At 38.9% G+C, this 105979-nt stretch overlaps 2 protein-coding genes across 3 annotated transcripts; both read left to right on the top strand.

Annotated features, from left to right (window-relative positions):
* The first annotated feature begins 4449 nt into the window (after nucleotides 1-4449).
* LOC120737384 (formin-like protein 13) lies at nucleotides 4450-54615 on the top strand. The gene is made up of 17 exons (XM_040038037.1): nucleotides 4450-4682; nucleotides 5360-5476; nucleotides 6613-6684; nucleotides 7309-7482; nucleotides 7694-7851; nucleotides 9201-9374; nucleotides 9824-10406; nucleotides 10703-10865; nucleotides 19112-19223; nucleotides 21872-21962; nucleotides 29153-29239; nucleotides 35259-35411; nucleotides 39531-39660; nucleotides 39780-39812; nucleotides 40220-40317; nucleotides 43216-43299; nucleotides 52798-54615. Exons 1-17 carry the CDS (start codon nucleotides 4611-4613, stop codon nucleotides 52897-52899), a joined length of 2403 nt encoding a protein of 800 aa, XP_039893971.1. The 5' UTR covers nucleotides 4450-4610; the 3' UTR covers nucleotides 52900-54615.
* A 6115-nt stretch (nucleotides 54616-60730) lies between these two features.
* Nucleotides 60731-72255, top strand: cbln4 (cerebellin 4 precursor). 2 transcript variants are annotated; one of them, XM_040038038.1, is made up of 4 exons: nucleotides 60731-63143; nucleotides 63719-64114; nucleotides 65406-65522; nucleotides 68577-72255. In XM_040038038.1, exons 2-4 carry the CDS (start codon nucleotides 63848-63850, stop codon nucleotides 68772-68774), a joined length of 582 nt encoding a protein of 193 aa, XP_039893972.1. In that variant the 5' UTR covers nucleotides 60731-63143; nucleotides 63719-63847; the 3' UTR covers nucleotides 68775-72255. The 2 variants fall into 2 exon arrangements, with proteins under 2 accessions (XP_039893972.1, XP_039893973.1); XM_040038039.1 differs by lacking the exon at nucleotides 60731-63143 and adding an exon at nucleotides 63170-63595.
* Nucleotides 72256-105979: the final 33724 nt, after the last annotated feature.

Genomic DNA, 105979 nt, shown 5'->3' with positions numbered 1-105979 from the left:
AGAACAGCAGTGCATTTTATGATATTTGGATTTTTGGTGATGCTGCTTTAGACTCAGATTGCCATGTGACTTCTTCTGAGCATTTCTTCTCCAGTTATGTATTTATATACCAATACTGCTTTGAATTTTGTCTTCTCTCTCCCACACTTTGCATCTGTTCTCTCTGTCTTTCCCTTCACCCATTGCAGCACATGGCAGTCCCTGCTTGAGCCAGATTTAGTTTTGTTTTGGGGGGATTTTTTTTCCCTGTTAAAATGATGTTTTTCCTGTTAAAAGGGATCATCTAATTGTTGGGGGTTTCTCTGTAGGGTCTTTACCTTTGCCTGTCTATATATCATATATAGACTGTAACAAATTTCCCTTTTAAATTACAACAAAGTGGCTGCAACTTTATTTCCAGTTTTTGATTTCTTTTTTACAGCCTAACTGTTAGAAGTACTGTTTCTTATTCTTGAGGCTCATGAAGCAGAAAGTACTGTTCTATTATGCAGCAGCTGGCTGTTTTTGGCATCAGCTTTTCTGTGTATGTACAGCCATTTGTAACAGGATCTGTACAATCCCCAAAAACTCATGTCTAGGATTCATGTGGCTGGGATCTATTCACAGACGTACAGGTGTTACCATTACCTTTTCATTTGTGTATTACCTGTGTATAACTCTCCTTAAAATCAGTGCTAATAGACAAATAATGCACCAGTCAAGCTCAGTCATATTGCAATCACCGAGTCATTTGCAGGGGGTGATACATTTTGGGTTAAAGCAGTTGCTTTTATTTTTTTTTTGGTCTGCATTTTATAGCTTTGAATCTTCCAGCATTTAGGGTGGGTTGCATTCCTGCCCTGGCTCTCAGTGCGGTGCCAAGGTTTGGTCAATCAGAAGTGGTAGATGACACACTCGTCTGCTTTTACTACCCTCTGCAGATCATTCCAGGTTTCTGCTCTACAACCACTGTGATGATGGCTACTAATTATCAGTTGTTGCAGGGAGGTGGTCCTGTTTGAGAATTCCCAGGAAGAAGAGTTTCTGCTCGGCCTTTTTTTTTTTACCTAATGGGAGATGTTTTTTTGATGAGGTGAAATCAGAGGTGTGATGCGAGGAACATGTTGCACTTAAATCTCTCAATTTGCCCACCATGTTTACAAATAGCAGACACACCTTGATATTTTGAAGTGAATTACCATCTTTTTTTTCTTTTTTTTTTGAGATGTTAAGGTCCAGGTTGTTATAGGAACACCACTCCACCAGTCTTTATTAAAGCTTTATTTTAGGTAGCACAAAGTGGAAAAAAAACATGTACATTTTTATTGAAAGATCTGTATTCTATAAATCTTTCAAAAATGCAATAATTAAAAAAAAAAAAGTATTGCTGTCTCATATATGACTTCCTGTCCTGATGTTGGCATGTACAATGTCCTTACAACTGTTTCACACAACGTAATAACAGTACTTTCAGATGAGCACCTCAGATTTTTGGTGATTTCCAGGACACTTTCCACTCCTTAGCAGGTGAATACAAAAACAGACTTCTATCACATTCTGAATATTAATAATCGGCACGTTGAAGCTCAAACACTCTTTATATGTTATACATATGATGCATGTGTTATGTTATATATACATATAAGTCACATGTATGGTACTGTTTTACTCATAGTAGTCATGCAGTATTTTGAAATGATGAGATTATTATTGTAAGGAAATAATAATGATTATTAATGGACTTTAAGCACTTTATATTTATCTAACAAAAGTGGAAAGTACAATGACTTTTGTTGTTTTGTTCGTTTTTGACCACACCTACTCTGTGATAGTTTCTTAAACCCACCACACCACCACCAGGGATTTCCCTATAAGAGTTTCGTGAGCGGGCTTTCCCCAATGCAGCTGCTGTTGAACATTGTTTGTCTTAAAAGGCTGCTTTTCTCTTATATATAGATGTAAAATATTTATATGTAACGTTTTTAAAATATCTATGACCAACGCGAGCTGCTTCTTCGCCAAATCGAATGAAACAGCAGCAGGTGTTACATTCTGTTGCGCTATACTCTTGCAATTACGGTACAGGTACCGTAAGCAGCCAAAAATCATTGCGACGTCACCACGTCACAGCACTGCGGTTTTTGGAAATTCCAGTACAGATTCCCTTTCAGTGTCCTGCTTTGTTCCCATTTTAAAAATGTCACCACTGTCCTGTAAATTTCTGAGGAATATGAACAGATTAACATTAACAAAACTAAATCTGGAATTTTTTGAAAGGTACTTTTTTTTTCTTCTTCTTCTTCTTTTTTTTTACCCCATTTAGCTAACTCGTTTTACAGATTTCAGATTTACTAATCACAGAATATCTATCCATAGCAAAAAAGTACTTCTCATGAATTATACTTTAAGATACTATAACATGAAGGCGTTGCCCCCTTTTTTCCTATTTAAATGCACGGGGATTTGTGTGCCCAGAAAAAATCCCTGTACTTGCGCAAACTAATCATGTTCTGTATTCTAAATAGCCTATTTCACTGGTGAAGTGATGAAGGTCTAGATACTGTTTTATCTATTTTGCCATTTATCCATTTATCTGTTTTGAAGCTTTTTTTCCTCTCCTAAACTGACTATAATGGATTTTCTTCATAAAACTTTGTTGTAGATAAAGTCGATGAGATGAACTTCATTACTTAGTTTTTTTCAGTGTGAGTATACTTTCAGCTATCAATTAAAAAAGTAAATATGCAGTAAAATAACTCTATTGTACACTAGCTCTCAGATAAGTAATTTGTACACAATACATACAATACAATAACTTTATTACATTATTTCTGATCATTTCATGGTCAGAAAAAAAGGTGATCACCTCTCCATGCATGAAGTTAGGCTTATGGTCTCTGGGTATGAATGTGAGATAGCTGTCTACCTCTGTATGTTTATCCTGTGACAGATTGGTGACCTCTCCAGGGTGCTGTTACGCCCCAGTCTAGGGGTACAGGAACGTAACATAAGAGTTGAAAAGATTGACCCCGCCCTGGTCCCCAAAACCATACACAGAGGAGAAACGATTTCTTAGTGAACAGTGGTTTATTGTTTAAACTGAAGCGTGACTCCGGGGTGAACAAAGGCCAACATAACAAACAAAACCAGCTTAATCAGTCAAGGAGGTGCTACCTAAACCCTACGTGATGAAAAGAACAAACAAAACACAAATGCCACACCTAACTCCCTAACTGAATAAACAAGGAGGAAACGATACAGAAAACAACAAGGCAGCTCACCCCTTCGGCTTCAGTGACTATTTACAAGAGAAGGATGATTTACACACTATATACAAGCTCGATAGGTCACGAGAATCACAAATATCACAGAGTTTGGAGGCCAGGGTCAGGTCTGCTGCTGTCAGTTGCTGCCCCGGGACAACTGCTGTTGAGGGATTTTGAAAGCAACCGCATGAATAGGGGACCAATTAGCAGCCATCAGCTAATCCAATCAGGGACCTGCAGAGACTTAAAGACACAGAACAAGAAACAGCCACCAAGACACATTATGGCCAGGGCCATAACAAGTGCACCCTGCCTTTCACCCTGTGACAGCTGAGACCGACTCCAGTCCCCTCCCTGTGACCCTGAACTGGATAAAAGGAGGAAACTGGATGAACAATGGATGAAAAAAACAACACCAAAAAAGCAATAAAGATTTATGAAGATTAAAACAATAAAAAAAAGGAACTTCTCAGATGCAATCTCTATGAAAAGGAACTACAAAAAGAAAAAAAAAAGGTACAAAATGACATAAAATTGATGTACACAGCAAATAAACAGTCCTCAAAGTTAGCTTTTAAAACCACAGTATAATGTACGCAGTGCAAAAAACACAATAATCAGCAGAGAACTAACCGAAATGTCTGTCCTAGTGCACATCCCTGCACTTCAGTTATTGAGCGTTTGTCACATAAACTGCCACATACGCAACATAAAGGCATGTGTACATAAAGACATGTGTACAAACCTATGCAGGAAAAACACCTCACACTATGAATCCCAACCAGATGTTTACAGTCTTTGCACTGTGTGATTTGGAACTGTAAAGTTTTAAATACTGTATATCTCATAATATTTTAATTTTTAAATTAATGAACACATATTTTCAAACCTATGCTATAATAATTTTAAAAAAGTAATTCTTTTTTTGAAAAAAGGAGATCCATTTTTAGTACTTTTATTGCATTTCATATGAACACTCAAAATTATGGGTTCCCTCGCACTCGCCAATGGATAGAAAAAACAACAGAAGAGGTAAAACCATGTCCTGCCAGTTAAGACATGTAACCTGCCTGGAAATGTATGCTATTTGGAGATAAAGTCTTTGCGCTGGCTGCTGTAGGTGTGGCTAAACAACCTAAGCAGGAACAAATTTAGCCTGCGTTGAAAGTGGGCGGTGGTAGAAGGAATCCTACAAATCATAGCACATTTCTTTTTTTCCCGCAGTCGTCAAGTATACCTCTGTTTAGGCTGCATGACAAACAAAACAAGACACAATACTGTGAATCTATATTTGCAGTAAAGGAGAAACGTCTTGCTGAAGTGAGAAACTGTGTAGCATTTTGTAGATAATCTAAACCAGCTAGGATGCCAACTTTAGGATCAAAGAGAAAAGACAACCCACCCAGGATGGAGAAGTACACTGGGGGCATGCCACAGGTAAGAATCAGCTTATGAATTAAGGAAGTGCCAAGCTCTTTCTGCAGATGAGTCATTAAATAACAACAGCTTTACTGTAATAGTGATTCTACAGAATAGCTGCCTTGCTTTCACTAACGTCACATGTGCAGGTCCACAGTAAGAGCAGACAATGCTCTGTTTTAGCACAGCAGTGTCTCTTTAGCATTTTACTTCCTCAATTTTACTTGACTTCCTTTTTGATAGAAATTTCCCAAAGATAGGAGCAGACATTACTCAGAAGTGTGACAGTATGTTCCTGGAATAGACCTTTTAAACAGTTTCTGATAATGTTACAACACAATGGCTTATCAGTGTGGTTAGACAGACAGATGTTGGCATTGCTCATACTGCGATGCTAAGAAATCAGTGCCATCTTTATGCAAATCTAAAGGAAAACTTAAGCAGTGCACCTGTGGATAGTGCTTATGGTGGAAATATTTAAAGTGAGAACGTGACAACTCTTTGCAGTGATATTAAATAATTTATTTTTCTGTGGTCTTTCAATATTGTCACTTTTTTAAAATATGAAGAAATAAATCACACACAGAAATGCTTGTTTTGAGATCGGGATGACCTTTGAAATGTGGGTGAAAAAGGAAAGAAAATCAACCAGACAAAGATAAAGTCTTCATCTTTTTACATTTTTATGTTTTCAGTTGAGCAATGAGATGCAACTAGACATCCTGAACAAGGTGAAGAGTGGACAGTTATCAATCGATGACGCTCTGCAGCAGGCAAGGATGGACAGAGAACAGAAGATGACAGATGACAAGGTAACCCTCATTTTTACTAAGCAGGTACACGATTTTCATGGTGACTTCAGTTTGAGTGTGACATGGGTGTGGTTTTAATGTTGAAAACTCAAAAAATTAAAAAAAAAGAAGAAAAAAAAGGGATCTTGTGGATAGAATTTGCATTGTTTTGTATTATGAGTCATGTGAAACAAGCTTTGACCATAATGCAGTAACATAACACAACACAAGATACCGTAAACAGGATCTGGGGTTCCCCATGTGTCCAGACCACCAGTATGTGACGAGATGGAGAGTGAAACCTGCAGGTTTTCAGTTTTCCCTGAAAGTGTTTAAATATTCACTATACGTAGATATGTGTAGTTTTATTTCATGTGCTCAACACTAAACAGTTCCAGATGAGTGGGGGATTAAGTGGAGTGTGTCGTAGTTAAAGCTAAAGAAAAATGACAATCAGTTGGGAATTTAAAGTAAACTTTCCAGGTTGTTGCTCCGTTTATGTTAAGTGTATAATTTCATAGGTGGTTTTTTTAATAGCACAGATAAAGCTTAAATTCTCACAAATATTACAAGAAGTAAACGATCCATTCAAGACAGCCAGATATGGTTTAAAAGCAAACCCAAAATGGACTGTCTAATGTCTAATTCACCCTCTAATGTCTCTTCTTCCTGGATAATACCGTATGAGTGGACAACAGAACAAACAATATTCCATGTAAGAATCAAATTATAAACACCAGCCCTTAAGCTACTGATCTAACTAACTAACTAAACTGTTATAGTCGACATGTCCCTGCAAATAACCAACATGCGACAGACACAGGTAAAGGAATGTAATTTATATGTAGATATACCACCAGAAACTTTGCAGATGGCTTTAAAAGTCTGATGCTGGAGTTAACCTGACTTTAAAAAATATAGTACTGCATCTTCTTCTGCTATTTATAAACGTTGTTTTGCTAATAAGCTGCAAAGCCTGCTGGATCAGTTCAAACACAATTTTGTGGAAGGTAGTCCAAGGGTTTAGGAAGAAACAATAATGCAGTGTCCTTGTGTAATCCAGTATAGTGTAATCTAGTGGTTCTACATTGTCCTTAAGTGGTGATTTCCCTCTAAGTATTCATATATGTAATGTTGTTTATTGGTTGTTTTCGCAGGAACTAGAATCTCAGTACAACTTTAGCGTTTACAAGCATGGCCGCTACAGGTGGCAGAAACGGGTTTTACAGGTGAGTTCAAAACAAAAGCAAAAATCTCGCTGTAGGCATCCAATTGCATAACAAATGAAACAGGAATGTAGACCATGACCTCAGGCTTCAGGCTGCTCTTAGCTCTCTGAGGTGACAGAGCAACCCTTAACATGGTCAGCTGCGTGCTCTGGCTGTACTCCACCCACCTGTTGTTGAGAGGCACCAGAGAAGGAATCTTTAAGGGAGGGGGGGCTTAAGGAGAACAGGGGCTGAAGAAGGTACAGGTACAAGATGAAGAAGGATTATTTTACACTTTGAAACATGCAAAGCTCCTCTGGCAGAGTGCAATAGTAAAAAATTTAACAAGCAATCCATATAAATGTAGAGGCCGAGGATTCTGCAAGTTCCAGATTCTCTCTTTCACACATAAAAATGTTAGCATTGCTAACTAGCACTAAAGATAAAGTCAGGCTGGGCTGATGGGAATTGTACTTGTCGATTTGTGTAATCTAATGTAATGACCAAATTAGATTTTTTTACATCACGATGGTACATTACTGAAAGCAGATTAATCACCAAAGCGAGGCAGTAATAAATGTTTTAATGCCACACAGTGCACACTTCAGACATGCTCATTTAATCACTCACATTGTGAACATCCAGATTGATTTCAGGACCAAAATGGTGTGCAGCATAGAGAAAGGAATCGTTAAGCGGCAACTTCCCTTCTCTATTGTCAAGAGTTGTGATGATGGAGAGGGTTCCAGGTACTCTATTTCCTTTAAAGGACATCATGATTATGAATTGGAGGCCACGTCGCTGGAGGATAAACATAAGGTGACGATAAGATTGTTTCACCGAGGCAATTTCTGCTGAGATTTACTGAGATGTGATTATTGCTCTTTGAATTTAGACTCTTGATTGCAAACACTTAAGCTATAAAAATAAATGCAAAACAGCCTTGCTTTTACTTTTATACCATTTCATATCATTCATTGATGGTTTCACAGTGACTCTTTTCATTCTCGTGATTCTCTCTTTCGAGCAGATGATGGAGCTTGTCAATAAGATAATTTATAATAACATATACAATGATCATGGAGAAGAAAATGCAGAATCCCAAGAGCAATCTCAGGCACCACAGAGCATTCGAGAAGGGATGTTGTTGCTGCACAGAGGAGGCTTGGCATCATTTAAATGGATGAAGTATGTATGTCTGCTTATTATTGAAGCATTGCTCTCACAAAACAGCCACAGGACAAAATGACAGTTTTGTTAGTCATGAGAAGTTATTTGTCAGTAATATTTGACGGCTACTAGTGTAGAAGTCAACAGCTTAAAACATTAATTTGGTCTTATACTGGGCCTTGACATAAACCCTGAGTGATCTCAACCCAACAGAGCATGATTTTCACTTTAAACTGCACAGAGACAGAAAAGCAAAAAGCCTCAGTTGATGGTGCCTGAAGCATCTCAAGTGGAAACCCAGCATTTAACGATGTTCATGGGCTCTACATTGACTCCAAAGAATTTTCATTCAAGTATTTAAAAAATCCTCATAATAATAATTATGTGAGTTTGGACAAGTACCTTTGAGCCTTCAAAAGAGGGGGACTTTGTATAAGTACACTATGTGTCATTGTCAATAAAGTTATGGTCATAACTGTATATGTGTGGCGAGGCGTGATTGCAGATGCCGCTCAGGTGCGTCCGCCTCCCCTACAGCAGCACCACAGGCCACGCCCCACCACTTTATTTTATGGAATAAAATTAATGTACTGCAAAATTGATCCCTTTTAATAAACTTTGAATCCTTGTAGCTCATGCTACAAGCTAATTCTACGATAGTTTTGAGTTTCTTAAGTTTACTTGAGTTTTATTTCAGTTTTACAGTCATACAAAATGATTACAGTATTTCTGAACCCCGAAATGTTTATCCAACCAATTCTAGTCCACAATCCTCCATTCCCCCATTGCCCAAGAACGTTGGATCACTGCATATGTAAATAAAGTTTAATCAAAATCATATTTGCAATTGCCTTCCTCTGCCCTACAGCAGAGGAATGAAAAACGAATCCTTTTGTGCCAGAGTCAGCGCATTCAATTAATCTAGGAATAAGGAGAACATATTCATTACCAGAGAGCAGTTTTAAGTACATTCCTGAAAAATGCTTTCATTTTGATTGCTGATGGAAAATTGATACAATCTTTGAGCCAGGTGTTACATTAACTCGCTTCTTTTCTCGAAAGCCTCTTATCTGTTATCTTCAGTTAGAAAAGTTCCTCTAACTGAACCTTTCCTGGATTTGAGCCTACAACTGGCTCCTCCTCTATGTTTCTTCATACTTGACCCATTACTAGAAGGTATTAGCAGTGAAGTAGTAGGCAGATGAGCTTATCTTAGAATACATCCAGGCTGGGTATTTTATATTTCTAGCTGCTGTTTTATATTTTTTATATTTCTATTTCTTCCAAAACAGTAGACACCGGTAAATTGCATACATTATGATATATCTAAAGCTTACACTAAACATGACTCCTCCATTTCATTCCAGATACGAGGCCCGGCTCCATCCAGGACAACTAACGCTGGTCCCGTTGAGGGATGGCGAGATGACACTCTCGGTGCCTGTTTCCACTGTGATTCACCTGTCAGACGGTGACACCAGAGTGCAGAAATGTAACGACTCTGACACTTTCAGTCTAATCACCCACAAAAATGAGTACCAGTGAGTGAGTTTTATTAAGATGTGGAAATATAACAAAAGCAAGCAGCTAATGAACTCTGTCACACCAGCTGTATTTGTTTGTGGGGCGACTGTGGCGCTGGGGGTTGGGAAGCGCATCTGTAACCGGAAGGTTGCCGGTTCGATCCCGATGGCGCGATATGGCAGCCTCATTTCTGTCAGTCTGCCCCAGAGCAGCTGTGGCTACAACTGTAGCTGCCTCCACCAGTATGTGAGAGTGAATGAATAATGGAATTGTAAAGCGCTTTGTTAATTAATTATCTGCCTTGCACAAGTGGGTATTCTTGATCAAAAGTCTATTTGTGTAATGTGTTCATTTTTACTGTAACAGTTTGAGTGATAATATCATAAAAGGAGTCTGGGACTGTTAATTACCACACTTTTGTCATCTAAATAAGAAATGCTAGTTAGGTTTTGCTTATTTATTGCAGGTTCAAGGTGCCAGATGAAACAGTTGCCCCGGGGACTGTGCAACAGGAACGGGATGCATGGGTCAAAGCTATTGACAAACTGTGTTCAGAGTGGAAAAGGAAGTCCAAGATGTTCATGGAACAAAAGTCCTTTCGACACGTGAGCATAACCGAAGACACAGAGGACAACGATACAGATCTCGAGTCCAGTGGTGAATTCGGTGCTGGCAGCATCACTTATCCTCCAGCTGATAATAAAAATGCAGATCCACCCCTGAGTGATGGAGATAATTTATCAGCTCAGCAAACCCATCCACCAGCTGATCACACAAAGCCTATTCCTAAACCTCGCAGGAGGAATTCTCCCCAAATAATCCCACCTCAGGTCTCATCACTGCCCTCTCCCAGGCCGACATCTCCCACCTCCCCTCCATACAGTCTCCGTGCTATCCTTCAGCCCCCTCCCGCAGTCCCAGAGTCTCCTGCCCAAGAGGCAGGGCCTCCCCCCCGAAGCATCCCAGCTCCTCCACCTTTACCCCTCAACCTAAATTCAAAAAAAGCATGCACCAAGGTTTTCCACTGGGATCTTATTGGCCCAGACAAGGTAAAACTGTCTCCATTCATTACAAATCATTGAATTATCATATTTTCAGAGCCAAGTATAGCACTTACAAAGGCTCCCATTAGTGTGAGTCTTTCATATTTAAATGACATGTTTTATTGTTTCGGCAAAAACAGAAAGGTCAGTTTCAGCTTGTTTTTTTCTTCATTATTGCTGCGAATTGTTCTTTGTTTTGTCTGTCAGTTATTTCTTTCAAGTGCTGTTCTTTTGTAATATTAACATTGATTTCCTCATAAAATTAAATTGTTGCACTACTGAATTCATTTGTTTGTTGGCAGATTGCAAAATCGTTCTGGATACAGGAACGCATGGGGAGGATTGAAATCGACACATCACTCTTACACAAGCAATTTGCTGTTAAAGATCTTGGGACATTTGGTGTCGTTGAGCCAAATAATACCCAGCATATTATGCTGAACCAGAAGATTGCACACAACTTCAGTGAGTACAATAAATATGTCTATGACTTTTGACGTGAAGCTGCTCATAAATATTGCCAACGGAAACATATAATTTTCAGCATTTTAAGAAGAAGATTAGATTTCCTCTGCAAAATAATAAGTATAATTTCCAAGCTGTAATGAAAAGCCATTCTTCCGGATTAAGTCAAATAAAGGAGCTTATTTCTCCAGTGAATTAGAAATTAGAACATGTGTTTACACAACCACCAGAGGGAAGCACTACACAGAAAGAGCAGCTTCTCTGCAGAAACAGAATTATTGTCAGGAGGTCCTTTGAATTTTTAATAAATTCGATTTTTATGCCCAGTTAAGAGAAAGCTGACCTGACAACTTTCTTTCAGGGTTAAAAATGCTGCCAGTATTCTCTCTTCAAACAATAGTTGAGACACATTTTGTGCAAAGCACATATATGATTTGTATTTGTGTCTGCAGGGGGCAGTATGTCACCAATCCAGCAGTGACATGACTGCCCATGGACTCTGCAGAGTGATTGTGGACTGGAACATATTCTATTTCTCATCTAATGGCCTTTCACTTTTGATTAACTGAGTGTATGTGGCTTGTATATTTCAAGAGCCATGCCAGGGGAGAACATTTCAGAAGCTTCCTCTCACAGGTCCTCCAAGTAGCACAGTTACCGTGAACCGATACAGATGTGGTGGTGGGCTGCTAAATGGAATCAGCATGAATGTGCAGACTGGCAACATAATTAGAGTTCACATATTCATAAAATATGGATAGGGGATCTGAGCGACAACGGCAGTGATTTCCTGCCTTGATACAGAATACTGTATCAAGGGCTCCTCCCTGACCTGGAAACTTTGATTCTGTCAGGCGCAGGAGCTGAGAGATGAGAGCCCGAAGGCAACTCAAGGCCATGCATCTTTTTGCTGCTAGCTTTAAAAACATTTGAAGAACAAGGAAAAGCATCTTCCTTTCAGTTCCTATTTATTTGGTCCTATTAATACCACTATTGAAAGTGTCATTTTTAATACAAAAAATTAAAAAGTTCAAAATGTCACTTAAGTGAAAGGCGATAAGTATATTCCCAGGAAAGAAAAGTGGTTGTGCATGTGTGTTTTAGTTTTCTGTTACTGGATTATACTTATTAATACAACTATGTATAAGTGTAGAATATATATGAAAGACTGCTGTAGCCTTCATGATGTTGCATATTGGTTTGTGAAGCCTTGATTTGAAACTGTCACCAGAAGTGAGCACATATGGAGAGGAGAGTGAAATGCTAACTATAGCAAGCTTGTCTGTAAGAGAGACACAGATACCTGCTAATTAGTGCTAATCAGTTTTGGTCAAGCTACTTTGAAAAAGTAATTAGTTATAGTTGCCAGTTACTTCTTCCAAAAAGTAACTTGTTACAAATGAGTTACAATATTATAAAAGTAACTAATTACCAGGAAAAGTAACTTTAAAAAAAAGTTTAAATATGGAAAATAATTTTGATCCCATCTTAAGTAAAATACTAAAATATAAATTAGTAAATATACTTGAACATACTAAAGTGCATATTCAATTGTTTATTATAAAACTGAATATATAATTGAAATAAATGGGCCCTTTAGTCGAAGGAACTAACAGCAAACACTAAACACTAAAGTACTGGGTATCTACGTATTTGGAAAAAGTCTTTCTGCTTGGTGGGCCTACCCCTCCTTGGCCGGTATCTTGGCAATAAGAGACTTAAAGAAATCTGACTAGACTGTTGATAAAGGCAGCATGTTCTCAACAACATACTTGGCTATCAGTCTTTTTAACTCAGTCTGTGCTACAGATGTTTGCGGAGAAGAGAAACCAAGCTTAGACTGTTAGATGGCGTCGCTCCATCTCTGTTATTTGCTGAGCTCACGATAGCCTCACCTGGGTTTGGTCTGCGCCTGCTAGCATCAACACCGTCGTTATTGGTGACCAGCTTTGTTGCGGCTTTGACATTGAGAGGTGCAACAAAAGTAGTCGAATTGCTTACAGCTGATGTGGAAAAGCATTTTGTTCCAGGACATAAATCCCATTTCACATAGAGATTCTTGACGTTTCTCTCTTTGAGAGAAAAATAATGTCTGGACTTCCACTTAAAAAAAATGCTAAATTTGAATTAACTGGGATCACCATGACTGTGCCTCTGTCTGTATATGTTTGTATGTGAACACTCGCCCAAGTCTACCTCTGGTTGGTTTACCATGACCACTTCACTTCATCAGCAGCACTCATGCAATTGTTTGCCCCCCCCCAGCTCCCAGTAGGAGGAAGACTGCTTCAACCCATTGTGTGCTAAAAAATAGTCATGTGTAAAGATAACGGCATTGTAATAATAGAAAAAGTAATTAGTTAGATTACCCATTACTGAAAAATGTAATGCCGTTTATTTTAATGCCATTATTCCCATCATTGGTAGCCAGTATGGTAACCACTGATCTATCAATCCCTCCATTTTCTGTGCAGTTTAAGCAGAGATGCCCCACATAATTACCTGAAAAACAGTTGAGAGGTACAGTTCAGTAAACACACTATGAAACTTTATTAGATGCACATTATTAGTCCTGGGTTGGACTTCCCGTTACCTGAAGATCTGCATAGATTCGACAAGGTTGCTGGAAACTTTCCTCAGACATTTTGGCCCATATTTACATGATAGCATCACACAGTGGCTGCAGGTTTGTCAGCTGCACATCGATAATGTGATCCATCACATCATGAAGTGCTCTATCAGACTGAGATCTGGCGACTGTAGACAGCATTTGAATGCAGTGAACTCACTGCCATGCTCAAGAAACCAGTTTGGTGTTATCTAAGCTTGGTAACGTGTATCATCTTGCTGGAAGCAGACATTGGAAGATAGGTACATGTTACCATAAAGGAATGGGCATGATCAGCAACATTCCTAGTGTGGTGGTTAAACATTTCTTGGTTGGTACTAAAGAGTCCAGAGTGTGCTAAGAAAATGTCTCCCACACTATTACACTGCCACTAACAGCCTAACTTTCGATCCTATAATCTAGTAATTGGAAGGTTGGTGGTTCGATCCCTGACTGCTTCAGTCTGCATGCTTAAGTCAATGGATCCAAGATTTCCTGCCGTTTACACAAAATTCAAACCTTCCCAGGCATCTTATTTTGTCCGGTTTAGGTGAGTCTATGTTAGCTGTAACCTCTGTTCCCTGTTCTTAGCTGACTGGTGTGGTCTTGTGCTGTTGTAGCCCATCTGCTTCAAGGTTCGACGTGTTGTTCGTTCAAGGATGCTCTTCTGCATATTTATGTTGTACCGAGTGGTTATTTTAGTTACTGTTGCCTTTTTAACAGCTCAAAGCACTCTGGCCATTTTCCTCTGACCTCTAGCAGGAACAAGGTATTTTCTCCTTGATAACTGCTGCTCACTGGATATTTCCTCCTTTTCAGACCATTCTCCAACAGCTATGCCATATTTAAAGTCACTTAAATCACCTTTTATCCCCACTCTGAAGCTCAGTTTGAACTTCAGCAGGTCATCTGGGCTAAATGTATTTAGTTGCTGATTGTGCAAAATTTTAACCTTTATAAAATTCTAAAGGGTGACTTAAAAAAAAAATCACCAATTTTTATTTGGTAAATGAAATGTAAGAATAAATGTGTTTATGTAACTGCAAAACATTATTTTTTGTGCTGCAACTTTGGTTTCAGTTTTATGACTTGGCTTTGGCTTCATCTCACAACACTGGATGTTGTGGCTCATCTGTAAATAGTATTTTATGGTCGCAGTGGGCCACGGTGGAGCCAAATTTGACACTTTGGATCTATATCAATGCATTTAAATTATTGTATTGTGTAAGCCTAACATCTGAACTGCAGTGATATATGAGTAACATAAAATGCTAATACCGAAGAAGGAGCATCTTGAGAAGTAATGGTTAATTACCTTTGCTGCAGTGCTGCATTTTGTATCTGACTTTGAGGCAAATTTTAAACACTGAGTTTTGTTTTTGTAATTTAGAACAGACTTAGTCCAGAGGTGATTTCTGCCTGTTTAAAAACACATGATCTCCACCCAGATACATAAAACGGAATAATTTGGGAATCAGACTTCTCTTTCCTTCTGTCCCTCTCTATCCCATAGCACCCGTCCCTGCCACCCCCGACACACATGCACACATAAGCGACATGCCCCTCCCGCTCTTGTTTGCATGCTTATCACCTGCCTAAATTCATGCTGTTTATTCGTCTCATATCTCATTCTTCGCCAAACTATTTATTCATCTGATCCCATTAAACTGGGAGCTAGTGTGCATGCAAAGTCTCACTTTCTTTTTACAAAGCCAGGAACACCTCACCTCAGTAGACAGTCAGACTCCACCTCAATATAATAACATCACAGATATGTGATCAATAATTAATTAACAAACCCAGAAGTGATAATTAGCATCAGACATACATTGGCTCCCTTACTGTATCCACAGTGCCTTTAAAAACAGTGCAGTTACGCACTGAGGCAGATGGAACTAGACAGCTTGAGCAGGCGGTTGTGTTACTATTGTTTTGTGTTTTTGAGGGGTTTAATATGGTAATCAGCATGATCCTTATGGGCAAGCCGGAACATCAGCTGCATCAAGCGTGCATAGAACAATGCTGCATTGATCTGTGTACTTGTGCACTGCATTTAAGTACTCTACAGAAATTCAGTAGACCCTTCACAGCAAGATTGCAGCTCATATTGATTTTTTTTGCATTCTTTTGAAAACTATCTTTAGAGCACATGAAGGACGCTGATACAAGGTTTGTCTGTGAATATGTGTTAGGAATTTCTGAACGCTAATAGCCGTGACTCCTCTCTGGATGCCAGCACAATGTTTAAATAAATTATAAAAGATTCTGAATGTTATCATACAGAATGGTTTATTCCCAGGTCAAGTGTTGTTTTTGATGTGAAAGATGGACCCACAGCTTTCCTTAGGTAAATGTATCAGTACTCTTTGTAGTGTGTTGCCCAGTTGCTCCTAGTCTAAGCACTGATTTGGGCTGAATCAGGAGCCTTCAGCTTTCAGGCCTCTGCTCTGTGGAGCCAGCTCCCAGTTTGGTTTTGGGAGACAGACACCCTCTCTAGCCTTAAAGCTTTCAGGTCTAGATCAGGTGACTCAGAATCCTCCCTTATTCATGCTGCAATGTGTTTGTGTACCACTCTGCATTTAATTGTTAGTTGTTAGTAAATGGCTCTCTTCCACAGTGTGTCTGTGTGTCTTGCGGCAAGTGACCACCTCCTTCCTGTTAAAAAGGAGTTCTTCCTTCCCACTATCTCTTGCTCACAAGGAGTTGCCACTGTATTATAGCAGGTTATTTTCCTTACACTATAAACCCCCTTGAGGTGACTATTGTTGTGATTTGGCACTATATAAATAAAGCTGAACTGAACTGAATCCATTGACTTGAGGGATTGTTGGCTGAATGGTGAAAATAATGTGAAACTGCTTTGTTATGCGCACATTTTGCTTCAAGTGAATATTTGTTAAAAAATAATATTAACTATAAACAATAAAGCTACCAGATACCTGGTCAGATAACAGAAGAGGAGTAAAAAGTGCCATATGAAATGGCGTAGAAGCAGAAAGTAGCATTAAATGGAGATACTCAAAGTACCTCAAAATTGTACTGAATTAATGTGATAGAGCTATACAGTTCCATAATTAGATGAGATCCATTGCGGATTTGTATGATCAAAGTGCAGTTCTGTTTAGATTGTGTGGTTATTTACCTTGAGAGCCCCACTGCATGCTGCCTGTTTAATGACTGAAAATGTCGCACTCCTAATTAAAAGTACACCTGTGGCTTCATGCACCCGATGGGAAACACTCTCCATCTCCATACTCTAATTTGCCAGGGCATTGCCCAGTTTGTCTGAGTGCCAGCCAACAAAGGGCTTAATTTGCACTTGTGTGTGTGTTTCAGGCTAGATGAGACAGCCTAACCCTTACTCACGAGGAGACTAGTAGTTCTTCAAAATTGTTTTGGATGTTTGATGTTATGATTCGTCCTCTGTTGGTCCTGGTAAGGGAATTACTGTCTCAAGTCTTTAATGTCAAGGATTTAGAGACGTGATGATTATAGCTTTGTACCTCAGTGCTCCTCATTTAACATGATGAGCCCATTTTTAATCAGTTTGATGGTTTGGATTCAGCAGTTCAACTACTACTTCGGACTGCAAATGTTGAAAGTCACCCTTTTTATGGACAGTTGTTTAGAGTTACATAAGATTGACACTAGTTGCATCGTATGCCTGCAAGCAGCGGCCTAGCTTATCCTACGACTGGCTACATGCTGGAGGCAGTTGAATAGCTAGCCTAGCTCTCTATAAGCATAACAAGGGGGGCTTTTCAACTTTTCAATTATTGCTTTAATTTGTTATTTTTTTAAACATTGTTTTGTGGACTTGGAGAGGGCATTCGACCATGTCCCTCGGGGGGGTCCTGTGGGGGGTGCTCCGGGAGTATGGGGTGTCTGGCCCATTGCTACGGGCCATTAAATCCTTATACAACCGTTGCAAGAGCTTGGTCCGCATAGCCGGCAATAAGTCGGACTCGTTCCTGGTGGGTCATGGGCTCCGCCAGGGCTGCCCTTTGTCACCGATTCTGTTCCTAATTTTATGGACAGAATTTCTAGGTGTAACCAAGTGGCGGAAGACTTTCACTTGGATGGTCTCAGAATCTCATTTCTGCTTTTCACGGATGATGTGGTTTTGTTAGCTTCATTGGGTGATGGCCTCCAGCTCGCCTTGAAACGGTTCGCAGCTGAGTGAAGCTGTGGGAATGAGAATCAGCACCTCCAAATCTGAGGCAATGGTCCTCAGCCAGAAAAGGGTGGAGTGCCCACTCCGGGTCAGGGACGAGTTCTTGCCCTAATTGGAAGAGTTTAAGTATCTTGGGGCCTTGTTCATGAGTGACAGAAGAAGGGAACGGGAGATCGACAGACGGATTGGTGCAGCGGCCACAGTGATGCGGACGCTGTACCGGTCTGTTGTGGTGAAGAGAGAGCTGAGTGTAAAAGCGAAGCGCTCAATTTACTGGTGATCAGGAGAAGGGAGCGGGAGATCGACAGACGGATTGGTGCAGCGGCCACAGTGATGCGGACGCTGTACCGGTCTGTTGTGGTGAAGACAGAGCTGAGTGTAAAAGCGAAGCTCTCAATTTACTGGTCGATCTACGTCCCTAAGTGAGGGACCTATGGTCACGAGCTGTGGGTAGCGACCGAAACAACAAGATCGCAGATACGAGTGGCGGAAATGAGCTTCCTCCAAAGGGTGGTTGGCGTCTCCCTTAGAGATATGCTGCTCCTTCACATCAAAAGGAGCCAATTGAGGGGGTTCGGGCATCTGACAAGGATGCCTCTTGGGTGCCTCCTGGATGAGGTGTTCCGGGCATGTCCCATCAGAAGGAGGCCCTGGGGTAGACCCAGGACACACTGGAGAGATTATATCTCTCGGCTGGCCTGGGAACGCCTTGGTGTTCCCCTGGACAAGCTGGATGAGGTGGCTGGGGAGAGGAAGGTCTGGGCTTCTCTGTTTAGGCTGCTGCCCCTGCGAACCGGCCCCAGATAAGCGGAAGAAGATAGATGGATAGACATATTAAAAGAACAAAATACAATCCACTATTAAGTGAATGTTAGAGGTAGACGTGTGTGCACATTTTAGAACAAGTCATTATACTAAAGATAAACTGCTGTTGCAGTTTCATATACCAGCAGCCAAACATTAGAGTGGTATCGATCTTTTCTACCGTTGAGAGCAAATGTGTGAACAGACGATCAAACTATTCAGTCAACATGTCTTAAACAACATGATCAGCATTCAGAGTCGAGGCTTTCTGTTACTTAGCCTCATAACATATTAAATTAAAATTGCCAAATCAGAGCCTGTGTGTCAGACTGGCTTAAGTGAGTGTATTTTATAGAATTCACTGTTCATATTACATACATGTCTAAACGCTGATGCTCATAATGAAGTCTTCTCACAGCTACTGAATTATGCAGAGGCATTTCCTATAAAAAAAAAAAATCACATCAGCTTTGACTTGATAGAATGCAAATTTGTTCATTTCCCTTAGGCATTTGGAAGAAAGTAATTAAGCAAAGGACCCTTTGTCTTCAGAATGCTTTTTGAGTCATTTCATCGCAGGATAAGAGGACTATCTGTCAAGAGAAAAGCTTTCATGTACCATTGAGTGTGTTGACTTTTTCTAATCTATTGTTCTCCTAGACATTTTTCTCAAAAGTTTTCCGGTGCAACCGGGAGAGCTGAAGGACAAACTGTTCATCATTAATGAGAAAGATGGAGGCCTGTCTGATGAGCACATCACCTCTCTGAGGAGGTATGACTTGGTGCCAAAAAAACGCTGATTTGTATTCACTCCTTATAGTGTCACAACTGAAGCTGAGAGGTGAACATCTTTTTGTGCCCAAGTCCGTGGGAGGTTGATGTGTGTTTTCATTGGCAGAGGTAAAGCCTTTGGAAACTAGATGCTAAACAAATCATCAACGGGGATGTGGGTCCATGTTACTGCCAGGACAATGTGAAACTGGGGAAACCGCTGCCAATTCATGTGAGGAAGAAACACAGCAGTATTCACTGTGTTTTAATACTAAAGAGCAGATGCCAGAACCTTTTACTAGAGCAGCTCACTAATAAAAGTTTTATCTCGGGTTATTTGCAGAGATGGAAACTATTGACATGCCCTCAGGAATAAAACACAGCAAGTGGGTAAAATGCTTCCTGATTCTTACCTGCAGTTTACTTAGTGACTCTGTGTGCTGACCTCCTGGAAGGCAAAACTGATCTAATGTACTGTGGGGACGGTTTTATATATTCTGTGAAAACATAATATATATTTTAATGCGTGGTGGCGTCGTCCTGAGGAATACAATCTTGAAAGAACCACTCCCAACAGGTGCTGCAATATTGATGACCGGTGCTACTCCGGTGGCACATAGGCTGACTCGTGAGAAGGCGAATGTCTATGGTTTGAGGTCACAACTCACAGGAATGACAGAAGTAGGAAGCCCAGTTTAAGACGAGAGAGAGGTTCAAATTCAGTGCAAGCGAATAAATGGCTCTTCCCATCAACGTCTCGCTGCTTTATAGAAGCTCACGAGGACCATCAGCGTTACTTGGCTTTTAATCACTCGCCTTTCCCTTGGCTACTAGAAATCAGTCTAATGGCATCGCTTCATGGGGCCAAGCAAGAAAACATGTGATGACATACCTGAACAAAGATCAAAAGGGAGAAGTACATATGACAAAAAAAGGAAATGTAACATAAAATTTTAAAGTCAGTCTAAAGGTCTAAATGTATGCGTCGTTTTCTGATGCTTAAACAACGACTGATATTAGAGATAGCTGCACTTGATGTGTTTTTACCTTTTTGACATGGCGACACGTCATATTCAACTCTTTACTCTTTTTTAAAGATTAATAAGTTGAAATAATTCTCAGGTTCATACAGTACTACTACTCTTAGTCAAATGTCGCTCTAAATTTCACACACGGGCCATACTAACAAATATCTCTATCAAAATAAAAACAAAAGACTGTAAATATGTACAGCTGACACAGTGTTGTTAACCAGTAGAAAATAAATTCATAGCTCCACATACAGCATACTGTTTGAGGATGGGCGCTTTTCCCCCTTAGCAATAAAATATTCACTGTGGCACAGAAAAAGATATCAGTTCTGGAATGAAAATTTCTGCTTTTGATTGTTGCCAAGGTTTTCTTCATTCTTGATTTTAAGTTTTTTTTTCCCCCAATGTTCTATGATATTTTTTTGTTCATTTTTAATTAGAAAACTATAAACTCTGTTATTTGTGTGATGAACTGTCACCACTCTTACCTAATGCTTGCACTGGGAACTATATATGCATTAGGTGGACATATTGTAGCTCCACGTGTGGAAGATATTAGGGTGTATTTGTTGACAGCACCATATCAACTTAGAAAAAAAAATCTGCCTTTGTTCAGTTTATATATAATTGCTGATTGCTGTCGGTGGCCAGAAAAGTCCATTTCTGAACAATTATTGACCTTGGACAATGACAAATTACTAAATAAATTGACTTAATCTTCATTAATTACACTTGCCTGTCAGATTTAACCACATAGCTTATCTTTTATCTTCAGCCCCTGAACACATTATGACTAAAAGACAAAAGGCACATAAAAAGCAAACAAATCAAACATCAAATTTTGTAAAGGAATGTACGTGATATGAATGTAGGTGAGAAAAATGTGTAAAATTGATTAAAACCGAGAGGCATAAAAGCCTAACAAGACTAACCGTCCCAGATGACACACACATACAGGCAAATATGAAAAAAAAAAGGGAAATGAACATAGACATCTCATATGACATATGGCATATAAGCCCAGAGGCAAAAAAGAAATCAGACATCACGTTGGCACTGTTGTTTTTCCAGCAGCAGCAGATTTCTACAGGATGTTGAAGCAAGTCTCCCAAATCAGCTGGAACTTATTTTCCAACCACGTAGGAAAGAAAAGACTGATTGCCAAATTCACATAAAATTGAAGGACCCAGACTATTACAGCCCTCTAAACGGGCTCCGTATTTATCCACCAGATGAATATTAATGACTAAATAAGCATCGAGTTTTACGAATATATTTAGGTATTACTGATTACAAATTAAACTCAAAAGACTCGGATAATCTGAAGTGTCAGGACTATGTGAGTGTGGTTTGATTAGACCGGACAGACAGAGAGCAGACAAGTGATTGATTAAAGCTCAAAAGAGTATGAAATCACCTTTTCAGAATTAAGCCTCAGACGAGAAAGGGGGGAAATAGCAGGACAATGATATACTCAAAAAATGTTTAAAACTGTTGTTTGGCAAGAAATGTTCATTGTGAAACCATCTGATTGGTTATTTTAACAGGTAAATAGCATCTGTATGTACAAAGAACAGCAAACATTTTCTTCTTATTTATTTATTGTTTTATGTTTAAGGTATGTCCCCACCATGGAAGATGTGGAAAAGTACAAATCCTACAAAGGACCTGTAGCTGAACTGCATATTGTGGACCAGTACATGATGGAGGTACAATTTTTAGTTACATGTATCATCTTCATATAAAATTAAAAATTAGGTATACAAGCTCGCTAACATAAAACAATAGAAATGGTTACAATAAGCTGCAGGCCTAAAACATCAGTGTTCAATAAAATAAACTTCTAACTTGTAGCTGAACAATACACACACTGCATTTTAAATTGTACAAATGTTACCACTAAATTCATTACAAACCAGTTTTTTGACATCCTGCACTGACACTAAGCGTGACATTGTGGCTGCACCAAATGCACTCTTATTTTATAAGTTGCACTTAAAATTTAATGAGAAACATGGGTTTGTGCTTCATTGATGGCCTTCTTCATTCTCGGTGGCAGGGGAGACTGCAGTCATCAAACTGCTTTTGAGGCGCAGCCTGTTTCATTGCTTTGTAGAAATCCTCACACACACACTCGCACATGTGGATCATTTCTTTCTCTGTTTTCTGCTCTAATGCTGCAACGTTTCAACCACGCATTTCGGATTTCTTGATTTTCTTTTGCCTTTGGTTAAATGGCTAAAACTGAATTTCCACTCACAGGGAATGGAAATAGATAACAAACAACTGCATCAAAAACAGGAATACAGTTGAAAATAGAATATAGTTTATAACAGTTTATTTTTTTCAAGTTTCCACTTCATTGAGCTAATTATAATTTATTACTTTAGGAATTGGGAACCAATAATTGGTCATTTAGAAACATGATATTCCAATATAGTGGCATGATGGTTAGCACTATTGCCTCACAGCAAGAAGGTCCTGAGTTCAGGTCTGCTCGTGTTTGTGTGGGTTCTCTCCAAGTACTCTGGCTTCCTCTAACAATCCAAAACACATGTAGTTAGTGGGGTTAGGTTAACTGGTAACTCTGGTTACCAGAATGGTTTTCTGTCTATGTCTGTTAGCCCTGCGAAAGACTGGCAACCTGTCCAGGGCGTACCCTGCCTCTCGCCCTAAGATAGCTGGAATAGGCTCCAGCCTACTTACGACCCTGACAAGGAGAAGAGGATGGATGGATATTCCAATATATTAACAAATGAGACATAAAAAGATTTTTTTCACATTTGTTATCTGAAGGATGTTTCTCTCATCTGTACTTTACTTTTAAAAATTTATTAGTCCTTGTTGCTAATAGTAATAGATCACCAAATAGCCAATATGCCAATTAACCAATACCTTATGTTTTACTCGCTAGGTGTACCAGCACCACTTTTTGTTACCATCCTGTCCACTTCTCAAGTAGTACAAGGTTGGAAAATAGTAAAGCAAGTACCTGATCAGTGACCACATCAGTACCAACTTTCAGAAGTTTCACTGAAAAAACTGTAGTGGTTTTCTGTGCATGCAATCCCTCCAAGTAGGGAATGCTATTGCACACACACACACAGAAACATGCTGTGGAGCACACTGAAATTGAGTATTAAAGTTGAAGGTGGGAGTGTCATTTCTCACTGAGCCTTCTCCCCTTTCCTGTGAACTTTACCTTAATGTGACCCCGCCATGCTGGGAGACATGCTCTTGGTACCCTGTACCTTAGCAGTGCTCTTGTCAACCGTGACGGGCAGCACCTGATGACTCTGTCCTTTATATTCTGTGTAGGAATACCAGCCATACTACAGTTACAAAAAGAAGGATTGGTTATGCTGTTTTTTTTTTGTTTTTTTTTAAAACTTACTGCAGTTTGTCTTTTCACTTCCCAAAGAAATGCAAAGAAAAACACGACTTTTATTTAACCCAGTTTGAACTAGGATAGTCTAAAGCACTGATTTAGAGAATGATACAGGAGGCTGTTGGCTATCCCAGCTGGTTACTGGGTAACCAGTTCATCACAGACCAAATCAGACAGAAAGAAAACCATTCACACTCAGATTTACACCTACAGCGATTTTAAAATCACCGCAAAACCAGTGAATGTCTTTATACTGCGCCCACGCGGGCGGAAGAATGTGCAAACTGTAAACAAAAAAGGGCAGCAGGATGAAAACCAGAACATTCCTGCATAACATAACAGTTAACTAACCACTGCACGAATTCTACCCTACCAGAATTACAATTACAAGAATTTAAATAGCAAATTTCAGATCTCACGATTAAAGCAGCATCCAATGCATGCTCATTTAGCACTTTGCTCACGAGAACTTGTTGAGTCACCTGCCTTCTCAGTCACACACCACGGCTGTCATGGCAGGCATCATCTGGTTATCACTTTCCAGCAAGGTTGGCAGTGATATGGTGGCTCGAGGTTGCAGCAGGGTTAGCAGATGAACAGCCAGAGCAGCCCACACTGCCACACAGGAATATTTGACAGTGTGTTTTTTTTTTAAATGGGATTTCGTATGCAAGCCTGGGTTGAGTGGCAACACCTTCGTAAGCCTCATGTACTTCTGAAGGCTCTGAAGGCTCAAACCTCCATGCAGACAGGCTGGATTCTACTAAATAAACAACAAAATCAGTTCTATTTATTATTGTCAACTAACAGGTATTCAAACTAAAATACGATTAACTAATGTTCTGCGGGGTTTATTCATTCCAGACATCCACCCCATAAATCCATCGATCCATCCATCCAATCTCTTACGCTTATCCAATACAGAGTCATGGGGAAGGTGGAGCTTATCCCACAGGGGCACAGGGTACACTCTGGATAGGCCAAAAGACTGTGGCAGGGTTCACACAGAGAGAAAAGCTACCATTCGCTCTCACATTCACACCTTTAGCCAATTCAGAATCACAGGTGAACCTAACCTAAGGCCAGAGTACCCATAGAGAACCCACCCAGACACAGGGAGAACATGCAAACTCCACACAGAAAGGCCCCAGCACCTTCTTTCTGTGAGCCAAACCAATCTAAAGTACCGTGCCATCCTAACACAATTTGAATATGTTTTCTATGCAAGACATGTGATAGTCAGTATTTATGCTTTTGCACCACACCTTGTACACACTTTACAACATGTGTGGTCTTCTGGTGCTTTATTGTATTTTGAAACTGAACATTATGTTGGAACCTTCAAGCAACTGTTTAATTATTCTCTGTTTACGGAGTATCAATAAAACTACTTATTGGATACAGCTGGAAGCAACAGTTTGGGAACCCCTGAGCTAATTTGCTCAATTTGTTGATTTCTGAAGTGAAAAGAAAATTCAAGCCCTGCAGCAAGCAGACATTAAAATGGAATACTCTTTGCACTGCTGTTATTTTATCTGTGAAACTTCAGATCAGTAATTTTGGTGCATAAAACAGGCACCTTTTGAAGCCAGTCCTTCTATACTGAATTAGGAATTCCTCTTACCTTTCTTGAATAGCTCATGATGGATTAACAGTATGTTGGATTTTGAAGTATGCAGTGTCTTGAGTGACTGCAGGACATCTGCATTCAGAATGCACTGGTATTTAGTGAAATCCATTCTTTTCTTTATCCCTGCATTACTTCTTGTGCTACAGGCTGCTCGAAGCAGAATTTTCTACCCAGTGTTTAACAGCTGACATTTCTCCCCATCAGAAACTGTTTAGTTTCATTTTTCTACAAACATAACGATTGTGGCCAACCCCCCCAAAAAACAAAAAAGCAACCCAATACAAACCCCCCAGTAACTAACTCAATTCTAACATCACTTTTTCTTCAGGCATTGACTTTTGTGATTAGTGTGTGTGTAAGATTTCCCACTGAAAACTCTTTCATACACAAGCAGTTTGTTCATCAGTGCTGTGCTGTGAAAAGAGGGCATTAGCACTATTGTGCCAGCATGACTCTTCCACAGCTCCTTTGCAGTCATTGTTCCCAAACATGTATTGACCTCTGTCGTTTCCCTTAACTGACATTTCCTAATGGCGCTTTAAACAGCAGAAATAGGCTGCCGCAGAGATGACGTATTTTTGTACAGTAACCTGGAAGTTGGAATCACCTTGATAAAATGATAAATTAGATTATTTTTTTTAATAAATAACAATGAGCTCTTGTGTTAACGGCAAAATAAAAAGTTCTGTGGGAGAAAAACTGTTTTTGATGAAACTTTATCAAATGTAAATAAGGTACTTTTGGCTGCTTCCTTATTTATTAAGTTGTTGCCACAGTGGATGGATCTGCAGTTTGATGTTATACCCTTCTTGATACTATCTTCACATTTATTCCGCTTTGGGACTGGCACAAGAAGTAAGCCAGCTTATGAAGCTGAGCTTGTTTCTCTTTCCAATCTCAAACCCTTGATGCGTTAACCACTACACCATTAAAACATTAATATTAGGGGTATGTCACGGTTTGCGGGGCAGACTGTGTGGGGTGTGTGTGGAGGACCCGGGTGCGGACACAGATGAGAAGACAAACTAAACTTAAACAAAAGGCGAGCCGTTTATTTTGGCTGATAAAACATGAATACAAAATAAAGCAAAGGCAACAGGGCGTAAACTAACCTAAAAACTATCCTGGGAAAATTAAACTATGATAATCGTGACTGAACTGTGATAACTATGGTGATACACATGAACATGATTCAACCCAGGAATGTGCGAAAAAACTATGAACAACAAGTACATGAAACATGAACACAACCTGAGCAGAACCATGACATACATGGAACTTGAGGTAACGTGGTGGGAGGAAACAGACAATTCAACACAGACTGAATAAAACAGAGAGACTAAAGACCCACGTGGATGATTAGGGAAGTGGAAACACATGAGGGGAAACAGCTGACACACATGAACCTAATGAGGGGATGGGAAGTGAAACTAAATACAATACACAAAGATTACCAGACTCTTTCAAAATAAAACAGGAAACATGAAGGACGGAGACATAATACTAACTTGACAACATGAGCCAAAAAGGGGGACTGGAACATAAGGGGTGACGACGCGAAAGGATCTAGGTAAACAAAACAAACACTGAGCAACTAATAACTAGATGAACTTAACATAAAGTAATATCAAAATACAAGAAAACTAAAATCCAAACTAATAACAGCAACAACAAGAACTAAATACATGTTTAATAATAATAATAATAATAATATAACTCAACAAATACCAAAATGAAGATAAAATGCTGGGTCACAGATCCAGCCCGTGACAGGATATAAACAAACTACACTGTGGTCACATGACTTCAGCATCTCTTAACCTGGTAAGACCCAACCCATCAAAAAATAGCCAGAAAATTCAGATGTTTTGGAACTGACATGTTTATTAACCCTTACAACAAAATCCCTTTTTTTTTTTTGCTATATCATGTTCTGTATCATATATTTAAAAAAAGCGTTTTGTCCGTAGCATTTTGAAATTATGGCAAGCATTGATCATGTTGATGAGATAGAGGTCTCAGAAACTCATGTATCAAATATGATACAAAGGGCATTAGACGGTTAAGCTTCTGTGTTGGATATGATGACAAACGTGCCTAGAAACTTGTGCAGTTTCATTTAACAAAACTGCTTTTTTCCAACACCCAACATCTGGTAGAACAACAGAGCCAAGAAGCACAACATCTTTTACAATCCTTACACCTTTTCTAGGATTCAGTTAGTTTACACCTTCTATCCACTGTTTAGATGTACCCACAGCTGCAAAGTTTTAAGCAAACATTATGAAAGTCTCAATTGTCATCCTACTAAGTAAAATGAGGCCAGAAACAACATCAGAGAGACGGGGAACCTAAAATCTATGGAGAATTTGGAAACAGCAAAGATGGAGGTAGAAAAACATTAATGGGAAAAAAAATGCCTTTTAAAATCTTATTTTGGGGCAAAGACGTTAAAGCTTTGAAGTCTTTTTATATCAGATTTGGATTTTGTGACATTTTTATATTTAATTGACCATTTAAATTAAAGGTCATTTAAATATATCTTCAAATAATTGTATAGATGGCTCCCAATGGCTTCTTCTAGAACATCTAGTGAATTAATAAAGTTGTACAATCAGTCTTCTTTTAGTCCCTATATATACTGTAGTTAGATGGCAAACAGTGCCTTGTCCACTCTCTTTTTCTTATAAATATAGAGTAGGTGCACTGTATAATAAAGTGAATTAAAAGTCTGTTTACAGTATATAGTATACAGTTTAAGTGCCCAGCAAACATTTCCGTGCTGTAAATACAGCTTTACAGAGCAGCTTGCAAATCAGCAGAGTCTTGTCTTTGCTGTTGACAGTTGGAAATGGTCTGGTTATCTGCCTTACAGCTCTGAGTAATCACTTCCCTCTCAGGATGCTTGTGGACATAAGAGTGGCATCCTCGGAGCATATTTTCCATTGAGGTAAAATATATTAGGGATGAAGCGTAGGTATTTTTCTTAAAATAAATCAAATCCTACTCATGCTGTCTGTGTTGTCATACTCTTGTATATAGCAGTCTGTCTCGCGCTACAATGTATAGGAGGTTTTATCCGGTGTATGTATGAAAGCTGGCTATTTTTCACAAAGCGAAAGTGTGCTGTCTCGCAGTAGAAAAGTTGCAATGTTTTCGTTTTTATAATCAGATTTGGTGAAGATGAAAATTTCATCTTGTGCGTTATAGAAAATGTTGTCAAAATACCTGAAAATCTGACAGTGACAAATAAGCGAACGCTTTTTGTTTTTAGCCCAGGGTGATGTCCTTTTAGCGGTATTAGACTGACACAGAACCCCTGTAACTGTTAACCTCGCATTTGAAATTTAAAACGTGACAGAAAGTGTGAAAAAATAACGAGCCCTGACGCTTGCACGTGTGGAGGATGTGCCATCCTCCACAACAGGGGAAATTATTACATGGTATAGATTTCTAACACTAATCCTGATACCTATCCGTAACTGTCCGTCAGACTAGGTGCCCTTTGCCTTTTGGGAGATGGTACCTGAGCATCAGCGAGCCAGTCTGACAATGAAGAATGATTTATTAGAGGTTAGCACAGACACAAAGGTCGACTAGGCAGCTCAGCCAATCGTTTCAAAGTGTCAAGCCTTCAGTTTCTCAGTTAAATCAGCCTGTCGACAGGCCTGCAGCTCTCTGCTTTTGCCTGCGGTAATCTTGAATCTGAGAACAAGCCTCAGCCATCCGATGACTGTATCTCCCCCCAGCATCTCCCAGCAGCTCTGCTTTTTAGATAATTCTGAATAATCACATGGAAATAGGCTGTGTGATGATGTGATAATTGCGCTCTCTTCTGTATATCCACAGCTCATTACCGTTACATCTTTTCTCTGCTACAGATGTGCAACATCGCCTACCTGAGCACACAACTCGACCTGTTGTTGACTCTGAGAGAGCTTCCGATCAGCATGAACGACCTGCAGCCCGTGAGTTCACTCGATCACCAGCAGAGTCAAATCAAAGGTCGAATTAGATGTTGAGCTGTTTTTAAAGTCTGCCCCATTTCTACAGGCTGAAAAAGGGTAAAACCACGAGACTGCACAGCACATAATCAAACACCTCCATGCAAATTTATTCTCTAATGCAAATGCTAATGCCCAGATACATTGTAGCTTTAGACATAAATGAAAAGAACATCTGTGCACAAAATACTATTAATACATGAAAGCTTTTCCCCCCTCTTCAGTTTGACTTTTAGGTTTTATGTGGCGGGTGAAGTAGTTTCTATTCTATTTGCTGGAATGTTAAGAGTCTTGAAAACACAAAAGCATGAGAAGCACTTTAAGACACTTTTCTTCATTTGACGGAGAAGAAAAGATGGCTCTTAATCAAATCAAGTTTAATTTTTCTGCAGGTGGTTTAAAACCACCAAAGTTTTAAAGAAAATCCTTATCAAAAAACCCAATGAAAACTCACTTTGGAGTTATTACAAAGGAAGAGATGTGGAAAGATTTATGACTTTTTCTTCTTTCTGCAAACTTCTAGACCCACTTCAAAGACAGACACTTTTAAATTAATACAGGTAAAATCAAATGAAAAAAACACACACTCACACAAAGTTCCAACTCAAATATATATATATATATATATATATATATATATATATATATATATATATATATATATATTTTAGTATCTTCTTAACCCTTACACGAACACCTGAAATGCTTTTGGTTTGTGTAGTTCGAGTATCCAGAGATTCCTGTTCATCATTAGTCAGACTGATTGTTAACACTCTTATCGCACGTTGTTGTTTATTGGCACTGGGGACTGCAGGGTGTAAAGATATTGCAGGCAGACAAGAATGCCCCCCAGCACCTCAGCCATTTTTTTATGTGATTCTCTCAAGCTTCTGTTTCTTTCAGCATCAGTGCTTCAACCCTAATCTCTTGTCTGCTGACTGTCTGAGAATGAAGAGAAACAATGGATAAGAATGATGGCACTGTAATCCATTGACTGTGACAGTAATTTTTCTTTGTCTAACACACAGGGACAAACATATTGTGTGCCGGCAAGATGACTCGACAAGAAAGATTAGCAATTTCATTAAGTTTCAATTTACTCTTGGCTTTTTGCTTCTGATATTGTTTTCTTTCTACTGTGTTAGGGTTATTAAAAAGGTCATTCAATCAAAAGCTTTGGTATTTGCGTACAGGTACACTGTGACAAAAAGGTAAGGTGCACTTCAGATTTAGGTCCTTCCTAGTACGGTGTGTTCAAACATTAGGGTCCTCGTACTCGCAACATAGTTGCAAATCCTTGGATTCTCCAACACGACAGGCTTCTTAAGGCACTAACATTAAGAAGGATTTACCTGCCACCTGACAGACAGGACTTGAGGAGGGAAAATGGCAAAGTCACCACTGTGGGAATGCTTCTCACCTGTGATGTGCTTGTTGGTGTTTCACTGCAAGGATGTCAGCTTTTACTCTGCATTGTGGACCTAGCTTTTTCTTTAAACATTTGCTGTGCTCTGTGTGCAGCTATTTCAAATATACATATAAGAAATGGAAAGCCACAGTGCCAGAGCCATTGATGCAGTAGACAGGGAGGCATCACCTGAAGCTGTGATGTACAGAATGATAAAACCAAATGTAGTATTTTCAGTAGATATATAAATGGTGAACTATTCTAAAACAAGACAAAATAAAATCTTGTGTCATTTGACAGAAAGCCTTGCTGTAGTAAAAAAACACGAAAATAAAAAAAGTCTTGCAGACTTCATCTGAATGCACAAAACATCAAATATGAATATGAAACTTTAGCAACTTTAGCATTAAAGAAATGTACAAATGTATACCAGATTGACTTTATCCATTAAAGGGAACTTATTATTCTAATTTTAACTCCATGTTTTTATTGTTGGATTCTACTAGACTTTAAATGATTGACAACTAAAAATAATCCTTATTATCTTATACCAAAGCTCTTCAGACCACTCTAGTTCCCCCTTTAAGGCTACTGTCCCTTTAAGCCAGGTTTCTTCAGTAGGTGGGCGGGGCTTCTGTGCCTGCCATAGCCATATTTGGCATACCCCTTTTTAACAACATACATCTCCTGGAGCATTGGTTCAAAGGGATTAGTTGTAAATACATTGATCCAATTATATGAAACTCAGGTTTAACGTGGACATTCACCATTGTAACAATGATAAATAAAAAAGCACAGAAAAGTATAATAAGTCATCTTTTCTCCTCAGAAAACAGAGATAATCTGGGAGGCTCAGCTCTGTTTTTTTTTCTTTGAGCTTCAGGTTGGGCTAATTGTCTTCTCTTTGTAACTGCGGTTTTCAATTACCAGTGGGTGTTCTTGGCCTCCTTGCTTTTGGAGCCAGCAGTGAGCCTATTATAGCTTGCAGCATCCAAATGAAATAAAGAACATATATTAGAAAACGTATCTGGACAAGCCGCACACAGTTAGGTCTATAAAGTTTTGGACATTTACATAGTTTCTGTAGTTTTTCTTCTGTGCACCACTACAGTGCGTTTTAAATCAAACAATCAAGATGTGACTGAAGTGCAGGCTTGCAGCTTTAATTCAAGGGGTTTAACAAAAGCACTGCATTAGCTGTTTAGGAATTAAAGCCATTTTTATACAAAGTCTAACATTTTCATAACCTCAATTTTATATTGTTAAATGGTGATTATGAAGCAGTGTGTTTCAGATATTACAGAGTAACATGAAAGCAATGTAACAAGAAATATAACAAATTACTTCTTGCAGGAGAAATTAAGTTATGTACTGCTTTACTTTTAAGGGAAGTGTTCAGGTAATATGTGTAATAATGACTTTTTTGAGTACCAACTCCAACAGTGATAACAGCAAAAAGGGGAAATACCTGAACAAACACGCACAAACATTTGACCCACAGCATGCAATTAATCTGCATAAATGTAATTTCTTTATTGCTGCTTAGCGATGGTGGTGACTCTCAATGAGAACCCAATGACAATCGATAAGAGATTTTAAATTGGTAATCGAATCGATGAGTGATATCGATAGTGGAATCGGAATGGCTAAATTCTTATCAGTTTCCATCCCTACTCAAGAACAGAAAGGCCAGATTAGACAGAAAACATGTTAAAGAGCCTGCTTGGTTGGGGGAAAAAGTCTTTGGAAAAGTGAAACAAGATTAATAAATTGTATCAGTATGATAAGAAGAAAGAAACAGATGATGATATGAAGTATATCACATTATCTGTCAAACATGGAAGAGGCAATGTTAACAGCATGGGTATGTAAGACTATGAGGGAAACCAGGCTACTAGTGTTTAATGATGGTGAGACTGCTGCTAGAAGTAACAGGATGTACTGGGCTATAGTAAGAGTGGATAGCACTTCACAATGCAAATGGATAATGACCCAAACCGTGCTACAAATGCAACTCAAGAGTTGCTCAAGGAAAAGAAAGGGAATATTCTTGGATGACTAAGTTGTTCACTTGATCTTAACCCAATAGAGCATGCTTTACAATTAAATACAAAACTGAAAGTAGAGAGACCCACAAGCAAGCAGCAACTTAAGGTAGCTGAAGTGAGTATCTCAAGAGACACTGCTTTTGGTAATGTCACTTCAGGCAGTGATTAACTGCAAAGGATTTTAATCAATTTATTTAAAAAAAAAAAAAATAAAAAAAAATAAAAATATATATATATATATATATATTTAAAATTACTTTCATTTGTCTAATTATCTTTGAGCCACTGAAAATAGGAGACTATGAATAAAAAGGGTTGTGATTCAATGTGAAGTGATGCAATGTTTTTGTTAAACTTCTTGAATTAAAGTTGAAAGTCTGCACTTTGCACATCACAGCTCGATTGCTTGCTTTAAAATCCCTTGTGGTGATGTACAGAGTTAAAAAAGTGTAAATGTCTAGCAACTTATGAGGATACTGTAAATGTGAGATTTATGCTGTAGTAATTTAATTTTCAAACTGTATTTTCTGGTTTTACATTACTTTTCAAGGATGAGAAGTTGTTGATTTGGAAAATGCACTTGAAGTTAACTTCCCCACCTCCAACAGATAACAGCACACAGCTGCTTCCCTTAGCTTTTCAATGGGAAGCATCCACCTCCCACACAATGAAGGAGACAGTATGCAGCGGGGCTAGCCTCCACTCACTGCTGTTTGCTACATTATTTGATCAAAAATTGTAGAGAAAGAAGAAAACAATACATGAGAAAACAATCGTTTTTTTCCTTTGGAAAAGTAAACAACTCTTATGTCAACTTTCATGAACACTTCTGTCAGTGATATCATGGCTATGTTTTTAAAAAAAATAAATTTTTTCTGGCTTTAAAGTGATTAGAACATCAAACTGCTCAAAAAAATTAAAGTAACACATTGAAAACACATCAAATCTCAATGGAAAAAATACCATACTGGATATCTATACTGGTATGAACTGGGTAATGTGTTAGAAAAGGATGGGCAGGCTTGTCCGTTTTGCTGAAATTTCTTTGCAGCAGCTCACAATAATATTCAGTATTTTGTACGGCCCTCACGCTTGTCTGACAACATTAAGACATACTTCTAATGAGACGATGGATGATGTCCTGGGGCATCTCCTCTTAGACCTTGACCGGGGCATCACTCTGATCAGAAACCTGGCGGCTTAAGTTGAACCGTCCGTGTGTCCCTCTGTGGATATGCCTTCCCTGACCATCACCAACCCACCACCAAACCAGACTTGCTGAATGATATTACAAGCAGCATAGCATTCTCCACAGCTTCTCCGCACCCTTTCATGTCTGCCACATTGTGCCAGATGTGGACCTGTCAATTCTACAATTCTGAAATTCTATGGCAAAAGGCATCTGGCCTCTACAGATCCGGGCATTGAGCACAGGGTTCACAAGAAGACGCTGGGCTCTCAGGCCACCCCCATGAAGCCTGTTTCTGATTGTTTGGTCAGAGACAACAGCGGCCTTCTGGAGGTCATTTTGTAAGGCTCTGGCAGTGCTCAACCTGTTCCTCCTTGCACAAAGGGGCATATACAGGTCCTTCTGATAGGTTAAGGGCCTTCTACAACCTTTTTCCAGCTCCTTAATGTTCTTGACACTGTGCTAGGAGATACAGCAAAGCTTTTCCCATTTGAATGGATTGATGTACCCTCTGCTACGTAACCAACCAGATCAATATCTCAGATCTTTAACTGACGTTAATAATATAGTAAATATAAATAGTGTATATCAAATCAGAGGATCTTCTTAAAACAGATTACAGTGCACTATGAGTTGGTCTTTATGCCATGGAGCTACAATAGTTTTCCATGTTACAGATGGTCCTGTGCAAAGAAGGTTTATATAATGTGTTCTGTATCTGGATATCTGGATATCTGCTTTCTGCGTTCTTTTCTCTTGTAACTGAGGTTGTCCCACTGGTAGATTTTGGGAAATTATTCTTAAAACAGGAGCATATGGTGGGGGGTGTTGTTGGCTGGCATGGGCTTATTTAGAGAAGCTAACTCTTTGTCAAGGACTATAATTCCCAAAGCATCAGCTCCTTTTTTCCCTCTAATACATCACCGGCAAAACCTTAAATTCCACTTTAATTTTTTCTCAATATGAATGCATATGCATATTCAACGGGATCTGTTTAGAGATAGTTAGACACAGAAATTGTGTGATATTCTAGGGGGATATTTGTACTTGACACAATTGCATACCAAATAATAATCTTGCCAAACAACCAGGTCCTGATTATTCATTTTATGAGGTCAAATGAGGTGTAGTGAGATGGCTGTTTATGTTTAGAATATAAAATTGTAAAGCCTGGAGTTGTTTTTTTCGACTCTTTGTCAGTACAGAGAGCCTCTAAACAAGCTTCGGCCTTATTCCACTTTGCATTATTGTTGTGTGGCAAAATGAATGTGAGAGCCTGTATATGGGTGGATTTCAGAACAAATGACTTTGCTCTGTGCCCTTGTGTTTGTCTTCCAGCTGATTAACCAGAAGATCAGAATGTGCATGCAGCTGTACTACTGCAGGTCATTTGTTTCCGTGCTGGAGTACCTCCTCGCCATTGGCAATTACCTCAATGAGAATGCCGGGAAGGAAAAGGCCAAGGGATTCCGTCTCTCCTCCTTAACTAAAGTACGAGTCCACCACTGTTGCCTGACCTTTGATTGAGTTGCAGCACAGAGCTAATAAGACTACTCATTGACATACACAGCAGGGCTTCTGTGCATCTTTCAGTTTTTCTCTCAGTCGCTCTGGATTACTCAGGTCTTTGAACATATTCACTCTAACAGTTGTGTGACTGTGTCGATGAATGGCTTCGCAGGAGGAATGAAACTTTGCCCAAAATATCGCCTTTAGTGGCTCAGTGTCTTAGAAATGAAAAGAAGTGGAGCAGGATGAAAAAGCTTGAAAAAAATGTAGAGACTCAAATGAGAATATCAAAACTACAATTTACTGGATATCACATGTATCTGGTAAATAGATGGCTGGTTAGCTCAGGCCTCAGTCACACAGGCCTAAACTGTCACTGGCCGGTGGCAATCCGGTAACCGCTGATCATTGGGGGAAACTGTGTACAGTATTCCTTGACTATTTGTTAGGTGGTTGCTGAAGATTGTTGGGAGTTCCTAGTGTGAAATTGATTGCAAAGAAGTGTATGGCACTGCATCAAAATTCAATTCAATTCACTTCATTTTTATTTATATAGCGCCAAATCACAACAACAGTCACAACGACAACAAGGCGCTTTATATTGTAAGGTAGACCCTACAATAATACATACAGAGGAAAAAAAACCCCAACAATCACATGACCCCCTATGAGCAAGCACTTTGGCGACAGTGGGAAGGAAAAACTCCCTTTTAACAGGAAGAAACCTTCAGCAGAACCAGGCTCAGGGAGGGGCGGCCATCTGCTGCGACCAGTGAGGGTGAGAGAAAGAAGACAGGATGAAGGACATGCTGTAGAAGAGAGCCAGAGATTAATATCAAGTGTGATTCAGCAGAGAGGTCTATTTACACATGAAAAATATATCAAAAATATCCTAATGAACCGTTTAGTCACTAGGAGATTGCTGTGGACCCCAGCAGTTGGCACTGAAGGTGATGGCTTGTATGCAAACACTCTCCAACTACTTGCCAACCAGCTGGGGAATACTTTTCCCCAGCAACTAAAGATTGCCAGGGGGGGTTGCTGACCAGTGTCTAGACCTGCGTGACCGAGGCCTTATCAAATGGTAGAAACAGCCTTACTAGCTTTGCCCAAACCTGCCTCCAAAACTTAATTATTTACTTGATGGTTAGAAATATGATTCATCATGTCAGACTAGTGTACCAGCTGTCAGCTGCTAGTGGACAGTATATGAAAGGCAAATGGTAAGTATGTTCTGTTTTAAGCCTGTTTATCACTTTTCATTTTTAGCATCCCACTTCAATGGGATCACAGTGAATACATTTGCAAACCATGCTTTTGAGCACTAGCATAGGCTAATCACCTGACACTATTTTCAAAAAGAGTTACATTTGGTTCATAAAAACTAAAGTGACAACAACCAAAATGCAGCACTCAAGGCTTTAAAGCAATACTTTCCAAGCCAGCATGTGCCATGTTGGTTCCTGTATCCTATATGCACTGTCTGTGGCTTTAAACTATAAACAGACGGATTAGCGAAAGGCATCAATCTTTTCATCTAACACGGGAAAGACAGCAAATAAGTTTGTTTTCCAAGATGATTCCTCTAAGGTTGATTAAACTGATGAATGCACAGCTTTTGTCTAGGGTTTGCGACACTGTCTTTGTGTTTTTTTTTAAAATTTAGTTTGAATCACTCTTTTGTGTTTACGTCTCTCTGCTGGGAATGTTTAAGGGGCAATGCTCTTGGCACAGAAGTAAAACGTCCTCTGCTCCATTTAATGAAGCCGAGGCCTTGTGTTGCCTCAGAGGTGTTTCCAGGTCTAATTGAGAAAAGTAAACTGTTGCTGTTTCAGACAGACTCTCTTCAAATTAATGGCTGACTGCCTCCAAGAAAAACGCATCGAGGTTATCTCAGATCTTTTTTTGGTTCTTTTTTCTTTTACTTGTGAGCATCAATACTTTGTGCATGTCTTGTATACGCAGTCCTCAGAGGCTGGCCTTGGCCTTAAATTGGTAAACAACATAACCTATATAAAAAAAAATCACTGGGAGCTGCTTTCACAGGATAAGAGAGGTTGTTCTTGAATTTCAATTATGCGGCACCATCAAATGTAGCGTAGCTTAAATCCGAGAGTCATCATTACCATTTCATACCAACAGCACAATTTCAAAGTAGTCACAGATAGCTAGTAAGCCTCATTCATACTACTACTATTAAACTCCATTCAAAATAATTCCCATAAACAGAAGTGACAACCTGTTAAAACAAGTATTTCATAACAGAGTTTGAAATGGCATCGTAAGAGCAAAGTTACACCAGGGTAAAAGATTTTATATAATTAATTCAGGCGCCTGAGTACATATGTTCTATATTAAAAATCCCTATATCCTAGAGAATGCACAACTTTGACTTACAATGGAGATGTGCCTGGAAAAAAAAAGTGAAGCTACAGTTTGGCAATGAAGATACGAAGACCTGCAATCGGATGAATAAACACAAACAGGAATAAAGGAATAATATTTTGTGAAAATATGGACACCACACGGATATTTTAGCCACACAATTTTTGGGGGGGAGCAAGACTGATATCGTGAAGTGAAAATAAGAAATAAGGTTGACAGGCAGAATTAAACTTTGTAGTTGTAGTTTTCTCTTTACAGATACACAGCCTGCCACTGTAACCACAAAGTAGCCAACTTTAACCAGCTGTGTTCCAAATTTTATTAGGGCTTGCAATATTAATTTGAATGTTGGTGCTATAAATAGCTCTGCTTGATTGTCACATGCAAGAAATGCTGCTCTGGTGTTGCTGGTGTGTTACTGTTGCTCCAATCTTATAAAGATGTTAGTCGTATTTCCAAGACCTGCAAACTTATTTCCTTCCTTCATTTTCACATTTGCTGTAAATCCTTTGTTTACTTTACAACATTCTAAAAATGGGTGTTTTTATATCCAATGGATGACGTAGTGTCTATGGTTAAAGTGTAAAATAGGCTTCTCTGCATGCTTGCTATTATTGAATTTGCAGGGCTTTATAAATCAGACAGAAATATTGTAATATACATGTGTCTGCCTTTGTGCTACGTTTTAACCCTGAATCAACACAGTGTTTTATGCATCTGGCCCTGGGCCTTTTGGAATAATGTGATCTGGACAGACAAATAAAAGATAGGATTGCAGACATGCTTTGGGCAGAATAAACACAGGTTTTCACAGAAATATCACACCAAGTGTGAGTGATGGTGGTGGAAACACTACGTACTGGGGTTATTTCACTGTGTCCGTGACTGGGCAGCTTGCAGTTATTGATACAACTCTGCATCATATCAAAGGATAATCTGAGGCCATCTGTCCAAGAGTCAAAGTGGAGCTTTTAACAAGAATTTAAGAGATCAAAAACACACTAATAAATCCACCTAGGAATGGTTCAAAAAGAAGAAACTGAGGGTTGTGTAATTGCTTAGAAAAAATAGCCCAGATCTGAAATCCACTGAAAAGTTGTGGGGGAATTTGAAACACCCAGTACATGCAAGATAAAACATCTCAAACACCATGCAACAGAATAAAGTCAGTATGGAGGAGTCGTCAGAAATTTCAGAATTAGATAACAAAGGCTGGTGAACAAGCCTGCAAATTGCTCACAAGAAGTTATTTCTGTTAATGCTTTCCTTCTGAGGCCAAAGGGGCACCTACCTTTCCACAGAAGAATATTAAATGTATTGACATTTTTGTTGAACAAATGGCTGAAAAAGCTTTTTATTTATGTATTTTTGCAGTCGTGTATTATTATAACCTTGAAACAGTTTCAGATAAAAGTGGATCAAATGTATGTATAGAGACATGTTAAAACAGCCAGAAGTGTCCTTGGGAAATGACTGTAAATTCACACACACACAAACCTCCCATGGGTGTAAACACACTTTATGCATTATCGTCCAATTCTTCATTTGACCTAGAGTAACAAAGCTGCGTGTTTGCATCAGCACACACAGGCATGGATATAAAGAACATACGTACATGTTGTCCTTTATGTTGGAATCAGTGCGTTGCATGGCAAGGGGACACAGCTATGTTCAGGCCACCTTCCCTTTCTCAATTTGTGTTTTCTCCTTCCCTAGCTCGCCCAGCTCCGTGGGACAGACAAGAAGTTCACCTTGCTTCATGCCCTTGTGGAGCAGATTATGTTGCATGAACCGTGCCTGGCCACTTTTCCCCAGGAGTTGGCAGAATTTGAAACTGTCCCTGGAGGTATTTGCTAGACAAGATTTGATCAAACCTGAAAGAAATCTGCGTGGCACTTTTTAGTTGAGGTCTGTTAAATGAAACGTGTATTTTCTCTGTGTTTCGCTGCCCCCTTTCTTGGATAGCTTCCATCAAAGGCTTGACCGCAGAAGTAGATGGTGAGTAGATCACATTTTACTACTGTGTCACATTTTACTACTGTGTCCAAAGACTGTTAAATTTGCTGAGATTGCTGTAATACTGACCCTCCTTTTTTGTGCCAACAAAGTTATTTGTGAGGAAGTGTGATCGTAACATTTACTCCATCTTCTGTGATTGTAGCTTCAGTATACTTTGTTGAAACGCCATGATCTCATTGTCTAGGGAGTGTAAGGTCTCAATCCAATATATTGTCTATATGATGACTTACAAAAACTTGCCACAAGCCACAAATACTGCACTCCACGAGATCACACAGGAGACAGCACCTGATTTAAAGCAGCTATTTACTTCAGTGCTCAAATATCATGGACGGTAACCAAGACGTGTGTGTGTATGTGTGTGTGTGTGTGTTTCTTTTCTTCAGTCCTGAAGAATGAACTAAAGAAAATCACTCAGTATAGAAAAATGTCCAAGAAGAAAAATATAGCAGCTCAGAATCCAAACTTCTTCAAAGACCTGAAGGTAAAGTAGAAAACATTTTGCATACATAAAGATTAAATAATCATTTAAAAATATTGCTGTCAGTCATTTAAACTTTTAGGCCACATATCGTCCAAACAAAACAAAAAACAAATCAGCTTTCTGTTATTGTTAAGAAGCAGAGTTCAATTCTGCAAAGAAAACAAAGTTTAGCTCGACTCTACTCAAGTTTGCTGGCTTATTATCTTACTTTTTGTGGTTTTGCAGGGATGGATATTGCTTTTAGCAGTAAGAAATCTGTGAATCAGATGTAAGGCTCGGGTGAAATTGATCATTTTGGACAACATGATCTATTGTTGACTTGCAATCCAAGGCTATCTGCTGCACAATATAGTCAAAAGTAAAAATGATTATGCTCCTCCTGTTTTGTTTCTTAATCTTGCAAAGCCATCCTGTAGCCCAGCTCGGATTCTTTCACGGGCTGGTTCCAGCCTACAGGTCATGTGTGTAAATGCCTCGCATGTCCCATTATCATGGCAAACTGCTTATACGTGAAATTTCAGACATAAATTGTTCTTGTCCTTCAAAATTTAGTAAACATTTAGAAAATATTTAGTAAGCCGACTGCAAACTGTTTGCAGTAACACAAACTTTGGCAGCATCATAATTATTCAGCTTACCGGGATATTTACCAAGGCTAAGGACGTAACTAAAACCACCCAATGAGGATTTTTCATATCAGGCAAAACAATGCAGCTCAAAAGAAAGTCATTTTACTTATTTAGCTTTGCTGCTGAGGTTGGAGCAGTGATGGAAGAGAAGACGCCTGCACAAATGTGTGTGTTCATCCTACAAGAAGAAGGCTTTATGTGAGAAAATAATTCATTTGCATAATGTCATCAGAATGGGTTGAGAAAAGTGTGGGAGATGTTTAGGAAATCTTTTCAACAGTTCTGACTGAATCATTTCTGCAAATGGATAAAAAAAAAAATCTAAGTATTGCTGGGTGCTTCAATCATGTCGCAGTGGACTTGACCTTCTGTCAAACATTATAAGTTAGAAAAATACACAGAAAGACCCTGACGAAAACCGAGTTGTAAACTTTTGCAAACAATAACATGTTGTTAAATTTCTGTTCACTGCTCTGCTAAAGCAATGTTATTATGAATCTTTTCATTTCAATTTTCTCCCTCAGTCAATGTTTCTGGTAAAAATTACTGTTTTTTTTCCTCAGGTTAAATTTATCATTAAATTAAATCAGGTAGTAACATCTTATATACATTTTAACTCCACCGTTTCCTTACAAATGTGTTTCTTCAGAAAATAAACAAAATTAAAAGATTGACCATATTTAAAAGCATTTTTAAAACTAATATAATTATTGCAATCGAAGTTATAAAGACTACGAAGACAGTAGTTCCAACTCAAACGTGCATGGAGTGACTAGATCCTCACAAAGGAAAGCTGTTTTTCACATGAACAAATGAAACCAGTCCTTTCTCACATGTAGACCACAGCAGGAGACAGTTTGCACCAGCCATGTTCTCCCTGCTGGAAATACTCTGTTTGTTTAGAAGAGGGTGCTGCCTGAGTAAAGCGCACAAGAGGCAGTACACGGGACACTCATTCACCAGCTCTGAATCCACTTAACTAATATCTGTGCTGTTCTCACATCAGCACATGCAGAAATCACACAGGCTTTGAAGCAGAGAACTGGCAGCTTAAAGCCCCATCTGTCCATGTGGGATATTTGCACTGACACGTGCACCACATTTGGCCAGTGCCTAAAGGTTCAGGGCTGTAGTGCATTTGTGGAAATGGCTTAAATATGTTTGTGTGGGACAATACAGGACACATCACTAATGCTGAGATGCAGTAAAATAAAGACCATTATACAGTTTACAATTTTGGCCTTTAGGACTTGAAGAACATGTTTTTATTTGAATGTCACTTTCTCAGCAAACCTGGATAGTCCTCTTAAATTCGTCTGTTTCATTCTTTTTCTGTTCCACTAACTGTCAAAACTGTTGACAGTTACTAGACAGAACCGCAGCTATTTCAGCTCCGGTTCTGTCTAATCTAATCTTTGAGTTTAAGAGGGGATGGATCCATATACGTGCACATCTCATTTTGAGCCGCCTGGATTTTGACCTGTAAGTCACATTCTTCCGCCATGCAAAAGTTATAAACAACTCTGGCAAAAAAAGGAAAACATATCTCTGTAAATTGCCTTCTGCACTTACCAAAGTATTTTCCCAGATTTTATTTTGCTGCATTCCTTATTTGCGGTAGTTTCCATCACATTCCACTGAAATCTGTATAACATGTTACCTTATTGAGACTTAATGTTGACAGCGAAAGGATGTGGCAGGTTAAGCTGGACTTGACCCATAATGACAGCATACTTTCTTCACAGCCAGTGAATAGAAAACAGACTTTTGTATCTTGCCATGTGCTGGAGTGCAGTCGCACATAAAGTGGGACACCTGGACACCCTAAATGTGTCTCTTTAAAGCCAGCCTCTTATGCTTTTCCTAATGCTCTGTCATTCATGCACATATATACGCGCTGTTACAATGGTAGAGCCAGTTTTTCTGTTCTCGACTTGGCTGTGACTACAGAAGTCTCACTCGTCTGCTCTTCAAATTAAGGGGCTACACTGAGGATTATCATGACATAAAGATTAATTTTTTAACTCTGACTGTAGTGAGGTCCATGAATAAAGACAAGGAAATCCACCTTTAATGAATCAACTCATCTATTTTTATATATTATGTACCTATATGCCATTGATTAACAGTACAATTATCCTTTAAAAAAAAATCCAGGTAGCAGATCTTTAGTTTCCTCCTTTTATAAGCAGAATATTTCTAATTAAATGGTTAGCGAGAAGACTGACAAACTTACCAGGAGGTTCTTGTGCTTTTCCTTATATCCTAGATGGCGATTGAGAAATATAACGCAGATCTTTCGGCCCTGACGAAGACATGCGAGGAGATGAAGAAACTCTACTCTGACATACTGGTAATCCTTGAATTATTATTTCAATATCTCAGCGTCAAAGACAGATGGTTGATTGTAATAAAGGTCAATCAAATGGACCAATATGGCAAGGCCATGATGATCCACTTGGTAAAATAAATCTGCTTGGCATCTTTCTTGGCCTTAAGACAACAATTCTGATGGCTAAAGATCCAAACGGGACACAAAAAAAAAAAAAAAAGACAGATGGTCCCCTGTCCCAGTAATGTCTAGATGGCCCTCTTCAATTATTTGTCATCTCATCTTCCCCATGCTACACTGGGAGAGTACATTATTTCAAGAATCCACAAGGTTACTTTGTTTGCACCGCGTGTCCTTGAGGGCTTCCACAAGCGCATATAATGCATGTGATTTATACCTTATACCAATGATCTTAACGTCGTTTAAAACCCACCACAGCTGATTTGCTGTTTTGGAGTGTTATACCTCCTTCATTGGATAATTTCAGGAGGATTAGTGAACATTGGTTTCCTGCAGCCAGAAAGTGTGAAAGACAAGTTCATCCCGACCCTTAATGTGCAATGTCACGTTGATTTAGGATGCTCTACAAATGATGAAAAATGACGAGATGTTGGAGCACCCCTGGTGGGATTCTCATGTAGTTTTTTTTTTTGAGTCATTTGTTAGACCTTAAGGGGCGTACCATAAATTAAACATAGTTTTTGAGCTTCATACTGCTTTGTGACTCTTTGTATTTTGATGACATCTCATTTATACGTATATCTGAATGTACAATACATCCATTCGTACGTGAACCTTTTATGATTTAAGGGCTCTTTTGTGTGGACTGGACTCTGGAAACGGTGATGTTCTTTAATGAGAAATGCACCTGCCTTAAAAGCTCTGGTCGCATCGTGAGATCGACCATAAAACGAACACCTCTGTCACACATATCATCAGATTTAGTGGAAGCACTGGTCCCTGTGTATTCTTTCATCACATTGTCCATAAAAGAGAACCTTTTCTTTGCTTACTAGCCTGGTTAAATTAGGTTTTCAGAGCTCAATCCCACTTTTGACATCTTAACAGGGGCTATGTCTTTTTTTAAGGAGTCACCCACCAAAAACAATCAATACAAAAGCAGTGCCTATTTTCTCACCTTTCTCATATCTCTATGGACAATCCATCATCATAGAGTCCACTTACCCTTCCTGCTGTATTTGAGAGCTGAGATATGACAGCATGAGCTGTGAGCTTTAGGCCCGGTAGGAAATTTTGTTATACTAGAGAAACAATTAGATTCCTGTGCACTCAAAATATTTGTTCACAAGTAAACAAAGGTGCCATTCAGCATTTCTCTAAATCCTTTAAAAGAATCATCCGCATCGATTCCTTTGTGTTTGGTGTAGATTTTATAAGAAATGGAAACAAGGGATCATTTAGTGTGTTTTACATGTAATTTCTTTTAAAAGCAAAGGAGTGGTTTAACATGTTGCTGCGTCCTTGCCAGAGCAAGATGAGAAGACCAATACCACGTTCATGTTGTTGTATGGTAAATATGAAGCAACAGACAGCAATTTGTTGATGTAGCTTAGCACAAAGTTTGGAAACAAACAACTCGTCTGGCTGAAGCCGTTGAGTCTGGCTGATTTTGTCTGGCATAAACTCTTTGAAGCTCCAGCCAGGCAGATATTGTTTCTCCTTCATTTTCCTTCTGAGTCCTCACATTTGTCAAACAGCCGTTATGCTGTGATCACTAACGCAGTGTCTGAACAGGCTGGACAGTGAAAGCAGCACCTTTGTTGTGCAGGTTTTGAAGATACTTACAGCATAAAACACCGCAATAATCCAGTATTTATAACAATGGATTGCATTTATATAGCACTTTTCTAGGCAACCAAAGCGCTTTACAATTCCACTACTCGTTCACTCTCACATTCACACACTGGTGCAGGCAAACCACAGTTGTAGCCACAGCTGCCCTGGGACAGAATGACAGCCGGTAGGGCAAAGTGTCTTGCCCAAGGACACAACAACCAGGACAGAGAGAGCTGGGGATCAAACCGGCAACCTTCCGGTTACAGATGAGCTTCTCAACCCCCTGAACCACGGTCACCCCAGTATCACCAGATCAGAGAAAATAAGTAGATGGATCTATACTTTTTCAATTCTATGTTGTATTGTGTGAACAGTTAGCAGCAGAAGGAGAGGTAGCAAATCATTTGCAGTAGTCTGACTGCAAACAGTGGTCAGTGAGTAGGCAAATATTGAAAGGCACTTGGCTTTGCCAATTGGCTGATCCCTGTCTTTCATTATATTACATCAGGGTTAACACCTGGCAGGAATTTCTTTTTGTAATTACTGTAATAAGTTGCTGTCAACTTGATTAATGTCATGTCATGTCTTTTGTATGCTCCACTCCGTGTGTGTGAGGATGCAAATACTATCACACTTTTATATAAGAGCAAAGCGCAGTGAAGACCCTGCAGGGCACCAGTTAGCTTAACATTACAGGGAAATCTTTTACAACCTGATACAAATACCACAATTGGCACAAATGCTCTTTTTTGAGTGCCCTTTTAAAAAATCTCAATTGAAAATTCAAGATCGTAGCAATTTCCAGGGCAGCCTTCAACTCTGGTAAGAAAATATAATTTTTTCAATATTTTTTCAATATAATATTCAATATAATATAATATTCAAGTAGACTTGACTTCAAGTCTACTTGTTTCGAATTATGTATGCTCAAAGAGAGGTCACCTTTTGGAGCCTAAAGCTGTGTCCAAATTCAAAGGCTGCATCCTTCGGAGGCCCGTTTGTAGGCCGATTACGTCACAGCGACGCAACGAAGGCTGTCCAAATTCAAAGAATCCTCCAAACGCGGCTGACAAATGCTTCCTCCTTTACCCCAGATTTAAAGGATGGGTCGGGTGTATCCTTCGTGGCCCACCATATCCCAGAATTCATAGCGCGGCCCAGCCAATTCCAGTTTCTAACAATGGCGGCAGCTACTTAGTTTTAATATTACTCTTATTACTCTTTCTAGGTCACAAAATAAACTTACGCCAAAGTCCTGTTATATTTTAGATAGCAAGGAGCAAACAACTGAGTTTATTAAAGTCCACCAAGACAGCTGGTGACACAAACCTGAAGGCTAGACCCCCCAATTTCACAGCCTCGCACTTCCAGCCTTCTCGGTCTTCGGAGGACCTGGACGTTGTGGTCTACGTGGGCCGGGTCCTCCGAAGACCCAAAAGGCTGGAAGTACGAGGTGGCCAAGGAATTTGGACACAGCTTAAGATTACTAAGAAGCTGCTATGTGTTCTGCTCAGTTCAGGGTTGTAGTAGTAGTAAGTCAGTTCTTCTTGTCCAAATCTCACCCATGGCTACAAGAAGCTGGCTATTCAAGATGGCTCAACATGTAAAGTAGGTAATTTACCTTTTTGAAGGTCAGTGGCCTAAAATAGTAGTTACCTGAACTGGAATTGATGAAAACACAATTTAAAAATTTAAATTCTATCTACTTTGTACCAAATTAACAACTCCAGGTGGACAAACATACTGAATTGGGGGGAAAGAATAGCGGAGTAGCACGAATACATTATTTATTGATGATTTTTAAAAATGTTTATTTGTTCCATTTTGTTTGATCACGTTTGGAAACCAATGGTTTCAAGTTAAGCATGCTGCTGCTTTGCTTCAATGTCATCACAGTGAGGAATTCAGCTTTTGAATTTAACAATGGGAAAGAATGAGCCAATATCCACAGATCAGGTTACATAAAACCTGTAAAATGTTTTGATTTGACTGTGCTTATGTGGAGGAAAAAAACTGTTTCAATCAATCCAGCTGTCTAAACAAGCCATGTATCTTTTTTGTAAGCTGCACGAACATGGATGACTGAAAAATCAATCTCCGGTGTGTCTCTGCCTTAAGAGAGCTAACTGTTGATGCTCACACCAGCTGCAGTTGATTTGCTCTCACAGCCTCTAGTTTGTAAAGGCTCTGGTCATGACCACTTAATCAATGTGATAAAGGTCCAATGGATTTTTCCAGTTAATGTAATTCCGCAACGAAGTTTAAAAACCAATAAGCCAGTTTTTCCACAGAGGCGTGCCGCTTCCTGTCAGGGAGGTTAGCGTGTAATTTGGGCAGGTAAGCAGGTCAATGGAAGGCAAGACTTCATGTGGTAGATATGCTTTCAGTGGAGCAGACAATGTAGCTGGATCAAAAGTGCAAAAAGTTGACTAAACTTGTGAAGAATGCAAAATGCATACCATGCATTTCTAATTTATACATAAGCTCATGTAGAAATTGAGAAACACCTCTTACATACTGATGTAACCCCAGCTGCAGCTTTTCATTTAATGTGCAGATATTAGAATCATATCAGTATCATCTAAACCTCAGCAAGAAAGCAAATAAGCATATTTTTCTAAATGAGGAACATTTTAAATGAACATCCTTGAACAATAAATCCTAATTTACCTCAATATTATCCTAATTCAATATTATACCTTATTCTTAACATAAATCACTCTTCCACTATTATTAAAAATGTTCTGGTGGTGAATCAGCTGTGGCCTTTTTAAAGTTTAACTAGCTGACCTTTAACTGCATTGTCCCCTTCAGGCAGGGAGTTATATTTTAATCATCAGGCAGTGCTGCTTTAAATGTAGCATCATCCCTAAATGTTTGATCAAAGTTTTGGAAGCTTGTTGTTAAGAATAAGCTACATCTGTCAATCCATTTATCCACCTGTCCGTCCATCTCTCCAATTTAGGGTGAGAGGTGAAGTACACCCTCAAAAGCTTGCTACTTTATTGCAGATAAATAAACTCTTCCTCATATGCTGTCGTTTTCCCTGGACTTTCAAAATTCAATTCAATTTAGTTATATTTATACAGTGCCAAATCACAACATCAGTCGCCTCAAGACAGCAATCATATAACCCCCTATGAGCAAGCAATAAGGCAACAGTGGGAAGGAAAAACTCCCTTTTAACAGGAAGAAACCTTCAGCAGAACCAGGCTCAGGGAGGGGCGGCCATCTGCTGCGACATGGTTGGGGTGAGAGAAGGAAGACAGGATAAAAGACAAATGACTTGTCAAAGTATGGCTTCTACAAGATCTTGCAATGCAACTTGTGGTATCAGGAACAAAGATGTTATGAAAGACTGTGATCTGCAAAAAATATGGCATTTGGGAAACTATCTTCCACATGAATGCAACGATTCCCAGCAGAACACTCCCAGAGTGTCACACTGCCTCTGCTGATGTGCCCTCTTACCATAGGTGCTTTCTCTAGTGGACAGGGATCAGCATGGGAACTTTCAATCAGCCTGTGGCATTGGAAGCCCATACAAAGCAGGCTGTGAATGGACTGTATGCTGTAACATCTTTCAATCATTGGCAGAATTAGAATTTTCAGAAATTTGTGCCACAGCAGCTGTTTTGTGGTGGACCAGTGGTGGACTGGACCAGCCTTTTAGCTCTCTGGTCCTTTATTAGTACCTAATTTTCTTATAAGGGAAGGGGAGGAGATAGCTCAGTAGGTAGGATTAATAAAGTATACAAAAAAATTAGATTTCACATGTGTTGGCAGTTGAATAGGTGAACAAAACTGGCAGGAGGCAGGAAAAAGATAAATTCATGAAAAAAAGAAACAACAAAATACAGAGAACAGGGGGAAACTTGTACTAGTGCTAAGCACTAAAGCACTAAGATTTTCTGACAATAGGAAATAGTGGATGAACTGGGGTGATAGATGATGAAGGTGTGCCAAAAAAACTGAGCAAAAGAAAGATGTGAAACTGACAGAAGGATAAAGAGACCAAGAAACACAAAAAAGAAGAAATCTAAGAAATAATTTCACTTGCTAAAGTCACTTAGATCATTATGCAAACCCATTTCTCTTTCCTCCACCTTTAATAACTGACTGGTCACTTTCTACATAATACATATATATGTATATCCCAACCTGTGACAGGTGCTATTGTTACATGATCGTTAATATTACTCACTTTACCTCTCAGTGGTTTTTAAATGGTGGTGCTTTTCATATACCTTATATTTGAAATGTTTTTTGTTGAACCATTCTCAGGCTATTCTCGTTGTCTTCTTTAAATACAAGACCACAGAGCAATCAAGCATCCTTTTTCTTAAAAAAAAAAAAAGAAAAGACCAATGTCATTTGAGGATTAACACAGGACAGTCTGTAGACACTTGCCCCACTTGTGTCCCATCCATGCTGGATCATTTTACTGAGTACTAAGACTGTGCCTCTGAAACTTCCTGAAAGTACAATAAACCCCTTCAGGAGGGCTGGAAAAATGATTAAGACTGACTGGGCTGTGGTGTAGTGCAAGGGAGCAGCAGGTTGGGGAAAAGGTGTCATATTTAGTCACATCTTGTCAAGGGGGCGGAAGGAGGGAATTCACAATGATGCCCTGAAATAGCCAACATGCAAATGTATTAAACATAGAAGCAGCTCATAAAATTTTGGGGCAGTTGATTTGCGGATGTCCCCAGACACTGGAAGCATGTTTTTAAAACCACTTCAAGTACTAAATAAAAGGAGACATTTTATATAATACGCTATAAAACATGCGCTCCAATTTTTCTAATACATAAAAGCAAAAATAAAAACATGAAGACTAGACTCTATCAGCTGTGTCACATTACCAGCCTCTTTTCATACAATGCACATGTTTAATGCACCATGTCAGTGAGACATGATATAAGAAAATCAATTCCACCTCAGCTTCTGCAGATAAAAAGTTTTAATATTGCTTCTTCGAGCACAGCTCAGACCTACAGGTTAAAAATTATCCAAGACCCGCCTGTCGGGTGTGTAATGAACATTCCTGGGTCTGGTTTTGTAACTTCATTTGTATTAATAAAATCAACAGCAGGCATACTTTAGGTATGTTGATATTTTTATATAAGGATAGTTCAGTAGTATACAATTTACAATGGGGCGATCGTGGCTCAAGAGTTGGGAGGTCGCCTTGTAATTGGAAGGTTGCCCGTTCGAGCCCCAGCTCGGACAGTCTCGGTAGTTGTGTCCTTGGGCAAGACACTTCACCCGTTGCCTACTGGTGGTGATCAGAGGGCCCAGTGGCACCAGTGTCCGGCAGCCTCTGTCCGTGCGCCCCAGGGTGGCTGTGGCTACAATGTAGCTTGCCATTACCAGTGTGTGAATGTGTGTGTGAATGGATGGATGACATATTTATCCATATGGGTTAGTAAATTGATTTTATTGGGCCCAGCATGTGTCTGTGAAAATACTCATAAATGTTCAGCGTGCACAAAAGACAAGGAAGCGAATCAGCTAAAACACTGTTGAGAGGATTAAACTTCTACACTTTACCAAGTAAAAGAAAGTCTTTTACTCAAGTTATACATAATTTTGAGCATCCCTGGCAGACAGTGAAAAATGTGAGGAAAAAAGTATGCAAATAGACTAATCTGCACATCTGAGTGTAATATTTCATGGTGAGAACAGTGTTAACCATTAGCTAACATCTTCCTTTTGCTGCTGGGGACTTTGCTGAATCTTACACCTGTGTAACTGTTTCTACGAACTGAAAGCACACAGTAATACAAATGCACTGACTGTCAGCTGTTACGCTTTAAGTATTTGGAAGAGCAAGGCTTGTGTTACAGCGCCAATGTCCTCCTTCATTTTTATTCTGAAACAGCAGCCACTACAAATACTCTTTGTCTTTAAATGTAGATCTTTGGATATATTTGCCATGGGAATTTTCTTATTTTAGTCCGAGGTCCTCCTTCATGAAGCTCTCAACTAATCTCAGCAGCAACAAGGTTTCTGCTGGGAAACCTAATTCCCCATCTACATAAATACAAACATGAACATTACATTTTTACATTGTCATTAAATCTACAGTACCAACAAAATAGCAGATACTATAAGCAACTAAAGATGGGATGCTACAGGGAGCTACAAAAACAAGGGCTGGCGTTAGTGCATTAGCAGAGCTAAAGTCATTAGTGTCAGCTCTAATATACATGTTGTACATCTGGGTGAATATTAATGACTGAGTCGGCTGATAGCCACACAGCTGTGAATAAGTGTGAAGCATAAAATGATGCCAATCACATTGTGAAAGCATGAGCTAGCTAACTGTGGCAAATTGTATGATATTCCAACTGCAGTAAATAAGTGATAACAACGGCAAGCTCGCTTTTTATTAGGCTGACTGCGATTTTTTTCATGCAGAGATATGCAGCTTTGCTTCAGCAGCTTGAAATGTGATATCTTTGGAAGTATATTTATTTAGTTTTTTGCTGACATGAGGTATAGCAATAGAATCAACAGCCAGGTTAGGTCTCATATACACAGTCTTAGTGAATGGTCAGCGACCCAGTGGCAACCTCTAAGTATGGCAGTACACAGTCACAAGGAAAGCGCTGAAACAAACACTAGTAGTATTTGCCGTTAAAGTAAAAGAAAAGGTTTCAAAAGGTGCGACTTTTACTTTGAAGACAAACTTGGATACGCAGTTTCAATACTGCTCGGCGAATAGTATTTGTCTTCCATGCAAATGCAAGGAAACTGTGGCAATCGGGTATTAATTGAAGGGGGTTCTGTGTAGCATGATATACCTCATTGCCACCAGTTTTACCTACTGATTGCAAGTGGCCAGTTCTGCCAAGTGTTCAGGGAACACGCAATTTTCCCTTGGGACCAGTGGTTGCTAGGGGATCGCTGGCCAGTCTCTAAGACGCTTTAGTCATTTCTGACAGCTTAGCACAAAAACTGAAAAGACTTGATCATTAGAAAAGGTAAGAAACTCGCCTTCCAGCGCAGCATGTCTAATACTTAATAATTTGTAATGTCTTTACAAGAGCAAGATGTAAAGGAACAAATTCAATTAAGATGAAGCCCAACTGTGCTGAAGGCTGTTTCATATTATTAGTGAGCACATCCTGTGTGTGTTCAAGTCAGCTGTTTGATGTGCGTTATAAGATTTATAGTACATAATATTTGCTTGTAAGTAAGCTTATGGTTAATTTCATTAGAGAAATTACACATTTGTAAAACATAACAAAAATAATACCAGGAAAGAGTAACAGCATATGGCTTTAGTCTGAACTTTAACCTGCACAGTCAACAGCATGCAGTCAGCAAATTAGTACGTTTAACCACTGTGACCCTTTGTAATAAACTTTGGCTTCAGGACGACTAACATTAGTATGCCAGTGACCCTTTTAACCACCTAGGTCTACCTATTAATTTGGCAGTACATGTCTGCATCATTGTATAAGGGCACTCAAGGATTGGGATGCATGCTGAGGCAGCATATGAGCTAATTAAATCAAAAGACTATTGTTAAGAAGAACATGCGCGGGCCAGGCACCACTTCACAAATGAAAGTGATTGCAGTTGTTAATTGTAAAACAATTTTTTTACAAGCCCTGTGGTCATGGAAGATGTAACTGCTGCCACATTATTTTCATTTTATTTATTTATTTATTTATTTATAAATCAGTAAACCTTTTTTTCTCTTCTGCATAGGTGAAATTTGGAGAACCGGCGGATCAAGACTCTCAGGAGCTCTTTGGCTTGCTTTGTCAGTTTGTGCATGACTTCAAAAGGGCACATGCTGAAGCTGTATGAGTTATAGAGTTATTGCACAGAGTACTTACATTAGTGAGGGCAGAGACTGCAGTGTTGCTTACTAAATGAAACTGATCCATCTTTGTTGTGACAATTATAGAAGTTTGAGGTACAGAACTATATGACACAGTGTAACTTAATTAGTTTTTTCAAACTGATGGTTTGATTTAGTTTTTTTTTTTTTTTAAATATATATATTTCCTGAGTTGTACAGATATTTTATTAGATAATGGACAATGCATTCATCGTAGCAAATCCTATCCCTGGACAGCCTGACAGACTGACTATGTCACGGAAATCAATTTTGTGAATACAAACTGATTTATGTCACATCGTATCATATCATAGATTGGTTCGATTTGGTTTACTGACATTTATTTTGAGACAAATCAGTAATGAAGGATGTAAAAGCCCTTGGTTGGAGCCAACACCCAGATGCTGAAGTGTGCTGTGAAAACTCACAGCTCTCTTTGCTGGCAGAAGCACAAACCCCCACCCCCTAAAAACAACTCATCAGAGGCCAGCGGAGGTGGGCATTCTTTGGGTGTGTGATTATTTTGAACATTCGGTTGTTCTTTGGTTGGGGACATTGCCTGTTCCGGTTCTCTGTTGGAAACTCCAAGGCTGGCTGTGATTCACATCTGCTATGTGGAAAAAAAACCCTAAAAACATGATCAGCAACATACATTTAGCTTTCAAACAGAAGAAAGGTCTTCTTATTGCCAGTTGGAACTGATTGATGTGCCTTTGTGTGTTTGACATTTTAATCAGTTAACAGAAAAAAACACTGTTTATACCCATAACTGTGAACGGTGGTGGCATAATGAAGAAGACCCCTCGCTGAGATGGAAAAGTTGCATATTTTTCCGTTCTAAAAGGAGAAACCAATTATTTTAATTAAAACTGTATCTGTAGAAACGGGTGATTCATTAGCAGGAAACATACAAAACGGCTTTATAAAATATTTAGTTCATGCAGCTTTTGTTTCATACAGAATTGTAACTGGCTTTTGTGTTTTTGTGCTCTTCACTTCATGCTCTTGTATTGCATTTGAAATCGAAAACTGATAAATCTCATAACATTTAGCATATAGAAAAAAAATCAATACTAAAAGTTATTTCAGATTATGTGGCCTTCTATTTTATTGCTCTGAATTAGTTTTAGTTCTAAAAACTAAAAGATAAATATATTAACTATATTTTTTTCTACCCTTTTTATAACCTTGTGTTTCTGCAGCTTTCATTCATTTAACAGACGTTTAACCTGAGTTTGGGTTCTGGGATTTAAAAGGCTGTGCAAAAAAAATCCTAACTGCAATGTAAATGATTGGACATTTTTTCCCAACTATTATTCCCTTCAGCCGTGTGACATCTAAGATACAGTAATGTGCAAAAATCTTGAGCCACCTATGTTTTCTTCATATTTTGTTTCCAAGGAAACAGGTTTTCTTGGATCTTTTTAAAAGTGGTATTGAGCAATAGCTCTCCAGGATTTCTGAAGGTCTTTCAAAGTTTTTCTTTGGACAGTGGCTGGTTTTTCCCTCAGTTTGGTGCATTCCTTGTATCTGACAATTTTCAGAGGAATCCTTTTTTGTTTGTTTGTTAAGCCACTTAACACCGATCTACGAATCATTCAAGCATAAAAAAGACACCCAAGTCAAAGGATGAATGAGTGTTATGTCTACAAAATAAACAACTTAGCAAAGAACTCATTTAACACACTGTTTCTTCCCATTTCTTTAGTTGAATTATATTTCATGTGGTGTACCTCATGTGTTTAAAGAAATGAAGGAATCTGGACAAGAGAAGGACAAAAGTAGTAGTAGTAGTCAGACCTGAAATAACTGTCTATGGAAAATAATGTTTTTAAGAAACATGAAAAATCTGACAATCCATCTACTGTCTAATGAAGCCTCATCAGAAACTGTGTCAGTGGAAGGGTGGCTTTCAAGAAGCCATTTTTAAAGAAGGGAAACAGGGAGAAAAGGCTGAGGGAAGTGACACAATAGCTTAATTTTTCAGCATAACAATGATCTTAAACGTCTGTTAAGGTTCTCAGTCATCCAGGTTACTGTAGTCTAAGGAGCTTGGAAAGAAAAGCATCTGGACTTCTTTAAGTAGCTTGAAGACGTTCCACCTCTCATCCGAGAAGCTTCTTCAGTTCTAGGGTCAAATTGTGGAGAGTCCCAGATTTAAGTGTCCCCCCCACAGGGCTGTGATTGGGTAGAGGATCATTAGGGGGGTCCATTGTCCCTCTTGTGGGGACACTCCCACAGGGCTTAAATCCGGGACTCTCCACCATATGATCCTAGAACTGAAGAAGCTTCTCGGATGAGAGGTGAAACATCTTCAAGCAACTTAAAGAAGTCCAAACGCTTTTCTTTCCAACCTACTTAGACAAATGATCTTAAATACACCGCCAATACAGTGAAAACATACATGGACAGAAAAGCTTACACACTATCAGTCATGTATTGACCTCGCCAAAACAAAACCTGTGGAATCATCTTGACAGAGAACAAAACAAAAGCAGCCAACACCCAAATAAGAGCTTTGAATAACTATTCCTGAAGACTAAAAGAATGCTTGTTTAAAGGAGTTCAGGCTATGTTGAAGAATAAATGTCGTCATACCAAATATTGACTTTCAATCAATCTGTTTTTACCTTACACACTATATTTACACAGATGATTGCGCATGTTTTCCTAAATCACGGGCCTATTTCCCATTTTCTTAGCAAAGTATAAAGAAATGAGGTGGCTCGAGACTTTTGCACAGTGCTGTAGAACTAAATTCTGTTTACAATATATATAAATCTTAAATCCTGGTTTAAGCGAGGCACTCTTCACCTATGAACTCCTGTGGAGAAAGTTCATTAACAGCCAGAGCAGCGCCCGTGTGCAGGTGTTCATTATTCATTTTGTTGTTGCTGCTGCAACAACAAACAATTTGGCAACAGTTTTCCTTCAGAAAACAAAGCTTCACATTTGTTTCAGACTCCGTAGTTTGTACTGCTTGAATCCCTCAGACCTACTTTCTCTCCTCTGACTGTTTCCACAGGAGGAGGCATTGTTACAGAGGTTTGTCCACTGGATCACGGTGACTTCCTCCGTGTTTGTGCACTGCGGTGACATGGTGTAAATCCATTTAAAATGTTAGCAGAGGCACATGCTGTGAAAATTTGTTTTGTGGTGCCATGTTGGACCGCAGTTCTATTTTGGGAAAGTTGAGTCTGAGTACGCCGCCTGTTTAATTGGCAGCAGAGGGAATAAAACAAATTCGCATTGGACCAAAAGTAAACTTGTTCAGGGTCACATCTCGGCGGCTTCTGTGTACCTGCCTAAAACTTTAAAGCTGCATTAATCAATACTTTATGTTAATACTGGATCAAATGACTTTCTAATGTGAAACGTGTCACTTATATCAGAAACCTTCTGAGAATTATCTCCAGAGGTTTTAAGGGCTTACATTGCGAGGAAAATGAGATGTGTGAGATCAGAGTAACAAGAGAGAGTACAGGTGTGTTTTAGATCAGGGTGGAAGCTATGATTATGTGCAAGCCTTTCTTATCAAGAGATTAAAAACTGTCTGCTGGCATACTAATCTGATAACCCATCCCCTTTTGCCCGACAACTTAGCCCCTGGGGACTGTGGCCAATGTTTGGGCTTCCAGTGCTGCCAGTGGATAGATTAAGACTTCCTGTTCTGAGTCATGGTTTATGAAAGCACAAACATTTTTTTTTAAAGCTCATAGAAAAGGTGGTTCTAAGAAACTGAGAGGCTCTGTGTTGGCATATGGTTGACACTCCAACACGTTCTCACTACCAAAGCATAACATTTTATGCTAGGTGACAAATCGTTGATATATTACGCTTCCGGGGACCCAACACGTCCCTATATTACGAGATCAGAAAAATGAGGAAACATGCAAACACTATCTAACGTCATTAAAGTGCTGGTTAAGGTTAGGGATCAGGTTAGGGTTAGGGCTGGAATACACGTGAATTACCATGGGAGCGTCATTCTACTGGATTTCATCCATAACCCGACGCGTAGCATAAGAAAGCGGCCGCGTCCACCTTTTGTGTTCCTCAGAAACGCCGCGGGACTTGACAAATCGTCATTATTTTACGCCTCTGGACACTCTGAGCTGAACACTCACAAAGTATACCTAAAGTTTAGCCTGAATTATTGTCGGTCTTTCAGCAATGAAATCTTGTTGACTTCAATAAGACTTCAAAACAGTGATTGACAACGTGAACCTATTAGAGAAGCCTTACTGTTGTCACAAAGTGAGAAGCAGGGTCATTTTGTCATAGATTTCTATCATGCAATGTCATTTAGTTTGTTTCTTGGGTTATTTACTTGTTTTCTTATTACACTCAAACCCTTTAAGCATTTACTCTGTAAGTCATAACACACACACATCCAACATGATGGGGCTTTAACAGCTAAGTGCAATATAGTTTTTTAAAGAATTTCCGCTACCTAAATACACCTGAAAGAAAGGTGAACATTAAAAAAAACACAGAAACTAGCTCTGTGCAAATGGTAATAACAATAATTTCACTGTGGTGTTAAAAGGTTCTTGTTCTGCACCAAGAGGGACAAAAACTACGATTATAGGGTTGGGTTTTTATAATGATTAAGCAGCAGGCATCGCTGCTAATCAAAGTTATTTTTACACAAAAATTGTTGTGTCCAATGAAAGCACATGAGGCAGGCACTCTTGAGTCACACGGCCTAAACAAATGCCTGCTAATGATCGAGAGATACATGCTGTGCATTTAATCACACTTTGATAAAAAATAAGCGGTTTGAAAGTTGTTGTTTTTTTCTGCATGTTAAAAAAAAAAACCCACACACCTGAAAATCCAGGTTGATAATAGCATCCCACTTCTCCACGAAGGAGCAACCTGAAGACATTTCGCTTTAAGTTTACAAGGTTCAAGACTCAAAAGAGCACTGAATAGTGTGTCTGGCTGATATTGATTTGGAGACATATACTCCTAAATTGTTGATACAACCCCAGAAAAATATCCTTAGACAAATGTTAAAAGATTGCTGACAGACCCAGGCGGCCTCTGTTAGTGACTGACAGCTCAGATCTCTGATCGCCTCTGGCCTGCTCTCTATCTTATTACTTTGAAAAGTGGCATATTTATGCTTAATTAGTTTTATATTATATGCAATGACAAATGAACATGAACTTTTCTGAAGAGTAACAAAGTGGTTCCTTGTGTGCGACAGGGCTGTTCACAAGTGTCAATACAGTAGCTTAAATTCAGAGTACATTCACTCCTTTTAACGACTAATTAAGTTCCTTAGAGACATTTTTAAAGACCCACTGATGGGACTTTTTTTTTAAATTTATTTTTCCATGTCTGATAATGTAACAATTTAAGTCCCCTATAGACAGCACTTGTTAAAAAGGAAACAATTGCTGTAGGGGACAAGTAAAATATTAATGTGATTTAACCCTATAATACCCTTCGTATCATATTTGCTACATGAGTTTCTGAGACCTCTATCTCATCAACAATATATATACTTGCCATAATTTCAAAATGTTATGGACAAAACTCTTTTTTGGCCTAAAATTAACAACGTTGTTAAGAAAAAATTGCCAAAAACACCCAATGTATCAAATGCGATACAAAAAAATGGCGAAACGTTTCTCCCACTGAAAACGCTACATCCAGATGAACAGAATCAACCTTTTGGGATTTACTTACCTGGATGATTGAGCATGCATAAAGACAAGGGTTAATAAACATCTCAGTTACAAAAAATCTGAATTTTCTGGTTATTTTTTGATGGCTGGGTTTTACAGGGTTAAGCATTTGTAGAGACATCTTCTCATCTTTAGGGTGAGTTTAGTTGCACAGTGGTCTGCTGAAACTGATGAAAAGTGTTTTAAATTCGTCAGGTTTTTCTAACACTGAATTACTAAAGTTCATCTCTGCCTGACACTGATTTACAACATGACACGTTTGAGATAATGTTATGTGTGTTCCATTGTGAAGGGCTTTTCACAGCAGGAGCACGGCCGTCACTACTGATGGGAACAGCAAGGTCAGACACAGGTACTCTAATAGCTTCTGGTGATTCTCCCCCTCCAAACATGACTGAGTGAAAGACAAAGGCTGTATACAGTTATTTCCGAAAAATTGATTCTTTTTCCACAACATTTCCACATTCAAATGCTTCTTCAATCAAATTTACAATTATGTCCCAGCGAACAAAGAAGGGGCCTTGAGTCTCTTGACCTTGGAGGTCTTGGTTTTGTTCCGCTGGCAGAGACACTTGAAAAGATTTTTCGTGGATATCCAACAAAATATACAATAATTCATTTTCTCGAAAATAATTTAGAAATCATCGTGGCGAGAAAGTGAAAGAAGGATTATGAGAGCAATCATGAGTTCCACTTCTCATAAAAAGAAAAATTCTAATTCAAATAATTCACACTGGAGAGGTGACACAGACGTTTCGAACACAAATCTCTGAGAGAACATCCACACAGTCACTTGTGTGCACAGCCTGCGCAAAGATAGCTTCAGCTTTAAGCTCGGTGACTGGATGTTTACGTGAAGACTTTACCTTTGGCTTTGTATTTAAAGAAGTAGATATATTCTGTGATCATTTAACCAGGAGACTTTTCGTGCCGATCCAAACTATCGAAGTGATCCAACTGTGAGTCATGTGGCATTGCAAGAAAGAAATATATTGAACATTTACTTCTAGATACAGGCCCACTCAAATTCACCCTCTGCTTTGCATCTCAGTGGCAAAGTTACCTGACAGCGTTAACCTATGTGGGAATGGAGAGTGCAAACTAGAGGAAGCTACTGTAACTCGTTAACTGTGTGTCACCGACATTTTTGTTTTATTCACAATGTGTAAAGAGCTTCATAAACAGGGGGCGCTTTGAGGACACTTATGAGACAATAACACATCGGCTTATTTTTAATAAACTGTGTGAACTCGAAATTCCATTAACAAACAAGCCAACAGGTCTGCTTTAGTAAGCAGCCAACAAAATCATTAGCCCAGGGAGGTTTTCTTTTTTGTTTGTTTGCTTTTTTATGTCCTTTGCATAAATTCTTAATGGAATAAAAAGGAGGCGGATATGGATAGGATTTTATTGATGCCAATGCCATTATTCGTTTCGATTCTTTATTAAGAATTGAAAAGGGAGAGCATACAAGGCTTTCTGCAGAAACATCACTGCTGTTTCAGAACTGTAGTCATTTATAAAAACAGTTCCCAATTTTTAGAGGTTCTAGTAAATGCAGTTTTTTTCTTCGCCGCAGCAGATCAGCTGACTCCATCTTACCTCATCCTCCTTTTGTCATACCCACCGTCTATGTGTCCTCCTGCACTACATCTTCTGTGTAATCTGCCTTTATCTAATCATCCTTTATCTAATATATGAACTGCCCATCTCAGCTTTTCCTTTAACTTTGTTTCCAAACTGCTTAACCTGAGCTGACCCTCTGACATACTCATTTCCAATCCTGTTCGTCCATTGGTCATTCCCAATGAAAATCTTATGTTAACCCTTTAAAACTTGAACCATGGAATAACTGCCAGAAATCTAATGGAGTGTTTGTTGAACCTTTAGTAGACAAAATGTATAAAAAATATATATATCAAATTTTAATCTGCATATATAAGTTTTAATTTGTATCACATTTGCTACATTAACCATATTTTTTCAATTTAGCTATTAAAAATCTGTCAAATTTATATCATTTTTTGATGATGCAGAAGTCTCAAAAACTCACAAAAACACGTATCAAATACGATATGCTTGGCTTTAAAGGGTTAATCCGAATTAATCTTGAATTAAAGATGAGAGTATGCACTTTCATCAAGTCTTTATTTTTTAACAACAAAATAGAGACCTATGACTTTAAATTAAAATTACATAAAGATTAAATTTAATTTAAAAAAATATGGCACCTAGGCAGCTGATCCGTCTCTGACAGTGTTATACATTCAGCATTTGTATTATTATTAATAATAGTTTGGGGAGAAAGTAGCATGAAATGGGATTTTTACAACATTCACATGCACAGATGTACTTTGAATATTTAGCTCACTGAAGCTTGACTATACACAGCACATTCTCTGACTTTATGCTGATCATTTGCATCTGCAGTTGCTTTTTTCATAATCTCTATAAAAAGATATCTGCATACGAATATTTAGAACTGAGCAACAGAGTACAGAAAGTTTTCTGGTTTCTGTTTATACTCTGAGTTGACCAAACATGTTTAAGAAGGCTAATGAAGCTTTATTTTAATAAGTGCTTTTTTCATAATGTATCTACATTTGTTAACAGTGACTGTTGGTTAAAACACAAATCATTTGCCCAAATATCCTGCTGATAGACCGGAAGCCCTGAAATATTGGACAATGCCTCCAGAGACCAAACGATGTTTTCTTCATAATATGATGCACTGGAGTTGTATTTCACAGCTCTTTATTAAAATTTTCATCATGCTAAAGTAACCCGAAGCTCCTTTTAGTTCATAAATTCACTTCAGGTATTAATGGCTAAAGTTGGAGTCTCGGTCTGTCAACAGAAAATCCGTACAACTTTGCTGCCTAGTGAAAAATTTCAAAGGAAAGTGGTTCTTAGCACATTACACGCCATCCTCTCCCAGCTCTGCAAACTCCATTGCCATGGAAACATATTGACATGCACGACATTTGGCACGCAACCATTTGTCAGAGCTTGGTGATGACACAAATCTCACACAATGGCAGCTACTACTCAGGTTGGGGTAGTGATGTCCTCAGGTTGTCAAATGGACTGATGCCCCAAATGCCTGACAGGTAAAGACAGATTCATCTGCATTGACAGATCTACAGCTTTCAGTCCAGACAGCAAATATTTCAGTCCGTTTTCAGATTAAAAAAAAAAAACCACAGTGTCACCATGCTCTTTTGTGTTGTAAAACTGTCCAAAACAAAACCAGATCATATTTTTTTTCCATTTGTTCCATTGGCAGAACAAATATTATGAATATCTGCTTTTTTCCATGTGCATTGCACCTGAAATCTGTTAATGACAAGCTCTCAGCATGTTCTGTTTTTAAGCAGCATTAATATGTTAAACACTTGTCACCATATTGTCTATTAGAGCGGGCTGATTTGTGTCAGGGTTCAGCTCCATTTGGTTGTTGGATGCTTGCTTGATTTTACCATTTAATCATTTTTAACAGTGCAACCTTGTGATCTCTCGTTGTTCAGCCACAAAGATCAAAAAGTGGCTTTCATAAGCGAGGATTTAATGATAAAGCAAATGAAAGCCTAACACCAAATGTGCTTTTTAGAATTCAGGCTTATTTTAGTTTAATGACACTGTCTACAGCTTTCACTATCTAGCAATTGCACTGTGGTATATTGCAAGGCTACTGTCTGTAATGGTCTCAACTGATTCATTATCTGTATAGTACTTTATCCATGTAGCTAAATTAATCAGTTTGCAAAGCCTGACTTGACTTATGAACCCTCTCCTCAGAAAAATTTGAAACTAACTGAAACTCTAAGCGATTTATTGTTGACTTTTAAGGTGCAGCAAGTTCAATTAAAACTGAAAGAGACAGGCCATGTAACACTTTGTAAGTCAGAGGAAGGACGTTAAAATTGATCTGCTTTTTTATGGAGAGCATATAGTGACACAAGGACAGAGGTGACGTGCTCACATCTCTAATCTCTTGTCAATATTCTCTCAGGACACTTTGGGTGTCTTGTTGATTTAATGCAGCATACAAAGACAGACAAGTACAATTTTACATCAGATGATGCTGAGTGATAAATGTATGAAGCCTAAATCCTGTTATACCAAATCAAAACAGCCATTCAGCTCACAAGAGATGCAGGTAAAATTAGTGAAATTAAAGTAGAGGTCTGTAAGTAGGTGTGGAATGTTTTTGCCTTCCAGATCCAGAAATAAGTTGAATTTTTTTTATATATTTGTTTATTTTTTTATTTTAAAGCTGCAAGTAGTGAAGACAGTGCTGGATTCAAGAATGATAGCAACAACATAAAAGTCCCATCAATGATTTATGTGAAAGATCATAGTACCATGAGTCAAATTCAGCCCACCTGTGCAATGAGATTATGATGAGTCACCACATTACAGTGAAACCTGCAGCCGGAGTGGACAGGGAGATACCAGGGAAGTGAAACTCCTGCTTGGTGACAGATGCAGCGATGTACTTCCATCACAGAGTAATTTAAAACTGTGAAATCATCAGAAATATCTTTGGGGATAATTATTTAAGGAGTTTGTTTCTGGATCAGAGGAAAGGACCGGAGGAACTATCAATATATGTTCAGTGTCTGTTCAGTTTTCATCATTAATACGGTCATTTGTTGAATGTATACTTTGCTTTGTGGTTATTTAATGAGGAAATAGAGGAATGAAAGCTTTAGGGAATTTACGCAGCGACCGTTAATTATAACTTCTAGCACACGTGCGTGCGTAAAGTGGATGGCTGGGCGCGCACACAAGCAGCATATCACTGCGGAACAGATATTGTCAGACGCGTTATTTGGAGTGGGAGTGAAGGCTATGGACGATTTATCGACTGATCCCCTCACGCACTGGATGGTCTACTTTTTTCTGATCCACGAGCTTTTAATAAAGTCTACCTGAAAATGAGACGCATAGAAAACAATCGGTGATTTTCGTGTTTTTCAGGTTTTTTTTGTGGGGGGGTTTCTTCAAAAGAAGATTTAGACTTTAAAGGGATTCTGCTTTTTTGTTTGTGTTTCACTTGGATATGGCACATCTTTGGATCCAGTAAGCGAATTTTACAGCGTCAGACGCGTCTGCAGCGGGGGAGAGCAGTGGAGGGACACGGAAACTTGTGTGGTGCAGGAGACGGTCTCTGAATCTGCGCTGCCACAGTTGTCACAGACAGAGAAGAGCCATGGTTACTTCACTCCTACTGATGCTCAGCTGGACTGTGATCTCTGAGGTTGTGAGAGCTCAGAATGACACGGAACCGATCGTCCTGGAGGGCAAATGTCTCGTGGTCTGCGATTCTAATCCGGCAACGGACTGGAAGGCTTCATCCTCTCCGCTCGGCATCTCGGTGCGCGCCGCCAACTCCAAGGTGGCTTTCTCTGCAGTCCGGAGCAACAACCACGAACCGTCGGAAATGAGCAACAAAACAAGAATAATCTACTTCGATCAGGTTAGGACCGTTTTTTGGTTTTTATTTTTATTTTTTAAATGAACAACACTAATGACAAAAGTGGTTAAATATATATTAATAGCACTTTCAAAATCTTTCCTGTCTTTTCCATAAAATTTCCCTATGAACGAAGGTACTTGGGTCTATTGTTTTAGTACAAATATTTATCTTTAAGCCCAGTTTTGACTTTGGCAGAACATGTTTGCAGCTTTAAGTATAGCTGCAGCTCAGTTTAGTTTGAAGCTGGTTTCTGGTGGCATCGGTTGGCATGTGGACACCGTTCAAGTGCACATAATCACACGCAAGCAGGCTTGAAAGTGACTGGATTATGTTTGAGGGCGGGCATCCTGCAGAGCCTGAACACACACCCATCATTTTGCCTCAAGCTACCCCCGCCACGCACGCGCGCACTCGACTACGCGCGCCATCCACACATTCACCTACATAAATACACCCAAACAAATCCAGCAGCAGCGAAAACAACAAGAACTCGATTAGTCATGCATCGGTGGGCAGTGTAAGGTGTTTGTAACCATATCACACAACTGATCCTCTGCCCTCTCATTTACATGACATTACATAACGTGATCTTTTGGTGTCATACTGCACTACCAGAGATATGATTGGTGTGGATCATGCATGCTGTTGCCATGAAAGCAACCCATGTCAAAGGTCCTGGCTGAGTCTTAACAGGTGGAATTCAAGTGTATGAGATTCTGCAGGAGCCTTTCATGCCTACAGCGATAACCCAGTCAAGTTCACATTCCATATTATTTTAAATATTCTATGTTTATATGACCGTAGGATGAAAATATCTCCTTCATATACCAGTGTGTTCATTTTGAATTGTTTTTAACATACAGAAGTAGCCAATGTTATTTCTACTGTTTGTATCATATTGGAAATAGTTTCTCAGTCACTTTAAACCTGAACAAAAGAAATTCTCTTGTTTTTGTTGCTGCAAAGTGGAATTAATCTATAAAATCTGTTGTTGGGTTCCGGCTATCATCTAGTTTACGCATCACTTGTTTTTTTGTGGAGTTGGAAATTCACTTGCTAGGTTTAGGTCTCTCGAGAAGGAAGCCTGAATTAAATGTTTTTTGAAGTGTGTCACACTCACTTTGTGTCTGATCAGGAAAGCGACCTGGTAGCCACAACAGTGAAGTGTGCTTGGCTGATGTCCTATTTAAATATTTAATCCCAAAGCCCATTTGAAATTAAAACCTTTATTGAAGTGCTGAGTATATAAACACCTTTGTCGCATTCTTTGTTTCCCCCCTTCCTTTCACAGGTTCTTGTGAATATAGGAAACTACTTCACATTTGAATCAGTATTTCTGTCCCCGAGGAAAGGAGTCTACAGTTTTAACTTCCACGTGATTAAAGTGTACCAGAGCCAAACCATACAGGTATCACTTTATGTTCATTTTACACATCTGTGCAGTTGACTCAATTGTAAAACCCCATTTCAGTGTCTGGCTGGGACAAAATATCTTTCTCTGGGACAATAAAGAAATTATTTGTGCAGGGAAGAACACCTTACTTCTGGAAAAGGGAAAACAATGAATTGCATTATTATTCCAATTTATTATTCGGACACTACCACTGACTCCAAATCCCATCACACAAAATCTCAATAGAAAAGCACTGGCACCAACTAATACTACGAACAACTACTAATGAAGGCAAGGTGGACCTAAAATTCATTTTAAGATAATTATTTCTATTTACTTATTTATTTAATAGATTTTTGCATATAATCTGCAATAGAAAACATTCAGTGACATTTGAAAAAAAAAATGCTGTCTCACTATCAAAACCTCATTGATTGGATTAATTGTTTTATTCCATGAATCACCACCACCGCATTTCCACACCCACACACATTAAACAAAAAGCACAAACACCTCATACTGATATGACTTGGAAAAAATGTGTTAGGTTAAAGGTTTGAATAAACCTGCTCGATGCCAAGGTTATATTTTCAGTGACTAACTAACAAGAATTTCATTTGAATTTAAAATGACCATTTTGAAATATAATGGCTTAAAATACAATTACCTCTGCAAATATTTAATTGTACAAATGCCAAAGTTCATCCGCCTTGAAAAGAATATTAAGTAGCTAAAGTGAAAAAAAAACCAAAAAATGAACTAGGAAGGTAACGCACAGTAGTTGGTGATATGCATCATTGCTGCTCTTGGTTTCCTCAGATACACGTGCTACATTCCCATGTCAGTGCATTTGTTTCACTAGTATCATGAGCCTTTGTATTGCCTCAGTTTGAAGCTTCTTAATAAGTAATTTGCTGTCAGATTCTGATTTTAGGTTAATCTGGATCACCCTATCTCACCTAGTGATTCCTCCATTAAAGTATTATGATGAAGATGATTTTAAGGGAGAGATTTTATCCCCATCAGCACGCATGATTTTCTTTGGTGCGATAACAATTTTGCTTTTTTGGAGGATTCTGATAGGCAAAATTCATGTGTCTATGAGCACATCTGTAACCAATTTGCTTGATGTTCCTTTGCCCCCAGCGATGCTGCTTAGAACAGGAAACTAGTGCAGCATTTCTTTCCCCTTACAATTTTGGTTGTTTGAGAGTTAGTAACACCCGAGTTTGCATTACTGGCAAGCCAGCATTCTTGTAAAAGCAAAAGAAAGATTAATGCTGCTAAAAGTTTTGTTTTTCTAATTTGAACATTTTTAATGTTTTACTCCTTTATTTCATTACTTTGAAGAGTAATTGTCTCTATCTGAGTTTTGGTGGGGTATTTGATACCTTTTACTTTTTCAATAGAGCACTACAGAGAATTTTCCTTATATAAAGTGCTTTGCCAGTTGTCAGTGTATGGATGAGTAGTAACGTAACTTCTCTCAGAGCCTGTAGACTGCATATTTCAGAACAACATGATGTTAATTCTGGCTCTCTGATGCCTCATTTAATAAGTCTTCCACTCCAATAGAGTGACAACAGTGAGCAACAATAGCAAATGTTACCTTGGAAATAAAGTCTACTAATCATCAACTAGCGCAAAACAGACTCAACTAAATTGTAGCTAGCAGACTGTAGCGTCCTTGCTTATTGAAACTGTTGCTTGAAAACTTCCTCACGAAATAACTAACTAGCGTTTACATTTAAGTAGAAACACTAGTTGGCTAGCTTCTAAAATGATCTCGTCACTTAACAAATTAGTATTTTAATCAGGTTCACTTATACATTATATCAAAGCTGTGCAATATTACGTTGACACAAAGTACAGATAAGCTATACAGATAAAAGTATTGGACCAGACCTCTTAATAGTGTTTTCACTGCCATTGTCACAAGTGTATACAATCAAACACATAGCCGTGCAGTCTGCCTTTACAAACATTTGCCAAAGAATGAGTCGTTCTACAGAATTCACTGAATTTGAATACTGCGATAGGATGCCGCTGTGGAAAAAGGTAAGTTTGTGAAAAAATTTCCCTCCAAGATATTCCACAATCATCTTTAAGTGGCATTATTAAAAAGTGGAAGCATTTAGGAATCACAGCAAACCATTTAAATGACTGAGTTATAATGGTGCCTAAAAGCCACCAACACACTGACTCAGTAACTGCAGAGTTTCAAACCTCGTCTGGCATTAAAATATGCCGGGCATCCGTTGGGCATCTTTCTTCGCCTTTAGACAATAATTCTGATGGCAAAAGAGCCAAACGGGACAGGCAAAAGGGGGAAAAAAAAAATCTGCGGGGAGCTTCGTGGTATGGGTTTCCAGGGCTGAGCCGCTCCTGTAGGTGTAATGTGTAGGTAGCCCTCTAATCTCACTAATCAGCATATATCTGCCATAATTAGCATCTTCATATTTAAAGACGATAGACCACAGACAATCAATGGCATTCAGTGGCATTGAGTGATAATTGGTGAAAGAACTGCTGTCAGTGCAAAGCAGACCAGTCCCAAGCTAAACTCTAGAAGAAAGTCAGCTTTTGAATAAAGTTAACTTTATTTAACTTTGCAACAGTTCCTTGATGGTTGCAGCAACTACCATTAACACAAAAATGATAGTGCTGATTGACACATGACGGGGTGCTAAAAACATTAGAGGATAAAGCGATCCAAAAGGCGAAGTGCTCCTAAAGTCAATTTTGCACTGTTTGTTAGCCACTGTAGCTACCTTATAAAACACATGCAGATATAATATCATGTACATCTCAATGTTGCCTTTAAAAAATACTCACTGCTCCAAAAGGGGTTAAAAAAAAAAGGAGAAAAGACTTTATATTCCTCCCTCTTCCACTCTGTACACAGTAAGTGCACTTAAGTGTTTGTATAGTGGGTTTAACATTACCGTCTCCATGTAAGAGGTCAAGTGACATAATTACAAATAAGAAATAAACTATGCTGACCCACATCTTAGATTCCGTTTTTCCTGCTGTACTCTTGCTAATTGTTACTTCTGTTGGATCATCCAGGTGAACTTGATGTTGAATGGGAAACCAGTCATCTCTGCCTTTGCGGGTGACAAAGATGTAACTCGCGAGGCAGCCACTAATGGAGTTCTGCTCTATCTTGAAAAAGAGGACAAAGTCTACCTAAAGCTGGAGAAAGGAAACCTAGTTGGTGGATGGCAATACTCAACATTTTCTGGCTTTCTTGTGTTTCCTCTGTAAAAAAGAAAAAAACAAAAGAAAAAAGAAAAAAAAAAGAAAAGAAGATTGTAAGCTTACTGACTTCTTCATAATGTGTTGTCACAGTATAATCAAAACATTGCTGCTGCATCAGTTGGATCTTGCCAAAATGTTGAAAAATGATAGATGGAAATGGATCCCAACATAGAGAGGAAAATAAGACTTTGGAAATGGTTCACTTTCGCTGGAAGTGCTGTGTCCCCGTCCAGATGAAAGAGAGACTTGAAATGTTCCCTATCGCTACTGTATGTTCCTGTCACTCAAGCAGCCTCAGAGAGGAACACTAAAACATCTCAAAAGTACTTTTCAGACTTTCACTTGTCGGAATATGTTTAGCATACTGATGTTTTTTCCCATGACAGCGGTTGCATTCAAAGACATCTGCTTTTTGAGAGTAAACCGTATGCCTGTTACCTGTGTAGCTTGTCATCAACCAAGTATTTGTATTGCTAAGTAATGGGGAATGTCTTTTCTGGACCTAACTGTTCCAGGATACGTGAGGGATAGCAGTAATGTAGGTCACCGATTGCCTAAAACAATGCTATTGGAAATTCCTTAATCAAACAAAGTAATTTAAAATTGATTTAAAAATCGCTGAAGTGGCCACAAGCCACATCACCTCGCAGGCTTAACCTTCAGAATTTTACTAAACGAGGCCCACGAACACAGAAAATTACCACAAAGGGCTTTAAATTACCATGAAGAGAAAAAGATCAAATGATCCACAAAGACATGCAGCTAAACCACAGTAGCACAAAAAGAGACAAAATGAGCACAAAACATACAAATAAACAAAAACAAACTGATTGAAAGGACACACAAAGAAAATGTGAGGAGTCTGCTTTCAGTCGGATCTCATTCCTGGCACATTGACGCTCAAGTTGTGAGATAAGTACAGGGTGTCCTTTGGTGTAGTGACGCATCAGGTCACAGGGGCTTGTTTAAAAGTGAAACCATGATGTTTTTCTATACCTAACTGAGTTTTGGTAGCTAAAATTAATCGATCAACAAGCGAAAACAGAATAAAACACATTTGTCAGGGAAATATGATTCATGCCAACTGTTTTAATAGGACACTTTCTTCTCCGTGTTCAGTTACGCCGGGCAGTCAGACTTATTTCAGGTAGGAATTTGGCTTTCAACCACAATGAAAGCAAGACAAATCTAATAAAACAATTCTTTTGCATTAATCTTTTTGCTGTGAAGCTCTCCTTTTGTTTGGTGGTATTTTGCTTTTGACGCTCTGAAGAAGCCAAAAGTTTCGTGCTGTTTATTTCAGCACAAGCTTAAATTAAGAAACGAGAGCTTTTAGTCAACAATAGGAAGAAGTAAAAGTCCTTAAAGGTTTCTTTAGGTGAGTCAGCAGAAGGACCATTAATGATTGCTTTCAGCTGCTTTTGTCTCCAAGGCTCTCTCAACCAATCTGCTTTCAGCAGTGTGCAGCCGAGGTGGCGGTTGATTGCTTCAGCTTTCCATCACTCTTCCTGTGATTACCGCGCAGATCTCAGAAGGCGCAGAAATCCTCTGCTGCCTGGGCCTTTTGTTGTGCCCTGTGTGTAACTTCTTATATCTTGTGATGGAAGCTTCTGGCCGGTTGCCTTTACAAGAAAGGCTTTATGGTCAAAAACACTCCCTATTCTGTCCTGTAGGAGATCCTGGTATCCCGAACCAACTCTATGCCTTTATTTTTTGTCTTTTATTTGAATTTTAAATAAAGGACTATTTTGTTTTTAAGTAAATGCATGATGTTTGTTAAGTTGACCATGCTAAATAGTCAAGATAACATAATAGCATAATCAAGCAGTACAGTTTTGCCTCATCCAATGCGTCAAGGCACCACTGCTAACCCAGAGTTAATGGAGAACCAAAGCAGAGCAAAAAGCAAGAAATATGGTAGACTTAAATATGTCAGGTGGCCAGAAGCATGACTTTAAATGAGGACTAGTGCTGCGCTCGATTTGCTTAATTGTTTAATTAACTGGCAACTGTGTGCCAAGAAGCTCACGAAATCAACTACGATGACGGCATAGGTCAGTGTTATGTTTACAGTGTGTTCGTTTTTCTGCCCAGAGGGCAAAAAAAGAAAATGAGAAAAAAATAGAAAAAAAAAAGAAATTAGATACTGCAGTAAGGGAAAGATTATGGCTTTGGTCAAATGTGAATAAAGTAAATCGTGCTTCATGTCTCTGTTGCCTTTTTTCTATAGTGAACAAAGACCATAATCTCTCCCTGACCTTAACCAAATGCTGAGTGCCTCCACACAACCATGGAAAGTGTTAAGAATGAATCAGTGGCGACTGCAGATATTGTACTGTAAGCGCGCATAGTACTCGAAAACAAATATGTTTCTGAACCTGCAGATAATTGGATTTGTGTTAAAATGCACTCGTTCAAAATTCAAAGCGTAAAAAACTAAATTCCTACATGTGCTCTCCTAATAGATCTTACACAAGTCAACTGGTTTATGGACCTTAATAAAGTTTAATGGGCATCTGAGAACCTTAATTAGTTAACATGCTGATAATAAACAGATTCCTGTCACAGTCTATGAGCATAAGTCGTTTCCACTGGGTGGCCTGGGATAACTGATGAATTAATAAACTCCTTAATTGTTACTCCAGCTCAATGTGCGCTTACAGTATATAATGGTTCCCCTCTTCATCTCTACAGTAGTTACAGCCCTTGCTGCAGTGTGTGCTGCTGGTGCAGTGTGCATCTGCGCTGTTAAAAATCAACCCTAGGAGAGCCTATTTCCATCATTATTTCGTCCTGAAATGAAAAGCTACACCCTCATCAGCTTAAGCCTCTCTGAAGTGTTCTAGATGTCCACTTTCACTCTTCGAACGTACGTTTCTGCCTGTTGGTTGTTCACGTATTATTTGTCAGTGATTGATAACTTTCCCTTGGCATCACTGTCACATTTTGTAACCAGAAAGGGAGCATTGAAGAGGACAATTTTTCATCTTTCAGTTAAAGCTAAGAATGAAAAAAAAAAATGTTCAGCTCAACAAGGCTCCTGAAAATTGACAGTTACAGTTGTGTAACTGTCATGCCGACAGTTGCACAAGAAAATAATGCCGAAATTAATACTGCAAATATATTCACCGAGAGAGTTCTGTTTAAAAGTTTTTTAAAAGTACAAGACTGGCAGCATTTATTAAATTCCACTATGTATATTTATTTTGCTGAATTGAAATGATATTTCTGGTGTCTAAATTACATTTGTGTTTGCTCACATTGGTGGAATCATAATGACTGTGGAAGCTGGACTGTGCCCCTGAAATGCTTAAAGCATCCGTTGGTGATAATTTTACTCCTTAATTTTGTATTTGAACATATAAATGTAAATCTATGTGTTCAAAAGTTTTATCCTGATCATCTTTTTTTTAATCAATGTATTAATTGTATACATTAATGTATAATTAATGTATTGACGAATCTGCCGTTAAATAACAAATAAAAATTGTGGTTTTTTTTAAAAGACGTAGCATTATTACGTTTTATTTTTCTCAAAAAAACTGGAAAAATCTGAGTTTATGCTGTGTTGTGATGTATTTGCTGTTCCATCTATGAGGATGGACAACAAAACTGGAACAGTAATACAACTGGTAAAAAATGTGAGTTCCAATTTGATTTGGTGGAAGATGAGCGGGTCACGTTTACAATTTTACTCTGGAACCTGACTAATTGCGTGACAGAGAACTAGCCTCTGAGTGTCAGGCAATGTTTATCTTGTAAAAATATAAAACTTCCTGTTGTATTCATATGACTTGAAACTAATGAGCCCATAAACCCATCAGAAGTGGACGAGGTGAGGCTTTGCCATCCTCTAGGCAACTTTTCTTTGCTGACTACCCCATCGCACCGTTACAAAGGATGCAGGCTTAAGACACACTCACATGTTCACAACATGAGTTATGTCCATCATTTATAAACAGTATGTGAATAGATAAAGAACCTCATGTCACAATTTAACATCTGCCCAATCACGAAAATTGAGCTTATCCAGCTTGAGCTGTAGTGAGGGCACACGACAGGTCACCACTCTACAGCCGATTGAAAATAACCTAAGTTATTCTAAATTTCCTCACAGTCGTTGCCTGGAAGGAAGCCATAGGTTCAGCAAGAACTAGTGACAACTCCAGAAAACCCAGACCATGTCATCAGACTTCCTGCTAATGTCACTGCTAACCACCACACCACCATGCTGCTCACACAATAATAAATAAAAAACTGCACACATTACATTTCTGAAATTTCATGAATTTTCATCTAACATGTGCCAGACTGTACTTCTCATATGACCCATTAGATTCTGAATTCCCATTCCCATGAAAATTTTCACCATCTCCCTCTTTGATATTTTTTTAAGGAGTGGGTTTAACTGTGAAAACTGCATACTTATTGGTTAATGACTTGTCAGTCACACTGGTGGCCATTAAACATGAATGCAGGGTTAAAGAACTTTTTCACTGGCTACACGTAAAACCACAAAGCTAAATCCATCCTTACTTTTACAAAACTAAACTATCTCAGTATATTTAAGTACATTCCATAGATGGTATAATATATAAGTAACGAAAAAGCAGTTGGATGTGGTGTGGTGGTTGGCATCTCACACACTGTGGTTGAAACTAATTTTGTGCCATCTGAAAACTTGAAGGTCATGCTTTTTTTTCCAGGTAAGGCGGGCATGCTAATTTGTGCAGCTTGCATCAGGTCAGATTAGTAAATAGAAATCTCTCTTCATTCTTGTTGCTCTTCAGCAAAAATCTTCTTTCTTCTTATTAAAGGCAGACATTTATTTAGTATCTGCACAGAATTTTCTTGCATGATAAATGCAATTCACGTGTTTTTTTCACGTGTTTTGAAAGTATTTTACTTTGCCGTTTACCACAAACAGAGCAGTACTGCATTTTTTTTGTTCATTCATTCTCAGCAGAAATAGGCTGTCATGTGAATAAATTGCTAGGTGATGATGCCATTTTCTTTATCCTCTGAAACAAGAAAAGCAAAAAAGTTGATTCATGTGTGGTTGCCTTTTCTATAGGTTGTAATGGCTTTTCCCTCTCAGAGCCAAATCACACAAAATATGATTAAAATATGATTTTATACATTTCAAAGAACTTAAAACGATGTGAGGTAGGCCAGGGTTATTCACTTCAATCAACGATGTGTAAAAGTTGAACTCAGGAAAATGTCCAAAATCAAAGAGGAATAAAGGAATATTCTAACTCAAGCTCTGTGGAAACTATTAGACTATCTCTGTATAGTCTAATAGTTTCCACATAGCTGTTTTTCTAAAATGAAATTTTAGTTTTTTCCCTGTTTTATTGGATGGCAAATGCAGTGTGGCATTTAAAACACAAGGAATGGTGTAAACATGCTATGAGACAACCACAGGGGGGTTTAAAATTGTCATTTTTAAGCGATTCTCAAATGACGTGAACAACAGCCTATGAGAGGATGATATTTTGGAAATTAATGACACAGAGACAAAATTTCTTTCAAGTGCAACTTAAAAGGAACAGGCTGACCTGATGAATTAGACCAAAACAAAGAAGATTATATATCACCACTCCGAGATAACACGCATATTCATTAAATAGCTCTAAGTCAGTAATCTGACATGAGTTACATTGTCAGCCAGTGTTGTTTGGTGCAGGAAAAACTGTGCAGCTATATCTCTATGAACAGCAAACCGTTTGAGTTAAAAGAAGATGTGCAAGTCGTGTCATTTGTAATTGTTATGTCGTATGAGTAATGGAAAAATACAGGTTTCAGTGGCCTTTTATCTAACGTGCATTTATTTGCAATTCAAGCGGTGGTAAACATGTTGAATCCTGCTCTCTAACGTTTGTGTTATGTGTTGAAACAACAATAATACCTTCTGTTAATGAATCTGATCCCAAAATCATTTGCAGAGAGATTATTTGCCACTGCAGCTTGATTTGTTTCCGACTGTGTTCAGGCTCTAGATTGACTGTTTACTAGATAATAAATATCCTGCCACAGAGTCAATTTTAGGTAAACTGCATATGTCTCGAATTACATGAATTTCATTAAACAGCAGACAGAAGGCCATCCTGAGAACTTTACACTCCAAATCCACTCCAAATGGTAATTTTATGTTTGTGTAGCTGTGGGACAAAACTGCTGCAGAAAAGAGGATTTAAGGAACACAAGTTGTTGCTTTGCTCAAAGCTATGGTGGCAGGTGTGCTGTGCTGAATTTCAAACCTAATTCTGACCTTTACCGGCATTTCAGAGGACAATATTGAGATGTGATTGAATATACTGTCTCTAAATAGTGTAGCACTTTAAGAAGATTGTTTTCAGCACTTGGGTTTAGATATGCAGAGCACTATTCACTTTGATTGTATCCATTGGGACACATAACCCCTGAACTGAATTATAACTCAGCATTAACCCGAGTAAAACAAAACACGAGCTTCTTCTAAATGTAAAAAAATCATCAGAGGTGTGAGAAAAACCTTTACAAAACAGTATTTTTCATAGTTTTTTTTTTCCAGTACTGGTCTCTTTTTTATAGCTTCACACAATAACAAAGAACGGTGCACATTTTAAACATTTCTGTATGCTAGTCTAAGATTTCCTTCCTTATTGAGCATCAAAGTAAAGCAAAGTGCAGACATTGCAAAAGACCTTTAGTTCCTTCTTCTATACTGCCCAGCAGATTTTTCTTCTTTTACGTTCTACAAGCATTCAATTGACAGTTTGTTTAATGCTCCTCCTGGACACAGCTTTCACCAGGCATAGAAAACAATGTGTATGGCCTATAACAAGCAGCAGCTTATACTTGTTATGTGAGGAGTTTGGAGAGCATATGGGAAAACTGGCTCTTAATTTCTATTTTTACGCCCATTTTAGCAGAAGAAAGCATAATTTTCAAATGGCTCAGTCATGGCCCAATTGCATTATTTTATTGATATACAAATAGCAGTAAGAAAAGTCTACAAATATAGATTTTAGAATTGTGATAGCTACTCTGTCATGTGCTTTATTCAATTGGGACAGCAGTACATTTCTGAGACTAAGTGATATGTTCCCCGCATAAATGAAACATAGCATCTTGACCACTGAAAGTACTTTACATTGTAAGCTGCATCATCTGATTCACACCCTGATTCCTTCTGAACATTTTAAACACGATCCAACTTAGAGTCCCAGTCATGGAGCCGAAGAGGCGAGGACTCATGAAAAACCTTGAAGGCATAGGGATCTTCACTGGCTCCCCGTCAAATACCGTATCGTTTTTAAAATCCTTTTGTATACTCTCAAAATTCCAAATAACATGGCACCTAGTTACCTAACTGACCTCCTTGACTTGTATAGCCCTAAGAGAGCGCTTAGATCCTCTAACCAACTGCAACCTAGGCCTCGACTAAAGACCAGAGGAGACCGTGCTTTTGTTATCGCTGCACCCAAACTTTGGAATAATCTTCCACCTGATCTCAGCATGTCAGAATCCATTGAATCGTTTAAATCATGCTCTAAAACCCACCTGTTCAATCTAGCCTTTGAAGCGAATTAGTTCGGACTTCCACCCGGTCTACATTTGTATTCCATAACTGTAATTGTTACTGTAACTATTACTGTATTTTCTTTTCTTTGTCTATTGTTGTAATCCGCACTACGGCACTTGTGCGAAGCACTTTGATGTACTGTGGTCTTTTTAAATGTGCTATAGAAATAAATTTTGATTGATTGATTGATAGGAAGAACGTGCAATGTGTACACAGAAAGGCCTGGAAAAGACTGGACCCAGAACCTTCTTGTTGTAAGGCGACAGAGCCTAGGGCTGTACCACCGTGCCTCCCAAGTATGTTTTTAAAAACAAAGCACATTCAAATTTTATTTTACTTGACATATTCACACTGTGCGAATGGAAACAATTAATCTGACCTGTAAAATCAAAAACAATATTCTTACTGGTTACATAACAAACTCATTTTTAGCCTATGCTCTTTGATGTCGTGACTGAGACACCTCATCAATATTATATAAAGTCATCTAATCAGCAGTTGAAATTTGAAATGTCCACGTCTAGTTTTTTAAGAGATTTACATGCTGTTAAATAATTGAATTACATGGTAAGGGTCTTAGCAGACAGTCAGTTAGCATATTCTTGATGCCAGAGACTCAAATGAAATATAGGTAAGTTTCTTTATTGAAGGTGACTTTTCTGTCCTTGAACCTTCAAGACACCGTATGACAGTACAGCGGTATGACGTTAGGCTTAAAACGTGTTACATACATTTACATCCTTGACTGAATCCAAAAAGGACAATCCCAATGGTGTTTTTAAAAAAGTGTTAATTCCTTATAATCTTCTCCTCTCTATGACTGGAGGCATCACTCAGTTCTTGAATAAGTAAACAGCTTTGGAGATAAGACAGCTACGTGCTTCAGGTAGCAAGAGATGAAGATGAGGGTTACATGAGTCATGAGTAGTATCTAAATCTTTGTGTTGTCTGACTCAATTTGAAGGGGGGGTGAATACAATAGCAGGAATAAAGGAACTTGTTAATGCAATCCAATTCAACTGCTCTACAATAAACACTACCATAGAGAAGCTCATTCATTTGAGAATATAAGAGTAGACATGACCTTCCCCTGGATTGTCAACTACTTGACAGACTGTGGGGTCGTCTGACTAGGCAGAGCTCTGTCTGATTGAGAAAGTGAGCAATACAGGAGCTTCACAGAGCACACAGTGTGCTGTGCCCATCCCCGTTCACCTTTTATACCTCAGACTTTTAGTGTTACTCAGGGCCATGCTATTTGCAGAAGGTTCTCTGATGGCTCTTTAGTTGTACGATGCATAAGTGTGGGAGGGTTTGGAGGTGGAGTACAGGGCACTAGTATTGGATGATTTTGAGGAGTGGTCTGGGGAAAATCGTCTGCTCTGAACATGGATAAGACCAGGGAGAGGGTGATTGTCTTCAGAAGGAAAAGGATGTCTACATAGTCTTTGTGTATTCTGGGAGGCGATGTTAATGTGGCGAAGGACTACAAGTGAGGCAGTGGTGTCAAACATATGACCCAGACATCAGAAACAACCCACAAAAAAAGGTTGTATCTGGCCTTGGATGATTTCTTTTTACATTTTTTAGTGAAACGCACTGCTGTTTATTTTGTGGTGAAACTAGTTTTCCTGTGAAAATATCTGAAAAGTTAAAAGTACTAATACATGCCGCTGCTACCCCATTGTGTGGTCTGTGATAATATATCAAGCATAACTCAAGCTTGGTGGATCTAAATGAGATGTTAGTGTCATGACTTGAAATTATATACTGCCTTTATAAGATGTTATATGTGCATAAATGCTACAAATGGGTCACTTTAGGCAGTTGCCTGGCAACATGATGACATGATAAAATCTGGTATTGATACCTTCAAAATTCTTTTTTTTTTAATCTAAAGAACAGAGGAGTTTGGTTTTACTGGTCTGGCCCAGTAAAGAAAATGCAGTATAGAAAAGATATCAACTTAAATTAACTTAGTGTGCTATTAACACACCAATTTGTTAAGAAACTGAGATCTACATGTGTAGAAAAATTGTAAAGTGTTTGATTTTGCGTGACCAGCGGAGTTTAACTTCCTGCAGTCATCTGGAGAAGCAGCATCAGAGCCGGCAACACCAATAGACTTAAGAAACTGACCAAGAAGGCTGTCTTTTTGATGACTCAAAGCCAGATGCATTTGCAGTTGTGGCGGAGAAGAACACTAACAAGCTGTTATCTGTCACGGATAATCCTAAAAAACTTTATCCACTGCTTACGGCGAAGCACAGCTCAGTACAGCTAAAGACATGTGCCAGACAGAGAATATATAGTACTCGTCAAGCTTATGATGCTATTGTATTTCGTGCACTATTATTTAAGAAAACAAATAGATGGACTACTCATTAAGCCATTTTACTATCTATGCTACAGGTATGTTATTTTATTGGGCCATTTTGCTTTTTCGAGATGCTCTGTTTTGTTAATGGTCTGGTGTTTTCTCTTCAGCTACTGTGACAGAATAATCTCCCAATATGGAGATGCAGAAAGTATGTCTGTGTCACTAAACTGTTTTTTAATAGTGTGCGTTATATTGTAGAATTGTTCCTGGAGTCAAAATTTACAATCCTCATTGCTTTAAAAAAAAATCTAAGAAAATTCAAAGATGAAATGACCTATTCTAAAAGAAAAGAAAAGCCTGCAGTTTATCTCTCTGCTCAAAAATCAGCTGCAGCCAGCCAGCCTTCCAATGTTCATTGTTAGAAATGGTGCCAGGTCACTTGTGAGATTTGAAGGCTTTGATTTCCTCCTTGGTGGAGTAAAGACTCACCACCGCACAGCTGTTGTCATGGCATCAGTCTGTAAAATACTTGACTGTTGTGTAGGAAAAATACCACATTACCACCTAACTTTGAAAATGAGTACATGGCAAAATATTCTGAAGATTGTTTTTACAATTCTGCAGTAGTGAGGCAGCTTTAGCGTCATTTGAGTAATAGTATGTTGTAATCAATAGTAATGTTGATGGCAAACCAGATTTAAAGCAGGTATAACACACATTCATGACTAACTATGTGTTCATAAACCCACAGAGAATTACACCTGACTCTGCAGTTCCCTTAGGCTTCGCTGAGCTTTATGATGCACTTCAGTTCGTTGCTTATTTGGTTCACAACTCTGCAGATTTGGTTCACTCTTGCAGCTGTCATCTGTGCCATTCTCCCCCAATAGCAGATGGTAGCTTTTAGTGAAGAAACTCTAATATCCCACTTTGCACTACCTAACCAGCACCAGATGGCAAACAGAGATTTTGTGACCAGTCTGGTAGTCCATCGGCTATCATCTGACGATTCGGCCTCTGGGGGCAACAGCCAAAAATCTCTGGAAGGTGAACATCTTGCATGTGAGTTTTTCATTTATTTTTATTAATGCGGATAAAATTTCCTTTCTTACTCACAAATTGTGTTGCAGCGAAAGCCAGCTAAAACGTGATTGGTGTAGACTACAAGTGGGATACAAGTGCAAAGTGTATCCTTTATCAGAAACACCCAGTGTTGGTCAAGTTACTTGAAAAAAGTAATCAGTCACTAATTACTGATTACTTCCCCAAAAAAGTAATCCCGTTACTTTACTGATTACTTATTTTCAAAAGTAATTAATTACTTAGTTACTTAGTTACTTTTTAAAAACACGATTTACAACCTGAAGAGGTGATAAAGCGATAGATCTTTCAGCCCAATTCTACTTTTTCTACATAATCCATCATACAAAATGTAATCAAATGGAAAAGTCTCTTTTTTTAACTTGTTTTATCAGTTTTAATCTTTTAACTTTATGCATCAAGCAAAAATTTAATTATATGCAACATTCTCTGAGTTGAATAAATTAGTTTAACATTTAAACCTATTTTCTGCACATTCCAGCACATAAAATAAAATATTTTTTGTGTTTACACTCACTCTTTCAAATAGATGCAAGTAAAACACAGCAGAACATAAATAAAGTCAAAGACTCAGCGGTCCTGTTGCTCTGTTTTCACCTGTAAAGCAGGACTGGGGTAGGCGGAGGTTTACCCTGGTGCAGGTGTGCCGCGGTCAGTTGAAGAATCCGCGAGTTTCTCTGTGAATTTCCCATTACGTCGTTGCGCACTCGGTGCTTGCTTGGAAGTTTAGGGGTTTTTTTCGCTGTAAAAAGAAGTTTTCTTCCCACGCACGATGGACGCTAATGTTTTTGTCACTTTTTATGGAATCAAACTCAAAGTAAGGTCAGTACTTCCACGCTTTAAACGCTGCACGCTCATACTCTCTCCCACAATCGATATGTGATCCATTGTTGATCTGCACACAGCTGTTGTCACTAACGGCGCACTCGCTTACGTCACTGTCGTGAGACATTCTCGCGAAAAATCACGGTTTTAGTAACGCAGTAACGCAGCGTTCCTACGGGAAAGTAACGGTAATCTAATTACCGTTTTTGCAATAGTAATCCCTTACTTTACTCGTTACTCAAAAAAAGTAATCAGATTACAGTAACGCGTTACTGCCCATCTCTGGAAACACCCAATAGAAGTTAATCAAATATTACGTTTGCTAACAAGTTCCGAGATCTATTAAAATGTGTTGTGCTTACTGAGAGATTCTTTATTATAAAAAAAGAGCAAAATTAACTTATTATTATAAATTCCACCTGTTGATGTTCACCAGAATAATTCTGTGATGCCTCCCTCATCTAAACAAACTACCTCAGCACTTCTTATCCTCATTTAACCTTTCATTTTTGTTTCTGTAACTCGATTATTAATGGAATCATTTCCAATTGTATCAGCTTTAGAAAATTTTTTGGTACATACTACCTTAAAATGTGGCACTGTTCAATCAAAGCATGAATGTTCGGCAGATTCCTTTGCCAGCATACTCTAATCAGATCTGCTAATCTTGGTCTTTAATACCATTGCATTATACATTAGCCGAATCAAAGTAATGGTCATTAAATAATAACATGTTTTGCCTTCCTCAAATCCAGACAAGATATGCATGAATGTGTGTATAGAACCTCAGTCTAAACTGAGTTCCAAACAATTTCATAGGCATCAAACAAGGCTGCTGTGAAATTTGTACTTTCATGCTGTGCACATAAGCAGAATATGTGAATACTGTATGCAAATAAGCTTGGAAGAGAATTGCTAGTTTGTTGGGCTTAAAGATTGCAAAGCCACGTTTGCATGCAGTGCAATTTTTCAGAGCACCTCTGTGCCTGCAACATGTCTCATTCTGATTTCTGAATAGCAAATGAAAAGCTCATTTGGTGAGGCTCAGAGGCTGGGGTTAGGGTCACGGGGGCTTCACGGGGGAACTCAAAGTCGCTCTATATGATGAGATTTCAGTTGGTTCATTACTCACATTGCTACCTTTGTATTTCAGGCAGCTGTCAGTATCCAGTGGGACTGAGTGCTGAGAAGAGGATGCTAGATATTTTTGGCAAGGCATTTCTCAGGAATCGGAAAGCAAGAATGGAAGAGCTAAATAACAATATGTCCATCAGTTCCAGGAGGGGTTTATAGAACTGTGAATATTTGTGAAGTCTCCATGATTTACCAGGTCAGAGAGCAGAACATACAGAGAGTTTTGTCTATATTGCATTATCTACCACTGTTCTTTGCTTCTATTTCAGGCTTTACAAAGATATACAAATACATTCTTAACACATGAGACATGCTGCCTTTGTCATGGTTATACATAATATTAAATTTTCTATAAATCAGAAAGAAACAAAGCAAATACCCCTGCTAAACCAATGAAAAAAAAAAATGTTTAGCATCTGTTTATCTAAAAAAAATGTTTAAAAGACTGTGAAATCCAGGTTGTGTACTGTGTGGGCTCACACAGACACCTGAATTGGAGTGGGAGTAGAGCAGCCGCAGAGGATCGTCCCCACAGAATAAATCAATATTCTGTGTTTTTTTTTTTTATTACATTTTGACAGTATATACACTTCATGTTTCTATATAGGCTATTTTTGAAATTATATTATAAATCTTATTGCAATATGATTTAGCTGATATAGTCGGGAATCTCGTGTTAAATACACATATAAAACGGACGATTTTGGGTAAAACAGCTCCGTCGTCTTCCGCTTGACTCCCTCTGGATGTCTTGATGATAATAACCACAGATGACATGCCCAGCTCTCAGGATATTGTACTTTTCCTCTGAATGCATTTGTGAGCAAGACAGGCCGCATTTCATAAGGAAAGAAGCTGCGCATTAATGGTAATGTGGATGCCACGACAAAGATGAATTGCCATTGTCTCTTCATCTGTCTCCTGTGAAACCCAGAACCCTTGAGGTAGGTGGGTGGTAGAAGTTGAGGTGGGGGTGAGGTGGGTACTTACTGACATGGGACTCAGTAATGACTCAAGTCAAAAGTGCATTAATGGCTTTGATGGACAATAAGACTAAAAGTTGTGAAAGGTGGTGAATACATCAGCCAGCCTGAAAAGACCAACATTCAGACAATCTGGAGATGGATATATGAGAAAATAGCAATAGCATTCAAACGATGACCTTTAAGACTACGCCAAAGCTGAACAGGATGCAGCCGAGTAAAAGTGGAGCTCGATGTTTGTCCTTAAGCAGCCTAACAACTTTCTAAACTACAGGCCAGAGTTTAACAACTAATTTCCAATTCCTTGCGCTGCATATCATCGATGAAAACCATCTCCTACTTGCTCAAATGACACACATTTAATCTTAAAAATGTAAAACTAAATCTGAATTTTAAAGAGTTTTTATCCAAAGATGCAAACAGGCCCTCTAATTTCTTGCCCTGTGACTGTGTTTCCACATGGTGTCACAGACCTAATTGCAGCGTGCTGTGAATGTCTGCAGCAGGTCCTCGACATGATGAGCTTAGAGTGTACTGACACACTGAGCATCTCGACGACACTCTTTCAACTTGAGCTGATTGCAGTGATCATGTCTCAGCTGTAATCTCATACATATTACCAATTTATTTTTTACTTTAACAGATCTTCGCAACGCGCCGAGATAAAAACTTATGCAACACTGTAGCAAGTGTCATTGTTCCAGTGTCGTCTTTAAAAAATTAACTCTTGATAGTTTTGCAGCATTTATTTTGTTCCAGTACAAGTGATTCTAATGAACTGATCAATTCTGAATCTCACAGGCTTTGCCCCTAAACATTTTTTGTAAATAAAACCACGTGTGCCCGTTTGAGGTGGTGGGAAAAGTGATACAGTATATATACTTTACTTGGTGTTATGTATCAATACAAAGACACTAAATATTGATTTAAAAAATATATATATATTAAAATAAGGGAATACCAGGAACAAGAGGGCTCATCTCTTGCATCACCATCCTGACATAACCAGCAAACTTACATTAGCTCAAAAGCAAAACCCTTCAAAACTGGACACACTTAGCTTGACAAAGCTAACTCCTAATTCAGAGCAAGGAAATGGCTCAGTCACACAAGTTGAAGAAGACGACAACCTCTCTGCATCTACAACAAATAAAAAAACAAAACAATAAAATTGGTTGCTGCCTCGAGAGTTGAATCGAATTGTTTTGCAAATACATTTGTGCCATTTCTCTAAAATTAGAAATATCCTGTCTCAGAGTGACGCTGAAAAACTAGTTCATGCATTTATTACTTCTAGGCTGGACTACTGTAAGTCATTATTATCGGGATGTCCTAAAAACTCTCTGAAAGCCTTCAGTTAATCCAAAATGCTGCATGGTAAGAGAACTGACAGGTACTAGAAAGAGAGAGCATATTTCTCCTGTTTTGGCTTCCCTTCATTGGCTTCCTGTTAAATCCAGAATTGAATTCAAAATTCTGCTCCTCACATACAAGGTCTTAAATTATCAGGCCCCATCTTATCTTAATGACCTTATAGTACCATATCACCCCATTAGAGCACTTCACTCTCGTACTGCAGGATTACTTGTTGCTCCTAGAGTATTTAAAAGTAGAATGGGAGGGAGAGCCTTCAGTTTTCGGGCCCCTCTTCTATGGAACCAGCTTCCAGTTTGGATTCGGGAGACAGACACTATCTCTACTTTTAAGATTAGGCTTAAAACTTTCCTTTTTTCTAAAGCATATAATTAGGGCTGGATCAGGTGACCCTGAATCCTCCCTTAGTTATGCTGTAATAGGTGTATGCTGCTGAGGGATTCCCATGATGCATTGAGTATTTCTTCTACAGTCACCCTTTTCACTCACTATATGTTTATACACCTCTCTGCATTGAATCATTAGCTATTATTAGTTTCATGCTATCTTCCACATCCTGTCTTTTGTCCTGTCTTCCCTCTCGCACCCCAACCCAGTCGCGGTAGATGGCCGCCCCTCCCTGAGCCTGGTTCTGCTGGAGGTTTCTTCTTGTTAAAAGGGAATTTTTTCCTTCCTACTGTTGCCATAGTCCTTGCTCATGGGGTGGGGGGGGATCATATGATTGTTATGGTTTTCTCTGTTTTCTTTGAATCATAGTAGGGTTTTTATCCTACCCTACAATATTATTTCCCTATAAAATAGGAAGGTTGCAGGCAAATACAACAGTTAAAGCCAAATTTCTCTTAAATGTCTGTTGCTGATAATTGATTTTCAATGATTAATCACTTGTAATTGCTGAATAATCAGAAAAATGCATGAAATTGTCAATTTCCCCCCAATCAATTGCAGACTGATAACAGCATGACTCTGGCTTATGGCTACATTTAAGTTTTAGTGAGAGTGTTTGTATGCTTGATATTTTCATTTTGCAGCAAAAAACAATCATTATGAGTAAACAGGTTGCTGGTTCTTTTCTTTTTTACATCCACAGGGTTGTGCATCATGAATTCATCCATAGTCTCAGTCTCCCATTGCAGAGTGATACTATGTTCTGAACATCCATTGCATCCATTTGAGTTCCCATTATGAACTGGCACACTGAGCATTGCCAGTTCAAAAAAACTAATTTCATGATCACAAGAGTATAAGATAGAACAAGTGGTATAGTTTAATATTGTAATGCCAAGTGTATCATACTTGAGTTTTTGTGAGTTCTCTAGTCATCATGAAATGGCACAGGAATAAATTGCACAAAAATGCCTGTTATAACTAATATAACACAAATAAGTCATATATGCTTTTTTTGTCAAAAGATTCAGTAAATACTGTAATACAATTAAAAAAATCTAAATTTGTGGCAATTGTTTCATGGGTTAGGCTTAGAAACAAAATGTGCAGCCATGCCCACTCAACTGATAAACCTTTTTCTGATAAATGTTGGGTGATCATTAGTTTGCAAGTTTATGTAAGGTCATATTTGTACAATTTTCAAATATTTAAAAAAGCTTTTCCAACTAGTTCTCATAACATTTTTATTTTCTCTCAGTTGATGAGTGTGGTAGTACATGACGTACAACTACTACCGCTGCTCAATGCTCGTGGATTGTTAAGTTGAGGTTGGTGGGAGTGCTCTGACTTTCTGAGTTGGAAATCCATCTTGAGGGGGCATTTTGAATTAATATTCCAACTGGGAACTCAAAAATTCGGACTTCTGATGTTAAATGGGATGGACTAAAAGCTAAAATATGTGTTGTATGTAAGATTAAATAATGCTACGAGCAAACCGGTCAATTGAAAACTCTGCCAAGTAAAGCTACCATTACGTTAAAATACGTTTTTTGTTTAGATTAGGGGAGCTCATATCACGGTTACAATACTAATTCAAATTCCTTTACAGCTTGAATAAATATCACTCAAAACTGAGAGCTGCTGAAGTCTGCCGACAATTTTCTGACACATAACTGCAGCATCACACAGGGCACAGCACCTACAGTATGTGAGAGTCTGATGGAACAGCATGATTTGGGATCTTTTAATGATGTGCCTTGAGAATACTTGAGCCATGCAAGTAAACATCTGAAACCTTTACTGCAATCTGTAAAAGATGGTCTACTTTAAAGGAAAGTATTCTTTGAATTTCAATAACAGATTACTCATTCTCCTAGGCTTGGCAATTACCCACACTTGTGTTTGAGAGCTCAAAGTGTCTCGTAACCATTCTGAAAATCAATACAGAAAAAAAAAGTTCAAAAGCAGTCATACATGGATTCCTGTAACGTTTTCAAATCCAACAATTAATCATTTTTCCTCCAAAAATAATTCAACCAAGAAAAAGAACTGAAGTTCTAAAGCTTGAGTCGATAGATTTGGCCGAAAGTTTAGCACAAAACCGCTTTTCCCTTTTAAACCTACTCACTGGACTCCATTTGAAATAGAAAAAGGACACCTTTCTTTATAACAATCTTTTTAAAAAAAATAATATTGCAATCCATCTAACCTTACACTATGGTTTGACATCCATCTTCCCAGAAAAGTAAATGTTATGCAAACTACTGTGCAGCAAGAGTATCGTATTTTTCAGACCATAAGGTGCACCGGATTATAAGACGCATTAAGCGAAACAAAACAGTCAGATAAGTCAAACTTTACTCAACTCATTCTTCTTGCTTCCTCCACGTCCGTACCATTGATTCATTAATGTTGAATTCTCTCGCAGCTGCTCTATTCCCACGTTGTTGCAGTATATTACAGTTTTTCTCAAATGCTAAAACACATTTCACAAACGTTTCCACCAAGTTCACCAATGTCTAAACACAGCACCCTTTTCTAAAGCTACATAAACACAACCACACCTTCCCACTGCAAAACTCAAACTTTCACACCAAAAGAGCAGCTCGAAGCTTTCAAAAATGTAAACACTATACACATCATTACACACTACAGCAAAAAAATTGAAAACACAATACTCAATTTGTGAGAAGGTTCTTTGTTTCATAACTGCCAATGCATATTTTTAGAAACTATACAGTAACGGATCGTCGTAGATCTCTGCAGAGGATTAGGCATTTAGATTTGTGAGTTTCATATGAAGAGTATAAATCTATAGAAAATCCTGCATGTACGTACACTACTGTAACACAACTCAATGCAAAAACAGAATCTATTGCACACAACAGTACTCCTGAAAACATGATCAGTTATTCACACCATACACACACACCACAATCACTGTGCGGCATCATGTCGCTGAGCTGCATCGGGCCACATCACCTCATTCACATCGCAGGCTATATTGTCTCTTGCCAGGCACCCGGGAAAAACGCCCTGGAATGGCCAATCCATCCTTGGAAGGCCTCCGCTGAGATGTCAACACAGGCCAGCTCCATTGCCCTTAGGAGGTTCTCTCTTGTGTATGTTTGTCTGTCATAAACCTTCCATCTCCAAGAACTCCTCTATAGGGTTCAGGAAAGGGGAGTAGGGTGGCAGACAGACGTTTAAAAAGTGGTCACTGTTGGTGGTGAACCACTCTCTGATTTGGTTTGTTCTGTGGAAGCGGACATTGTCCCAAATGATCACATAAATGTGATGTGCGGGCCCAGGATAGTGTTGTTGGCGGTCCAGGAGGATGTCTTTTAGCTCCTCTAGGAAGGTGAGGAGACATTGGGTGTTGTAAGACCCAAGGACAGCATGCCGGTGGACAAGCCCCTCCGAACCCAAGGCCGCACAAAGGGTAATATTACTCCCCCGTTGGCCAGGGACCTCAGTGATGGCTCTTTGGCCAATGATGTTACGGCCTCTTTGCCTTCGTTTCTGCAGGTTGAAGCCAGCCTCATCCAGGAAGAGGTACTCATGAGGTCTGGCCATCGCGTCCAACTGTAACATCCTCTGAGGAAATGTGAAAGTTCTCTCTTCTCCCTCCTCTGCATCGAATTCCTCTTCCCCTGACTCTGCCTTCATCCATTGTGTTTGTTTGGAATCTGCACTCTGAACTTGCTTTTATAAATGCAGGGCTCGCAAAATCACTAGCCCGACGTCCCGGAGCTAGCGATATCTCCGGTCGGGCGACCAAAATCTATCTCAGCCCCGTCCGTCGGGTTATCATATAGCCCGACGGACATGGCTGAGACAGATTTATTGACTTTGTCGCTATATTTAGCGAGTTTTCAGACCCCCTTAGCGACTGTTTTTCTAAAAAGCGACTAGCAACAAATCTGGCAAATTTTTCTGGTATTATTGGAGACTTATTTATGACAATTTTTTGACGTGAAAACGCGTATCCCTCTTACTCTCAACAATCTATCTCAGCCCTGCCCGTCGGGCTATATGATAACCCAACGGGCAGGGCTGAGATAGATTTTGGTCGCCCGACCGGAGATATCGCTAGCTCCGGGACGTCGGGCTAGCGATTTTGCGAGCCCTGACATGTGGTCACAGCATTAGCAACAGGTGTCTTCAATTTTGAGTCGTTGTGTGTAATGAATGACGCCGGGTGTGTTCATTGTGTTCAAATATTGCTGACTGTGGCAAGCATTTTGCATCACATGAGCTTTCATTTGAGAATATGAGCAGAGTTCTTTTGCAACTTTTGTCTTAGCAACGAAAGCTGTGTTTAGATTTATGACAACGGAGGATTGTGACATGTGTTTATGATATTGGTAAATGATGGCTAGATTTAGTAAATGTGTTTAGACAACTGGTCATTTGGTTTAGAGGATTGGCTTTTGTGTTTTAGCATTTGAGAAAAACTGTAATAACTAACCTCGTATTGTGGATGGATTATCTCAGTTGTTCTCCTGACTGAAGTTTGGTCCGTTTACAGCATCCTGCCATGTGATTGCATTTGTCCCTAACCATCGGGAAACCGTTAACTTTTATCGAGTGGAAAAAAGTTAGCTTTCATCCTCCAGCTTCACTGTTTATATTATGCAACATAGCTGTGTTGCTAGCAATCACGTAGCATATCATTATATACCAGCTATCCCAACCCTACAAAAGTGCTGTTTAATTTTCTTTCTTCATTTTTGTTGGAAGTGATAGCAGAGCTGTACGTTTTAATTTTTGTCTCAGTCAGCTATGCTATATCATATTTAGGTGGAAGCTAGCGAGCTAACTTCCTGCTAACTTCTAACTCCATTAAATTTCATAAATTCTGTTTTCATGGATGCCTGGATGTAAAACTTAATTGTTACACCTGGCAAAGCAGCAACGCTGATGATTTTATTAAAGATGAAAGAATTTAGACAGTCTTTAACTCTCAGTGATGCTGCAGTGTGAGTTTGACTTTGGGATCTGAAGTGAGTTTGGACCAGGATTACTCCGCGAGGCTCCTGACTACAGCAGCAGTTGTGGAGACGTCGCCGGTCTCGCCGATCCTTTTGTCTTGGTAGAGATCATGCAGAGATGTTTCTGAGTTTCACACAATCCTTTTATTACAGGATATACGAATTAATACAAGAATAAACAACAAACAACATGAATATTACAACAGGCTGCATCCAGCCTGTATAGACCCAATGGATTCTGAAGTCTGAAGTCCATTTTCTATACTGCATTTTGGAAAAAGTAATTTTAATATTTCTCATCTCTTTTTAACATGATGAGCTCATTTTCACTTTACCTCATGCAGACACACCAGAGCAAAACTCTGAGATATACAGGAATTTGATGCTGGACTATAAATCAAGACTCAGGTCTTGATTTTAATTTATCTTTAAGATTCAGACTTTTTTTTAATTGAAAAAAATATTATTTTCTCGCTGAGTGACAGGAAGCTAAAATATATAATGGAAACAAAAAAAAATATTTTTTTTCACTTGTGAAAGAAATTATAGAATGTAAATGTAAAATAAAATCAGAGAAGAGAGATTTTATTAGTCCCCCAGTAGTGGAAATTCACATTATTACAGCAGCGGAGTGGACAGAGCAGGGATAAATAGATGTTGCATAACCTAACAACAATATTTAATAGAAAAAACAATAAAAAAATTACAACATTTTTAAGCTGTCGTGGAAACAACATCTCGCTCCAAACCTCAGGATGGATATTTCCCATGATAGCAGTTAATATCTTACAGCAGTTTCCATCTCCACTGTGTGCTACTGACTTGAGCACACAATAACTCTGGTTAATTTCTAAATATTCATAGAAAAAGAATTTCAAAATTCTGAATTAAAAATGACTAATTTTCTTTCAGGTCTACACTTATGACAGTAAATTAAGTACCAGTCCATTTAAACTGGAACCTCAGGAATCAGGAATTCAGTGTGAAAAAATAGCCGACTGCTTTAACCTGGCTCTTGTTTCATTCTTCGTACAGTCACCGGCTGCTTAATTTGGCACACTTGTTCTACTGCTTGTTTACATAAATATCTCATCAACAAATACATGGCAGAAACTTCGTGCATTTAGATACGCAGACATAGTCAAAAGGAAATTTAAGTGACTTTGGTTGTTGGTGCCAGCTGGGCAACCTCTGCTCTGCTGGGATTTTCCCACACAACCATCTCTAGGGTTTACAGAGAATGATTTGAAAAAGAGAAAATATCCAGTGAACAGCAGTACTGTGGATGAAAATACCTTAATCATGCTGGAGGTCAGAGAACCATGGCCAGAATGCTTTGAGCTGATAGGAATGCTAGATTAAGTAAAATAAGCCTTGTACTCAAGGTATGTGGAAGAGTATCTCTGAATGCATCACTCAACATTTTGAACCTTGAACCAGATGGGCTACAGCTGCAGAAGACCACACTGAGTGCCAAATCTGTCAGTGAAGAACAGGAAACTACTGCTGCAATTCACACAGGCTCCCCAAAATCGAAAAATGTTGCTTGGTCTGATGACCTTCGATTTCTGCTTTGACATTCGAGGGTCAGGGTGAAAATTTCCAGCAGGAGAACACAAAGCTCAGATCATCTCAAACTGGTTTGTTGAACATGACAATTAGATCACTGCACTCAAATGGTCTCGCCACATCTTAGTCCAAAACAGGAACTTTGGGATGTGGCGGTTTCACAACAAACAGGATGTTAACTGACAAATTAGCAGAGATGAGATGAGATGCCATCATGCCAATATGAAAAAACTACATACTTTGATCTGAGGTACAGTGTTTTCTGGAAAACAGCCCAAGCAGAGTCCTTAACCTCCTAAGACCCAATTTCTTGCAATCATTTTTAATTTCTCTTTGCTATTTGGCTTAATAATGTTCGAAAGAAACAACAATTGTGCCCCTTAGAGCAGCTGTCCCCAACCTTTTTTGCACCACAGACCGGTTTATGCCTGACAATATTTTCACGGACCGGCCTTTAAGGTGTCGCGGATAAATACAACAAAATAAAACTAGTACCAGTACTGAAAAAAAAGAAGATTTATTCATAACACACGGGAAAAGACCCAGGAAAACCGAGTTAACGATAAAAACGATAACAAAATAACGCTGAAAACCGATAAAAACCCTGAAAACCATAAATTTCACACCTGAGCCTCAACTCTCACGGCCCGGTACCAAACGACTCACGGACCGGTACCGGTCCGAGGCCCGGGGATTGGGGACCGCTGCCTTAGAGCAATATGGCTCATTTGAAAGAGCAAAATTTGGTATTGTGGTCTAGACCAAAATGTGACGTCCCCATATGTGGATGCCAGGTCTTAGGAGGTTAATGTTTAAGAACACTAACGAACAAGATGCTGTCAGAGCTGAAAAGACCAAATAAATTCTTTGAACTTGATTACCAAACCTTTTGCCTACTCCATACTTAGCTCACTAACAACACTGAATAGTTCAATTAAAAAGGTTACAATTTCTCATGCCGACAGCCTTTCACTTCACTCTAGGATCCTGGAGTGACACTTTACATTCTCACAAAAGAAGCAGATCTTTCTTACCTTGATTTTTTCCCCCCCGTTAGCACTGATCAGTACGAACACCATTACGGTTAACAAACTCTCTCCGCAGGCTGGTTCAACCCTGTAAAGGTGCGATTTTAAAGCATACCAAAGTGCTTTGAATTTAAATAGAATATTATAGATTGCTCACACATGTATTTCTCTAAAGTAACTTATATAACATCCACTTAATAATATATATTACTGTACATCCACTGTACAACAGTTTCCAGTGACGTTCAAGAGTTGTGGTTCATGGATTTTGATTACTGGAGCAATAATCTTAATGGTAAGTAAAGAAACGCTCCACCACAGGCAGTCACTTACAGCACACATTTTCACAGGTTTTTATTGCTTCTTGTGGTGTTCTCCTCTGATGGGGGCTAAAAATGTGACTTTAATACAATAAGAGCCCAATTATACAGCACCTTCTGTTGAATTAAAACATGTCAGAATTTGCATTTGGGTTTAACATAATTCACCTTAATGTGGATGTTCTTGTTAAGCAGAAATGTAAATGAGAAAGTGAATAACTATCGAGACCTTTCTTGTTAGCGGTTTCGGCAAAGCCTCATGGAGACAGGCTTGTCAACTACTAAATCTCTGACACTGAAGGCTTTAGTCATCAGGCTGATAGCTATCCAACGTAAGTATATCCCTCCATTTGCGACGGCACTTCAATCTAACATGCCCCCAGGATCAATGACATCGCCTCTGTGACTCCTAATTTAGGTTAATATCAATTTGTCATATAGTAAGCAAGTTTGCTGTGTCTTCCTTCACCTGCTTAGGGTTAGAGCAACCTTGCTGTTGCCTCACCATATTACTAAATTAAAAATTTGAGTAAACAAATTCAGTGTTTGATCAAATACATTAAGCACTTCCCCGCACCAGCTCTCTCTCTCATCTACTATCTTCTATCCCTGCATTGCACCACATGAAAAGAAGCAGGTTAGTTGAGTGGTGTCCAGAGCCCCGTCAGTTTCAACATCTAGATTTGGGCTCCGTTATTAGGAATTAATCCATCCTGTTGAAGTGTCCTTCAGCAACACATTGCATCCTAAACTCGCACGTCTCTAAAAAGAGAGCACAAAAGAGAACCTCCCCGTCGGGACCAATAACACATCATCAGATCATTATTATTATAATTGCCAACCCAAGTGGGATCTGAGTCACACAATATGAAAACAATGTCAGTAACACTTGGATACCTTCATTGTGAAGCGTATTGGCTCAGCTTTCACTGACATAGCTGCAGTATTTACGTCGTGAGGTGCGTGCTGAGTGGATGGCAACACAAGCTCTGAGGTCTCCTACTGTATGTGCCAGGCTGTCATAACTTTATAATAAAATTAAAACATCCTGTGCAGAAATATCATGCTCGTGGTGAGATATCTTAAATGGCACAATAAAAAGGGAAATATCAGCTAATACCAGAATATCATATGATACAATACAGCCACATAAAAAGGATGGAAACTGAGAAAAGACACTCCTGAAAGTCTAGCTTATTGTTAAGAGACGAGCAGCGGGAATGCAGGTCTGTTATGGCACAGAATGCAGTTATTTTCTGTACTGTTGAGAGCTAATTTCCTTTTGTTTTTCCACAGAGATATTTATAAGGGTAGATAACAGTGTATGCATGTGTTTCTATTGTTGTTTCAGACTGATAAACCGGCCAAGATCAGTTCAAACGCTTGGAATGCTTTGAGGAGCCTCGCCTCAGTCCTTTTATCGCACTGTTTACCCCAACATGTTTTCTCAGGCTTTTCACAGCAATGTTTTACTAACATTGAGAACACTGAAATGTATTTGTACTTAGTTATGCAGAATAAACAATTTCAGCAGCTATGGGATGGATTGCTCTGAACCCTAATGGTTTTGGTGACATTGTTCTAAGCTACATTGTTAAGACACAGTGGATACAGATGCATCAGTGCCAACCTCCAAAGCTGAAACATTAAGCTTCCAGAAAAGGCTCAAAAATGTAAGTCCTTGTGGCCACTTGAGACTTGCTCAGAAAGCATAGACTCACATCTTAATATACCCCATTGTACAGCATTAAAAAGGATGTTTGCAGCCTGGTGCAGATGGACATGTGCTAGAGTTAGGGGCATAGCTGCTTTATGTAACATCTCTGTTATATGTCAACACACTGAACTGGACCTTCTTAAAACAAAAAGGTGACACAACAGTGGCTACATCCATGTTTTACACAGTTTAGATACACATGCACTATATGAACAAAAGTACAAGGCCACCTGCACATTGCACCTGCAGGAGCTGCTTGGCCATGGAAACCATGCCATGAAGCTTCTGACATACAATTTCTGTGCTGATATTAATGCCAGAGGTTTGGAATACTGCAGTTATTGAGCCATCAGAGCATGTGCCCGAGCTCTTGGTGACCTCACTCTGTCACTTTACATCATCTGCCACTTTGTGGCTAAGCGGTTGTGGTTCCTAAATGCTTGCACTTTGCAATAATATACATGTTACTGTGGAATAATCAGGAAGAACGAACGTTCATGAACTGACTTGTTGCAAAGGTGGCATTCTATTATATCATTTTAGAAAAGGAAATGTAATCAGAAGATTTGAGAAGCTCATGAATGAAGAAACTAGCAGAGAGCGGAGGGAGGATGGAGGAAAGTTAGTGAATCAAGAAGTGCAGAGGATTAGTAAGGAGGAAGTGAAGGCAGCTATGAAGATGAAGAGTGGAAAGGTGGTTGGTCCAGGTATGGTGATGTCTAGGAGAGAGAGCAGTGGACTTTTTCTGTAATGATGAGTGCTTGATACAAGAAGAAGGAGAGTACTGGTACATATTTTCAAAAACAAGGGTGATGTGCTGGGTAGTAGTAACTAAAGAGGAATAAAATTGATGAGCCATACCATGAAGGGAAATGGTTGTTGGAGGTAGGTTAAGGAGAGAGGGGACGATTAGTGAGCAGCAGTGTGGCTTCATGCCAAGAGAGAGCACTACAGATGAAATGCGAGCATTGACAGTGTTGATGGAGAAGTACAGAGAAGATCAGAGTTGCACTGTTCCTTTGTGGATCTAGAGAAAGCATATGATATAGTGCCAAGACAAGAACTGTGGAAGAGTGGCAGAGAAGTATGTGAAGGTGGTACAGACCATGTACGAGGACAGCGAGACAGTGTGAGGTGTAAGGAGCAGGTGGAAGAGAGCCTGGGGAGGTGGAGATATGCTCCGGAGAGAAGAGGAATGAAAGTCGTAGAAGCAAGACAGAATACATGTGAGTTAGAGAGGTGAAGCTGAGATGTTTTGGAATGCAGAAGAAGGACAATGGATACATTGGACAAAGAATGTTAACTATGGTGTTGCCATGCAGGAGGAAAAGTGGACGACCACAGAGAAGGTTCAGAGATGGAGTGAAGTAAAAAATGCAGATGGTTGGTGTGACAAAAGTGAACACTGGGAATAGGATGAGACTAAAATTCAGTGAGGTCTTTAGAACGACTTGTTCTTTGACAAATGTTTGTAAAGGCAGACTGCATCATTCGGTGCTTGGTTTTATACATTTGTGGCATTGGGACTGAACACACCTAAATTCAGTGATTCAAATGTGTGGCTTAATCCAGCGGTCCCCAACCCCCGGGCCACGAACAAATCGTTTGGTACAGGGCCACGAGAGTTGAGGCTCGGGTGTGAAATTTATGGTTTTCAGGGTTTTTATTGTTAACTCTGTTTCCCTGGGCCTTTTCCCGTGTTGTAGTTGTGTATCGTATTTTGAAAGAACTATTTACGCATTACCATAGCGACCAGTGAGCATTAAGGGGCAGAGAGGAGGATGTTACTCTCAATGTTGTTGGCGCATTTCAGGAGGACGCTGCTAATAAAGTTACACAATTACTCAGTGAATTTGCATTTATTATTATATTTGCAAAAGACCACAGTTTTTGTCTTGGTCGTTTCATTTTATTTTGTTGTATTTATCCGCGACACCTGAAAGGCCGGTCCGTGAAAATATTGTCTGACATTAAACCGGTCGGAACAAAAAAGGTTGGGGACCGCTGGTATAATCGTTTTGTCCATGTAGTGTTCATGCACAACAAGCACACCATTTACTACCTCAATTCTGTATTTGCTAAGTAGGTAATAAACATCACTGTCAATTCCTCTTTTTCTTCTTTGTACCACATCCAAGGATGGACACTTTGTAGCACTGTTTAATCTTACCTGATCATTCACACCACCCCTTCAGATGCTATGTCACATGAAGCTTGAAGTTACTGAATTATTTTGGAATTTAGTTATATTAGCAAATATTCTTACTTTGCACCTCATGAAATTTATAGGTCAAATCATATCAGGGTTTTGGGCTTATCCAGTTTTGAGTTCTTTTTTTAATTAAAATCCCTGCAGCTAAAATTTCCTAACTTTCTTAATAGTAGTATTTCCATTTAATTTGACAGAGATATTCATGTTCCCTCACATGATGAACTCTGATAACTTTAGTGCTTGCACGTCATCACATTAAAACATCAAATAGCTCTCCAAATATTGCTAATTTTGAACATTTCCATATTTAATGTGAGCAGTATATATGAGAGAAAATAAATGTAACATGGACCCTTTAATCTGTTACTGCAGTATGATCTAGAATATTTACGTTAATAGTGTGCCTCTTAATTTTAACCCAACATGCATATAGTAGGCTATTTTAAACTTATTTCACTCTTAGTGGCACAATGAGTCTATAGTTCACGTCATGCTGTTCTTTTTAAATCATTATAGGTTTTATAGATTTTAATCTTAACCTAATTTTGAGGACATTTTGCTTTCTTGGCAAAACTGCCTGATTATTTGCTAATCCTCACAAAAATCCTAAAGAACACTAAGAGATGAGATCTAATCACTTCCGTTACATAATTCTGTGCAGTTCAGAAAACCTTCGCCGGTTTATAGACTGCATAAAAGTCAGACATGCAGAAAAACAGAGCAAATTTAAGATGCAAGTGTGGCCAGTGTACAGTGGTTTGTGTGTTTGACCCTGAGGAGGAAATGTGACTGATGATGCCCCTCAGATAGTGGTTATTTTAGTCTGATCAGCTTTTTCCATAGTCATGAATCAGATGATGGGATGAGAATAACAGAAAAGGAACCCTGCTGTGTGGAGGTTACAAAAGCTGCAAGAGAGGGAAACTTTCTTGCAGCTTGGCAGGAATCACAAAATATGTCCGGCAACAATTAAGTCTCCTGAGAAGTGAGCAGGAGGATGTGCTTATTCAGGGTCTCTCGGCTCGGACTCAAACCCAGTGATGGTACACAAGAAGAGATCCAGAGCAGACAATGCGGTCTCTTTGCAGCACGCAGAATTTGCAAATATCAATCTGTCTATTCTCTGTAGCTGACTCCCAGGCTGCTGGGTTGCAGTATGTTGTCTTTGGGTAATAATCGTGTGTTTTCACCTCAGAGCACCAGCGGAGACAGTGTTGAGGTGTAGCTTGGTCAAATTAAGTGGAATTGGTGGGGTGGTACAGCTTTACAGTGGGACACAGACAGAAACGAAGCCAGTAAATGAAGGATGAAGGTTTGTCTAGAAATCTATGTGTGTCTTGTGTGTGACAGGAGTGACAGTGAGACTGTGTGTGTGTGTGTGTGTGTGTGTGTGTGTGTGTGTGTGTGTGTGTGTGTGTGTGGGAGGATAGATGGGTGGGCTTTCACCCAGTTGGAGAGGGAGACGTATTGCTGCATTTTGAAGACAGTGTCTCCTCCATGCAGGATTGCTTCACTTGCAGTGTTATATTTCTGGAAATCATCATATTTATTTTGCAGTATCATGTCAGCATATTTGCTTGATGTGTGAGTACGCAGCCTAGTTATTACAAAAGCAAATTTTCCTCTGATATTGAGATCGAACTGTGGAAACACCATGGAGAGTCCCTCTAAAATATTTCAACTACAGTTCAAACCAAAGGCTATCAATGATGTCAGTAAATGCAATACTTAAACTTATGTGATCAAGAATAATAATTAAGACCTTGGTTTGATTGTGTCATTTAATTGGCTTACAAGTATTTATATTTGCTTGTAGCCCTCTAGGTGGGGGTGGTAATCTCTGACGGCTTGGCTAGAGAGAACAATCTGTCTCCTTATAAGCATATTCAAATCTCCAAAGATCCATCACTGTCTATTGTTATTATTAGTTTTGGCATAAAAAACTAATTTAGCAATCACAGTCGGATAATTAAAAATCCAACTAAATCCATTCCCGCAGGAGTGAGTGCACTGGATGGCTGAGACTGCGTCGGGATGCATTTCATTTTCTGTGATGTGAACCTTTTAAAACCCTGGTTAACCCTCTGTACATTGCTGGAAAAGTCTTTTTTCCTGTTTTGTTCTATCACACTGTTAAATAAAATCTGATTTTGACAGTGATCAACACAGAAGACCTGCTAAATACAATTTATCACAAACAATATCAAATACACTTTATTTATTCCAGAGTTGTCAAATTCTTTGACAAAACAAATGATGTGTTTGAATAATTATTTATCCCCTTTAGTAATGCAGCACATACTAAACTGTGTCATATATTAAAAGTGACTTTTTTATATATAAATGGGAAGTTTTAAATGATTATAGTAAGCATTAAAACTCACGACAAACACGAGAGAAAATGCAAACTCCACAAAGAAAGACCCCGGTCAGATGGAATCCAGGAGCCAATCCGGTCTTGAAGTCTGACGTCATTAGCCATGTCTGGGCCCAAAGTCCGCTGCAGGTCCCTAAGTCAGACGATCACTGCAGCATTACTGAGAGTTGAAAAACTGTCTAAATTCTTTCATCTGTAATAAAATTATCAGTGTTGCTGCTTTACCAGGTGTAACAATTAAGTTTAACATCCAGGCATTCATGAAAACAGAATTTATTAAATTTAACGGAGTTAGCAGTTAGCAGGAAGTTAGCTCGCTAGTTTCCACCTAAACATGATATAGCATGTTCTGACAGAGAGATTTCTGAAAGAATTAAAATGTACAGCTCTGCTATCACTTCCAACATAAATGAAGACAGAAAACTAAACAGCAGTGATGTTTGTAGGGTTACTGAAGTTGGACTAGGTGGTATATAATGATGTGCTACGTGATCGCTAGCGACACAGCTATGTTAGCACAACATAAACACAGTTAAGCTGGAGGATAAATGCTAACTTTTTTCCACTCGATAAAAGTTAACGTGAGGGTTCCCGATGGAGACAAATGCAATCGGATGGTAGGATGCTGTAAACGGACCAAACTTCAGTCAGGAGAACAACTGAGATAATCCATCCACAATACGAGGTTAGTCATTAACATACTGCTGCATGTAAGGTTTTAAAAACTGAGCTTAAAAATGATTAGCGGTAATAAAAACCGAGAGAGGCCAACAGTGATCACTGACTGTTTTTAGGGGCTTGTTGAGATTAAATAGAACAAGATTCAAACCATTAAAACATGTTAAAAACACAATAGCCTTATTAAACGCAGAGTAGTTTGGTCCCGGAAGCAGGATTCATCACGTCATCACTTAAAGCCCAGATAGCGGCAACCACCATGTGGCCTATTGTTTTATTATATTGAAATTAAAAATATTTTACAATTATATTATTCTGTTATTATATTTGTATTCATCACGACTTAATGCATAACAAAATATTGCTGTAACCTCAAAAGCTGAGGACCACTCATGAATTATGCAAAAACATACAGTGCAAATATATTTGCAAACATGTGAGCATATATGGATTGCATTATTTTCAGATAACTATATGATTTTAACAACAACACCAACATGCTGCCCACTGAAATATTTAGAAAAATCCAAAAAACAAACAAACAAAAAACCCCATAATATTTAGTGTTGTTACCTAAGTAGTAGTGCATAATATAGCATAATTTCAGGAACAGAGTTGCAACTTTATAGTGATCTACCTCAAACTGTCTGGATTCCGCCATTTGGTAAGGCATGTAATCCAAGCAATTATGAAATCAACAAACTTTACAGGATAGAAAACACCTTTACACTCATCCGCTGAGTTTCCCTCAGGTACAAGAAGAATCCCCTTTATTAAAATCTTCCCTTGTTAGAAAAAAGTCATAGAAGTCACATTTGTGAAGCTTACTTCAGATACACACATTCTCCTGACAGGCTTTTAAAGTAGTCTTTTTTTTTCTGACAGCATCTTTCAGATTTCACATTTGACACGTTGCTTTTTTTCTGCCATGAAGACATTTTAAGTCTAGCCCACCAGCTTTAAGCTATAAACAACCCCGAATGCAATAGAAGGCTGGTGACATCAACATGGAAATACTCAATAAATCTTCTCTACATCCAACCATATTTTCTAGAAATGATGCTTATGCACTGCTAATGACTAAGGATTTGCTTTTCTCCCCAATTTATCTAAATGTATGTGTTAGTTGTTGGGAGATGATTGGGCTAGACTGTGGGTGCACACCGCATATGACTTTATTTCAAACATTTTGTTTGGTTGTAGATATTTATGAATGAAAAACCGACATTAAGAGCAAACGTTTGGTAAAGAATCATATTATGATCATCCTAAGACTCAGCACAAACCACACAGGTCTGTGCTTTTTGATCAAAATGACTGACAGCAACCAGGCGTTACACTCAAACAATCCATCAACTGACAACCAGTTTTGATTTAGAAATATTGCTGACTGCTGCTGAAGTGAGTGTGACCTTACTTCATTTATGAGTCACATCCTATTTGAAGTAGAAAGGAGAGCACAAGGAAAAAACGAAATAAACAAAGCCTCTCCTTCAACCAAACAGTTTTATTCCTTCCAGAGAACATTGTGTTCGTGTAGCATAACAGTAGTAACTAAGAAGCGATGCAAAATATAGATTCTGGGGTCTTTAACCTTGTTACCCTTATTTTAGTGACAGTGTGGACACAGGACCGCTCATTCAAGTAGTGAATGTTCCCAATGATGTCACATTGTCATTGTCTCTGTTTCTGCTTTGATTAGTGCTTTTTAAAAAAACACAAATGCTTTAGAGTCCCAGGTGACTCGCCCGCTTTATTAAACTGAGCTATTTATTCAGTTAATGTTTGCGACAGGTACCAAGTGGGTATGGTTATTCTGTCAGTCATTTTAAAGAGGAGCTGCTACATCGCTGCGTTTATCACCTGGATAAGGAACTTTCCAGGCTGGAAGTTTTCCGAACATTGGTGATGTTGTCAGATCTCTTTGAGACAGCTGAGCCGTGCCCTGGTCATGCCACACATGAAAAAGAAAACTGATCCTGCTACACTGTAAGCCTCAACCCGAGCAGCAATGACCCTCTTGGGAGCGAGAAAAACTTCACCTGCTGATGTGACTGTGCAACGCTTGGCTGGAAAATCTGCTTGAAAAAGGGGTTACCTTTGCTCCTGGAGCACTGACAAGAAGGTAGCAAGTGTTTGTTCCTCCTGTCACTTGCCGGCATGCTCTGAGCAACGCATGAGATAAACTGTGTGCTATCAGTGCTTGAAGTCTGCGTTTAGTTTTAGTTGTTTTTTTATTGTTTCTATACAACAGTAGTGAGAGATTAGTTCACATTGCAAGCAATGAATCAGAGTCATTCCTGGTGGGTGTTGGTCTCCACCAGGACGGTAATCTGTCAAAGGTTCTGCTCATAACTTTAATTGACAGACTTTCTCGGTGCAGCCAACAGGAGGAGGGTGTCAGATCTCAGGATCTCATCTTTGCTTTTTGTAGATTTTGTGGCTCTCTTGGCTTCCTCAAGCGGTGACCTCCAGCTCACACTGGGGTGGTTTGCAGCTGAGTGTGATGTATCAGGAATGACAATTAGCATGTCCAATCTGAGTGTATGGTTCTCAGCCAGAAGAGGGTGGGGTGCCCACTCTGGGTCAGGAATGAGGGGCTCCCCTAAGTAGAGGAGTTCAAGTATCTTGGGGTCTTGTTCAAAAGTAACGTGAGAGAGCATGAGACTGACAGACAGATTACTGCTGCAATGTGGATGCTGTACTGATGTGTTATGCGATATGAAGGAGAGAGGAGGTGAAGCTGTAAATTTACAGGTTGATCTATGAGTCTACCCTCAGCTACAGCCACAAGCTCTGGGTGGGGAAAGAACAAGATAGCAAATAGAAGCAGGCGAAGTCTGTTAGCTTGCGGAGCACAGCCAATCCGGAGGGACTAAAAGTAGACCCAGTACTCCTCTTCATCGAACGGACCCAGATGAGACGGTTCAAGCATCTGAATTTGATGCTTCCTGGATGCCTCATACATAAAGTGTTTTGGGTATGTCTGCAAGGAGGCTCAGGGGAAGGACATGTTGGAGAGATTAAGTCTCGGAGCTGGCCATTTGTTCTTTAATTTCAGTTATTTAATATTTAGGTCAAAATGAGCCCATCTGGTCTCATAATACAAATACAACAATAATAATATTTACTTGAAATTACTTAAAGCGTGACACCAGAATCAAAACACAGTAAAGTGGATTATACTTTGGATAAAAGCTGAAAATTGTATTAAAGACAAGTGCAGAATTTCATTTTATAAAATATGCAAATGAATTCTAGCTATGCAAATTCAATATTTATCCTTTTTTATTATTTAGATGAGGTCAATTTGATAACGAATAATGCTCTGATTAAATTTAAGTGTTGCTATTATAATTATTTTGGTGTTATTTGTTCTTGATGCCTCGAATCAGTCGTCAGTGTACAGGGCTGACATCCACCAGTTTAGGGTTGAAGATCTTACGTACCAAATGTTTGAGTCTTCTGAACTGGTGTAACTTCTATAAGAAGCATTTGGCATTAATCAAATCCCAATCCTAATCCTAACTCTAGATGGACTGATAACAGCCTGTTGGATGTTGGTACGGTTGCAGAAAGAGGTTTCAGTTAAATGCTACAGTAAATCACAGTGGTTAGCACTGTTGCTTGCGTGGGTTTCCTCTTGGGGTTCCGGCTTCTCCCACCATTAAAAACTTAATTAAAACCTGAGGTGATTCGCCTGTTATTGTGCCCTTGTGCAAGGCACTCACCTATGGATGCAATTAGTCTCTGGGCGTTGCTTCTGCCCACGGCATCTGATGCTAAAGATGAGATTGTCCTGTATATACATACACATTTATCCAAAATACTGATATTTAAAACTCCCATAAAGTCTCATTTTCATTTAGTTTTTTCAAACGCATACTGCTGGAAATCTGAATATATAGCTCAGGCAACGTTATGCTGGTGCTAGAAAAAAGAAGCATATGAAAGCGAATTTATAGAGGGGCCAGGTTTGCCACTTTCCCAGCTGCTGGACCAGCATGTCCTATCTTTGCTTGCATCCATCCATCATCTTCTTCATTCTTATTTTTGTAAGGAGACTTATTTTGAACCTGTGATCTGCCTGCGTGGATTCTTTTTTATGATGCTCAGAGCTTTTTTTATATATATAATCCACACCGTTGTTGGAGGAACTGTACTGTAAAGCCTATTTTCTCCAAGCTGGTATGTCTCTGTTTCATTTTGAGAAGAAATCCATTTCGGCCCTCTGCTCGAGAAGTAAGAATCCATCCCAAAATGATCCTCCGAGACACCTGAATTGTAGCAACCGCAGCACACTGTTTATAAATATCTTCTAGGTTTGTCAGCTTGTCCAAACATTAATACCCCTGAGAAACAGCATCATGAAAAATGTAAGTTGTTTCTCTGTCTGGGCCTATTAAATCCCCTATTAAGCTTCCAAAGGCAGTCAATACCCAGTGTCTGAACCATTTGATTCACTTTAGAGATCACATCTCACCTTGCACATTCTCCAGTCACACTGTGTTTTGTCTTGTTGCTCAGTGCTGACAGTGACACCCGGCTGAGAAAAACACAAAGCTTTTAAGACAGCTTTTAAGATGTATAAACATCCCACTGCGCTCTCTTATAACCAATAATTTATAAAATGCCAACATCCCAGCCAATAAAAGCTTTAATTTGACACTTTAATAGTATTTTTGAAGTGTGTGCCAAGTCCAAGAATTGTTCATACATGTAAATTGCCTAAAATGAGAACGAAAGCTTCTGACGCGGCGTTGAAGGCGCAGAAAGGTTAGACCGAGCTATCTAGTGTTACAGCTGCTAATACAAACAGCAGCACGGCTAACAACTGCATAATCTGTCTGGATATGACAGCTGGCATGTATGGAGTTACATAACAGATGGCAACAAGCGCTCTATAACTGCGAGGCTGCTGTGCATCCTTGCAGTCGTTTCCTCGAGGAGAAATCGAAGTCCATAACAGGTCTATTTCTCTCACTCGGAAGCGCAAATCTCATCACCGAAGACTGAGACGTTATCCCTTCCTCACTTTAATACTGTGACACGTGGCAGATATCCTCACCGCAGCACAACTTAATCCATGACTCACTGAGCGTGCATGATAAAGTTCCGTCGTCCAACTTCCTTGTCAAATCGCTTCTTTAATTAATACAGATATCGATCAAAGCCATATTTTTAATGGTTTATGTGGGCCAGTTGTGATAGGGATTATTTTCTTCACTTCCTTCAATAACCCTGGAAACTCTGAGATATGGTGTACATCATCAGAAATTATTGATTTTCCCAATATATTGGATCAGGACCTATGCTGTCATTTAAGAAATATAGAAAAAGTATCACGGAGCAAAGACAGAGATGTGGATTTATGTTTCACTTGAACGTTCATTTATGATGGTTATTATAAAATAACACAGCGAAAAAACACTGATGCCAATAATATGTCTTTATGTCATCAATTATTTTGTCTCATTAGAAATCGACATTTTTTAGAAGCAGAAGAAATGCAAGTCTTTAATAATAGCTGTACATCATCTCTCAGAAAGCGATATTTCTCAGCAGGCTTCTTTAAGAAAGCACAACTACAGAAAATGCCTAGTAACATTACCCCGAACTCACTATCAAAATGTCCCCGACTGCTTCAACCAATGAATGAACTTAAATCAAACAGGCCGGCCTCAGCTGCTCGCAGTTTGGAACACGAATATTATCAGTTAATCAATGCGGCACCTCTTCTTTAGTCCGTAAGTGATGTGTTTTGACATTTAGTGCTGAGCTCTCATCTGTGCTTGCACTCACAAAAGATCTTACGTAATCACTCAGAGTTAAATGCCAATAAAAGTTTCCTCTTAAGGGATATCACAAGGCTGAAGCTTCCAAAAGTTAACAAAACAAATCATCCCTCTTTGATGTGGTAATACCACATAAAGCACCAATTTTGCTAGATTATTCAGGAGAAATCACAAATATTTATGTATTTTTGCAGCTAATGATTATTTAATGTGAACTTAATGAACTGTCGAACAAATTGGGGCCTGAAGAGTGCTCTTTTTATTTGATGAATAATTCTATCAGATAGCTGAGGCTGAGATTATCAGCGCTGCAAGCTTTCTTTTTCCTGTGAACAAGTAGTATATAATTGTGCAAACGATCAGCGTCAGTGTTATTGATTTTGTTGGTGAGTCACATCACCTGCAACCAGTGTTGGGGAGTAACAGATTACATGTATCGGAGGTATTTAAAATACAAAATATGAGTAACTGTATTCCGTTACAGTTACCACTTAAAAATGTGGTATACAGAATACAGTCACTTTGTTGAAATATTTTTGGTAATTCCACGCCGGTGGAAATGGTAAATGGCCTGCATTTGTATAGCGCTTTACTCAGTCCCTAAGGACCCCAAGGCGCTTTACACTACATTCAGTCATTCACCCATTCACACACACATTGGCAAGCTACATTGTAGCCACAGCTGCCCTGGGGCGCACTGACAGAAGCGAGGCTGCCGGACACTGGCGCCACCGGGCCCTCTGACCACCACCAGTGGGCAAACATGGGGTTAGTATTTTGCCCAAGGATATTTGGCACGCAGCCAGGAGGCAGCCTGGGATCGAACC

The sequence above is a fragment of the Simochromis diagramma genome, unplaced genomic scaffold, assembly GCF_900408965.1.
Source record: "Simochromis diagramma unplaced genomic scaffold, fSimDia1.1 OVJJ01000061.1, whole genome shotgun sequence".
NCBI classification, from domain to species: domain Eukaryota; kingdom Metazoa; phylum Chordata; class Actinopteri; order Cichliformes; family Cichlidae; genus Simochromis; species Simochromis diagramma.
Note: the sequence above shows the minus strand (reverse complement) of the source record. Positions and strands in the feature narration are given on the sequence as shown.

Bases quoted from the DNA above. Each gene is read 5' to 3' on its own strand.
- cbln4 (XM_040038038.1), top strand. From the start codon at position 63,848: ATGGTTACTTCACTCCTACTGATGCTCAGCTGGACTGTGATCTCTGAG. The intron at 64,115-65,405 runs GTTAGGACCGTT...TTCCTTTCACAG, and splicing joins GAATAATCTACTTCGATCAG to GTTCTTGTGAATATAGGAAA. The intron at 65,523-68,576 runs GTATCACTTTAT...TGGATCATCCAG, and splicing joins ACCAGAGCCAAACCATACAG to GTGAACTTGATGTTGAATGG.
- LOC120737384 (XM_040038037.1), top strand. From the start codon at position 4,611: ATGCCAACTTTAGGATCAAAGAGAAAAGACAACCCACCCAGGATGGAG. The intron at 10,407-10,702 runs GTAAAACTGTCT...GTTTGTTGGCAG, and splicing joins ATCTTATTGGCCCAGACAAG to ATTGCAAAATCGTTCTGGAT. The intron at 19,224-21,871 runs GTATGACTTGGT...TTTATGTTTAAG, and splicing joins CACATCACCTCTCTGAGGAG to GTATGTCCCCACCATGGAAG.